General features: G+C 29.6%; 1 protein-coding gene across 1 annotated transcript; it reads left to right on the top strand.

The window, feature by feature from the left end:
- The first annotated feature begins 241 nt into the window (after positions 1-241).
- LOC142333559 (27 kDa hemolymph protein-like) lies at positions 242-77,026 on the top strand. Its single transcript, XM_075380845.1, has 7 exons — positions 242-547; positions 36,425-36,666; positions 59,931-60,052; positions 62,986-63,140; positions 70,815-70,968; positions 72,842-73,076; positions 75,360-77,026. The coding sequence occupies exons 1-6, from the start codon at positions 505-507 to the stop codon at positions 73,074-73,076; spliced, it is 951 nt and encodes a 316-aa protein (XP_075236960.1). The 5' UTR covers positions 242-504; the 3' UTR covers positions 75,360-77,026.
- The last annotated feature ends 30,412 nt before the right edge of the window (positions 77,027-107,438 follow it).

Genomic DNA, 107,438 nt, shown 5'->3' with positions numbered 1-107,438 from the left:
ACAAAAATATTTGTTATAGTATATAAAAACCTCTAATAAAAATGTTTTACATAGTACTTTATGAGTTTTATTTTATGGTGTAATTGATTTTGATATAAAATTAATTTTAAATTATTTAAATATCTCTTATAAAATAACAACGGATGGAGCTGTTATAAAAATGAAATAACAAAGAGAACACTCTGGTGCCTGTTTATGCAAGTTCAAACCTGGAAATGTTCTGCATCCTCTGTGTGTTAATTCAGTAGTTTTCAGTCTGTCATGCCGTGAGTTCTTGTTGTGTATGTAGGGTCTATTATACACTTAATAAGTTTATTTTATTTTAATACACTGATTACTAATATGATATATTGATATATTTGCATATAATTGGTTGGTTAATTATATATTTTTTTATTTTGTAACAGTTTAGTGTACTTCGTAATTACCAAGTGAAAGTTTTTGTTTAAAAAAATACATAACCTTGTTTTTTAATCCCATTTTATTAGAAAAACTTGCTGATCAATGATGAAGTCAATGTTAGTTGTATTTTTTGCGCTTTTTATTGGTACGTACAATTTTTTTTAATAATAGTAAATATGGAAAAGTTGGTTTTATAATTTAATTTATATGATAACATTTATTTTTGTCAATGGAAAAGTACTTCTAATAACTCGATTGAAGATTAATGTTATTTAGATAAATATTACTGAAGTAATCCTTCGTTAATATGTCTCGTGTTGTATTTATAATTTTAATATTGTTTCTTTAGGTTAATTATTCTCATATCGTCTCTGAAATAAACGATTTTTGGTCGTAATCTACTTTTGTTTTGACAATGAAATCATAAATTAATGAGAAACTGTTCCATTTTTGAACGTACAATATATGTTTAATTTTATATATTTTATTAAATTTTAGTGTAAAGTTCATAATTAATTTACCAGGGTTTTAACTTAACTTCATTTTTCAGTTTATCAAATTATTCTACTGGTTTCATAATTTTTTGTTTTGTATGCTGTTTTTAATCAGTTTATTAAATTATATTCTTTCTCATATATATTATTTTTATCTTTTTGGATGGTTTACAATCAACAAACTTTCTGCCTGGAATCATGTTTTAACTGGTTTTACAATTATTAGAATGTATTTACATATAAGTTAAACTTTATACTGAATTAAATTAGTTTCTGCTTGATAGTAATAACATAATACTTTATAATATTGTATAATAGTACTTGGTTTAAATTTATTTAAGTTATATGTTAAGTTGTTTGAAAATAAATTGGGAAAAATTTATCAAGCAGTAGCCATCAATTAAATATAGAGAAACAGTTAAACATCTTTTTATTTCTCTTTAGGGACAATTTAAAAAAAAGATTGGTAATCAAAGTCTTTTTGTTAATTTTTCATGAAGATTAGGGTAGTAGCAGTCTTCAAGTCATTCTGTGAAGCATTGAAAACAATTTTATGCTACTTTACTGTTCTATCCAACATTACTTGTAAAATAAACTTGATAAAAACTAATTATAATAACCAAAATTTTATTATATTTAGTTCTCTTTCAGTTAGTACAACGACAAGAAAAGATTAAGGTATAAAATGTTTGAAAAGTAAAATTTAATTTGGTATCTTTATTTGATTTGATATTAATTCATTTGAAGTAATCTAATTTGACCCTCTTATGTATTTAATGACTTTTATTTATGGTGCTTGTTATATTTGGACAGTAGACTGCATGCACTTAAAACTTGATAGTTTGCAATACGTGGATAGCCCTGAGATAGTTGAGCAAGCCCACCAGGCTGGTCTAGTGATTAAGTAATGAGCTGATTTTGAAGTTGAAAATTATAAGGTTCAAATCCTATTAAAGGCAGGTTATTTTTTACACAGATTTGAATACTAGATCATGGATCTAGTATTCTCTCTCTTTTTCCCTGTTTAGCCTCTGGTAACTACTGTTAAGATAATTCTTCAGAGGATGAATGAGGATGATATGTATGAGTGTAAATGAAGTGTAGTCTTGTACATTCTCAGTTCGACCATTCCTGAGATGTGTGGTTAATTGAAACCCAACCACCAAAAAACACCGGCATCCACGATCTAGTATTCAAATCCATGTAAAAATAACTGGCTTTACTAGGACTTGAACGCTGTAACTCTCGACTTCCAGATCAGCTGATTTGGAGGAATGGTTGACCTGTGACTGTACAAGACTACACTTCATTTACATTCATACATATCATTCTCTGAAGTAATACCTTACAGTGATTCTGGAGGCTAAACAGAAAAAAAAGATTGGTAGTTGGTTCATAGGAGCAGCTTAGAAGATTGGGTCTCCTAATATTTCTGAAAGTATAAAATGCTGTCATATTAAATAATTTTGTTTATAAAATTATTTTAAATACCAGTACTGTAATGTTGTAATTTTATCTTTTTTTTTTTAAATACCTTTATTAAGTTATTAACACTTTATTTTATCGTTCTGGTGTTCAACAGTGGAAAAGTTGGTCAACAGAACTAGAAAAATTGTATATTCATAAATTTAAACCCTTGTACCACCTTTACAGAAAGCATTTTTTGTGAAAGGACTCCATATACACCCTGTTTTTACCCAATAAGTCCTTTTGGATTAAAGAGAAATATATCTGGGTGTGCTAAAACTGTCTGCAACTACCATGACTCTATGTATGACATTTTTTAAAACTTTTTATCATGTAAATGTTTTAACTGCCCTTTTGTACTATGATTTGTGTATTTGAAGGTTTTTAATATCATTTTTTTTAATTTATTATTTTTTTAATCATAATTTTAATTTACTTCAAACTTTGAAATTGTTTAAAGTTTATTTTGATAAAATAAAAAGTTTGAACTTGTTTGATAAGTTTGAAAAGCTTTAATCAAACTTGAAAAGTTTGATAAAGTTTGAACTTTCAATAAAAAAAATTAATAAATAATAAGAAAAAAGATATTAACCTGGGAGGATACCTGATTTTTCCCAAATAAACATGATAGTGATTGTTGATGTGTAACAGGAAGCCAAAATCATTTGATAGCTTGAAGTATGGCTCAGCAGCAATCGTCTTTATACCATACAAGCAGAGTTCTTTCTTTTTCCTGTTTAGCCTCTGGGAATTACCATTCAGGTTTTACTTCAGAGGATGAATGAGGTTGATATGTATGAGTGTAGTCTTGTGCAATCTCAGTTTGATCATTCCTGAGATGTGTGGCTAATTGAAACAAAACCACCAAAGAACACTGGTATCCACCATCTAGTATTCAAATTCGTATAAAAGTAACGGCCTTTACTAGGATTTGAACCTTATAACTCTTGACTTCGAAATCAGCTGATTTGTGAAGACGCGTTTCCCACTAAATCAACCCGGTGGGTTTGTATTAACCATTTGGTTGATTCTTAGTGTACTGTTCATGTCGTAGAGTTGATATGATGTTCTATAAATGAAATAGCAGTGGCGGCTCACGTATAGGCACTGTGAAAATGCAGCACTTCTTTCCACTTCATATATCGATAAAATTTAATATAATGAATCATTTTTTCTTTAATTCTTTCTTTATACATGTACAATATATAATCCTTAAACTTAATGTCAGAAACTATCCCTCAGTTTGTGAAAAAAAAACCAGAAATCTTTGTATGGAACTGCGCGTTTCACAGTTCCAGTGGCGTATTGTTTGGCTTTGTGCGCATGCGCACATAGAATGATGCATGCGAGGGAGAGAGAGCACTGTCGCTCCCGCAGTGCCGACCCTGGCGTACCGGTGGAAGGTAGGTTTTTTACTCCGCGTTGGCTGGGCTTAAAAACCTGTTTAGCCTCCGGTAACTACCGTTAAGATAATTCTTCAGAGGATGATTGAGGATGATATGTATGAGTGTAAATGAAGTGTAGTCTTGTACATTCTCAGTTCGACCATTCCTGAGATGTGTGGTTAATTGAAATCCAACCACTAAAGAACATCGGTATCCACGATCTAGTATTCAAATCAGTGTAAAAATAATTGACTTTACTAGGACTTGAACGCTGGAACTTCAGACTTCCAAATCAGCCGATTTGGGAAGATGCGTTCACTACTAGACTAACCCGGTGGGTTGAGAGGACTGACTCTCGGCTAAGATTTGATTACTGTTTCTTGTGCAGTGGCTGAACAGTAAGCCTATTGATTGAAGGGCCTATCGGATAAAGATGAGTCCCGTATTCCCAATCGTAGATGGAAGGAGTATATTAATTGATAAACGAGTTGCAGAAGTTTACGAGTTTTATTCTGGAATAACCAGTTAATTTTCAGGATCTATGAATTTGAATTTTCGTTTCTCGAGTAATACAGTCTATTCCCTTTTTGAAAAAGGCAAACCATTTTAATTCTTTTAATTTTTCTAGAATTACCGGTTATTTGATTAGCATATACTTTTTTTTTTTTAAATAGACTTTCCAGTTTATCATTACTAGGAAAGTTCTACAATTTTTTTGTTCTGAAAAGAAACGGTAAGTAATTTCCAGTTGCAGGATTAAATAATTTTTGAAATTTAAAAAAAAAACTGGAAATTGTGTTTAGCCCTTTTGTTTCTTTACAAATATTATTGTGCCAAGAAATTTGCCTAACGAAATTCTATTTTATTTCATCATCTTTAATATCCAATCTCCTGTAACTAAAATTGAGTTGTACGTAACAGTAGTAATTTATTAGTTAATCTAATATGGTACGCAAGTTAAAATTAGGAATCTGATTAGGTAAAATATCTATCTGGAAGACTTTCGGGTTTTGTCTTTTAACAAATTCCAAGTTTTTCCTTTTCAAATTTCATATTTTCTTTTTTTTTATTAAACCGTTTTTTAAGTGGTTTTCATACTGTATTTTTTTTTTTGTTTTTCAATATTTCGTCGTTTTCTTATATAGTCTCTTTCATTCCAAAACCGTTTTTTTGTTCATTTCTTTCCTTCCATCTTTCTCTTTACACTTGCTGAAGATAATTTATACGTAGAATTTTACCGTTATATTTTACTTCTTCCGTATCATCTTTTTTAAAGTTATTTATTTTTTTCCTGATTTTATTACCCATTTTAATTCCTTCATTCTTTTTTATCTTTCACTATTACATTTTAAAAATTTCATAACTATTTTTCATTTAGCATTTTATCTCGAGTTAATTCGATTAATCTCCGGTAGGTGCGCGCTTGTATATAAGAATATTGCGGTCTATTGTGTGAACACGTGATTGATCTTGTGTGTACTTGAAATTGTGTAATTTTTTTATTCGAACTTTGATCTTTAATTTTTTTATTTCTGTTTATAATTAAACGAATAGATTTTTTTTCACGCGATTTCGTATAGGTTTTTTAATCATTTAGAATTTATTATTTGTTTTTAAAATTTAAATGTCTGCATACTCGTGTAATATTGATTTTATTGTTTAGCCGGTAAAAATGAAATGAATATAGTTTTGTTATGTACTGTTTATCTGTTCAGTTGATTTTTTTTGTTATATCTTTAATAAAAATTATATAAGATATAGTAGAAAAATATGCGTGGGTAACTATCTGTACGTTTTCCTCTTTGAAACATTGTAAAAAAAAAACAGACGTGGAACTATAATTTTCAGGAAGATATCGCAGGTTTTTCTTATTTCTTTTTCATTAAAAAAATCCGATGTGGACACCACTTGACTTCCTTGTACGCCAATTAAATTACATGTATACTTTTTTTTACAATCGGTGAATAATAATTCGTAAATTAATATTTAAATAATATAATAAAAATAAATTAAAATAATATATATGTATATGAAGTAGCCTCCTCTATGAATCATGAGACCTTGCCGTTGGTGAGGGGGCTTGAGTGCTCAGGGATACAGAGTAGCTGGACCGAAGGTGCAACCATATCGGAGAGGTATCTGTTGAGAGCCAGACTAAGGAATGATTCCTGAAAGAGGGCAGCAGCTCTTTCAGTAGTTGTTAGGGGCGTGAGTCAGGACGACTTAAACGGCCGTATCAACATCACTCAGTCCTCTGAGTACTGCGCAGCTGAAAGCAATGGAAAACTACAGCTGCTTTTTTTTCCAAGAAAATGTGGCTCTGCATTTTCACATATACAATAATGGAGGCGCCTTCCTTGGTAAAATATTCCGGAGGTAAAATAGTCCCCCGTTCGGATCTCCGGGTGGGGACTACTAAGGAAGGGGTCACCAAAAAATTAAAAAATAACATTCTACGAGTCGGAGCGTGGAATGTTAGAAGCTTAAAAAAGGTTGGTAGGCTAGAGAATTTAAAAAGGGAAATGGATAGGGTAAACGTGGATATAGTAGGAATTAGTGAGGTTCGGTGGGAAGAGGAAGGCGACTTTTGGTCGGGTGACTTTAGAGTAATTAACTCAGCGTCAAATAATGGGCAGGCAGGAGTAGGTTTCGTGATGAACAAGAAAATAGGGAGGAGAGTAGAGTATTTCAAGACGCATAGCGATAGAGTCATTGTAATAAGGATAAATTCAAAACCTAAACCGACAACGATTGTTAACGTCTATATGCCTACAAGCGCCCATGATGATGATGAGGTAGAATGTGTATACGAAGAGATTGATGAAGCAATTAAACACGTAAAAGGAGATGAAAACTTAATAATAGTTGGAGATTGGAATGCAAGCATTGGAAAAGGCAAGGAAGGAAATATAGTGGGTGAATACGGGCTGGGCAAAAGGAATGAAAGAGGGGACCGACTTATAGAGTTTTGCACGAAGTATAATTTAGTAATTGCCAACACCCAATTTAAAAATCATAATAGAAGAATATACACTTGGAAAAAGCCAGGCGATACTGGAAGGTATCAGATAGATTATATCATGGTTAAGCAAAGATTTAGAAATCAACTCTTGGACTGCAAAACTTACCCTGGAGCAGACATTGATAGCGACCATAATTTGGTGATAATGAAATGTAGATTGGGGTTTAAAAACCTGAAGAAAAGGTGTCAGATGAATCGGTGGAATTTAGAGAAGCTTGAGGAAGAGGAGGTAAAGAAGATTTTTGAGGAGGACATCGCTAGAGGTCTGAGTAAAAAAGATAAGATAGAAAATGTAGAAGAAGAATGGGAGAATGTTAAAAAAGAAATTCTTAAATCAGCAGAAGCGAACTTAGGCGGAATAAAGAGAACTGGTAGAAAACCTTGGGTTTCAGACGATATATTGCAGCTGATGGATGAACGTAGAAAATATAAGAATGCTAGTGATGAAGAAAGTAAAAGGAACTATCGGCAATTAAGAAATGCTATAAACAGGAAGTGCAAACTGGCGAAAGAAGAGTGGATTAAAGAAAAGTGTTCAGAAGTGGAAAGAGAAATGAACATTGGTAAAATAGACGGAGCATACAGGAAAGTTAAGGAAAATTTTGGGGTACATAAATTAAAATCTAATAATGTGTTAAACAAAGATGGTACACCTATATATAATACGAAAGGTAAAGTCGATAGATGGGTGGAATATATTGAAGAGTTATACGGAGGAAATGAATTAGAAAATGGTTTTATAGAGGAAGAAGAGGAAGTTGAGGAGGATGAAATGGGAGAAACAATACTGAGATCTGAATTTAAGAGAGCATTAAAAGATTTAAATGGCAGGAAGGCTCCTGGAATAGACGGAATACCTGTAGAATTACTGCGCAGTGCAGGGGAGGAGGCGATTGATAGATTATACAAACTGGTGTGTAATATTTATGAAAAAGGGGAATTTCCGTCAGACTTCAAAAAAAGTGTTATAGTAATGATACCAAAGAAATCAGGGGCAGATAAATGTGAAGAATACAGAACAATTAGTTTAACTAGTCATGCATCAAAAATCTTAACTAGAATTCTATACAGAAGAATTGAGAGGAGAGTGGAGGAAGTGTTAGGAGAAGACCAATTTGGTTTCAGGAAAAGTATAGGGACACGGGAAGCAATTTTAGGCCTCAGATTAATAGTAGAAGGAAGATTACAGAAAAACAAACCAACATACTTGGCGTTTATAGACCTAGAAAAGGCATTCGATAACGTAGACTGGAATAAAATGTTCAGCATTTTAAAAAAATTAGGGTTCAAATACAGAGATAGAAGAACAATTGCTAACATGTACAGGAACCAAACAGCAACAGTAGCAATTGAAGAACATAAGAAAGAAGCCATAATAAGAAAGGGAGTCCGACAAGGATGTTCTCTATCTCCGTTACTTTTTAATCTTTACATGGAACTAGCAGTTAATGATGTTAAAGAACAATTTAGATTCGGAGTAACAGTACAAGGTGAAAAGATAAAGATGCTACGATTTGCTGATGATATAGTAATTCTAGCCGAGAATAAAAAGGATTTAGAAGAAACAATGAACGGCATAGATGAAGTCCTACGCAAGAACTATCGCATGAAAATAAACAAGAACAAAACAAAAGTAATGAAATGTAGTAGAAATAACAAAGATGGACCACTGAATGTGAAAATAGGAGGAGAAAAGATTATGGAGGTAGAAGAATTTTGTTATTTGGGAAGTAGAATTACTAAAGATGGACGAAGCAGGAGCGATATAAAATGCCGAATAGCACAAGCTAAACGAGCCTTCAGTAAGAAATATAAGTTGTTTACATCAAAAATTAATTTAAATGTCAGGAAAAGATTTTTGAAAGTGTATGTTTGGAGTGTCGCTTTATATGGAAGTGAAACTTGGACAATCGGAGTATCTGAGAAGAAAAGGTTAGAAGCTTTTGAAATGTGGTGCTATAGGAGAATGTTAAAAATCAGGTGGGTGGATAAAGTGACAAATGAGGAGGTATTGCGGCAAATAGATGAAGAAAGAAGCATTTGGAAAAATATAGTTAAAAGAAGAGACAGACTTATAGGCCACATACTAAGGCATCCTGGAATAGTCGCTTTAATTTTGGAAGGACAGGTAGAAGGGAAAAATTGTGTAGGCAGGCCACGTTTGGAATATGTAAAACAAATTGTTAGGGATGTAGGATGTAGAGGGTATACTGAAATGAAACGACTAGCACTAGATAGGGAATCTTGGAGGGCTGCATCAAACCAGTCAAGTGACTGAAGACAAAAAAAAAATATGAAGTAGGATTCGAAGCTATGTGCCTTCCCCTTGTAAGATCCAAATATTTCATTAATTGAAATTTTATTTGGTTATAACTCTGGTACCAGTGAAAATAAGTACCAGAAGAAGAATTGTTATGAATCTGGCAAAGCAGGTGGGACGACGGGACGAAAGGCCGGTGGACGCACCGCATTGTCGGAGATATTAGAAGCTGGTACCGAAGGACTCATGGCTCGCTGGGTTACTCTTTTAACGCGGTTACTGGCGGGCCATGGAGGTTATAGAGTTCACTTGTACAGATTCTGTTTGGACTTCTCGGACATTTATTCCACGTGTGGTGAGGAGGAGACTCCTCTACATGTTTGTTTTAGTTGTACACGATTTGAGAATGAACCCCCAAGAGATGGTGGAAGCCATGGGTGCAGAGGGTTTAATCCGTAAGACCCTCAGAGAATTACGATGAAAGGACCCCTTGAATGGAAGGCTATGGAGGACTACGTTAAGAAAGTGAGTGACCTATTACGTGCCTTATCCCACCGGGTTGGTCTAGTGGTGAACGCGTCTTCCCAAATCAACTGATTTGGAAGTCGAGAGTTCCAGCGTTCAAGTCCTAGTAAAGTTGAATACTAGATCGTGGATACCGGTGTTCTTTGGTGGTTGGGTTTCAATTAACGACACATAGGAATGGTTGAACTGAGACTTTACAAGACTATACTTCATTTACACTCATACATATCATCCTCTGAAGTATTACCTGAAAGGTAATTACCGGAGGCTAAACAGGAAAAAGAAAAGATTACATGTCTCGGAGAAACCTCGACAGGGAATTTAACGTCGGAGGGTGCCGGGCCAGACAGGCCCGCGGATGAGAGTTTAGAAGGCCTCCTCGACAGTGTGGAGGTCGTCTTCGCGCAATGAGGTCGCCGGCACTCCTCATACCGGCATCTAATTCCTGTATACTTCTCCCGTCAGAGGTAATGATCCAAGAGCGGTTCTAGAAAGTGGAAGGAGAAAAAATACAGAGCCTAACACGCGTAAATATAACTTATTTTTTGTTTTTGAACTAAGGTGGGTTCTTGAAACGTCGACGTCAAGGAAAAATAGCAATACCTAAAATTTGGTAGGATTGATTTACTTTATGCGTCTTCAACAGCAAAAGGAATACAGGCGGGAAAATAGAATATCGAATTACAATGAATTTAAAGAACGTGTTTATTTTATATTTTATATGTCAATCCGGCAGTATCATTTAACTCGCCATCTGTTAAATTTATATTGTAATATTTTATTGACATTCATTTATATTTTCATGTGTATTAGTTGCACATTCAGCATTCAAAGTGCTTTTATAAGTAAAAAATATTTGCGCGATGTAACATGTTATTAATTTTAATGAAATGTTTGCGTTGAGTTTTTTCTAGAGATCGTACGTGCGTTTTAAAAACTGTTGTTTTCTTCCTATTATTATAATAAAATAAAAAAGCATAATTACATTTTAAAATTGTATAGAGATAGATGTTTTATTTTTTTTTATTTTATTTTTAAATAAATTAATTGTTGCTGGTGCTGTTGATTAATAATGAGTTTATTTATTATTTTATTACCATTTAAATATTGTTTTTGAATGTAGATTATGTTAAATTTATTTATTTATTACTTCTGTAGCCATTCGTATTATGTTGAAATATTGATTGTTAATTATATATATTTTCATTGCTTATATTTCCCCGGTTATAGCGATGTATATGTTGCTACAATTATAAAAGTATATACGAGTAAATTTGTCATAAAAAATTGGTCGTATTTTAAGTTTTATGCTTTTTTTATATATTTAAAAAATAAATTGTAAATAATTGTGAAAAAAAATTTATTTCATTGCTCCGTTAGACAATGTACAGGGTAAAAAAAATCCCTGTTTTGTTATGTTTGGCGTACAATAATTTCATTGAATTGGTAATAAATTATACAAATTTTAAACAAAACTTATAGAGAATTTAATTCTGAACAAAATTTTGTAAGATAAGGCAATAAAACAAAGAAAAGTTAGAAAAATTCGAATTTTTATTCTTGGAGATCCGTATCTGTTTGTGCGTGTGTTCGTTCCTACGTAGATATGTTGACCTTTCTTTTTCCTGTTTAGCTTCCGGTAATTACTGTTCAGATAATACTTCAGAGGATTTTATATATATATATATATGTATCTGTAAATGGTGTAGTCTTGTGCAGTCTCAGTTCGACCATTTCTGAGATGTGTGGTTAATTGAAACTCAATCGCCAAAAAATACCGGTATTCACGATCTAGTATTCAAATCCGTGTAAAAATATCTGAAATTACTAGGACTTGAACGCTGGAACTTTCGACTTTCAAATCAGCAGATTTGGGAAGACGCGTTCACCACTAGACCAACCCAGCGGGTACGTATGTCGACCCGTATTTGATCATATAACTCTGGACCCTGTTGACCGTTGTATTTCAAACTTGATAGAAAGAATATATTAAACCTTTGGGGAGAAAGGATGTATTAAATTTTTGAAAAAAGTGGTTGGGATATTTTGGCCGAGATAAAATCTCAACTCTTTTTTAGTAGGGCATTTTAGAAAAATATTCCTCTATATAAAGGTTGATGGTTTTTTCCTTGAAGATCACGAATTATAAAAATGTTTTGTTTTATATTCATCCTCAATGAAAAATTAAATGGGAGTACTCAAAATGAAAAAAAAAACTTAATACTCCTCTCCTCATACGGGGCTAAAAAAACCCGAAATTTTTTTAAAATTTATCTAAAATCAATTTTAGTGAACATTTTAATCATTAAAAAAAGTCCTTGAATCCGTGAGCCTACAAATTTTCAACAAAAAAAAATCGGGTAGCCGGCCTCCGTGGCGCGAATGGTAGCGTCTCTAGCCTTTCACCCGGAGGTCCTAGGTTCGAATCCAGGTCATGTCAATGCCAATCATGGCATTTTTTTACACGCAACAAAAATTTTCATTCATATCATCCTCTGAATTTAATTAATACCTATCGGTGGTCCCCGAGGTAAAAAAAAATAAAATCAGGTGGGACTGTGTCAGGGCGCACGGCCGTTAGTTTAACGTGAAACTTTATAGACCTTGGATGAACAAGATTACACTTCACTCACACTCATGCATATCATTCTCTGAAATAATACCTGACCTTGATTTCAGAAGTTAAACAGGAAAAAATAACCTTGGATGAAAGCTGCACAATGTAATTCACATCGACGGGTGGGTATGTTGATTACCTGGTCGATTATACCATAATTACCTTCATAGCGTAGACGATAAATTTTCATAAAGGATAAGCGCGGCGAAATCAATCGAACACTGATCGGTCAAGCGGTGACAAGCCGTACGGCTTCGGGGATATCGAAATCCGTTTGAGCGCGATAGCGTCGGGATTTTATTGGAATCTATCGACTTGCTACAGGTACTACTGTATAAACGAAATGGGGCCACAATTTTCGCCGTGGAATTTAGATTGAAGAAGAGGAATATTGCGAGCATTCGCCTGCTTTAAATCTCTGTCGAACCAAAGTCGATCACAAACGCTGCAAGATAGATCAAACGGATTATTTTCAAATACCGTTTTGAAGCGTTTATACGCTGCACGCTAATGTTCCTGCATCACATCATTTCGACGGATTTTGATATCTATCAGCCCGGGGACGTCTTCAACAGATGTTTGGGTGTTATCTTCACTCGTTATATTCATTAGTTCGGGTACGCAGAGGTAGAGGTGCTCGCGCCAACCCACCGGGTTGGTCTAGTGGTGAACGCGTCTTCCCAAATCAGCTGATTTGGAAGCCGAGAGTTACAGCGTTCAAGTCCTAGTAATGCCAGTTATTTTTACACGGATTTGAATGCTAGATCGTGGATACCGGTGTTCTTTGGTGGTTGGGTTTCAATTAATCACACATCTCAGGATCGGTCGAACTGAGACTGTACAAGGCTAAACTTCATTTACATTTATACATATTATATACTCTGAAGTATTATCTGAAAGGTAATTACCGGAGGCTAAACAAGAAAAGAGGCAGTTCTCTCATTCAAATTTCATCAAGAATGCACTAGCTATATAAATTTCAATATCCTCATTACCTAACATCATCAGTTCTACATATCCACAAAACCGATAATAGGAAATAAATAATTAAAAATTAAAATACGATTTCATTCCAACCAAACAGACCTGCACAGACGAAATTCTGATGGCTGTCTGACCTTCTGACGCAGATGGAACATGACATTAGGGCACCAACAAAACAACAGCAATTATTTGAATAAAATTCATGCTATTTTACATTACTTCGCTTTAAATTTCTATTCGGTGGATGTATTTACTCTCTCTACCAACCACCAAAACTCAACGTCGTATTGGGCGAGCTGACCATGTAAATTATAAAATGACACCGCATGAGATTAATAGTTAGGGAGTTATTAAGGTAGGATGATATAGAACTTTTTGTTATGCTACAAATTTCTGTTTTGGTACCCATACGTTTTGGTGTGATTTTAAAGACGTTTCATGCCAAAAGTTTATTATTCAATTACATTACTTAGATTATATATTTGGGCAATTTCGTCCAGAGGTGGTAAGATAAGACTTTTTTTTACCGATCGATGAAAAGTACGGTATTACTTTCGGTCGCATAGTTCTGAGGGGGTAAAATTAAATTTTCTTTGTGTTTTGATGTGTGAGGAGTACGATAATACCATTCACTTAAATTTTCCCTTATATATATATATATATATATATATATATATATATATATATATATAATTTTGTGGCTCGTATATCTCCAAAATTACGTGATCAGTTTTCTTGAAATTTAAATATACTGCATTAATATACACAATGTTGTGCATGTGAGAATTTGATGAAGATTGGGTGAGTCTTTCTTGAGTTACGTTCAATTTAAGGTCGAAAAAATATAAACGGGGCAAGTTGGAAGCGCAAATTTGAACGTTGGCTTTTATTTTTAAGTGTATATCATTAGGTACAAGATTTTTAATTTATTAAAATATAATTTTAAACATAAATATTTGAATAAATAACTTTAAATTTATATAAGAAAATATAATTAAAAAAATTATTTCATTAAATTATGATTTTAACAATTTAATTTTGTTGTAAACTGAAAATATACTTCCTGTGATTCCCAAACTGTGCGCCGCGGTGCCTCAGGGAGCCGTAGCTTCTTCACAGGGGCGCCGTGAAATATTGTAAAAGCTTCATAATTAATTGAACCAAGACATTTATAATTATTAATTTAATGTTAATAAAGTAAAAAAAAATAATGAAAATACACGAGTTTTATTTATTTTTATCTGTTACTTACGAGTAGTCATACTTTTTTACTTAAGGTAGGGCGCCTCGGAAAAAAATTTTAATTGAATTAGGACGCTGCGACTCGGAAAAGTTTGGGAACCACTGCTTTAGTATTTAAAAAAAAAGAAAGTTAAACTTTGTAGTTTTCTCATTTTCTGTAAATTTTCAGATTAAAATATACCTTTCGAAATAAAATAACAAAATTCGGTCTTTTATCCGCAGAACTGCGTAATAATTCATTTAAATTAGTTATCGTTTTGTTTGATATCTTCAGATGATTAACAGAATATTAGATCGTGGATACCGGTGTTCTTTGGTGGTTGGGTTTTAATTAACCACACATCTCAGGAATGGTCGAACTGAGAATGTACAAGACTACACTTCATTTACACACTCATACATATCATCCTCTGAAGAATTATCTTAACGGTAGTTACCGGAGGTTAAATAGGAAAAAAGAGAGGTTTGATTAACAAAACCCACCGGGTTGGTCTAGCGCAGAGGTTCCCAAACTTATTTTTCTCATAGACCATTTTCAAAATTTTGCTGGTTCCGGTGGACCCCCTGCAGGTAAGTACTTACTACTTTTTCCGACACTGGCAAACGCTAACATCTATTCACTTTGCTTTTCTTTTCGAAATTCCGGAAACAAATGAGTAACGTTTATCCTTGGCAATTGTATTTATATTAGTGAAGAATCAAACAAGTTCATGCAAGATTGCTAGCACACACACCACAAGTCGTATTTCGTCCTTTCGCACGTCTGAACAAGCGTTGCAGCGGCGGCGCTTTGCAAGTCTCGACACGTTAGTTGTACTGAATATGGAATAAGCAAGTTTTTACAAGTAACAGTCGCTGAGCTTCTCAAAACATTATCTGCCTAGATTGATACGCAAAGTCAAGCCAACATTTTGGTTCTTCACTATCGATGAATTTTCGTGGACCCCCCGCTTACGAATTGTGAACCCCCATTTTTTTTGTCACGCCAACGTAGATCCCCGTCGAATCTCTCGTGGACCCCTGGGGGTCCACCTGGACCACTTTGGAACTAGTGGGTAACGCGTCTTCCTAAATCAGCTGATTTGGAAGGCGAGATTTCCAGCGTTCAAGTCCCGGGTAAAGTCAATTATTTTTACACGGATTTGAATACTACATCGTGGATACCAGTTTTATTTGGTGGTTGGGTTTCAATTAACCACACATGTCAGCAATTGGTCGAACTGAGACTATACAAGACTATACTTCATTTACACTCATACATATCATCCTCATTCATCCTCTGAAGAATTATCTAAGCGGTAGTTACCGGAGGCTAAACAGGGAAAAGGAAAAAAAGATTTGATTAACAAACCCACTGGGTTGGTCTAGTGGTAAACGCGTCTTCCCAAATCAACTGATTTGGAAGTCGAGATTTCCAGCGTTCAAGTCCCGGGTAAAGTCAATTATTTTTACACGGATTTGAATACTAGATCGTGGATACCGATTTTCTTTGGTAGTTGGGTTTCAATTAACCAAAAAAAAAAAAAAAAAAAAAAAAAAAAAAAAAAAAAAAAAAAAACATCTCACTAACGATCGAACTGAGATTGTACAAGACTACACTTCATTTACACTCATATATGCCATCCTCTGAAGTATTATCTGAACGGTAATTACCGGAGGCTAAACAGAAAAAAGAAATAAATAAATTTAAATTAAGCACCGTTGGATTATAGTGTTTTTTAAGCGGACGTTTTATTACGTTTTTATCTTATAATATTAAAAAGTATTATCTCTACTGATATTTTATCAATTATTCGGTTAAACCGAAACTGATTTAAAGCATAGTGTGCTTATAAACAGTGTACCATATTCTTGAATGTGATAAAGTGTGTTTATTATCCTGTTTCCAGCTGTTCTATTTGATTCATTTTTTCGGTTCTTTTATTTTACAGAAGAAAACTTTAACCATGGCGTTGAAACGGCCCAGAAATACGTTTTCTGGAACAGCATCTCCACTAATTTTAACTACGTACTGTCACTGCTGTAATGTTATTATTAAAGCTTATATTTCTCTCTCTTTTTCCTGTTTAGCCTCCGGTAACTACCGTTTAGATAATTCTTCAGAGGATGATATATGTATGAGTGTAAATGAAGTGTAGTCTTGTACATTCTCAGTTCGACCATTCCTGAGATGTGCGGTTAATTGAAACCCAACCACCAAAGAACACCGGTATCCACGATCTAGTATTCAAGTCCGTGTAAAAATAACTGGCTTTACTAGGACTTGAACGGTGGAACTCTCGACTTCCAAATCAGCTGATTTGGGAAGACGCGTTCACCACTAGACCAACCCGGTGGGTTAAAGCTTATATTTTGAGTTGTGATGATCTTTTCTCTTTCTTTTTTTTTGTTCTCTACTTCATCTATTTACATTTCTTATAAAGCTAGTTTATAACTTTGTATTTCGGATCATTAAACTTAAGATTTTTTTTATATTAATAAATAAATACGAAGATTAGTCTTTGTGATGTCATAGGTTGTTTGATTTTTTTCCTCTAAATGTAATGGACCTTAAATTTTTATTTATTTATTTATTTATTATTATTATAATTTTGTTTATAATTATAGTAATAAATTGTTTGTAATATATACTGTTGTAATAAATACTTTGTTGTACGATAACAATGTACTGTATGACAAAGTTCATGTGTGTATTATTTAACCGTTGTTACAGTTATTTTTAAATTAAAAAAAATATGTGTAACAAAGCAATGATGTAACAATATGATTATTTATTTTATTATGTTTATAATATTAATCTCTAAGAATAAAGAAATAAACGAATCAGTCGGTGACTCAAACGTGACCATTTGACAATTTCGTTTGGTGTATTCCATTATTAGTTTTTTTTCTGATAATCTCTTGGTGGTTCAGTATCGTCTGAACCACCAAGAGATTATTTTTTCAAGATTTAACAGAAATTTGGGGGATAGTATTGGAAGGAAAATCGTGTATCGTAAAAGATAATTTACGGTACAAGGTTTTTTAATGTTATGTTGGAGATGCTCTTTGTTTGTCTTAGTAAATAATTACAAACCTACCAGGTTGGTCCAGTGGTGAACGTGTCTTCCCAAATTAGTTAATTTGGAAGTCGAGAGTTCCAGCGTTCAAGTCCTAGTAAAGGCGGTTAGTTACTTTTATACGGATTTGAATACTAGATCGTGGATACCGGCGTTGTTTGGTGGTTGTGTTTCAATTAACCACACATCTCGGGAATGGTCGAACTGAGACTGTACAAAACTACACTTCATTTACACTCATACTGTCATTATCAGAAGTAATACCTGAATGGTAATTCCTGTAGGATTAACAGGAAAAAGGAAGAAAAGTTACTATTGTTCTATCTTTTATAATTTAGCTTCTTTTTCAGGTTTCTATAAAGCCTGAGTATTATAATTATGATTTATCAATATTATTCCCACAACCGTGAGGATAACGTACAATGCGGGGATCCAGGAGGTAGAGTCTGGGTAGATGGGAATGGCAACCAAAGCAAGCTCTGTGGTGTCCAGGCAAATTGGGAGGGGATGGCAGGCGAAGCGAGCTCTGCAGCCATGGGGCCCCGAGGAACCCCTGACTTGACTCCAGGATTCGCCTAGGCTGATCTAAGCCTCGAGGGTCCAGGTTCTGGTTAGATGTTCCAGCTAATATTTGTGCTCCTCACCCCAAAAAAATGCTATATCAAAAATTTTAAAGAAAAAATGTCAGTAATGTGGATTTTATAACCCATATTTTAAGAATGAGTGATAATAAAATCCACCAAAAAAATTCTCCACTTTTATCCAGAAAAAAAAAACAAGAATTGTATGTATTTTGTGATGAAGTTAAGAAAGACTTAAATAAAGTAGGAATAAAAATCTTGGGCGTATAAAGTCAGCAATTAATCAAGATTTAAAAATTTTGAAATTTATTCAGAAAAGAGGATATGAAACAAAATAATAGTGTGACAGAAGAATTCAGAAAAACAAACCGTTTGGCTGGAAAGGAAGGAAAAGTTATTAAATCTGGTCCATCGTTAGCTGAAATGGGTGGTGGAATTTATAGAGTAGCTAATATTTAAAAAAAAAAAGTTTATTAAAGTATTTTATTATTAATAAAATCTATTCAAAAACAGTTTTTTGAATAGTATAGAGATTTCAATAATGTACAAGATGGTCGCACTTAACATGGATCTAACCCTGAACCTTCTGAATAAAAGGCATTAATGGTATCTTGCTATGAAGGTCTAATCGTTGTTTAATTATAACAAAAAATTAAAACTTCAATATGGTATTACGTTTATTAACATTTTCATTCATTCGCTTTTTTTTTTTACTTTTTTTTGTACAGTAAATAGCAAACTGGTTGGTTGACTACAGCACATGATGATGTCTGCTGAAGTTTAATCAATGCAATTGATTAAAACAATATAATTGCTTGACCTCAATGTCTGAATAATATGATCATTATTCTATTCATTTTATTAAACATTATTGTTTGTTCACTTATACATCGGTGGTAGGCTTTATAGTTATTTAAAACAAAACTTTGATTTTATTTTATTTTTAATACCTAACGTTGTGGTTCTATTAACAACGTATCATAGAATAAATTAAATTTATAATGCTTTAGCGTAAATAATTAAGATTTCTCATTGTCATAATTATGAAAAATAATCTTTAATTAAATAGCAAAAACATAAATTTTAGTTTTTGCTATATAATTATCGATTATTTTTACAAAAAATAATTTTTTTTATTTCAATAATTTTTGTTTAATGATTACGAAATATGATGTTAGTAAAGAAAAAATTATTTAATTAATTTGGTTCTTAATTTACAGATTTTATTTTTTTTATTGTTTTGTCTATTTTTATTAACTAAATATTTTATAATTTTATATCAAAGTTACTTTCCAGCTGGGGGTTTAGTTAAATGGTATAAAGTTCTGATTGATACTTCCATAAATTTTAATAAAATTCTGAAAATAGATGAGTGTTTTCTTTAAGAAAATCTTTGTTTTTTTCTTTGGTTGTTTTTTAGTATTTGTTGGTAAAGAGATTTGTTGTTGCACATATTTGAGCTGTTTAATGGAGAATCATTATTTTATTTGGATGTACGTAATGTCCTGTACATATATTACATAATCTGATTACATAATGTATTTGAATGTAATATGGCTAATTATGGTTTTACTGTAACAAGTTATGTGTAGTTTATATTTTAAAAATTGGTAGAATTGGATTTAAAAATTTATATAATTTTTTTTAGGTTGTACACTTCTGCATTACTAATAGGGCTTCCACTTAAAAAACCATTTTGGGACATTATTAGTTTTTATGTTGTATTATAAGATGTAGCTATTAAATTGGATCTTTGGCATTTTCTCCTAATTAGATCATATCAAGAAAAAAGCAAATTCCATATCCAGGAAATACTTGTTCCATAGGTCCCCGGTCGTCCATGTGGAACTAGTTGGGTTTTCATTTATATCCGCAGAACCCAAAGTGAGGAATTAAGGATATAATAAAGGGGTTGATATTGATTAGGATGATCTATTCATGGAGGAACTACAGTTTGAACCCAAATTATAATTCCCCTACAAATGTAAGTATTCATTTATCTCTGTGGATATCCTGGCATATTTGCCCAGGGAAGAACATTGTTGATCTGTAATTTTGTTTTCAGAATCACAAATCAAATTGATCAATTGAACAGGTTAAATGTGTACAAAAATCTTTGTTTTTGGCAAGAAATAAAAAAAAAACAAAAAAACAGAATAATCAGTCACAAAAAAGTATTCAATCTGATTATGAACAGTTTAGCTAACCTCACCTGGGATCGTTATACATTGTGGATAAAGATTATGAAACCAGTTTATTAATTTTATTTCATAAGAACCTGAATTATTTACCATGTTTTCATAGTCTTTTAATTTTATTTTCATCACATAATTAATAATGGATTGTGAGCAAGGCAGCAAACTCTCCTGATCACAGACAGTCCATCCATCTGGGAGGTTGATTATCCACTTTATTTTTCTGCTCCTTTGCCATTTTTTTTTGTTTTTTGGATGGTTGCAACAGGAATTGAGTCAGTTGCCTTTTTGGTCCATCTGTGGCATTGTTTTGGCACCTTTGAATAGCCTGTAGGCATCTGTTGGTTAGAAAGTGAAGGTATTAATTCTTTTGTCTAGAATCATCCAAGGGCTATCCAAAAACTGCACAAAAAGACAGTGTATTATTCCTCATAAAATCTAATTTATAATATAAAATTATTTTCTGTTTTTTTTTTTTTTTTTTTTTTTTTAAATGAACATGGGCAGACGTAATTAAAATAAATAGTAAGATCCAATTTAAGCAATTGAGCGACCTGCTTATAATGATCAAGAGAAAGTTAAGTTATTGTTACTGCTTGTTAATTATATCACTTCGTATTTATATTCTTATTGATTTTATCTTGAGACTTTCATTTAATTTTGCTGATAATATATTATAATCCTTAATTAGTAATAAATAGTGTGATTGCGTATCTATAATTTTTGCAAAATATACATTATCTTTGTTCCTGTTAATTTTTTTCAAATATTTAAGTATATATACTTCGTGTTTGTGTGTGTGTGCGCGTGCGCACGTGTATAGGTTTTCCCTAAGCCATAGGTTTTCAAAAAAATTCAAACAGTTAGAGGTGTGATGAGTAGGATCTAACAATTTCAGAGATGTAGTCATTGAAGTAATAACATTGAAGTAATTTAAAAAAAATAGAAAAAGTTTCTGTTTGTTTAAATGTCCAAAATTTGTTTTACCTTTTACTTAATTTATTTATTTATTTTATATCATTTGAAAAATATTACTTCAATGATGGTTGCCTTCAAAAGTAACTAGAATTTTTTTTGGAAAACTTATATAAGTAATAATTTTTTATCTAATAGTCATCGACAAATTTATATATAATATACTTCATTTTTATAAAATTCTACAAAAATCTTCCCATTTCCCTTAACAAATTTTGAAAAAACTATTATTAACAGTGCCCCATATATTGAAATATTTTACCCAAACTTGAAGAAAATCGGTTCTGTCAATCATAAGGGCAGAAGCGTGCACTTTTCTGCCCTTATACATTTCTTTCCTGGTTTTTCCTGTATATAAATTTTTTATACATTTTTTTTTTGTCTAGGTGAACTAGTTGAATCCTAAAATGTAAATATTTGCAAAAATTCCAATTATCTCATTTTTGACATGATCATTTCGCTTTTCCTTTTAATATTCACCGGGGAAGTAAACAGGAATAGCGTTGTGAAATTTTTAAAATTAATTTTAATTATATTCAAAAATATTTATTATAAAAATGAAAGTATTCAATTCTGTATTGTATGAATGGTTAGAAGCAATGTAAATGAGAAATCATACTGTTATGAAATTCACTATACAGTGAGACCTTTTATTTCCAATAATTCAACATGTTTGTGTAATTATTAAAAAGCAATTAAGTTTTTTTTTAAATATACTGCGAAGTATTTAATAATGTGATTAAAACTGTAATATTTATTTTGTTTGCTTGTTTAAACTCAAGGCAAACTTCATTTGAAGACTGGTAATGATAGATACTTCCTGCCATTTCTTATTAACAACTTTTTTTATTAAAATTTTATATTTTGTAAGTAATTATTTACGAAATTTATTTTATGTTATCTATTTAAAAGTTATTTTTTGATAAATTTATTACTTTCTTATAACAATCAATTTAAAACATTTATTTACATTATAATTAGTTCGACTAGTTTGATGCTTAGATGCTCTACTGCTCATTATTATGAACCACTTTGCTTTACTCATAACGTACTTCTTACTTCGTTATTTAAAACATATAATTGACAAGTTGTCTTCTGTCTTTTTGTTTCTCTATTTGTCCTATTAATTTACAATAAAATTCCCCAAACCCGTTTGTCGTACATATGTGACCTACATAATCGTACTAGAAGACCTACTATAATCGAGTCGTACAGTTAGTTCAGTTACTTTTTGAAGACTAGCCCTAATATAAGCGCATTCTGTAGGTTGGAATTACAAGGAAGTAAAAGCATGGGTTTATAAATTTGTTGGTTATCATGTACGTTCGTTTTCTAAATCATGAAAAGTTATATTTTTTACTTGTTTCCGTTTTTATTCTAACAACAGTTACTTTATTTTATAGAGAAAGGATTTCGAAATTCGTGCATGAATTTTTTTTCCAGTTTAAGTTAGTTGTTTAATTTGAGTTGACGTTTGTGTATATCAGAAAGGTTTATTTTAAAATAATTGTGTTTGTTTTGATTGTAAAATTAGTGCATGAAGTGCTATCTTATTTTAAAGCAGGTAAAAAAAGAAACCAGTTGATTGTGTGCTTTGTGTTTCTAGAGGTGTACTTTGAAGTTTATTGATGCTTTCCAATCGTTATCGTAAATAATTATTTACAAGAAAACTGTATTTCTAAAATGTTAAATTAATTTTAAGATTTTAATTCTTTGTTATTGTAAATAAAAAATCAGTAATGATACATTTGGTAAAATTTGTGATTTATTTCCTATTAACAATGGCCCGTCGTTGTTCATGAACAAAAAAAAAAAAAATAGTAAAATACGCTGAGCTCTGTTAGTAAATGACAGTCGCTGTAGCAGATGGACGATTTCAATGACATTTTCAAAATTATGTTATTGTTTGCTATGTCCCACAACATTTTTATTTTAATTTTTTAAAGTAATATGTCATCTGCTATCATGGTACTGTATTTTAATATAAAAATTGCCAAAAAGTTTGTTTAAAAAACATGATTTTGTAACCAACGGAGTAAGTTAACTTAACTCTGAAAATATTAATGTTCTCTCTTTTTTCTTTTTACATTATTCATGGTAAGGAATTCTTTCTTTTATTCCAAATTGTCAAAAGTATTATCATTTTGCATTCTGAAAAAACAACTAATTTTCAAAAATTTACTATGGACAACATTTAAACAAATTTTTTAAAAATCTTTTACAACTAAAGTTCATTTCATTTATCTAAAAGCTTGATAATGGATAATGTAGATTATTAAACAACAGAAAGTTATGCAGAGAAAGTGATGATTTAATTGATGTAGTTTCTTTTTGTCAGTTTTATTGGTGACAGCTTATAAATCAAACATAATCATCATTATTTGTTACATCATAAATTTCTTACATCTTGTGTACATATATATATTACAATCATTATCTTTATTTATTGTGTATACTTTCTTTATTTAAATTAGTAAAGTTACAACTTTATAAAACTGGTTTATTGATAGATTTTTAATAAATATTTTAATATATTTAAAAAAAGTCTTTATTTTTATTATAAAATCTGGTTTCATAAAAAGAAAAGGTAACATTAAATTGTATACATTATTTTCCCTTGCCTTTCTTATCACTTTGATGCATATAAGCATGGAGGTATAAGGACTGCTAATCTTGAATTGATTTCACTGAAAGTGATTATGTTCACTGTACATCCATTCTTATTTGTAAAAATAAGTGAAGTTGTTACTTATAGGGTTAACTATTAATTCATCTTTCAGTAATTTCATTTCTTTCCTGAAATGCAACTATATCTGACTCATTAAAGAAGGTAATAGGAAACAACTTCACTCTTTATTTCCACTTATCAGCAAAGTAAAGGATGTTTGATATTCTTGTAAATGGTTATGTAATTTTACAGGAATGACTTGTGACTTGTGTTTCATTGCGCCAGTCATTATGGTTATGGAAAATTATAGTGATATAAGTTTTAAATCTAATTTATAGTTTTTCTGTATTTTTCCTTTTTTTTTAAAGAATCAGGGAGTGGATTGGAAAAGGTATGAATTTAGAAACATTTGTGTTAAAAAATACAACATAAAAGTTAGTTGTTTTCTTGAAAGTAACTTGGACATGTTTGTATAAAAAAAAAATAGAAAGTTTTATATGGTGTTTCATTTTAAAAATTTACAAATGAATATAGATGCGACTCACTTTTTAAATACTTAATTATATGTTCTGTTTTAATATTAAAATAGTATCTTAATCATGTTTTTGCCTCTTCCAGGAATTTCCTTTCATTTTTAAAACAATTTCTTTATTATTTGAACACCTGTTTAGTTTACCTTGATTTATATTTTAATTCAGCCTTTTTAATTTCAAAAATTAAAATCTCTTTTCTCTGCCTACTCGTTCACTTATATTGTTACCATCACAATTTTTATACGGTGGATTAATTTTTATTTATACTAATGGGATTCTGGATAAAAGGGTCGTAATTGCTTAATTGGATTCTTCCAAGTCACGCAATTTTGGGGATGAGTAAATTTTTTTTATTAAAAAGAACCTTACTCGTGGCTTTCTAGTTTTTGTAAGAAAAGTAATGTATCATGGCCTATATTTGAACAGATTTACACTAAATCATTGATCAATAATATGCTGTATCTAATACTGGGTAAAGATTCTGAAATTTAAAGGTGTAAAGCTGGAGTGGAAGATGACTAATTAAAAGGGATCTGAGTCAGGTATTCCTTAGGTAGTATTGTTTTTCATGTTCCATACTCCTTCTCAAGGTGAATAATGCTGGTTATCGCTGTTTATTTACTTCCCTTATGTTTGTTTGATTATCTTTTATTCTTGGTAATTTTCTATAGTTTTTTTATTCCATGTTAACAATGTCGAGCTATCTTTGAGTTAATATATCTTTGGTACTTTTGTGGTTGATCCAAGTTTGGCTTTACCATAGACTTATCTACAGACTATGTTTATTGGGTGGTAATTATAAAAGATTACTGGTTACCTGGGGTTTAGATACTTACCAGATATTCTGGGCTGATTAATTTGTCCTAATAGAACAGTAAAATACAAATTTAAGAATTTTGAGTTATCATTTTCAGTTTTTTTTTTTTTTTAAGGATGGTAGTTTATACAGTTTCATTCATTTCTGAAATTTTTCTCAAAAAATAATTACAAAAATATCAAGAACGACTTATTTTTTTAAGTATATTTTGAAATGCTCATTTGAAGAATTTCATGTATTTTGTTTTATTGAGAACCTCATAAAAAATCATTTTACATTCATTTTCCTTTTTTCTGGGCGTTTTCTTTCCTAAGCTTCTAATAGAACTTTTATCATTCTTTTGCACTGGTAAGAGAAAGAATTTCATTTTACTCTTAAACGGTTAAGTGAAGTCATTCTGAAATTCTTTGTACTTAAATTTAAGGATAAATTTGATGGTTTCAAATTTGACATTTAGCCTGAACAATTGTATAAAAAAGATCCCAGAACTGCATATTAAGTATATAAGCATATAAGTAATTTTTAAGAAGATTATTGTAAAAAAAGGAAAAATTGTTGTCGCAAGATATTATTTTGTAAGTTTGATGTACAGCTTTAATTAAATTTTCAGAAAACAAATAATATGTTGAAAAAAAAAATTAGTAGACAATTTAATTTTGTGAAAAATCTGTGTTAGGTTAGTTTGTCTAAACATGAAGAGTTTAATAATAAATTCGACGTTTTTAAAAAAACAAAACTGATTGTAATGGAGCAGAAAAATATTGTATTTAATTTTAAACCCAAACAAGAATAATTTCACTGTTGGAAATTATAAAGAAACAAAATAATTTTTTTTATTTTGGCCGATTTTCTTCTGGGCTGTTTACTTTCATTGTTTTCTGATAGTATTCATTCATTCCCTTTGTTTTTGCCATCTTTCTTCTGACCAAACCTTTTTGGTTTCTTTTTTCACCTTTTCTTAGAAATCTTTGAATTTTTGTACCATTTTTCTGAACATTTTCAAGTTTTTACTTTTTTTAAAAATATTTTCATTTAACCCCACTGGGTTGGTCTAATGATTATAATATTCATCTCTGTAAATTAGTTGATTTCGAAGTCAAGGGTTCTCAGGTTAAAATCATAATAAAGGTAGTCGCCTTTATTTGGATTTAAGTTTAAATCATGGATACCGGTGTTCTCTGGTGGTTAGGTTTCAATTAACCACATGTGTCAGGTGTAAATCTGGACAAGACTACACCTCACTTAGACATCACAAATAAGAGATTCAGTTGCCTGATGGCCTTGAATTCAGTAAACTGCGTAGGATATCTGAAGACTTGAGGAATATTCGTAAAAAAATAAAATAAATTTACTTTTAGGTTTTTTGAACCTCTTAAGTGCCATTGATTGATGTGGGTAGGTCAATTGATTGATTGATTTGGGTGAAGATTTGTTTTTGTGAGGGTATTAACATTCATAAATGGCTGAAGATTTTGCCATTTCTTTTTCTAATCTAATCTTAGCATTTTTTGTGAAGATCTTTATTACTAATAAAATTTTTATTAATTTTCTCTTATCTTTATTGATTCAAAATTGGTATTATTCTTTTATTTTACGAAGTAAATTTATAATTTTTTTATACATGCTTAATAGAGAGTAAGGCTTTTAATTTTTGATGGAGAGAAGCATGTATATACTCTTTCGATTAAGAGAAAAGGCCTTATTATATTTCCATTACTGTTTTTAATGAATGATTGAACTGTTTAAAAAAAATCTTCTCACAGATTTATTTAAAATACAGTTAAAAGATTTTTTTGTACAGAAAAATATTGTTTGATGATTTTTTTTTAATACTAATTAAATATTAAAAAAAAAAACCCTGTTCATCATCAACTTAAATTTTTACTTAAATAATTTACCTTAATGCCTTCTGAATTATGAATTATTTTGTAGTTTTTTTTTATTTTTATTTAGTAACTTTATTTATTTGTTCTAACATTATTTCATATGTTTACATTAAAAAAAAATAAATAATAATAAAATAAAAAAAAATAGTATGAAATTTAATCTTTTTTTTCCCCTCTTCTTTTAAATGTTATAGTTATATATTTTTGATGCTGTTGTGTTAAGTTTTTTCCACAGTTTTCCTTGGTCCATCTAGGAAAATGTTGGGAGTTTGTTTTTTTATACATTAAGTATTATATACATTAATTTCTGATGTGATCCGTATAATGGTATATTCTAAAGATTTATTTTAAATTTGATGTTATAAGTACGTTTAAAGTTATAAGACATATTTGAAAGGAAAATATATATCTTAATACAACACGTTCTTAAAAGAAAAAAATGATTTGTTTTAATAATTTGTCTCAAAATAATTGTCTCACAATAGGTTTTTTTTACTTTGAGACAAAATAATTTTTTCTCACAAGCTGGTTTTGAGACACCAAAAAAAAAGTTCCGGTTTAAATAATTTAGTAACAATAGGATGAATACAGAATGAAAACTGGGCTAAGGAAAGATTGGATTATTTAAAAATGATAATTCAAGGTTGTATTATTAATTTTTAAGATCAAACCAATCAAATTACTTCTGGAGGAAAAAAAATCATTTTACTAATCATCCAAATGTTTGTTGGGAGTTGAACTCAGGACTAATAGTTTTATAATTGTTGTTAGCGATAATTTTAAAGGTTTTTTTCTCATAATTTTATCAAATAAAATAAAAAACTAACTTTAATTTTACATAGTGTTTAAAAAATCCCGGTGATTCATTGTTTTCCAATAAGATTACAAGTCATTGTCATGCGTTTATCATTATTAATATTAACAATAGTAATAATATTCACAAGGTGTTTTTCTAGTGTCATATGTTAAAAATTATACGTAATTATATATTTCCCGTGCAGTCATGTCTTTTTCAATTATGCATTAACAGCTGTTAAACTCTTTGTTATTTTGTGTTTATTTGTGCGCGCGCGTGAACACGTGTATGCGATTAGAATTTTTCGAAGTTTATCACGAAGTTATCAAATTCCTAGTAGCGGAGAATAAAAAAAAAACATTTACGTTATTTAGAATATATATATATTTTTTTAATTGTTTTAATATTTGGATAGTTTTATGGTTTGTTATTCATATTTATAAATTAGTATGGTATTCATTTTTTGTTATATTACTGGTTTTCTTTGTAATATTATATAATTATTGTTGATAAAATGTTAGGTCATTTATTTTAATCTTAAAATGTTAACATTATATTCCGGTTGAAAAAGTTTAAAAAAATTATTATATTACAAAGTTATTTCTTTACTATCCCTTCTTACAGTATGAAATATTAATTTTTAAACTTAAACTATCATTGTGAGATACAAACTAATATCGTTCCATCTAATTTGTTTTAAATAATAAATTAATATTATAAACGATATATAAAATTGTATGTAATGTGTATATTTCATCTTAATTAGAAGATGTTAGCGAGGGTTAGGATAAGTTTGGTTTGCCGACCTCCGTAACCCACCGAGTTGGTCTAGTGGTGAACGCGTCTTCCCAAATCAGCTGATTTGGAAGTCGAGAGTTCCACCGTTCAAGTCCTAGTAAAGCCAGTTATTTTTACAAGGATTTGAATACTAGATCGTGGATACCGGTGTTCTGTGGTGGTTGGGGTTTCAATTAACCACACATCTCAGGAATGCTCGAACTGAGAATGTACAAGACTACACTTCGTTTACACTCATACATATCATCCTCTAAAGTAATACCTGAACGGTAATTCCCGGAGGCTAAACAGGAATAAGAAAATGTATAGAATTACGAAACCCACCGGGTTGTCCTAGTGGTGAACTAGTATTTGCAAATCAGCTTGTTTCAAAATCTTAGTAAAGGCAGGTACTTTTATACGGATTTGAATACTAGATCGTGGATACCGGTGTTCTTTGGTGGTTTGGTTTCAATTAATCGCACATCTCAGGAATCATCGAACCGAGACTGTACAAGATTACACTTCACTTACTCGTTTATATCATCCGCTGAATTAATATCTGACTGTGATTCCAGGAGGCTAAACAGGAAAAAAAAGGTGCGAGTGGTAGCGTCTCGGCTTTTCATCCGGAGGTCCCGGGTTCGAATCCTGGTTAGGCATGGCATTTTCACACGCTACATTGTCATCCATCTCATCCTCTGATGCAATACCTAACGTTGATCCCGGTGGTTAAACAAAAAACAAAAAAAAAAAACAAAAAATGAAAGATGTTTGGTTAGGTAACGTCGTTTCTGTTTACTCAAACTTTGAACGATAAAACATAACCTTCTATCTTTTTCATGTTTAGCCTGCGGTAATTACTTTTCAGATAATACTTAAGAGGATGATATGTATGAGTGTAAATGAAGTGTAGTCTTGTACAGTCTCAGGTCGAACATTCCTGAGATGTGTGGTTAATTGAAATCCAACCACCAAAGAACACCTGGCATCCACGATCTAGTATTCAAATCCGTATAAAAGTAACTGCCTTTATTAGGATTTCAACGCTGGAACTCTCGACTTCCAAATCAGCTGATTTTTTTTTTTTTAATTGACTTAATATTATTTTATTTAACGTAATACACAGATAGAGCGCAGAGTTCACAGTTCATTAATTCAATTCATTAAAGTTTGTGCTTCAACTGGCCACTCTCCACTAATATATATATATATATATATATATATATATATATATATATAAATTTGACACTCTCGGGAATGTTAAGGATTCCAATGCGGGATCAATATTTCTAAATCCGCTTATTTAAATCCCCCCAATAAATGGTTTGAAATTTTATTTCGGTCAAAACACCCCGTCTCTTTTTGCAAAAGTTTATTTCATTTTCCCGCTAAAGGATGAATTGGGTTGATGAAGGATAAATGAATCCGTCTTATCATGTTTGAAGAAATTTTGTCGACGGGGTCCGTAGTTATAAGACCAAATAAAAGGCAATACATACATACGCACTAACTCCGAATGACAGAAATAATTTTTTTTTTTGTTTTACTTGTGAGCATTGGAATACAATTTTTTTTTCGTAAATTATTTACAGTTTATTTAAATTATATTTTTAATCTTATCATTTTTTATATTTTAAAGATTTAGCAACATGAAAATTTGTTACGATTTATTGAAAATTTAGTTTTTGTTATTATAAGGAAATCAGTATATCCCGGATGTATTTTAACTACCGTTGGCGTCACGTTTAATAATGTAATTAATTATGAAGTGTGGATTATACATTAGTAACGGCCGGCAACAATGAATATATATATATATATATACAATTTATTAATAAGTTATGTTTTACATATTACGGTTTATTTGCCTGCAATATTGGTTTTCAATATATACATTTTTAATATTATATAAAACATAGTACAGAGGAAAGAATTTGTAAAAAAAAGCTGACAACGCAGTTGTAGGACTTTCCTGTCACGCGACTTTTTAATGATGCACGGCTTACATACACATACACACATAACTTAATTTAATATAGTTATCATTTTATTTAAACGTAATATATTTTATTTAATAAATTTATTGATTCTAACTAAAGCGTGCGCGCGTACCGTATTTCATTCGCGCGGGTGTAGCGGTACTATCGGCCACTTTAAATAATTTTTTTACACTTATACGCTTTAACCATACTGGACAACAGATTGCTATAACTACAGTGGAAATGAATGGTATGTTCTTTCAGACGACATAACCAGTGACAATATGACCACAAACTTAGAGAATGATGAACCAATTTTAAGAGCTGTATCAAGAAGTCAACTGTTGTAACCAGCGGTCCATCAGGTAGATTTAATTGTTGATTAAGTGGTAGGAAGAATTATTAATGAGGAGAAACCTACATCTGAAAGCACTTCAAAGTGATTCTTATGTTCTTCTTCTTTCTTATGTTCTTCAATTATTGCTGTTGTTGTTTGGATTTTAGAGTAGAGAGCCTTAATTCATGCTTGTTAGTAGTCTCTTGACCTTGTTTTTTTATTTTTATAAAAAATTAATAAAAAAAAAATTAAAATCCCAAAATTAGTTAAATTTTTTATAGGTTATAAATAAGTCTACGACTCCTTTAAAGCATATTCCTGTAAAGCAATTGGGATTATTTATATTTATGCATTGCAGGTAACAAATTTTCTGAAATAGTTTTCTCTAAAATTTCTCTGAAGAAAATCGAAATCGGTTTAACGTGATATACCCACCTCTTTAACGAATTTTTGAAGAAAAAATTAATATGATCAATGCCTCCTGTATATTTGAGAAATATTTTAAGAAAAAATTGAAAAAAAAATCGATTTGGTACATGGATTTATATATAAATACATCTATGTATTTACCTCCGGGACCACCGTTAGGTATTTTTTCAGAGGATGAAATGAAATGGCAATTTTTTGTAGCGTGTGAAAATGCCATAACTATCGCAGTTCGAACCCGGAACCTCTGGATGAAAGGTTGAGACGTTACCATTCGTGCTACGGAGGCCGGCTAGATCAACTATTTAAACGTTAAAACGTAAAGATTTGTAAAAAAAAACACGTTACTCCATTTTTGACATGATTATCATATTTTGTTTTCTCTTTAATATTTTATTTTTCTAGCTATGTTTGTCCGGAAAGTAAAACATGTTATTAATATTAAACCGAAAAATTCGATTTTGTTATTTCATTATGGAAGTATTAAATTTTTTGACCTTGAATCTAATGCCATTTAATTAATTATAGTTGAAGAGGAAGTCTTTTTCTTTTTTTGTAATTATGTAAACACTAATTATATATATATATATATACACACACACACACACACTCTCACACAAACAGTCTAATATTTTTTTTTTTGGCAAGTGTAAATCAATTCAAAGAAAGATTTTTTTTCTTTTTACAAATCTCACCTCCATGTATGTACGTATATGCATATAGATAGATGATTGGTATTTTCCCTTCCAAGAAGATTACGATGACATAGACTGCGCGCGGGCGCGTGTGTGTGTGAGTGTGTTTTATGTCGTGTGTAGAATGGCTTCATTGTCCTTGTATGCTTGGCACGTCATCTTCCTCTTTACGTTATACATAAGCGCGTGCTCGAATGTGTGTGTGTGTGTGTGTGTGTGTTCTGTAGAGAGCTGTTCTTTGTATAGGATGTCCTTAACTAGCTTCTTTTTTTTTTTTCTCATTTCTTATTTATTTCCTTTTTTCTACAATTTTTTTATTTTCCACTTTTTCTGTCCATTTTATTATTGTTAATTTATTTCGAGGTCGGATTTTTTGTCATTATTATTGCCTTTTTTTTTATTAAGGTAATTGAATTCTTCGTTTTTGGCTATTATTTATTTTAGTTTTGTAAATATTAGATTTCTTCTATATTTTAAAAAAATGTATAAGTTAGAAGTTAATATAATAAAAATGTAATTATTACACAAGCTAAACGAGCCTTCAGTAAGAAATATAATTTGTTTACATCAAAAATTAATTTAAATGTCAGGAAAAGATTTTTGAAAGTGTATGTTTGGAGTGTCGCTTTATATGGAAGTGAAACTTGGATGATCGGAGTATCTGAGAAGAAAAGGTTAGAAGCTTTTGAAATGTGGTGCTATAGGAGAATGTTAAAAATCAGATGGGTGGATAAAGTGACAAATGAAGAGGTATTGCGGCAAATAGATGAAGAAAGAAGCATTTGGAAAAATATAGTTAAAAGAAGAGACAGACTTATAGGCCACATACTAAGGCATCCTGGAATAATCGCTTTAATATTGGAAGGACAGGTAGAAGGGAAAAACTGTGTAGGCAGGCCACGTTTGGAATATGTAAAACAAATTGTTAGGGATGTAGGTTGTAGAGGGTATACTGAAATGAAACGACTAGCACTAGATAGGGAATCTTGGAGAGCTGCATCAAACCAGTCAAATGACTGAAGACAAAAAAAAAAGTAATTATTATTTATTTTATCAATTTAATTACTTCTTGAGTTATCCATTATAAAAAGATTTAGCTATTCAGAAATATAAATTATTAAAATCATATAACCTGGACAAAGTTTTCATGGCAGAATTCAGAGTCTTTATATATATATATATATATATGTGTATACAATTAGTAACAATTACAATCTGTTGAGTAGTACAGTTGAAGGAACTTAATTTTTTGGATTTTAAAATGAATAGAAGGGATAATCTATCTTTTGCAGTAGACACCCCCTCCATTTCTCAATTTATAAGTTGAAACTACAGTTTGTGTAAGTATGTTTCTGGCAAACGTATTGTTACACAATTTGATTAAATCAATACAATTTTCCATATAGAAAACGCAAAGTAAGCTATTTTCAAACAGGGGGGGGGTTTGGGGGGTTTATGTAGAGAGGATAGATACCGAACTGAACAACAGAAACTCTTAAAGATTGTATTGTGGCATCTGTACTTCAAGGAGCAACGATAAGGTATCACATTGCGGGAAATCATATTCTGATGTCGCTTGAATTCCTCGAGCATTTATATTCACTATTCTGTCAGCATAATTATGTCGATCCTGTTTAAGGATCCATATGCAAACAATAGAAAGTTATGTGGGCATCAATTAAATGGAGAAATAAACGTGAATGTATGATGCACAGAGATCTCCTGGATTGATACCTGTATAAAAGTCTTTGGAGAAGCTACCAGTAAGGGAATGACTTGTTTGAACAGTTATTGGAAGACATTAATGCTTTCTGGCCATCGAATAACTACAAGCAAAATTTATTATGCTTAGCTAGGTTAGATTATTAAATTAAGTTAGGTTAGGGTAGGTTTTTTTTTTCAATGTGGGTACCTACTGCAGAAGATCCATCCTTTATCTGACAGACACTTCAGTTATTTGTTTGGCTTTTTTTCAATACATTGGCAGTTCTAAAAGCGAGTTTGCCATCTTCCTAAGTCTCAATAAAGAATTGATTGTCCTGGTGAAAGATGGTACATTCAAACAATCGAATTAAATTTTGTGTAATATTATGGAAAACATCCAAACACCCAAATTAATTTTTTTGTCTTTCATATATTGTGTACTGTGAAAAAAGTTTTGACAAAAACAAATCCAAGTGTTTGAATGCTAGAAGAAATGTGATTAATAGAGAGATGGTGTATAAGATTTTAGTTGAAAGATTTGATAAAGAAATAAACATGTGTGTGTGTTCTGTTTCTTGCTTGTTAACACTGGATCGAAAAATTTGTCTTATTATATTGTTTATTTAAGTCTGTTATAACGATTGATTACAATAGAAATCTGTTAAAGTCGATTGTATTAGGCGATGAAATTTGGGACGGCTTCATATTTGATCTAACCAAAAATTGTAATTGTAGGCTAAATCAAAGAAATGAAAACGCAGAAAGTCAGATTGTAAAAATTATAATTGAAAATAATGGTGAATGTATTTTTTGTTGTCAAAGGTATCATTGATAATGAAATTTTGCTGGAAAAACAGGCTAAATGATAAATTTTATAGAGTGATGATCCAATCAACCACCAATTTATGAAGGTGGGTGCTGGTTTCTTCTGTGATAATAATCAACGGATTCTTTGATGTTTTTTCTCGTTTTTGAAAAAAAATGAGAAGTTGTCATATTAAACCATTTCACTCACCATATTTTTCTCTAGCCAACTTCTTTAGTAAAAATAGTAAGGAGGTAATCGTATTTACGTTGCTTTGTTCACTTAATTTTTGATTGTATTTATCTAAAAGTTGTACAGTATATAGTAATATTATATACTTTATGTATAATTCTTTTGGGAAAAGTATAAACTAATAGAGCAGTACTCATTCTGTTTGTTGGATTTTGCACCTGAAACTTGATGAAGCATTATAAAGATATTGTCTTGAGTGGCATTGTTTGTTTTGTATCGTGATAATTCCCTTTTACTCAATACCCTTTTTTCTTGTCGTTTTTTAGATGATTGATAAAACTTGTAGCTTTTGTATGGAAATATAGAGTAATCATACAATATTCGGAATAAGTATCTTGATATCTATTGCAGCTTTCTTGATTCACTCTCCATAGGCAGTTGCTTCCTTTATTGATGTAGCGAATATATTTATCTTAACTTGTTATATATGAGGGCGGTCCAGAAAGTAACTTAAGTTTGTGCTTAGCATGGAGTAGGTGGGGATAGAGCTGCCATCTTGGTGTCAAAACGTTTCTACACTCAGTACACATCAAGCTGTTGTAGTGTGTGGACTGTGATTTTTCTACTTTGTTCGTTGTGAATTATTGAAGCGTGCGCTTCAATAGAAAATTGCATGAGTTGTGAGCTGCATTTAGTGTTTAGGTTTTTACTGGCGAAAAACTTCAAACCAATTGAAATTCATCGGCAACTTTGTGAGGTTGGAGATGGAATAATGAGTGAAGGTGGAGTAAGGCAGTGGTGCATTCAGTTTAAAAATGGCCGCACAAATGTTCATGATTAGGACTGCAGTGGTCGGCCTAGCCTTTTGACTGATGAACTGACGATGAAAATCAATGATAAAATTTGTGAAAATTGCCACATTACGATTACAGAACTCTTGATTCATTTCCACAAATTTCATGAAGTTTACTGCATGAAATTGTATGAGGAAAGCTTGGTTATCACAAGTTTTGTGCAAGATGGGTGCCGAAAATCTTATTTAGATTTCTACAGAGAAGGCAGATCAGAAGGAATCTTCAGGCAAATTTATACAGAGAAGGAATTGAAAAACTTGTGCTTCGTTATAAGTGCCTTAATTTAAATGACGATTGTGTGGAAAAATAATTTAAGATTGTCCCTTTCAAATGTATATAATAAAATTTCTTTTTTTTTTTTTTTTTTTTTATTTGGTTTTCTATTCCAAAATGTAAGTTACTTTCTGGACAGCCCTCGTACATAGATATTACTGAGGAACTGAGTAGTTATATCAAGAAGCTGTTATCATGAAAATTTAAACTAAATGGTTTCATCTGGCCTTGGAACTATCAACCTCCTGCCAGGGAAGGCTTAGTACTTTACTAAATTTGTGATTATGATTTCAATCCTGAAACTTTCCAGATAGGTAGTATTTCTGTGGAATGAATTTTTTTACTATGTCAGATCTTTGCGCATATATTTTGAAATAATGTGATCAAGTTTAAGTTGTGCATGTTAGATAATATATTAAAGAAAACACTGTTAATTTATTTTTATTTATTTATTTATTTTTTTGTTTACAGTAACATCATGTGATGATACAAAAGAAGATTTACTAGGCGTTGCGAAAAAAGGATTAACAGATGCTGTAGATTTAGCTAAAAATGCTTTACAAAATCCAGGTGTTTTATCACCTAACAGTATAATGGATAATTTACCGCCAAGTATAAATATGTCGGCCCTACCATCTATTGAAGAAGGTGAAGAAAAATTACGTAAAAAATGCGAGAAGAATGGTAGAAACGGTACATATGAAGCAGTCAAAGTGAGTATAATTGTTTTCTTTTGTTACTTTTTTGAATTACAATTTTTGATATTGATTATTGAATGTTTTAACTGCTTTAGAAATTATTTCAGTTAATCATGGCAAATATGTCCCTCTCTTTCTATGTCCATCCACTCCCTTCTCTCTCTCATACACATATATATATATATATATATATATATACATACATACACACACACATACATACACACACAGACTTATTTTGATCAGTCTTTTGCTATTATCACCAAGTATAAAATGATTTTGTTAAACTATGAAAAAAATTAATTAATGGATTTCCTTCTTATGAAACAGTGTGTTTTATAAAATTATTTCGATTCAGCAGGGGAAAATATGAAATATTTAAGAATTAATTTTATAAATTATTTATCAGTTTTGTTAATAGTACTACATTTTAAAAAGTACAAGTGAATTAATTTTGTTTTTTTTTTAATGAACATGTAATTTGTTTTCTTTTTAAAATAATATACCAGATGTGTAAATATGAAATTGGAATTTGCCCATAGATGGTCCTAGCTGTGAATGTAGTTAACATCAAACTACATCATTGGCGCCATTTTCTTTCTTTGACAGCTGACAAAGATTTTCAACTCGCAACAATACAAGTTTCATACAATAGCATAGTTTTAATTAGCATTGAACATGTCGAGTTTTGCACCTACAAACTACAATTTGCAGACAGCATTGATTTTCTGTTACCATTTAAAGAAAACTGCTGCTGAATCGCATCGAATGCTTGTCAAAGCTTACAGTAAGCATGCTCTTGGTAAATCACATTGCTTTGAGTCGTTTAAAAAAAAAAATTCAATAGTGGCTATATTGACGTAAGGAACGAAGAATGCGGAAGACCACCGAAAAAGTTTGAAGACAGCAAATTGCAAGCATTGTTGGAAGAGGATGACGCTCAAAAGCAATAACAACTTTCAAATCAATTAAATGCTACTTGAAAGCCATGGGAAAGGTCCAGAAGATTGGAAAATTGGTTCCCCATGAACTGAATGAAAGACAACAAGAAAACTGAAAAACCACTTGCGAAATGCTGCTTGCTAGGTACAAAAGAAAATCATTTCTTCATCGAATTGTGACAGGTGATGAAAAGTGGATGGATATTTTGAGAATCCTAAGCATAAAAGATCATGGGTAACTCCAGGCAAACCATTGACATCGATTTAAGGTCAAATCACCATGGACAGAAGACAATGCTCTGTGATTGGTGGGATCATAGGGGTGTTCTATTATGAGCTACTAAAACCTGGTGAAATCATTAATACTGAATGCTACAGACAAAAAATGATCAATTTGAATCTATCATTGCGGAAAAAATGACCAGAATATCAAAAAAGGCAACACAAAGAGATTTTTCTTCATGATAATGCACCATCACACAGCAAAACCAGTCAAGGAAACTATTGAGGTGTTCAGTTGGGAAATACTTTTGCATGCGGCTTAATCACCAGGCTTGGCTCCATCCGACTACTATTTATTTACATCTATGGGGAACGCACTTGCTGGGCAGCGTTTTACTCCTTATGAAAATGTACAAAAATGGCTCAATGACTGGTTTGCGCCAAAAGAGCAACAGTTTTTTTGGCGTGGCATTCATAAATTGTCAGTGAGATGGGAAAAATTTATAGCTAGCTATAGACAATATTTTGAATAAAATATTTTTTATCTCATGCTTGTATTTTCTATACAAAAATTCTGGTTTAATATTTACACACCTGGTATGGGATGAATACATGCAAGCGAAGGTTTTTCTTTCTTAAAAATAAACATAAAGTAATCTTATGGGTTTCTGCTTTCTAGTATTTTTTTTTCTCTTCAGCCATTTGACTGGTTTGATGCAGCTCTCCAGCATCCCCTATCCAGTGCTAGTCATTTCATTTTGGTATACCCCCTACATCCCTAACAATTTGTTTTACATATTCCAAACGTGGCCTGCCTACACAATTTTTTCCTTCTACCTGTCCTTTCAAAATTAAAGCAACTATTCCTGGATGCCTTTCTAGTATATTAATGATTTATTTAATATATTAGCTTATTTTCAGTTGTATTAAATATTGAGTTAGTCTCAGTAAAACAAAATTATATTTCTGATTGTGTAAAGTCAATAATGTTTCTTCTGTTAAACTTAATTCAAGCATGCACTTTTTTTTATATCTTGTAAATAATTGCAAAATTTTAATTCCGTTAAAATAAGCAAGTTCAATAAATTTTATTGTTTAAAAATTAACAATGAAATTTGATGTATAATTTAATTTATTTGTGATAAATTTTTTTGTAAATCAGTGAATTAATTATCACTAATCAACACGAAAGTTGTATCTAACATGTTACACAACTTTTCTCACTGTAATTTGAGTGCTGATTTCAAATATGCTATTGAAATTATCTTACCATATGAAGGTTTTACATAAATTGTAAATTTGTAAAATGTTTTTATTATAAACTCATTTTGATCGACTACTGGCTACAATTAAGAATATCTCTGTATTTTTACTTTCAAACAAAATGCATACATGCATAATAAAGAAAAATAAATATATACACATATAAGAAGTAGACACATACAAACATGTCTGTATGATGACATTATACAAACATGTGTTGTTGCCTACTACAGAGTTAAAAGTCTTATTTTGTCCAACTTCACTGATCTATATTGTGTGTTGTGTTTCACAGAGTTATTAATGTTTTGTTATATTTTCATCAATTCTTTATAATACAAAAGTAATTTTTTTCATTTTTATTTGTTACAACATGACTTCTGCTAAAATTCGTGAATGTCCAAATCATCCAGACGACTTTTGTTAAGTCTGGTAAATTTATGTTTAAATCTCATAAAAAGATTATTTCTGAATTAATAAAAACAGCTTATAAATGTTATTTTGAATGTGCACTCAGTGATTGAGATAAAATGTGGGCGCCTCATGTTACTTGCATATTCTCAATTACTTGCATATCATATCATGCTAACTGAATTGTTCAAGAGGAAACAACAAGCCATGGCGCGTTATCTGTACCGAAGGTTATCTGAACCTGAGGATCAGGGTGATTGATTGTTGAATTTCTTTTACTAATTGGGAAGTATAGTGACATTTTTTTCTGTGTTTCTTTCTTGGTGATTATTGCTAGAATAATTATATTAAAAAGAAAAGTATGGTAATCTTGTCAGAGAATGGGGTATTGGGTTGTTTGCAAATCTTTACGTTTTAGCATCCGTCTAGTTTATCTAGACCAAAAAATATATGTACAAGTACGTATGTATGTATGTAACTCTTTTAATCTTTATTGTTAATAGGTGGGAACATTATTCAATACTTTGCCAGCTTTTTTTTATTTAAAGACAATGTATTTAAATTAATATTTATATATATAAATGTTTTTTTATTCAGTTTTTTTTTGTTGAAATTTATCTGTTTGTTAAGATAAGTTAATAAAATAATGAAGTAAAAAAACAAAAATGTTAAATGGAAGACAAACTGACTGTCAGTGTCAACTTTGCTAATTAATAAATAAATCATTCAATCAATCTATCTCTCTGGTCCCTACTTCGTCTCTCGCTCTCTTCCACTCACTGTGTGTGAGTGTACATACACACACACGTGTGTAAAAAAACAATGGATGTTAATTGTATATCTTTACATGTCATCATAGGTTATTTAATAATTATATGTATATATATATATATATATATATATATATATAAAGATAATAATGAAATTAAAAAAAAAAAATCTGCGTGTTCTACAATGGAACATTTCATGCGTTACTTTGTTTTTAGAATATTTATATTTTATTTTGCAGTATGTTTTTTTGTAAAAATAATCAGATTAAATGTATGTATTAAGTAAATTTATTATTTTTTTCCATGATAGTATTATTTTTGTCATTATTAATTTTTTGTTATTATTTTTTTCCATGATAGTATTATTTTTGTCATTATTAATTTTTTGTTACTAGGGTTTTTTTTTTACTTTTCCTGGAAGTATTTTTAAGTTAGTGAAACATTTTAAATCCTATCAAAATCGTCTTTCTGTTTTGTGGTTTTTTTTTAACTGCTGATGATTTATGATGAAACGTTGAGGAAAATTGTAAACTTTTTCCCTCTCCCACCCTTTGTGCATATGGTTGTCCCCCCACACACACACATGCACCTATAGCTACTTGTTAAATCCAAAGTTACTTTAATAGAACTGTGAGTTAATAAATAACTATTACATCTTTCTTTTTGAATTCTACAAATTTTAGCATACATTCTTTAGAGTGCTAGAGGATTTCAAATAAATTAAAATGTGGGTAGATTCTTGTATTTAAGAATATACATTTTTCATGTTTGCATTGCTACTTCACTTTCATTTCAAATATTTACACAACTTGCCTGTAGCAACGCAGCTGTAGGTTTGCTGAAAGTCTCGTGAAACATGTATTTATTTGTACCTATATTGATTCAAAGTTACAAGAGCAGACAGTCAGCTTAAAACAAAAGTTTATTGATGCCCTTTTACAGAGTGGTAAGAATGTGGGGGACCCTATTTGATAAATCCAAAATAGCAGCTTCTAACTTTGCTTTAATTTGAAGTAAAACTCCATTTAAAAATTTTTGAATAGTTCAAGTAGCTGATTTTTATACCCAGACTAACAGCAGTGGCAGAAACCGATTGAGTGGTGAGCGTTTCAGTCTCATAATCGAGAAATCTCAGGTTCGAGTCTCCTTATTGATTTTTGCAACCTATTTTTTTGTACATGTACACTTAACTATTTGTGTAACTGTGTTTTTTTGTATAAAGGGGATTGTGCAATGTTGATATTTGCAAAACAATCCTTATGTATAAAATTTTAGTTTATCGCTATATGTTCCCTTCAGTAACAATAGAATTATAGTTGGGAATATAATAATAATAATATTATTACTAAAATTTTCTTTTCATCATCCATATAATGTAATGAAATTTGTTGAGAAATATTTTAACATATTTTTTTTTTTACATAGAATTCTGAGGCTTGATATAAGAGATGCAACGGTAAAGTAATGAGACTGATTTTTTTAACAAAATGTGCCAACCCTGCAGCCTTCATAGACTCTACATCTTTGATTTTGATTTTCCCGACTCTAATAGTCCAAGCAACATATCCGAACAACCTCTCCACCACCATTGCGAACTTTGATGTTTTGTCAAAGTTCACGCTGGTTTTATAGGTATCACCCAGTCCAAAAAAAAGCTTGCATGTTGAAGTCAAAAGTGAAATGCTTGCTTGTGTGCTTTATCGATTTCAAAGGCATTGTTAATAAAGAGTGGGTGCTTTGTGCACAGACAGTTAAACAATATTTTTACAAAGAAATCCTCAGCTTTATTTCCATAAACACCACTTCAGGGAAGCAAATGTTCGGTTACTTGACTGATTCGACTGCCGATTTCCATTGTATTTGCTACTTTCTTTTCATAAACCAGTGAGCACAAATATTTGAATTCTTGCACTTATTTAATTTTCACACCATCCTGTTGGACAATGGGGCAACTGGATGGTGTATAATAAATATCATCAGATACATTGTGAAATTTGATGATTACATAATATAGACTGGAAGAACCTCTTTAGTAAAGTTTTGCTTAATAATACTCTTTAAAAATACAATACAAGCGCAAAGTAAGTAAATTTATTTATAAACATCCTTTATTGTACTTAAACTGCCTTCAATTCATCTATAGTTGAGACATTTTGCTGTAGGATTTAATTAACATAAAATCAATTGTTTTTGTGTGGAAGTCTGTTTTTTTTTGTTTTATTTATTTATTGTGAATTATAATGAGTGATTTTGTATTACATTGTTTTACAGATTATTTTTTAGTTATATATATTTTTTTTTTTTTGTTTTTGTGAAGTAATAATGATAGTTTTCTCATAATTATGTACGAGATATATAATTTTCCTGTGATTGTGTGTTTTTTTTTTAACCGACTGAAGGTCTTAGGGTCATGTAATTTTATTAAATATGTAACTACTTCACTCATAACATTTGTATTTATATTAACCTGTACTTCCTCCTTTATAAATTTATACTTGTCCATAAAAATGTAAATAATTTTTATTTCAAATAACACATAGTATTATTTTTTTTTGTTAAGATATTTATATTTATTTCATTATCATATATAATTATTAAAAATAAGATAATTTTTAAAAAGTAATTAATAAAAATGATTTAAAAAACCGTTATATCTTACCAATTAAATCATTATTACACCTCTAGATTCCTCCACGGAACAGAGATATGAATATGAAAAACTATTTTCCTCTGATATGGAAAGGGGTACACATTAATTTGTGTACCCCTTTAGAATAATCATTACAGATGTATTGCAGTTGTGATATGTGTAAAATATCTGAGGTACAAGAGGCACCAGTAAGGTTGTTTTTTCTTAGAATATTGATGCTCACTGTATGTCAAGTACAGATTGTGGATAGAATTAAGTTAGAATAAATGGGCTCACTTGTAGGAGTAATATTATCACATGCATTTTGGTGAGTTTGACTACTGTTATAAAACTATATATTTGGTTCAGTTAAGACGGTGACTACTTCACCCCTCATTTTTTTGATTTCAGTATTATTGTCAAATTTAAAAAAAATAAATCATTCTGGTTGAATTAATTGGACTTAATTTGTATATTTTCTCTAATTTGATCACACTTTTTTATGTTTTCACTTATGATGCTGTGTAACCTAGTATAGGCCTTGACTTCTTCTAAGATGCATATTCTTATCTCCTCTTGTAGATCAGTTCTTCTTCAGTCTCTCTTCAAGATATAATCCAGTTCTCCCTCTACCAATCTTTTTTCCCCATGACAAGACTCTTGAATGACTTCTTTTCCATGACTGTCTTGATTGACATGACTCTTGAGCCATGACATGACTCTTGTAGTTCAGTTACATTCTTTAGGATGGAATTACATTTTTTTTTTTGTTTTTACTTCCATGTACGAAGTAAAGTAAGCATTGTGATGGCGAAAAATTTCGGTTTCCAGATTTCAACCGAAATATCCATTTTGACCATCCCTGAATCCATTTTGAGTAGTTTTTGGCGTGACGTCTGTACGTACGTACTTATGTATCGCATAATTCAAAAACGATTAGCCGTAGGATGCTGAAATTTTGGATTTGGTACTGTTGGAAGATCTAGTTGTGCGGCTTCCCTTTTGATTGCAATCGACTGAGCCAGTGTCCAAAAAGCCCGAAATCCAAAAACAGTTTTGATTTTGGAGTTTTGCTTAACTGCAGTAATAAGCCCTCATTGAGAGCATTTTAACGATATATCATAAGTGGTACTTATTTTCATTGGTTCCAGAGTTGTAGTAAAATCCACCAGGTTGGTCTAGTGGTGAACGCGTCTTCCCAAATCAGCTGATATGAAAGTCTAGAGTTCCAGCGTTCAAGTCCTAATAGTCAGTTATTTTTACACGGATTTGAATACTAGATCGTGGATACCGGTGTTCTTTGGTGGTTGGGTTTCAATTAACCACACATCTCAGGAATGGTCGAACTGAGACTGTACAAGACTACGCTTCATTTACACTCATACATATCATCCTCTGAAGTATTATCTGAAAAAGGTAATTACCGGAGGATAAACAGGAAAAAGAAAGAGTTATAGCCAAATAAAATTATAATTACTGAAATATTTAGATCTTACGGGAAGGCACATCGGTTCGAATCAGATTTCATCTCCATTTTAGATAGATTTCATAACAAAACTACCTATTGTAATTGGATACCATGATTCAACTTCCGGAAAATTTTGACATATCTTCGCTTTCACATCCCCTAGACCCCAAAACCACCCGAGACCCCACAACCACCGTTATTTTACTATATAAAAGTTTATATATAGATTTATATATACATATTTACTTTTTTGTTGACACGATAAATGTTGTAATTTTACACCAATCAGTTTCAAATTGATACATAAAATGTAACTACCCAAAATCTCGGTCGAGATCTATAATAGGCAAAATCTAACCATAAGGGTGGAAATGGGGGAGCTTTTTTTGAAAAAAATCAAAATGTTGCTATAATTTTCATATTAAGTAAAATATCGAATTAGTTTAAAGTTCCTACTGTTCTTTGGATAAGCCCTAAAATCTCTCTAAGTAAAGTTTATTGATATCACCAACCATTGGCCCAGGGGTAGGAAAAAATGGGATTTCGAACACAAAAAAATCATACCTCCCTTAATAGGTACAGTATCGAATCTGTTTAAAGTGGTCGTTAGTTCTCTAAACATTTTCTTTTTTTGTTATGACCAACCGTTACGGCAAGGGTGACCAAAATGTTGCTGGAATTGTAAGAGCATGGAGCTTTGTCGTATGCTAAATATGTGAAACTTTTTTTGACATGCAACCATTGTCGTATTGAGTAAATTTGAAGTTTTTCTTAACTTTAAGGAGGAAATCTTTTTCATCCCCTACTTAGCACCGGTGAAATATACATCCGGCGTGCCGAAAGGGATTTTTTTTTTTTAACTTTTTCTTTCTATTTAAAAATATTGATTTATTAAAAATGATTAACTTCTCATAGTAAAAAAAAAATTTACAATGAATAATAATTCAATTATCACAACAAAAAAAAGAAAAAAATATCAAAAGTCTTTAATGAAATAAAATTTTATGTACTAAAATTTTTTTAAAAATGTGTAAATGTAATATAGGCGTACAAGGAAGTCATGTGTTGTCCACATCAGGTTTTTTACTCATATGAATCTTTGTTGTAAGAATAGACCTTGGTTTTGAACAAGATTGTAACTATCCTTGATGGGTTGTATACACTGTTACACTTTCATGGGTACATTTGCTGTATCACTCATCCCACTTAACTTATTTTTGATCCATTCTTTGGGATCTGTAGTCTATGTGTCTTTTTACTATTTGATGGGGAGATAACCCCATCAAAAACCCGTTTTCTTGTCTGGTGACTTTCGTCTTTCTTTCTTTTTCTGTTTAGCCTCCGCAACTACCATAAGGTATTATATCAGAGGATGATATGTGTGATTGTAAATGTAGTCTTGTACACTCTCAGGTCATCCATTCCTGAGATGTGTTGTTAATTGAAACCCAACCACCAAAGAACACCGGTATTCAGATCCGTATAAAAGTAACTGCCTTTACTAGGATTTGAACCTTAGAACTTTTGACTTCGAAATCAGCTGATTATAGAGCCACCGGTGGGTTTTGTCTGGCGACTGTAGAATAAGACTAATGATTGAACTGCCCATCATGTAAATATCATAGTCTCTCTGTTATCATACCTAAACTAAATTTAATTTCATTTCGTTTAATTTGGGAATAAAGTTTTATTTATAATAACAGGAAAATAAGACAATTTAAAAAAAAAAAACATATTTTTATATACTATTTCCTCCATATTTTTTTCTTTTTTTTTTTGTTACTGATCTGTCGAATGTATTCCTGATATATTTATGTTTACCTCGTTTGATCCAATCTATACGTAAATAATCGAGGATGTTCAATGTAGTTTAAGTTGAACAGAAGTGCAGGACAGATATAATAATATTAAAAAAGGTTATCATATCAAACAAACATATGTGATACATATATATTTATTCAGTTGTTACATTGAAATCACATTTTTTGAGAGAGTTGTCACAGATAATCACTTCCTGTAATTAATGACGTTTTTTTCTTTTTTTCATGTTAGTGTGTTAACATATCTGATTACAGTATTGTTTCTTTTTTGGACTAGTGCATATCATTTTGGATTTTTGATACTTTTTACGACCTTATATGTGCTTGTAATCATGCATTTTTAATAAAACAAGATAACATTTTATATTTTATATTAATGTTAATCATTGTTCAGTGATTTTTATTTATATTTCATAATTTTGTTTCATACTGTTTTTTTTTTTTTTTTTTTTTTTTTTTTTTGTTGAATGTAGGTTACGTGGATGTCCTTATAAAATATATTATCTATATATTTTTCCTCCCTCGTTCTTGTATTTCCGCTTTTATATTCAGTAAATAAAAATTATTTTTAATTTTATTTTCATCTTCTACATTATGTATAAATGCGAAAGTTTGCGTCCGTTTATTTGCAACAACATGAAGCAAGAACCATCCGTCCGATCGCTTTTAAATTTTTAGGATACATTCGTGTTATCCCAGGGAAGGTTTTAAGGCATAGAACGAAGCCCCCCCCCCCCCCCCCCCCCCCTTGGGGGTGAAGTTTTCAATTACAGAATAAGTATTGAATTAAAGATATTCATTAAAGAAACAAAAATTAAAACTTTTACTCCATTATATTTCTGTCACCTTGATAACAAATAGGCTTTTTACTTCCTTGTACGAAATAAAAGAAGTATTGTAATCGCGTATAATTTCGGTTTTCGTATTTGAACGGAAATATACATTTTTATTAGTTTCGGCGTTGACGTCTGTACATATGTATCTCGCATAACTCAAAAACGATTATTCGTAGGATGCTGAAATTTTTATTTTTTGACTGTTGTAACATCTAGTTGTGTACCTCTCCATTTGATTGCAATCGACTGGACCAAAAGTGTCCAAAAAATTTTGGATTTTGGACTTTTTCTTTACTTCAGTAAAGCCCTCCTTGAAACAATATATCATAAGTAATACTTATTTTCATTGGTTTCAGAGTTATAGCTAAATAAAACTTTAATTAATGAAATATTTGGATCTTACAAGGGGAAGACATTGGTTTGAATCAAACTTCATTTCCTTTTTTTTTCTTTTTTTTAAATTTAAATATATTGATTTATTAATAATTATTAACCTCTGATTATAAAAAAGTTTACAATCTATCTAAATAAAAATGTAAATGTTCGTTTGTTCAAAATCATAAATTTTTGAAAGTTCTTCACCGATTGCTTTGAAATTTTGACGCAACGTTTCATTCGAATACGCGCGTGTTTTATATATGTTTTCTTTCTTTTCCTGTTTATCCTCCGGTAATTTCCTTTCAGATAATACTTCAGAGGATGATATGTATGAGTGTAAATGAAGTGTAGTCTTTTACAGTCTCAGTTGGACCATTGTTGAGATGTGTGGCTAATTGAAACCCAACCACCAAAGAATACCGGTATCCACGATCTAGTATTCAAATCCGTGTAAAAATAAGTGACTTTACTAGGACTTGAACGCTGGAACTTTCGACTTCTAAATCAACTGATTTGGGAAGACGAGTTCATCACTAGACCAACCCGGTGAGTTACTATTTATATACCAAAAATGTTACAACTGTAACAGGTAAAAATATGCTTTTATTGAAAAACAGCGCTTTATGTTGGAAATAAAAGCAACACACGCTATATTAAATATTTTACGATTCTGTTTCAATGTTTCCGATATGTGTGTCCGCTACAGATTAAAAAACTACTGGACCGATTTACGCGCGGGGAAAAAGGGAAAGAGGGAAAAATCGAAAAGGTAAAAGGGAAAAAATAAAAACGGGGAAAAATTAAATGGAAAGGAGAAAAAAAGGAAAGCGAAAGGGAGAAAGTGAAATAAGGGAAAGATAAATGGGGGAAGGAAAGGAAGTGGGGAAAGGGAATATGGTAAAAATGAAAATAGGGGAAAAGGGAAAGGTTAAATTTTGTGAAGTTCCGTATTGTTCAGTTTTTATCCTTTTCAGATCATTTAGTCTTGGAACTGGTTATGTACGGCGTCATTTTTAAAACGCTGTTACAAAATCATTTTATATGGCATCTAAGTCGGTTTTTTTTTGTTTTGTATTCACAAAGGAATCAGTTTTATTACACAATTTGAACGACGTTTATACGATGTAAAATGTTTTATTTAGACTAGAAAGAATGTGACCGTTTTTTCACAGAAATGTGTGTGTTACTTGTGTATTATAATTCCTATGAGGGTTACGGATTTATTTATTATTTACAAAAATAGCTTATCTTAGTAGCAACATATCAATGTATTGAAACACATAATAAATTATGATATACGGCACACACAAAAAAAAAAGGAATTTGTGGTCATAAATACGTCACTTTTACTTCAGGTCTATAAATATCTTTTCTGACAAATGATATCGGTAAACATGTAACACATATCGATCGATTCGTAATGAATAAGAGTATACAGTAAAAATGGTTTTTTGTCAGTCTGAATAGCCGTTTGAGTGGTGGGAATTTTTATAAAACGTAGTTTTCTGAATCTCTTTTTTCCTGTTTAGCCTCCGGTAACTACCGTTTAGATAATTCTTCAGAGGATGAATGAGGATGATATGTATGAGTGTAAATGAAGTGAGTCTTGTACATTCTCAGTTCGACCGTTCCTGAGATGTGTGGTTAATTGAAACCCAACCACCAAAGAACACCGGTATCCACGATCTAGTATTCAAATCCGTGTAAAAATACCTGGCTTTACTAGGACTTGAACGCTGTAACTCTCGACTTTCCAAATCAGCTGATTTGGGAAGACGCGTTAACCACTAGACCAACCCGATAGTTTTCTGAATCTACTTTCATTTATACTAACATATGTTACTAATCTGTGATTTATGATACGGGTTTTTCATCATATTTTGCCCAATTTTCAAACGATTTGCTTGAAAGTATTATTTTTAAAATCAGCAAACTATGTTTCATAAACACAAAACAAAAAAAAAACTTTCGCTAATAAAAAACGCGGTAGAAATGCGCAAAAAAAAAATCTGCAATTAAATTACCGTAATTTTTGTACTGTTTCAATTTTTTTTTGTTACAGGCATAAAAAATATCCAATCGTAACGGTTTTTTTTTGTTGGTCAAAATCTGTTAAATCTCTTTAATATACTGTAATTTTTTGAAATTTTTTTCACAAGAGGGTGGTAGCATAAGACTATGAAGGGAGGCAATCAGATACCAACATATTTTCGTGGAGCGTTAATCAACCGCGGATCACTGTGATGGGAAAAGGTTAATGTTTTAAACAAACTTTCAATTGTGTTCATTTAATCTATATATATTCTGAAATCTAACAATAACGGATCATTACCGGATCTGCTAGTAAATTATAATTCAATAACAATAAAAAAAAATATGAGAAGTTATTAATGAAAAAAAGTTTTATGTACTTTTAAAAATGTTTATATTTAATTTAATAGGCGTACAAGAAAGTAATGTGGTGTCCATATCATTTTTTTTGTTTCAAGTTGTTAAATGGCCGAGTTAATTTAAATTTTTACGCATTTTATAGGAAGATCTTTCATCAGATAAGTGCATGCTTTTATTTATACTTTTTGTTTTATGTTACGTACTGATTTTGAAATAATAGTTTTTTTTTTAATTAGAATTTTTTTAATAAAAAAAAAAACAAGTTACAAATAAGTTGGATTTTTATATCGCGATCGTTACGGAAGACTTCGTGTGTTTGTATGTAACAATATAATTACATGACGTTAGTTATTGTGGAAGGGTAAAACCATGATAATTAACTATGGGAAAGAGGGAACTAAAACGAGAGGAAAAATTAATAACGTGTAGCTTATATGAGTGGTTCTTATTTTATTTTATTGCAATCGAATTGTGAAATTAGTTTTTCTGTCTATTTATTTATTAACATTTCTAACCTTGAATGTTATATCTGGTTTTGTTTTAACTTAACTAAATATAGGTTTATAATTATCGCAAGCATAGTTATAGAATGCCAATTACTTGTTTATTTATATTCAAATAGTTTTATAAATCTCTGAAGCACTTCCCCATATTGAATAATAAATATCTTATATTTATTTAATTTTATTACAACGCAGGGCTAAGTTTTTTTAATTATTCTCATAAAAATATTTTGATATTATTAAAATAATCAAGAATCATTTCCTTTTTATTGTTTTCCTTCTATATACAGATTATCATAAAAGAATGGTGCGGTTTTGAACATGGTTTAAATTAAAACAGAATTACTTACAGTTTATGTTTTTTTATTTTTCAAATTTGTCGTCTCAAACATTTTTTTACATAATTAATAAATTTCAATATGTGCGCCCTTAGTCGCTCGACAAATGTCCAAACGATACACAACTTCTCTCCAAACATTAGTTAACATTTCTTCGTTGTTATTCGTGTTTTTTTTTTCTGTTGTCATCCGGTAGAATCTTAATTCATCGTGACTGGTTCAGACTCTAAACTGTGATGTTTATCAGTTGTACCCAGGGGGTCACTGTGTGGGATATAGCGAATGTGTGGATGGGTGTGTATTTTATAAAAAAAAAAAAAAAATGTCGCCAGGGGTCGAATCGTGGACACGTGTAAAAACAAGGGAGGTAGCCTCATTGCTGGGAGTGTTACTGGTCTATCCACCTACAATAGTGGTTGGATCGGGGCGCTTCGCTGAAGCATTGGGGACCCATTGAAGGTATGTGAAGTGGGCGCGCGATTCGGAGGGGGTATACCCGGACTCTGATTATGGTATAGGGACGGGAAGGGTAGCCTTTCTGGGGAGAGGCATCATGACAACTGGATGCGGTTGTCATGATATTTCGATGAATCAGAAGGGACTCCGATGTGCAGGGCAGCGATTTTAGCTGTATACACAAGGATGGGTTATTCTACAGCCACGTCATTCAGGGTCGACCGAGACAGCGTCTCCTAGGCGGCGATTACCTGTTGCCTCTGAAAATTTAAAAATGGTACGAAAAAAATAATTTCTTCCGCACAAAAAAAAAATTCTGTAATATAAATAAAACTGTTTTTAACAAAACGAAACTGATATAAAAAAAGTAAGACACTACATTTTCTATTATCAAATTCTGTTAGTAATTTAGAATTTTCTTAAAAAAAAAATACATGTTAAATATATGTAATAGTAATAAACAATGTTTATGCGTTCCATATAACAAGCAAAAAAAAAGAAACATTTGTTACAAAATTCTTGCCGGCCCCGATTTCATTTATATGTAATACATATTACATTTACATAAATAATACAATTCTTATGAGTATTCGTTGTTTAATAAATGAAATCGGGCCGGTAAGAGTTTTTTAACAAATTTTTCTTTTTTTGCTTATTATATGGAACGCTTAAACATTGTTTATTATCTATTATTATATATCTATTATCTATTAAATATATTTAACATATAATTTTTTTTAAAGAAAATTCTAAATTAATAACAGATTTTTATGTAGTAGAAATAACAAAGATGGACCACTGAATATGAAAATAGGAGGAGAAAAGATTATGGAGGTAGAAGAATTTTGTTATTTGGGAAGTACAATTACTAAAGATGGACGAAGCAGGAGCGATATAAAATGCGGAATAGCACAAGCGAAACGAGCCTTCAGTAAGAAATATAATTTGTTTACATCAAAAATTAATTTAAATGTCAGGAAAAGATTTTTGAAAGTGTATGTTTGGAGCGTCGCTTTATATGGAAGTGAAACTTGGACGATCGGAGTATGTGAGAAGAAAAGATTAGAAGCTTTTGAAATGTGGTGCTATAGGACAATGTTAAATATCAGATGGGTGGATAAAGTGACAAATGAAGAGGTGTTGCAGCAAATAGATGAAGAAAGAAGCATTTGGAAAAATATAGTTAAAAGAAGAGACAGACTTATAGGCCACATACTAAGGCATCCTGGAATAGTCGCTTTAATATTGGAAGGACAGGTAGAAGGAAAAAATTGTGTAGGCAGGCCACGTTTAGAATATGTAAAACAAATTGTTAGGGATGTAGGATGTAGAAGGTATACTGAAATGAAACGACTAGCACTAGATAGGGAATCTTGGAGAGCTGCATCAAACCAGTCAAATGAATGAAGATAAAAAAAAAAACAGTTTTTGGTAATAGAAATGTAGTGTCTTATCTTTTTTGATATCAGTATCGTTTTTTTATATTATAGAAATTTATGTTTTTTAAGCGGAAGAAATTATATCTACGAGACTCTTACTGTACGGTTTACAATTTCATTGTAATTTTTTTGGATTTTTTTTTTTACAGTTCTCTTTTTTACATTCTATATTATTAATAACCGATTTATTATTAGTATTATTTGATTGTCTTTTTCTATTTCAAGTTTCAAAAAAATTGATGTATTATAATTTTTTTTTTGTCTTCAGTCATCTGACTGGTTTGATGCAGCTTTCCAAGATTCCCTATCTAGTGCTAGTCGTTTCATTTCGGTATACCCCCTACATCCTACATCCCTAACAATTTGTTTTACATATTCCAAACGTGGCCTGCCTACACAATTTTTCCCTTCTACCTGTCCTTCCAATATTAAAGCGACTATTCCAGGATGCCTTAGTATGTGGCCTATAAGTCTGTCTCTTCTTTTAACTATATTTTTCCAAATGCTTCTTTCTTCATCTATTTGCCGCAATACCTCCACATTTGTCACTTTATCCACCCATCTGATTTTTAACATTCTCCTATAGCACCGCATTTCAAAAGCTTCTAATCTTTTCTTCTCAGATACTCCGATCGTCCAAGTTTCACTTCCATATAAAGCGACACTCCAAACATACACTTTCAAAAATCTTTTCCTGACATTTAAATTAATTTTTGATGTAAACAAATTATATTTCTTACTGAAGGCTCGTTTAGCTTGTGCTATTCGGCATTTTATATCGCTCCTGCTTCGTCCATCTTTAGTAATTCTACTTCCCAAATAACAAAATTCTTCTACCTCAATAATCTTTTCTTCTCCTATTTTCACATTCAGTGTTCCATCTTTGTTATTTCTACTACATTTCATTACTTTCACTTTGTTCTTGTTTATTTTCATGCGATAGTTCTTGCGTAGGACTTCATCTACGCCGTTCATTGTTTCTTCTAAATCCTTTTTACTTTCGGCTAGAATTACTATATCATCAGTAAATCGTAGCATCTTTATCTTTTCACCTTGTACTCTTACTCCGAATCTAAATTGTTCTTTAACATCATTAACTGCTAGTTCCATGTAAAGATTAAATAGTAACGGAGATAGGGAACATCCTTGTCGGTCTCCCTTTCTTTTTTATATTTTAATATTTTAATTAAAATATAAATATTATTATTTATTTTTTTTAATTTTGTGAATTTAATAAATGTCTAAACATTTGGCGCGGTTGGTGTTAATATAATTTGTATAAAATAATATTTCCACTTACCAATAATTGTTAATGTATCCGTGCGCTTTCGGAGTCACTTCTCATCATCAGGGATTACTTGACGTGATTTAATTTCATGTATATAATTTTTTTATGTATAATTAGATTGAAGTTAAAATTATTACGTTCATAACATACGGTTTTCAATTAATAAAATAACTTAAACGTTATATAAGATGTTTACGACTAAATATGATTTCATATCTCATAATAGTCGTAAACATCTTACGGATATGACATTACATTTTTATTAACGCATAATTTATTTCATTGACAATTGATTATGACGAACATAACAATTTTAAGTTCAATTTATTTATACATAAAAAAGTATATACGTGAAATTAAATCACGTCGAGTAATCCCTGATGATGAGAAGTGACTTCGAAAGCGCTCAGATACATATATTTAAAATTTTTGGTTAGTGGAAATATTATTTTTTTACAAATTTAATAACGCTCAAATTTATATTTATTTTATTAAATGAAATTCAATATTATTATCTGTATATGGTTAGTGTACTTTACAACTCTATAATCATATTGTAGTCGATTTTTTTCCGATGGGCGTTTTTTTTTTTTTGTTTTTTTTAATGTAGGTAATCGATAACGTGTTTATTTGTAGTTAAGTATTGGTATGTTCTTGATAAGAATGTGAACCATATAGTGCAATGTTCAATGTATTATTGATTAAAAAATGATAAAAAAATACAAGTTTATAGTGAAATCATATGTCATTTATATATATATATATATATATATATATATATATATATAAACACACACACACACACACACACATTATGTGTGTATTCATATTTAGATTATTTTTATACAAAAGAAAGTTACAGTTACGAAGGATAATTCTGGGTTTTTGTTTTCTTTTTTTATCTTAGTTTACATTCGTCATGAATTATAATTCATCGTTTTGTGGCAGGCAATATTGAGTAAAATAAATTATTTTCTTTCGTAGATTTTAATGTTATTGTAATATTTAATTTACGTAATATGAGTAATGAATTGGGAGGATTTCTTATCATTTTTATGATTCAACACGTGTTTACAGATGTACGTTATATTTCACACAGTTATTGTTAATTATTTTTAACAATTGATTATAAGTTTGCGATTATATATATCAGTTTATTAATATTGTACTCTATAATTTTATATATTTTTTTTTATCCTGTAAGTATAATAATAGTTTAATAAAATGACTTTGTAAACACTGTACAACTTTATATGTAAAAAGATAAATTTTTTTTAGTAAATATGAAAAATAACTTTCTTTCTACTATTAAAAGTAAATGTTAAAATTGTAATTTTATTTTTAAAAAATAAATAAATAAACCAAAAAAAAAATCTGTTTCAATAATTAAGGATATATTTTTTCATAATGAGGAGAAGTAATACTTTCTAATATTAATTTTTTTTTTGTCTTCAGTCATTTCACTGGTTTGATGCAGCTCTCCAAGATTCCCTATCTAGTGCTAGTCGTTTCATTTCAGTATACCCTCTACATCCTACATCCCTAACAATTTGTTTTACATATTCCAAACGTGGCCTGCCTACACAATTTTTCCCTTCTACCTGTCCTTCCAATATTAAAGCGACTATTCCAGGATGCCTTAGTATGTGGCCTATAAGTCTGTCTCTTCTTTTAACTATATTTTTCCAAATGCTTCTTTCTTCATCTATTTGCCGCAATACCTCCACATTTGTCACTTTATCCACCCATCTGATTTTTAACATTCTCCTATAGCACCGCATTTCAAAAGCTTCTAATCTTTTCTTCTCAGATACTCCGATCGTCCAAGTTTCACTTCCATATAAAGCGACACTCCAAACATACACTTTCAAAAATCTTTTCCTGACATTTAAATTAATTTTTGATGTAAACAAATTATATTTCTTACTGAAGGCTCGTTTAGCTTGTGCTATTCGGCATTTTATATCGCTCCTGCTTCGTCCATCTTTAGTAATTCTACTTCCCAAATAACAAAATTCTTCTACCTCAATAATCTTTTCTTCTCCTATTTTCACATTCAGTGTTCCATCTTTGTTATTTCTACTACATTTCATTACTTTCACTTTGTTCTTGTTTATTTTCATGCGATAGTTCTTGCGTAGGACTTCATCTACGCCGTTCATTGTTTCTTCTAAATCCTTTTTACTTTCGGCTAGAATTACTATATCATCAGTAAATCGTAGCATCTTTATCTTTTCACCTTGTACTCTTACTCCGAATCTAAATTGTTCTTTAACATCATTAACTGCTAGTTCCATGTAAAGATTAAAAAGTAACGGTGATAGGGAACATCCTTGTCGGACTCCCTTTCTTATTATGGCTTCTTTCTTATGTTCTTCAATTGTTACTGCTGCTGTTTGGTTCCTGTACATGTTAGCAATTGTTCTTCTATCTCTGTATTTGAACCCTAATTTTTTTAAAATGCTGAACATTTTATTCCAGTCTACGTTATCGAATGCCTTTTCTAGGTCTATAAACGCCAAGTATGTTGGTTTGTTTTTCGTCAATCTTCCTTCTACTATTACTAATTGTTCATTATTAATAAATGTTCTATATTGTACGTAAAATCTAAAGGCGGATCTCCTTACAAGTTGCCTCTACTTTCTTCCTGTTTATCCTCCGGGAATTACCTTCAGGTATTACCTCAGAGGATGGTATGTATTAGTGTAAATTAAGTGTAATCTTGTACAGTCTCAGGTCGACCATTTCTTACATGTGTGATTGATTAAAACTCAACCACCAAATAACACCTGTATCCACGATCTAGTATTCAAATCCGTGTAAAGATAATTGACTTTACTAGGATTTGAACCTTAGAATTCTCGACTTCGAAATTAGCTGATTTGCAAAGACGTGTTCACCACTAGATCAACCCGATACACTACGTTTTACTTAGAATTCTCCAAGTTTCCTCAGGAGGTGACAATACATTCATACACACATCATACAAAATTATGTAGAATTTTGTGTTTTCCCCTTGTTTATCTGGGAATCACCGTCAGATATTCAGAGGATGATATATATGAGTGTAAATGAAGTGTAGTCTTGGTTGATGATTCCTGAGATGTGCGATTAATTGAAACCTAACCACCAAAGAACACCGGTATCCACGATCTAGTATTCAAATCCGTATAAAAGTAACTGTCTTTTTTTTATAAGGATTTAAACGTTGGAACTGTCGATTTCCAAATCAGCTGATTTGCGAAGACGCGTTCACTACTAGACCAACCTAGTGGGTTCACCTAAGAAAGGTTAGAAAATTCTAAGTGAAATGTAATGAATTTAATTTATAAGTTTGTATAGTTAATTGGATAACCCAAGAGATTAATAAACATAACATTTTTACTAAAATATGTCATTTTATTATATTTAATTCTATCTAATCAACAGGAAAATAAATTACATTTAAGTTTATATACAGTGGAATTCCTACAGCTCTAATATTCAAGGTCATAAAATAAAAATTCGACTTACGGGAAATTCGAGTTAGAGAAACATACATGTTTCTTTACTACCCACTGTTGTAAATTCACTCACGTAAATGTACAGCATTATTTAAAAATATATTGCATTTTTTCCATACGCAGTCTTATTTATTATATCACAGCAATATTATTACGTGAAATGATTCAGAATTATTATTATTATGCTTTTACGGCCAACATGGGACCACTTAAGTCAATTTTAGTTGGATCTTTTCTGAGAAAAGCGTGTTATTTTACTCTTCCGAGCTGCCCAGTATTTCTTCATCCGTTCAGATCTTGCTTTCTTTTCTTCATCCGTAAACACCCTCTTCGTTGTATTTTGTCGTTTGTCTGTCTTTTGTTTAAATCTAGGTTTTTGTCTTTTAGCTTTGTAATTTTTCCAGTTTTATTCTGTAGGTCGGTCAGGGAAATTCCCAATTCTTTCATATCTTCTCTAATTTCTTTGATCCACTTGTATTTTTTAGAACCAGAGCTTTTCAATGATGTTTCTTGACAGTCTTGTTTTTGGTGTCCTTATGAGATGACCACAGAAAGAGATTCTTTTTTTCCGCATAGTATCAGTAACAGGCTCTATTTCTCGATACACCACCTCATTTGGCACTTTAAATTCATTATAAATACATTATACAGTACGTACTACTGGTTAGTACGTATATATAGTATGTTTGTAGTTAGTAAGTTAAAGTTAACTTACCTGAAGAGTATTCATTAACGCGGAAGACACTATACAAAATTTAGGATAATAAATACACTCGAAAATACTGTACAGTAATCATTTTGTTGTCGCTGATAATAAATTTATTACAGAAAAATTGTTAATGAAAAATACAAAAGGTTATAACCTAATATGAATAGTAAAACATATCATTGTTTATAAAATACTTTTCTATTTGAAATTCAAGGATTGTGTTTTTTTAAAGTTTTTTCAGATCAGAGAAAATAAAAATCAGTCTCTATGGTGTCTTTCTCATTTGCCTTTGCGTTAATCGTATTGATTACAATATCTTCGTCAGTTGGGTATTTGGCTATTACCAAATCTTCGTCTATAGAAATATAATGACAAAATGTTACGTCGCTGGGTATTTGCAAAATATCGGTAACTGACTGTTTATCATTATCATCATAATCGTCATCATTATTGTTGCTAGAACAAAAGGTTTTCACTGCTAGTTTATTCACATTCCGACAAAACAGTCTGTTGTTGTGAGTTTTCAAATTCAGCTTTTTGAAACTGTTAAAAATTGTTAGCTCAGTCACATCATTCCAAGATTATTTTAACTTACCACAAACAATGAAGAAGATTAATTTCTGGTATCATTTTTAACAAAAACAAAATATGCTTGTTTGTTTAAAATTAAAAAAGAAAACTTTTTCACTGTTGTAGTTTTTTAATAATATTTTTCGTTTTCGGGTTATTTGGATTTAAAAATTTTAAATGGCCGCCATTTTGAAATATATTATTAGATAAGTTTGTTTATTTTTCTAACAATAGGTCTTTATCTTAATAATTACCGTGCCAAATTTCAATGTAAGTAGTCAAACCATTATGGAGATAAAAATTATTTAGTGAAAAAAATAAAAATTGCGGCTAGCAAGAAAAAAGCATTTCCGGTCCTATGTTTATAGGAATTTTTAGTATAAGAAAACCACTGCAGAAGTTTGGTGACCTATTTTTGAAACACTGTATGTATTTAGAAAAGAAAAATTAAGCGATAATTAAATGGGAAAAAATTTACTTTTGTTAATAACTTGGTAATGCACTGCAGTATTCTCTTAGATTGATCATAATTGTTGTATTACTTTCACCACAGTTATTTATTACATAAATTAATTAGAATATTCCTTTGCAACAAAAAACATTAGCTGCTTTTTTGTTGGAATCTATTTTACTTTACAAAATTAAACAGCATCATCATTTCAGTTGGATGGTTCATGAGCATTAATAATAATATTACCAATAATTACATTAGAATTGAAAATGAATTAAATTGGTATATCGATACTCCGATTGTCCAAGTTTCATTATATGGAAGTGAAACTTGGACAATCGGAGTATCTGAGAAGAAAAGATTAGAAGCTTTTGAAATGCGATGCTATAGGAAAATGTTAAAAATCAGATGGGTGGATAAAGTGACAAATGAAGAGGTATTGCGGCAAATAGATGAAGAAAGAAGCAGTTAGAAAAATATAGTTAAAAGAAGAGACAGACTTATAGGCCACATACTAAGGCATCCTGGAATAGTCGCTTTAATATTGGAAGGACAGGTAGAAGGGAAAAATTGTGTAGGCAGGCCAGGTTTGGAATATGTAAAACAAATTGTTAGGGATGTAGGATGTAGAGGGTATACTGAAATGAAACGACTAGCACTAGATAGGGAATCTTGGAGAGCTGCATCAAACCAGTCAAATGACTGAAGACAAAAAAAAAAAATATCGTCTCGATATAAATTTATTAATAGCGCGTTTAAAGTGAAAAAAAATCCTTACTTTTTCTAATTCATTATGGTAGATCTTTAATAGGAACAGTCTGGTTATGGCAGAGATATAACAAAAAAGACCTGATTATCATTTTATGTTTTGATAATTGTGTATTTTTTTATTATAGATTGCTCAAGAAGAATTACAGTCATGTATAAGGCAATTAGTTGATATTGAAGAAATTCAAGATGAAATTGAAAAGAATAAAAACACTGGTGATTTAGATATTGTATTTAAAAAACAGTGCAAGTAAGTATTTGTAAACATTTATTAAATTTGATTTTATTTTTATTGTACTACCTTTACAAGGTCTGTTCAGAAAATTATCGAACTTGTTTTTTTTTTAATTTTTATTATTTTACAGATTATTAATCCTTGCCTCTTCAAAGAACTCTCCTCCCCTATTTACACACTTTTCCCAGCAGTTTCCACTTCGCAAAGCAGTTCTGGATGGCTTCATTTGAAATGGTCTTTAAGATCCATGACCAATTTGCTTTAATGTCATCAATATTCTCAAACAGCGATCATTACATCACTGATTTTAATTTTGGAAATAAGAAAAAAATCGCAAGGAACCATCTGTGGCAAGTAGGGAGGTTGGTCATCTAATTTTTGGCAAAAAAACTGACGAATTGACAAAGGAGCGTGCGAATGCATTCTGGTAAAGGAACCATGAGTTGTCTTGCCGCAACTCTGGTCTCTTTTTGCAGATTTTTTTCACGTAACCGTGGTAAAACGCCTTCATTGTATGCATGGTTCACTGTTACACTTTTTGGCAAGAATTTTAAATGCACAATTCCATGAAAATCAAAAAAATCAGAGAGCATCACTTTGACATTGGATTGAGACTGACATACTTTCTTGGGGCGTGGAGATCCTTTGCCAATCTGTTCTATATCATAGCTGTAAATCCAGCTTTCATCTCCCATTATTATCCTTTGCATGAATATTTCATCGTCCATCGGCTTGTTCAAGAAATTACCGACAAACGTCTTCTTTGTGCTGTTCGGTCATCAAATAAGGTTCAAACTTTGTTGCGACTCGATGCATGTTACATTTTTCAGTCAATAATGTCATGGCACGACCCGATCAAGATGCTAACCTCTTCTGCAAGTTCTCGAACAGTTAAAGTCGGAGGCCTTCCTGGTCGAAGGTCATCTTTGATTGACTGACAGCCATTTTTAAATTGTGAAAACCATTTGCAACATTGTATATGACCCAAAGCATCATCTCTGTAAGCTTGTTTAAAAAGTTGAAACATTTCAGTGAAAGTATTCCCCAGTTTCACGCATAATTTTACATTGTATCGTTGCTGTTGAAAATTGCACATTACAAAAATCACTACTAATACTTAAAACACATTTCACTTAAATAACAATAACACAAAAACTAAATGAGGTATCAACAATCCAAGAATATGTGATTACAGAAGAGGTTATGCGAAACAGAACACTATCAACCGCACATCACTAAATATCTTTGTTGGCGTGTAATTAAAAATACTCAGTTAATTTTTGAACAGACCTCAGACTGTAAGCTAAGTAATAATTTGGCGGTTTTGTTTTGTCCATTTCTTGATTCAGACTGATCAATTCTGAAAGAATCTAATTGAATTCCTGTAAATAGAATACGGTTGTGTGTATTATATTAAATTCAAAAAAAAATTCTTCGTAGCACGACTTGGTTCTGGACAAAATAATTAAACTACCCTGATCTTTAAAATTTTGCTGATCTGATCTTATCAAAAGTTGTTAATTAGTTATTATATATTTTTTCTTATCTCCACTCCTTCCACTTTTCGATTGATTAATGTAGTTGGACTGTTGATAGCTGATTAAGCTTATAAGGAGTGTTTCTTTGTGTATTTACAAAAAGGAAGGAGTGTTTACTGTGTTCATCAAATAATAAACCGTCCTGGTTCCATTATTCTAAGATTAATTCACTGGTTCAAGAATAGTAAATTGAGACATTTATCAGTTTATAGTAATATATGATCTTTAATGTTTCTATAATCTTATTACACTATTAATGAAATATATGATTTAATGAAAGTGTCATGTTGACCGTATGAGCACTGAATTCAGACTGAACAATACAGAAATAGTTAACATTGTTACATTATTAATATAAAATATCAGCTGCTAACAAGACTGGCTGAATATAGATGAATTTATTTATTTTACAATGAGTAAGAAGAACTATAAGATTATATATTTATTTACCTTTACAAATAATGAGGAGATGAAATATAAGTCTTAAGAACTATACGGAGGTTTTGTTAAAGACTAAAGTTTTAGTCGGTAAGGTTATATCTTCTAAGGTAATTGTGTTTCTTCTCTTTAATCTGTGTTTAATATTATTTAGAGAATTTGGAAAGAAATTATGTACTTGACTTTACAGATTATTAACAGAAGTGCTCATAAAAGATACTGTTACTAATCTTGTACACATTTACAGACCTAAATATAATTCAATTTTGTTTTTAAACAGCATAATCATTTCATGTCAAGGATTTCTTTATACATAATTGTCTGATGATTCATTTGTTTTAACACGATCAATCAATTACATATTATCTAATAATTTGTTTTTCTGAATCCTGTTAAAAAAATAATGCAGTATGAACTAAAGAAATAAAAACGTTTCAATGATATAATCTTTAGACACCATGTATGAATATCTTTCTCCTGACAAATATGATGATTTTATGGTACTATTTTGTTGTAACCAAATATAATTGATTTTTACTTCTGTAAATTCATCAATGAGATTACTTACAAGTAAATAATCGTTGTTGATAGTTTTTGCAAAGAACGGGCTACGGTATGACTTTCTAAGATTCAACGAATACTCGTTATTTTTTTTCGCCTTATATTACATAAATTGTTAGAAATTTCTGTCTTTTATTCTTGGAATAATAAGATTATCTGATGAATCAAAAGTTTCAAGTGTAATTAATGTAACATCAAGTGCATCTTTGAAATTTTATTAAAAATACGTTTCTCAGAATAACCAACTATTGAGTCTTATTCTTTCTGCAAACAGTTATTTTTTGAGTAGCATAGCTTGTAAAACTTATTTTTTTCCAGTAAGTCATCGGCTGTCTTAAATTGTATAGTTTTATTTATTATTATTGTTATTATTGAAATCTAAAATTTCTGTATTTTATTTTTTGTTTTTAGAAAAATGCCTATTTTGAAAAACTGTGTTAATAATTTCACTTTTACTGTTGATGATTGTTTGGAAGAAAGTGAGAAAATTATTAAACCGCTTGTTAGTAATATCACAAATGCACTTGATAGGTTTATTTGTTATAAAGAAGGAGACAGAATTGCTCGTAAGTATTTTTATATATTTACATTACCTTGAATTATGATTCTGATTTAGATAAGTCTGAAAAGAATGTTTTGCACTTTTAATTTTAGGTATTAAGCACTTAGTATGCTATTTTTCCAGCCCTATTCTTTAATTTAATATGCAGTAAAGTGATAATTTTGTTGGTAATACAATAAAACAACCAGTCAGGATATTCAAAGGTATAAAAAATATTAAATTTTATATATATATATATATATATATATATATATATATGTGAAAGGTGTATAGATTCGTTTAATCTTCAAATAACATTTTTATGTGGGTCATTTGGAAAGCTCTCCGTTTGATACTGAGATAGTGTATGATGAAATGGCTATGACAGTTGTCAAGTTTGGCCATATTTAATGATGTGCTATGATGTTTCAGAATGTGCATTTAGTGGATTGTTTGTAGCGATCTAAAAAAGCAAACAAGTTTTGAAATTGGTTAAAATTAAAGTTCAAGCTGCTATAAAGTATAAGTAATGAAGAGGATGAAAAGGGAGAAACAATACTGAGATGTGAATTTAAGAGAGCATTAAAAGATTTGAATGACAGGAAGGCTCCTGGAATAGACGGATTACCTGTAGAATTACTGCGCAGTGCAGGTGAGGAAGCAATTGATAGATTATACAAACTGGTTTGTAATATTTATGAAAAAGGGGAAGATCCATCAGACTTCACAAAGAGTGTTATAGTCGTGATACCAAAGAAAGCAGGAGCACATAAATGAGAAGAATACAGAACAATTAGCTTAACTAGCCATGCATCAAAAAACTTAACTAGATTTCTGTACAGAAGAATTGAGAGGAGAGTGGAGGAAGTGTTAGGAGAAGACCAATTTGGTATCAGAAAAAGCATAGGGGCAAGGGAAGCAATTTTAGGCCTCAGATTAATAGTAGAAGGAAGATTAAAGAAAAACAAACCAACATACTTGGCATTTATAGACCTAGAGAAGGCATTCAATAACGTAGACTGGAATAAAATGTTCAGCATTTAAAAAAAATTAGGGTTCTAATACAGAGATAGAAGAACAATTGCTAACATTTACAGGAACCAAACAGCAACAGTAATAATTGAAGAACATAATAAAGAAGCCGTATTAAGAAAGGGAATCCGACAAGGATGTTCCCTATCCCCGTTACTTTTTAATCTTTACATAGAACTAGCAGTTAATGATGTTAAAGAACAATTTAGATCCGGAGTAACAGTACATGGTTCTTTTCAAATCGTAATTTGCTGATGATATAGTAATTCTAGCCGAGAGTAAAAAGGATTTAGAAGAAACAATGAACGGCATAGATGAAGTCCTACGCAAAAACTTCCGCATGAAAATAAACAAGAACAAAATGAAAGTAATGAAATGTAGTAGAAGTAATGAAGATGGACCACTGAATATGAAAATAGGAAGAGAAAAGACTATGGAGGTAGAAAAATTTTGTAATTTGGGAAGTAGAATTACTAAAGATGGATGAAGCAAAAGCAATATAAAATGCCGAATAGCACAGGCGAAACGATCCTTCAGTCAGAAATATAATTTGTTTACATCAAAAATTAATTTAAACATCAGGAAAAGATTTTTGAAAGTGTATGTTTGGAGCGTCGCTTTATATGGAAGTGAAACTTGGACGATCAGATTACCTGAGGAGAAAACATTAGAAGCTTTTGAAATGTGATGTTATAGGAGAATGTTAAAAATCAGATGGGTGGATAAAGTGACAAATTAAGAGATGGAAAGTATTTGGGAAATAGATTTTACATCATTTTATATCGCTCCTACTTCTTCCATCTTTAGTAATTCTACTTCCCAAATAATTTGCAAATAGAAAGAAGCATTTGGAAAAATATAGCTAAAAGAAGAGACAGACTTATTGACCACATATTAAAGCATCCTGGAATAGTCGCTTTAATATTAGAGGGTCAAGTAGAAGGAAAAAATTGTGTAGGCAGGCAATGTTTGGAATATGTAAAACAAATTGTTAGGGATGCAGGATGTAGGGGTTATACCGAAATGAAATGACTAGCACTAGATAGGGAATCTTGGAGAGATGCATCAAACCAGTCAAATGACTGAAGACAAAAAAAAAATAATTGCTACATCTGTATTTATAAATTTATACATTCCAGTTGTAATCTTTCTGCAGTTTTTATCATCCTCTCTGTTCATTTTTACATTATAAAATTAACTAAACTTGGATGTCTTAAGGCAGTAATAATAACACTTTCACTGCTTCTTCTCTTCCTATCCCTCTCTCTTCTTTTTTCTTATAATATGATATTTCTGGTGTCATCTGTGTTTTTTTTTTATCAGGTTTTAATTATTTGATATGAAATATATTCATTCTGTGATTGAAAGGATAAAAATAGTCAGAATGCAGCATTTTTAACTCAATTAATTGAGAGAATCATAATTAGGTTAAATTATACTAAATTAAAATCAATTTGATAAGAGATTTTATTATGTAAGTTTATTTGGAATAATTATCAAGTTGGTAATATATATATATATATATCAACAATTAAATGCCTATGTGAACCACAACAGCTTTGCTCTCTCACAGTAATTTTTTATGTATAATAAATAGATAAATTAAATAAATTATTTATTTTATAATAATAATAATAATAATTTATTTTCTTTACAAACAATAAATTTTTGGTTGAATGATTTTTAAGTGTACTTTTTTTTTAACTGTTATTACTTCATACATATAATTGTACACGTTCTCTATTAATTCTTTTTTCTATTTATAAATATGGTAATTTAAATCTGTCTTTTTGAAGGTAAAATATTAAAATACGTATAATATTGCACAGTTCCCATAGGCAGGGATAGTAAAAAAATATAAACTTAGGAAAAGTCAGGAAAAATTGCAAAAAATTACAGAGAATTGCATTTTTGTTATCGAATTAAGATTATATTTTTAATAAAGTATTTTTTAAGTAATGCCAATATTTGATATGCTCTCCCAGCATAGGGAAGTGGCGACCCCATCGCCCAGCATATGCAACTACGTGCATCAAGCAGCCATTAGTATATCCTGTTCTTACTTACATTCCATAATTATTTTTTATGTTAAAGGAGGAATATTTCAGATTGTTGTTAATTTTTTCACTGGAAATTTTAACAAAAAGTTACCATTGAAAAATTTAAAAGTTTTTCTTGGAATTTTTCTCAAACCACTATGAATTTTCTTTTTATATTTTAAGTAATTAATTGCTTTTAAATGGAATCTAAAAAGAGTCTACTTAATGACCAGTGGTTAGATATAAACTTACACCCAGAATTCAGTCGGTTGAGAAGAGGTTGATATGTGTATCAGTAATTCTAGCCGAGAATAAAAAGGATTTAGAAGAAACAATGAACAGCATAGATGAAGCCCTACGCGAGAAATATTGCATGAAAATAAACAAGAACAAAACAAAAGTAATGAAATGTAGTAGAAATAACAAAGATGGACCACTGAATGTGAAAATAGGAGGAGAAAAGATTATGGAGGTAGAAGAATTTTGTTATTTGGGAAGTAGAATTGCTAAAGATGGATGAACCAGGAGCGATATAAAATGCCGAATAGCACAAGCTAAACAAGCCTTCAGTAAGAAATATAATTTGTTTACATCAAAAATTAATTTAAACGTCAGGAAAAGATTTTTGAAAGTGTATGTTTGGAGCGTCGCTTTATATGGAAGTGAAACTTGGACGATCGGAGTATCTGAGAAGAAAAGATTAGAAGCTTTTGAAATGTGATGCTATAGGAGAATGTTAAAAATCAGATGGGTGGATAAAGTGACAAATGAAGAGGTATTGCGGCAAATAGATGAAGAAAGAAGCGTTTGGAAAAATATAGTTAAAAGAAGAGACAGACTTATAGGCCACATACTAAGGCATCCTGGAATAGTCGCTTTAATATGGGAAGGACAGGTAGAAGGAAAAAATTGAGTAGGCAGGCCACGTTTGGAATATGTAAAACAAATTGTTAGGGATGTAGGATGTAGAAGGTATACTGAAATGAAACGACTAGCACTAGATAGGGAATCTTGGAGAGCTGCATCAAACCAGTCAAATGACTGAAGACAAAAAAAAAAACTTTTTGTGATGTTTGTAAAATCAGTTTGGAATGAGCAATATTGGTCGAAAGGCAGTGACTTTGCACAGTAAGGGAAAGCAGCATGATGAAGTAATTAAGATAAGACATTCTAGGTCTTCACTGAAAATCTTTTTATCTCCCAATGGTATTTAAACTCAGTAGACCAAAACTTTGATCAACAGATCTGAGAACAGTGGTTGTGATACATTTGGATCTTTGACTTCGTTTATTCAAAATGACAACATAATTACTTCTTTTGTCATAAAGACAATTTTTCTAAGGCAGAAATTATGTGGGTGCTCTATATTGTACAAAATACATTATCCTTAAGTTTATGTGAAGATATTGGATGCAAATTTTTAAATTATGTTTCTTGATAGTTGTATAGCATCAAAATTCCAGCTTCGAGCTACTAAATCTTCTTATGTCGTCAATTATAGCCTTGCACCGTGTGCTGATGGCATTCTACAAATACATTACAATAACAATGACAAAATATTTTTCAAGTAAATGTTAGTAATGTTTGTTTTCTGTACAAAATAAGGTGTTCTTCCGTTCTAGTTTTCTTATCAGTATTACCTTTTAGTCACAGTTATTTTATTTTTCCTTAAGTTGTGGTCATAAATATGTTTTTTGTTAAATTAAAATTATATTTTTTTAGCATTTTTATGCAAACCAAGTTATTAAATATTGTTTTTTATTTTATTTACAAAATAATATAGGCTAGTTTTTCTGAAAGATTTTTAGCAATCTTAGGTGCGAAGCAGTTCTTTAAAAAAATTGATTTAGTTAGTTTTTATTTATTATCTGTGTTACTTGTATTTACCGTAAGATTTATTTACTTTGATTTTTATGCAAGAAACTTATTAATTTTTTTTTTTTTTTTTTTTGTAGTTTACTTTAACAATTTATATCACAAAAGACAGCCAATTTTAAATGTATATTGTAAAAAATGAATGTAATAATAAATAATAAAAAAAACATGAGCTATGGGGATGATGGTCTGCAAAAAAAAAAACTTTATATTTTACAGAGTAAACGACAACAACATAACATTAGGAAAGTCAGGAAATTTTTACTAAATTGATCAGGAAAAGTTAATGGAAAATGAGTCTTAAAATTTGGTTGGAACTATATATTGCCAAAATACAGTAAACTGGAACTAATGATTTTTATGCGGATAGCTGGTAACAAATTTGTAAATTCACGATTTGCTACTACTAGTAAACTATTGGTGAAATGTTTGTTAGACAAGCCCACGGGGCTGGTCTAATGATGAACTCATCATCGCAAATCAGCTGATTTTGAAGTCAAGAGTTCTAAGATTCAAATCCTAGTAAAGGCAGTTAATTTTATATTGATTTGAATACTAGATCGTGTTCTTTGGTGGTTGCATTTCAATTAATCACACATCTCAGGAACTGTCGACCTTAGACTGTACAAGATTACACTTCCTTTAAATTCATACACATCATCCTCATTCATCCTCTGAAGTAATACGTTACATTGGTTATGGAGGCTAAATACAAAAAAAGAGAGAAATGTTTCGGTTAAATATATTTTTTTCCATGCTTCAACTGAAGTGCTAAATAATTATTTTGTATTAACTGTTACAGGATTACAAAAGATAAATTCAGTACAGTATTACACATTGTTATGAATACAATATATAGAAAATATGCTTATCAATTTCAAAACAAAAGAATTAAATATAAGAAAAGAATTAAAAATAATTTTTCACCTGCTGATTATTGAATATATCTTTTTTCCTAATACAGTACAACACCGCTATAATGCAGCAATTGTCAAGATAACTGTTACCCGTGTAACCATGTTATTTCAAAGATAAAATGATAAACAAAAAAAACCTATGATAATTGATTTAATATTATAACATGATTGTAATATTATCAAATGTTACGATTAAAAATGAGGAGAATATTATGGGATAAAATAAAATGTAAAGATTTTGCATTTTTGTAAGTGGATTTCATTTTTTCTTCTTTTTTTTAACTGCGATAATTATACAGTTTTTTAAGCACTTAATCTTATAGTATAATAGAAAATACAGTGCTTTAGTAATTGATTTGAATTCAGAATACCATAAACTAATATACAGTACTAATTTATTAGTGCCCATTACTACATTAACACAACACATCTGAAACTTAACACAAATTTAAGACAGTTTGAAAAATTTTGAAATTATTTTTATTTGCTAGGAGTCCAATATTTTTTTTTTTCAGCTTTGTTTAATTTCACTGAGTTAAATATATATTATTAATTTGTTTTCTGTATTCATAATTAAATACATATACATAATTAAAATGCATTTCTATACACCTACTAAAACCTTTTTAGATCTGATTTTTTTTTTTTTTTTTGAGACCCTTTTAAATACATTATAACCGTATCTGTATTATTTTGAACTGCATTATATAGTGTACTGTATTAATAAAAAAAATAAATACCTAAAGCTTGACGTCATAGAATTGTTTAAAAATCACCTATACTTTGCTGAAATAAATATTACAGAAAAAGAATTGAAAATATATAGATAAAAATAAAATCAGTGGATTATTGGTCAGGAATTTATAAAATTAAATGTTACAATTACAATAAATCATATATCAGTCAAATTGGAATAAAATTCATTGACGCTTGTAAGGGATATTTACTTAATTATTAGCACAAAAATTTTTGTATTATGTTTGATGAATAATAATGGTTTGACTTTTCCAAAAGTTCATTTAGGTACACGTTTTGTTCAGTAAATGTGTAGTAAATCTAAAAAGGATAGTTTCGTTATATCCATTAGCTTTCAGATGTAACAGACTGCTTAAAACCATTATTCCAATTCTGTTCAGAACATTCCCAAAGTAGGCTGTAAAAAAAATATTTTCTCTGTTACTGTATCTGCATCCACCAACTAAACAATTTGTTCGCAAATTAACTACTGTTTATTTCTATAATCATATTTTTCAGCTCATTGTATTTTGTCTTATTCATAAATTTATGTATTTTAATGTTCTACTTTTATCTCTACATCTAAAATAATGACATTTATTCCCAAAGCATATACTCATATTTACATGTATCTCATAAGAAAGAAATGCTTCACAGATTGAATCGAAGTATTTATAAAAACATTTAACCAGATTATGAAAAATTGGAATACCTTTATAAACTTAGTGATAAATTTAAAAAAGATGTATTTATAGGAATTTTTTTTAGGTTAAACATTGTTTATAACTCATTACTGTGCAATATATTTTTATTTTAATCAGTGTTTGGTGACATTATATTTTTAAACAATATCAATAGCTGCAAAAATTAAAATATAAATTACTTTGAAGCAGTTTTCAAAAAAATAAAGGTTTTTAGAATAATACATTAAATTTTTGGATTAATCATGTACAAACACAGGTGGGTGAAAGTAATGTTAAAACATGGAAGTTGTTTGTAGTTGCAGTCTTTTGTGGTTCAACGTAGTTCAATTTGTAGGTTGTCTTGCCTGCCCATATTCAAAGGATTACTGATTCTATTGTATTTATTATTTGTTTACAGTATTTATTGCTGAAGGTGGTCCGGAATGTTTTAATGATAAAAGAGAAGCTATAACACTTTGTTTAAATCATACATATTCATTGCATCATAATATAACTGAATCAGCAGATTTGGAATATTTACCGTCATTCAAATTAGAAGAACAAGAATGCAAGTTAGTAATTTTTTTTTTTTCTATTATTTTAGTATCTTACAGTAGGCTTAGTTATATAATTATATATTTTCTGTGTTAATTTGTCATTAAACAGGTTTGATTTGCTGTGTTCTACTTTCATTAAGTTTATTTGAGGTTTTTGTGGTGTCTCGTGATGGTTGAAGAAAGTAAATGTCATGCGGGACTCTGCGATGGAGCTGAGTGGGAGTAGGAGGTCTGTCCACCTCTCCCTAGTGGACCAGACCAGAGTCCGTAACTTGACGTAAGTCTGGAGTATGAACTAAAATGAGTTTACTAAGGAAGCTAAGAGTAACTCTGTTGTTATGAGCAACATTGGGTGGTAGTATATTGTTTTATCTACTGCCTCGATCAAAGCGACATTTACAAATTGGCTCTGTAAAATGTAGAACTAGGTGAAGGGTTCGTGCTTCCATGAACTCGGTTAGCTAGTCTAGAGGGCAACGATGTAGGACATTCAAGATGTTCGTATGAGGCCTGCAGCGAAGGTAAAAGCTGAGTTAAAAAAAGTCACCGATGTAAATGTCTACCGAGGCATTTACATCGGTGGCATCCCAACCGAGGCCTAGCTTATTACTGTGAGGTGTAATCAGTTAATCGTCTATAGATGACTCCCGTTAAAGCCCATCAGGACAAGGATCCGTGGAGGGGGGATGGCGACCAGTATTGTCACAAGGTCTTCCCACCTGTTGTAGAAAATTATTGAGAATTTGTATTGTAGAAAATGCGATGGTGTTTTCGTAATTCTTTTAAAATTATTTAATAATAACAGGTGTTTCAAAAAGTATAATAAGATTATAACATAAAAAAATTTTTTAGTTCCTGATGATGGAATTTTATTCTGAAAGTGCTTGAATATGTATATAAAGGAGTTGTTGTTGGTAAGTGGGTTTTTAATTATTAATTATATAATCACACCAACGAGCCGTGCTTGATAAAATTAGTAACTTGTATTAAATATTTACAGAATTATATAAATAATATCTTTTAGAGTACTCTACTTTCTGTTATACACACTTTGTCCAATGTCCCTTCCATTTTGAGAAGCAGCTCTTTCTAAGCGTTTTTCAAAATAGATTGCAGGGAGTTTTGTAAATTTTCTTTTGTTGACTTTACTTTCTCAAATTTCTGTCCTTTTAATTTTGGAAATAAAATGTCAACAGGGAATAGGTCAGTCGAATAAGATAGTCGAGGAATTTTTTGGACTAACTCATGAATTACTTATAATTTATGGACTGGTACATTGTCATGGTGAAGGAATCACGAATTGTCACGCTGAAATTCCATTCTCTTTCATTATCTCATAAACATCATCTCTCCATTAGTCTGTTGAATTGTTTTGTGTGTTTTAATAAATGTTTTGCCAAGCATTCAAAATTTCACTGGAACTTTTTGTTTAAGTCATACGTTGCTGAAACCACCAAACAATAGCTACATCAAATGAACAATCTGAAAAAAGCTAATCATTACAGGGATTGGGTGATTTTTTAATACACACAGTGATACTAACTGCTTATCTCAAAATATCTTAAGCATCAGAGAAACATTGAATTATTTATTGAACAATTAGAATATTATAAAATTCCCCTCATATTATAAAAAGGTTCTTATGATAAAATATTTTTCTTAGGTTTCCATTAGTTTATATTTTCTGGACTTCATATTATAAGGCCCGATCTCTAGAGTGTTCATTTTGCTTTATTTATTTATTTATTGTTTTTTGTATAGAATAGATTACATTTATAAAGTAGTAAATACTAATTGGATAAAGTAGAGTAGTGATAAAATTATTAAAATCCTAAATATAAAAATTAGTTTTTTTAAATTTGTAAAATGTTATGTTTTTATTTTTCAGAGATATCAATGAATTGCAAAGGTGTATCGTAACTGAATTAGAAAAGTGTACCGAACCAACACCTGCTAATATTGTTGATAGTTTATTTAATTTTATCCGTCAGTCGACACCTTGTGCTCCATATAAGCTCGAATTGATGCCTGGTGCTTCATCTAGACCTCTTTCTTTTAATATGTTAACTTGCTTTCTTGTATTTATTTTAGCCGTTATTAATACAAAATGTATATTAAATTAGGTAAGTTTAATTAGGTTTTTTTATTATTTTTTATAATTTATGTCTATGCTTCCTTTTCTGAAGTTACGTACGAGTATTAAAACATTAGATATGATTATGTAATTTGAAATAATATTACTTGGTTCCTTTTAACTAATCCATTTGTAGAAGAGGTGTTATTTATCTTACTTCAGTTTACATTCCTTTTTATAACATTTTTAAGCGAAGAGATCCAATTTTCAAGTGGTACATGTTTCTTCTTTTATTGTACCCAAAATCAATGATACTTTTTCATTCTTTATAAGGCATTCTTTTAATCGTATTATAATTTTATTCTAGATAACTTACCATTCACTTGATAATTTTATTAATTCAGAATATTTTAAAAACTGAACAAATTTTTTTTCTAAGAAGTTATTTGAAAAAGTTTGCTTCAATAGTTTTAGCACATTAAATCTAAGATAATTTATTTTTTAAATAATAAATTTTGAATTGGAAAGATAAGTTTCATTGTTTAAAGAATCATTTTCAACATATTTTTTATATACAAAGCTTTTAATGGATAAATTTTATAAAACATTATGTAAAGTACGTATAAAGTTTGGGGAATTTAATAGGTGTCATTATTTACATACACCATTGTTTCTTAATGTGTGGGATGCGCCCTCTACGGGGCTGTGGTAACACTAAATGGGGGGCACAAGCATATATTGAAAAGAAAATATTTAAAAAATTATTAATTTATTGAAAGGAAAGCAAAAGAAAATACATTCTGGCTTAATAAATAATAAAATACACATTTACACTGATATAATACACTTATAAATAGGATTGTATCGGTACTGCACAATATATTTAATAATTAACTTATCAGTACAAAATTAAAAACGGGTTTAATAATTATTAGTGACTTCCTTGGGCTTGTCTTGCAGAGCAAAGTTTCGAAGGTTTAATATTAGAAATAGACATTCTGAGTTCTATTTCTATATTTAGTTGGGATCTATATTTTGTCTTCAAAGCAGCCATGGCAGAAAGTTCAGTTTTACAATGGTAGGATGTTGAAAACGGTACTGGTATATGAAATGCTCTTGTTTTCAGTGCAGAAAACTCATCATCCACCCCTAGCCAAAATTCAAATAGCAATATATTACTAAATTGTCTTTTGATTTCGCCACTTGTCATGAAGTCTATGAAGATTTCTTCTTAGGCAGTTGAGAGCCCTTTGAAGTACTATATAAAATGCTAAAGAAAATCTAAAGCATACTTATTGACAAGAGATTACATTACTCCAATATTTATCAGCAAATAACCATACAAAATTGGCAACGTTTTAAGAAAGAAGGTTATCTTGTATCTTTTCAAAAACCAAAAAAATGCCCCAGATTTTATCATAACACACTTAACACAATTCAGAAGTGTATAAATTAAAGTGCAGTGGATGCACTAGATATTACATCGGACAGACTGGACGGATTTACTCATGGATATGAGAAAATGTTTTCAGATGTGTAGTGCCTGAATTAAATTTTACAGATTATCATAGGAAAAGGATATTAACTTAAGCGTGCAAATCTTAAGAATACAAGTAGAAGAGAAGATCTTAACACCTGCAATAGTTTGAATTTTTCAGATGCAATAAATTTGATAAATTGAGAGCATTCTATTGTACGGGTTAGAAGTTTGGGAAATTAGAAAAAGAGATACGGAAAGTTGTTGGCTATAGAGATGGATATGCTGCGCAGGAGTTGTGGAATTTTTAGAATGCGGTGCACAAGAAATGAGGATATCAGAAGAAGAATTGGGATATCGGGTACAGTGATTGATGTTATGGAAGGAAGAAGACTACAATGGTTTCGGCATGTTTGAAGATTGAAAGAGTATAGATTGCCTAGGAGGATGTTTGGAATGGACTCCAGGAGAGATATAGAAACTTGGATAACCTCCAAAGCATTGTATGTCTGGAGTGATTGAGGTGATGGTGAGAAGGAATTTGGAGGAGGAAAGTTGGTGGTGTAAAAGAGTTTGGCGGTTTAGCTGTCAACACTCATCTAGGAGACAGAGAGAAATTTTACAACGTATTTTTGACAAATGCGATAAAAACAAGGTTCTTATCCTGTTTAATTTAGGTACTATTAAAATCAATTCTGCTCAGTACTCCATTGATGATGGAGCTGATAATTTCATGTAATTTAAAAGTGAGGCGTTTCATTTTTTCTTTCTTTTTTTTAATCCATAGTTTTCTGTTTTTATAGATATTTTATTTTTAATAAAAAAATTTATTATTTTTTTGTTGTTTTGTTTCAGGTGCTTAGAAAAAAAACTAATTCTGTTTTTATTGGATTTTACTCTTGAATTTTTATTCTAAAAATTATTATTGAATTTTTTAATATAATGTAACTTACGTTTACTGTTAAAAGTGATTATAAGTAATCAAAATAAAAATAAAAATGTGTACGTATGTGATTAAAAAATTAAAAATAAGACACTTAGCTGTGTTTAACAAAATATATCATTAGATTTCTATATTTTTTCTTTATATAAAATATTTGAAAACCAAAACAAGAAATAATTAAACATGACAATTTTTCTAACAGTGGCACTTATTAAATTTCTTTTACAAGTATTTCTTTATATTATGTATATAATGTTCTGCGATATACAAATTATGCCTCTCTTTTTTATTTTGATCACTTAACAATAACTTTAAGCATACATAACTTACATTTTTAGAAATGGTGTTGATTTTACAAAAAAAAATTGTTGATAGATTTTATTCCTCTTCGAGAACTTTTTTCACAGTGTGTGTATACGTAAATTAAAAAAAAGAAGAAAAACAAAGCATAATTCTCTGATAGAATAATATGTATATATATGTATGGGTTTCATTATGAGAACTTATTGGTGTAAAGTCGAATATATGATAATAATTTTTTATTAGTGTTAATTTATTGTGGTGGATATAAATATGTGTATTATTATTATTATTAATTATAATTTTTTTTTAAATAATAAATAATAAGCATTATTTTTTTATATTTGTGTATATATTAATAAAATATATTTTCAAGAAATTATGTTTAATTTTATAAATCAATTTTTTTTTTTTTTTTTTGGGCTGGGACAGTTTAATAGCTATATATTTTGTTATAAAATTATTTAAGATTTGATTATCCATTTACCCAATTTTCATTAAAAAAGAAAAAAGATTGCTATAAAATCTGAATGGTTATTAATAGAATTGAATTGATTCTTACTCAAATCAGAAAACAACATTAATATCTGTAAAACTGACTTCTCCAGTCCCGGAAAAAATTCTAACATCATTGCGTTTTACAATATATTAAAGGCAGAAAAAGATTAAAGAGTTAGTTTGAATATTTAAGTTAATCATTTCCTTGCTCATTATTGAACTGTGATCAGATAAAAATATTATTTTATATATAAATTTAAAAGTTTTCAGTATATAAAATTATTTTTATTACTTTTTTAAAATTATTTAAAAAGAAAGATTATTTTTAATTGGAAATTTACAGAAATCAAATTTTTATTTTGTAAACTATTATACCAGATGCTCTCTAATGGTAATTTTTATATACACTTTTTTTATGTGAATCACAATTTGGTGATAGGATAAAATTAGTTATTTTTAAAAAAAAGTATTTTTAGCAATATTAAATCGTGTAATTAGATTTGTTATATAAATAAATAAATAAAAACTTTATTTTATTAATTTTTAAGTTAATTTACAATTGAATTTTTTTTTAGATAAGATTCTCTTTCTTATCATACGTTTTTAAATTAGTTTTAAAGTTCTGGGAATAGACTCAAATATGTCAAAGATAGTTTCTGAGTGTACCATTTACTATGTGTTGTTTTATATATGAGAGCTATTTATTTTTAAGTAACGTCCGATCCATTTTCTAATACAAACAAAACTAATAAAGGTATGGTTAAAAACCTTTTTTATTTCACTCTTTACATTTTATGCTACTTTTACCTAGTTACATTGTTTGTTTAAACATTTATCATAGTGTTTTACGAAATTGTTTATGCTCCATGTCATAGAAATCAGTCGGCTGTTGTTTGTGAAAACAACCAGTGTAAAAATAGCTGGCTTTACTAGGACTTGAACGCTGGAACTCTCGATTTCCAAATCAGCTGATTTGGGAAGACGCGTTCACCACTAGACCAACCCGGTGGGTCATCTCTGTTATTATTAGAAGTACGTTTTCTCATTATGTATCACTTAAACACAAACAGTACTTTTTGCAGGCCACCACCGTGGTTGTCCACGATGGACGATCAGAGTTTTCTGTCTCTGCTTATTGCCCACCACGACATGCTGTGCAGACGGATCAGTTTACGTCATTCTTCAGATCTTTGGGTCCAAGATTCATCTGTCGAGGAGATTGGAATTCTAAGCACTTACAATGGGAATCGCGACTGAATCACCAAAAGGCAGGCAACATTTCCTGTCACTGCTGATGATAATTTGGAGTGTTTTGTCATCAGGACGACCAACCTACTGTCCTACGGATGTAAATAAAATTCCGGATGTCCTGGATTTTTTCGTTTTTAAGGGTATTTCTAAGAACTATTTACATATTGATACACATTTTGACTTGTCACATCATACACCGGTTGTACTTACAAGGTCTTTTACCATTACGCTAACTGCTAGATCTCCCACTTTGTTTAATAAGTTTACCAACAAACGACCTTTTCAAGACTTTCTGGAGGAAAATATACGATTGGAATAAAAAATTTTAACGAGATATTGTATGTATTGATGTACAATTGCATGTGTTGGCATCGTTGATCAGTAATTATGTGACCTGTTTGTTGAAAGCGATTTGAAGGAAAGATCTATACTTTAGTATCAGTATTATTTATTTCTTGGTATTTACTTTTGTTTATCTGACTAAGTAAGTAATTTTATACTATTCTAATATAAATTAATAGAATTTAAGTTAGAGTTTTTTGTATTGATAAATTTGTAGTGTGGGCTTTAACCTCTGATGTAAATTTATATGAGTTTGTTGTAAAATGGTTTATTTAAGCAACATATTAAAAGATTCACATATCGTGGGCGTATTATTATAATTCGTTTTTAATTAGTAATTTTGCCACTTATGCAGTTTGCCAACGTTTGTTTATCTTATACTTGAGATCACAAATGTGTATTGTATATGTCGTTACTGATTCTGTGCTCAGCAATGTATTAGTCATTTCTTTAAACATTGGGCTTAATTAGTCAAGGTTAGCGAGCGTAGGTAGTTTCGTTAAATTATTTTTAAAATAAAAGGGTAATATAATTGTTATACCGGGTGATATTAACAATAGCTCAAACTTTTGCTGCTTATATTCGTAATTGTAGATATAAATTAAACCAAACATAACCTACGCTCGCTAATCTCTACTAATTAACTGAAAAGTTTTGATTATTTAAATAATTGCAAAGTTACTGAATTTATTATTTAAATACTCAAAACATTAACAGTAATGAGGTATACAATAAAAAAAAACATTGGAGTGGAATAAACTGCATAAGTTCTGTAATTTTCTTATCCGTTATTTTCCGATACTAATTAAAAAGAACTGTTGACTGTTGAAGTTTTCAATTATGTTGTATAGTTACGCATGAGTGTTTTCATTCCTTTAAGAAGATTATAGTCCTTTTGTAAATATATAGGTTGCCTGTTTTTCAGATTGAATTTTCCTTCTTTCACCATCTTCCTCATATAATGGCATCTAGTTTTGATTTTTTTGTGGAAAATCATTTATTTTTAAGTTTAATGACACTGATTATCTATTAAGAATTTGTTTTGGATTGACATCAAGTGTACAAACTTCCTTTAACTAGGTATCCGGCCTAACCAACCGTTTGGTTGCATCTATTGTAGCATTATATGCAGCTTTCATAAAAGAGGATGATACGAATTTCTGCAAATTACTTTAGTACACAACTGATCTGATCTACCACAATATTTAAGGAGAGTTGCACTAGTATTTCTTAGAGTGACTTTGTCACCAACATAATTGGCATCACTGCATGCTTCAATTTGTTTACTAGTTGTTTTACTACATCTAATGCAATCTTCAGGAATAGATTACAGATATCTTAAATCTCTTGCTTCAGGTGCAATATTCAAGGCAAAAGTGGTGTTTTGCCTGAAGCTGAATAATTTAAGCTTCTAGCAATTTTCCTATAATGTTCACCATTGGAGATTAAAGGAGAGCTTCTAGGTTCCCAACCAAGTTAGAGTTGGAAAGATTTAAGTTTACAGTAGCTAAACCTATATTTTTTTAGAATTATCTTTGTATATACTGACTGGTCCATCTCTATAAATTTGTCCATTACTATAATCTTTATCCCAAGATAATTTTCCACTTCATTTGATTTTAATTTAAATCAAGAATTTAACTTTGTGATTAGATTCATGAAGATTGAAGAAGAACCTTGCCTTCTTCTAGACCACACTGCTATAAGAAGTGTGTTAAGTGTTAATAAACACATGGAAACTTGTTTAAGGCCATACAGACTGTTTAATGATTTGTTTTATTTCATTTCACTTTCGTTGGTACAGTTCTATTTAATGTATATGAATTTAATTTAATTGTATATTATTTAATTATATTATTAAATATATTAATAATATATATGATTTAATTATTTATATGTATATTATTTTATTTAATTTAATTGCTTCATACCGCTAAGCAATTTGGATAAATGGAGTTCAGAATGCAACCAGGATCTTGCCACCTCACAAATGATTCTGATTTCTCCATCAGAATCAGCTACTCCAGATTGTTGTGGAGTATAAGATACTGTCATAGAATGTTAACACTTGGCATTAATTTTTCCTAGCCTGATTCAACTGTAGCACGGTGTTTGTTATTAGATGGACATACATTTGACTTATAACCCTTTAACTTGCATTTACAACAAATAAGTACCACTTTACGTTTTTAGAGAGATGACCTAATCTTCTACATTACTTGCCATTGTGATTAGCCTTACCATAACTCCCCTATGTGTGTCTAACACACACTCCCCTGTGTGTTAGACCTACAAGCACACTTCTTGAGAATTGACCTTGAATTAAGGATGTTTCATGTCCTTTTAACCTCAATTCATAGTTTAAAAGTTGCTCCTGCTATTTAGACTGTCTTCTGTTGGCAAGTCGTGCCATGTGATGTAAATGGGGTAAAATTCTTGAGGCAATATTTGTAAAAGCCATGCACATGTCATCCACATATATTGTTTTGCCTAAGAGTGTCATTTTATTTGAATTTCATCGTACTTGACATTGTAGTTTATTGTACTTGACAAGAGAAATGTCAGATTTCTTTTAATTCAACCATACTTTTTTGGACAGTGATGTAACTATCTTTCCCAAAAAAAATTTCTGTCTAGCGAAAGAATAATTCTTTCTTGCCCTCTCCATTTGCTATGTTCTATTCACCAGTTTGTTCTGATAACATTTCCAGTCTCAGGCTTTGCAAAGGTTTCATTAATAATTTGAAAAAATTATCTCACTTTGTGAGATAATTATCGTTATCCAATGATGTTGGATTGCCAACATCGTTTGATAACCATATACTCGTATTTAGAACAATATAAAAGAAAAACCCACATGTCTACTTCCCATCTATGTGTTAATAACTGAAAATTGCCTGCTCCTCTACTATATCCAGTAAAACTCACTAAAATAAAAAGAGATCGGTTTCAAAAAAACTATTTGTTGTGACACTCAACAAAGGAACAAAAAATGCAAAGACAGAATAAAAACATCTTCGTAACTAACTAAATTCATGTGTCTACTTAATAATATCACAAACTATCAATTCTATTAAAAAGCCTCTGAAATGAAATAGCATTACACAAAAATTAGAATTATAAATATTTGAAAGAGATATATAAAACATATAAACATTGTACTTCAATATTAATATGCCTGTGTTATTAGTTTTTACTCTTGTTTATTAACTTTTAATATGTAATATAAAATTTGTTGTTTGAAATGATAAATTGAATAAATCTGTTATTGCTAAAGTGAGTGCTACCATTTCCAGACGCAAAAGAAATTGCTTCTTTTCTAGCGTATATCATGAGATTCCACATGTAGCCACAGACAAGGCATAATTTGAAACGTTTAATTCTGTGCTGATGCCTTTTATTGGACAGTATTGATGAAAGACAAGTGGTCCCCCTGAAAAGAATTATATTCATCGATTCACATCTTTTCCTGAGAATTCATTGCATCTTGAAACTTTGGAAGAAGTTAGTCGATGAGTTGGTGAACCTTGTATAGTCTTTCGTATGGTACATTTTCATTGTTTGAAGCATGGAACATTCTCAGAAGAATCTCAAATATGTTAGCTTACCAACCTGTTTATAATACAATAGACTTACTATATACTTGAGATTTTACCAAGACCCATCCACAAAATTATCCCACAGAATCTTTTCATTTCATTTATGTCAGGTGGATTGCATTTATTCAATCAAGAGCTTTTTTTTTATAATTCTCGGTTGGTTTCTTTCTCTTTTCAAATTCAAACTTTTGTTTTGCATAATTATTTGTTTCATTGACTAATAAATTGAAAATGGCATGATTGATAAAAAGTGCATAATACACATCTTGGGGGTTGGCATCTGTACATTTGCTGTTATTTCGTCATTAACTAACAGTGGAAAGTCATTGGGAAAAATAATGGGATTTTCCCTGGCAGGTCCTCATAAAATATATTTTATATTAAAGTTCTTAACTGCAGTTAAATTAGATTCACCAACTCCTTCATTGTATAGTGCGCACTGTTGAAAACATTGGAGCATTGGAGAGTCGAATGGTGCACACTGCAAAGATGTCTCAGTTTGACCAGGAATACAAGAAATCTGAATATTGCTGCCACTACTTACTTATGTCAACCGAATTAGTGACAAAATCAGACAGATTCATGGTTCTATCATAACTTTCTTCCGAATCACTCTTTATAAACCTCTAATTTTTTGTCTTTTCATTTACAACCGGTTTATCAAATTTTGATCTGTATTAAGAGTTTTCATCAGAATCTGTGCCAAAATCAGAATATTATCACTAAAAAATCATTCAAAAATAAATCAAAACAAAAACTTTATGCTGAAAAATACTAGAATTAGGTTTGGAATAAAAACTTACTTGTAGAGAATTTATTTCTGAATAAATGAAAGTAAATAAAATCTATTAAAATTAAACAGAAATGTAGTCAATTAAAAAGCAAAACAAGATACAAACCGATACAATTCTAGATACAAACTGTATCTGGAACTAAACAAAAATAAATAGAAAACTTATCAGCAACGGAAAACATGAATAAAAAATATATTTAAAAATAAATCACATTCATTTCTACAAATCAAAGAATCAGTGAGCCAAGGGCCATGTCACATGGCCTCGCAGAGAGATTTAATGTGAGCCTCATATGGCATCATGTATTAATATTCGCTTGTTCGTGTGTTCTTATCTTTTTCATTGAGAAAGCTTGCATCAGTATCAAACATAACCTCAATCAAGCCGCCATAAAGCATAATCAAAAAACAAATGATTAAGGATTATAAGAGGGCTGTTTATGAGAAGAGTAAAGGTAAGAGTAACTTTTTATATATACACATTTTTTTTATTAAGGATATTTATTTAAATTTTTGTTTTTTTGATAGATGATGAATGGGCCTGTAAATAATAATTTTAGTAATGAAGCTCTGCTTCTTAATAAAAATATTAAGACTGAACAGGATAATGTAGCAGAAATGGTATGTTTTTTTTTACCACATCATATGACTGAACATACATCACATGAACATGTAAGCATTTTTATTTTTTGTATATTTGGTCAACTTATTTGGTCAATAATTTTACATTCATTTCTCATTTTTCTGCATATTTTATTTCGTGGAATTTCAACAGTTTATTCTTTTGCTTTCCCTCTTTTGACCAAATTTTGTTTCTTTTTCTACTTTTCTTTGAAATCTTTACTGGTTCCATATTGTACTACTACTTCAAATATTTTCATATTGGTTACAACCATTGAAATCTGTTGATATCCATTCTTTTTTCTGTAAATGTGATTGAAAGTCTTTTGTGAGGTTGAAAAAGATTTGACTGTTCATTTTCTGATGGAATTGACATTTTCTCGGTTTCATTGTATTTGTAAATGTCTTTATTACTTCTAAATTTGCATCCATTTTCTTGTATTATTATTGCTCTAGAATCTTTCTCAAGTTTTAGTCTATTTTTCTATCGGATTTATTTTATCTGATTTTGGCATCTGCTGAGATGTTCTTGTTGAAAATATCTTTTGTTAGTTGGTAGACTAATTTTTATTTTTCTCATTCTTGTTTGAGTGGCTTTTTTTATCTAAATCATTAATTTGAATTTATTTCTCCCGTATTTTTAAATTTATGTTATTGATTTTTCCATATTTTGTTTTTAGTGATTGGAGGGAAATTTTGGTTGGTCATGAATTCTGTCTTTTTCAAGGAAATCTTTAGCCTTATTTTCTCTGCAAATTGTTTTAGGTAGTTTACTTGTTCAGTTGCCTTTTCAAGATTCTCCAAGAAAATTGTAATGCTGTCAACAAAGGCTAAGCACTTAATTCCAATTCTTTTCAGTTTCAGACCTAATTTTATGTAGTGGTGTGTTCTAACTTTTTTCAACCTCTTTTCCCGTTCTTCTATTACTTTCTCTATCAAACAGATAGAGGGAATTGATTCTAAACCACTCACTTGTCTTCTGTTTTAATTTCTAATTCTTCTTGATTTTGTGTTTGGAAGAGTCTGTTAAGTAATGTTAATCGTGTTGGGATCCACACCAAATTCTTCTGGGATGTTAAATGAGAAAGTTCTATAGATTGAGTTGTATCCGTTTTTGAAATCTACGAAGACAATTACTTAGTTTTTATGTTGTAATTTTTTCCCTCATTATATTTTTAAGGTTCCAGATTTGTTCTGCACATGATCTTACTTTTCTGAATCCTTTTTCTTATTCTTGCAGTTGTTAAGTCTATGATCAATTCAATTCTGAAATATATTTATTTAATTGAAATAGACACGCATGAAACCCATTTATACAAAATCATTTTAAAAAAAACTTAAATACATAACAAAATTAGCCTTCATAAGTTAGAATAGCTTTTGATAAGGTATTAAGTGTACTGTAAGTGTACTTTATGCAGTAAAGGTAGCGCCTATTAATAGGTGATCTAATAGAATATATTGAACCAAAAAGATATTGAAAATTATCCCTAAGCAATGTAATTATTAATATATGCAAGTCAAAAAGCTGCAGTAAATGAGGATAGTCAAAATAATTGCTAAAAATTTTAGTTGAAAATATTAAATCTGTCCTCATCAGAGATTATTCTTGGAATTTGTAAGAAATTAAAAATATGAATGAATATCTAAAAAGATTCCATGTGGTATTTTTTGTAATTTTATTTGCAAGTCAGCAAAAGGTCACCAGACAACAGAGCCATAATTTAGTACTATATAATTACATAACCTAAAATTCTGCAGAGTTAATATTTCTGAAATCTGTAGAGAATCTTTAAAAAATGTACAGTTATTAGTGACATAGATAAAGTATTACCAGTGCATTTGCTGAAGGAAACTTGCTATCACAACATACATTTAAGTCTTTAATAGAAGATACCTTTTGCATTGCACTATTATTTTGTATTATTCATTTACAGTTATATCAACATTTGCAAACTTTCCAAATTGAGTAGTCAATTTTTTTTTTTCGTTGAAAGAAATACTATTTAAGTCGCATCATTATTACACAAAGTTTAAGTCAATTGGAAGTCATAGAATATCAACTAGATTTGTAATAGTAGGCTTAAACAATTTCATATCATCTGAAAAAAAAAAGTGAATTGCATATGAATAAAAACTAATGTCATTTATAAATATCATGAAAATTGGAGAACCCAAATTGATGCCTTGTCTTACTCCACATTTAACATAAATAGGCTTAGAGATAAAATTATCAATTTTAATGAAGGGAATTCTGTTTATATGAAATGAATGTATCCAAGACAATAATTTATTATTAAATCCACATGCTGCAAGTTTTTTAGTAAGTAATTTGATATTTATTTACTACATCAAACGCACAGTGAAAATCAGTATAAATTGCATAAGATAATTACCATCATTTAGTACATCAATAGTATCTTCCAAATACACATACAAGTTTGTTCGTGTAGATTTACGTTAGAAAAAACTATGCTGTTTGGAAACTGTATAAATTTCTATATGCAGTGCATGACTTTCATATAAATTATCTTACTCAAGAGCTTGACAAAAAATTGCATTTGCTAAGGGCAATAATTTTTGATATCTGAATGTCACCATTTTTAAATAATGAGCATACGCAAAAAAGTTTTCAGACAGTAGGAAAAAGTAGAGTATTTGAAGAATGATTGAAGAGTTAAGTTAAAACCTATATAAAAAAAGCAGAGCATATCTTCATTAAAAGAGTATGTTTACCAGAAAAAATATTATTTATTACTAAAAAGTAATAATAATTAATAGTTTTAATTTTAAATAATATGTGTAATCATATCTTTTGTAGCAAACACAGATATCTGTAATTTCCCTTTTCGGTTTTCCTGTTTACCAAGAAAAAATATTACTATTAAAAAATAATAATTATAATTATAATAATAATAGTTTTAATTTAAAACAATATGTTTAATCAAATCTTATCTTTTGTAGCAAACACAGATATCTGTAATTTCCCTTTTCGGTTTTCCTGTTTACCAAGAAAAAATATTACTATTAAAAAATAATAATTATAATTATAATAATAATAGTTTTAATTTAAAACAATATGTTTAATCAAATCTTATCTTTTGTAGCAAACACAGATATCAGTAATTTCCCTTTTCGGTTTTCCTGTTTACCAAGAAAAAATATTACTATTAAAAAATAATAATTATAATAATAATAGTTTTAATTTAAAACAATATGTTTAATCAAATCTTATCTTTTATAGCAAACACAGATATCTGTAATTTCCCTTTTCGGTTTTCCTGTTTACCAAGAAAAAATATTACTATTAAAAAATAATAATTATAATTATAATAATAATAGTTTTAATTTAAAACAATATGTTTAATCAAATCTTATCTTTTGTAGCAAACACAGATATCTGTAATTTCCCTTTTCGGTTTTCCTGTTTACCAAGAAAAAATATTACTATTAAAAAATAATAATTATAATTATAATAATAATAGTTTTAATTTAAAACAATATGTTTAATCAAATCTTATCTTTTATAGCAAACACAGATATCTGTAATTTCCCTTTTCGGTTTTCCTGTTTACCAAGAAAAAATATTACTATTAAAAAATAATAATTATAATTGTAATAATAATAGTTTTAATTTAAAACAATATGTTTAATCAAATCTTATCTTTTATAGCAAACACAGATATCTGTAATTTCCCTTTTCGGTTTTCCTGTTTACCAAGAAAAAATATTACTATTAAAAAATAATAATTATAATTATAATAATAATAGTTTTAATTTAAAACAATATGTTTAATCAAATCTTATCTTTTGTAGCAAACACAGATATCTGTAATTTCCCTTTTCGGTTTTCCTGTTTACCAAGAAAAAATATTACTATTAAAAAATAATAATTATAATTATAATAATAATAGTTTTAATTTAAAACAATATGTTTAATCAAATCTTATCTTTTGTAGCAAACACAGATATCTGTAATTTCCCTTTTCGGTTTTCCTGTTTACCAAGAAAAAATATTACTATTAAAAAATAATAATTATAATTATAATAATAATAGTTTTAATTTAAAACAATATGTTTAATCAAATCTTATCTTTTATAGCAAACACAGATATCTGTAATTTCCCTTTTCGGTTTTCCTGTTTACCAAGAAAAAATATTACTATTAAAAAATAATAATTATAATTATAATAATAATAGTTTTAATTTAAAACAATATGTTTAATCAAATCTTATCTTTTATAGCAAACACAGATATCTGTAATTTCCCTTTTCGGTTTTCCTGTTTACCAAGAAAAAATATTACTATTAAAAAATAATAATTATAATTATAATAATAATAGTTTTAATTTAAAACAATATGTTTAATCAAATCTTATCTTTTGTAGCAAACACAGATATCTGTAATTTCCCTTTTCGGTTTTCCTGTTTACCAAGAAAAAATATTACTATTAAAAAATAATAATTATAATTATAATAATAATAGTTTTAATTTAAAACAATATGTTTAATCAAATCTTATCTTTTGTAGCAAACACAGATATCTGTAATTTCCCTTTTCGGTTTTCCTGTTTACCAAGAAAAAATATTACTATTAAAAAATAATAATTATAATTATAATAATAATAGTTTTAATTTAAAACAATATGTTTAATCAAATCTTATCTTTTATAGCAAACACAGATATCTGTAATTTCCCTTTTCGGTTTTCCTGTTTACCAAGAAAAAATATTACGATTAAAAAATAATAATTATAATAATAATAGTTTTAATTTAAAACAATATGTTTAATCAAATCTTATCTTTTGTAGCAAACACAGATATCTGTAATTTCCCTTTTCGGTTTTCCTGTTTACCAAGAAAAAATATTACTATTAAAAAATAATAATTATAATAATAATAGTTTTAATTTAAAACAATATGTTTAATCAAATCTTATCTTTTGTAGCAAACACAGATATCTGTAATTTCCCTTTTCGGTTTTCCTGTTTACCAAGAAAAAATATTACTATTAAAAAATAATAATTATAATAATAATAGTTTTAATTTAAAACAATATGTTTAATCAAATCTTATCTTTTGTAGCAAACACAGATATCTGTAATTTCCCTTTTCGGTTTTCCTGTTTACCAAGAAAAAATATTACTATTAAAAAATAATAATTATAATTATAATAATAATAGTTTTAATTTAAAACAATATGTTTAATCAAATCTTATCTTTTGTAGCAAACACAGATATCTGTAATTTCCCTTTTCGGTTTTCCTGTTTACCAAGAAAAAATATTACTATTAAAAAATAATAATTATAATTATAATAATAATAGTTTTAATTTAAAACAATATGTTTAATCAAATCTTATCTTTTATAGCAAACACAGATATCTGTAATTTCCCTTTTCGGTTTTCCTGTTTACCAAGAAAAAATATTACTATTAAAAAATAATAATTATAATTATAATAATAATAGTTTTAATTTAAAACAATATGTTTAATCAAATCTTATCTTTTATAGCAAACACAGATATCTGTAATTTCCCTTTTCGGTTTTCCTGTTTACCAAGAAAAAATATTACTATTAAAAAATAATAATTATAATTATAATAATAATAGTTTTAATTTAAAACAATATGTTTAATCAAATCTTATCTTTTATAGCAAACACAGATATCTGTAATTTCCCTTTTCGGTTTTCCTGTTTACCAAGAAAAAATATTACTATTAAAAAATAATAATTATAATTATAATAATAATAGTTTTAATTTAAAACAATATGTTTAATCAAATCTTATCTTTTATAGCAAACACAGATATCTGTAATTTCCCTTTTCGGTTTTCCTGTTTACCAAGAAAAAATATTACTATTAAAAAATAATAATTATAATAATAATAGTTTTAATTTAAAACAATATGTTTAATCAAATCTTATCTTTTATAGCAAACACAGATATCTGTAATTTCCCTTTTCGGTTTTCCTGTTTACCAAGAAAAAATATTACTATTAAAAAATAATAATTATAATAATAATAGTTTTAATTTAAAACAATATGTTTAATCAAATCTTATCTTTTGTAGCAAACACAGATATCTGTAATTTCCCTTTTCGGTTTTCCTGTTTACCAAGAAAAAATATTACGATTAAAAAATAATAATTATAATAATAATAGTTTTAATTTAAAACAATATGTTTAATCAAATCTTATCTTTTATAGCAAACACAGATATCTGTAATTTCCCTTTTCGGTTTTCCTGTTTACCAAGAAAAAATATTACTATTAAAAAATAATAATTATAATTATAATAATAATAGTTTTAATTTAAAACAATATGTTTAATCAAATCTTATCTTTTATAGCAAACACAGATATCTGTAATTTCCCTTTTCGGTTTTCCTGTTTACCAAGAAAAAATATTACTATTAAAAAATAATAATTATAATTATAATAATAATAGTTTTAATTTAAAACAATATGTTTAATCAAATCTTATCTTTTGTAGCAAACACAGATATCTGTAATTTCCCTTTTCGGTTTTCCTGTTTACCAAGAAAAAATATTACTATTAAAAAATAATAATTATAATTATAATAATAATAGTTTTAATTTAAAACAATATGTTTAATCAAATCTTATCTTTTATAGCAAACACAGATATCTGTAATTTCCCTTTTCGGTTTTCCTGTTTACCAAGAAAAAATATTACTATTAAAAAATAATAATTATAATTATAATAATAATAGTTTTAATTTAAAACAATATGTTTAATCAAATCTTATCTTTTATAGCAAACACAGATATCTGTAATTTCCCTTTTCGGTTTTCCTGTTTACCAAGAAAAAATATTACTATTAAAAAATAATAATTATAATTATAATAATAATAGTTTTAATTTAAAACAATATGTTTAATCAAATCTTATCTTTTATAGCAAACACAGATATCTGTAATTTCCCTTTTCGGTTTTCCTGTTTACCAAGAAAAAATATTACTATTAAAAAATAATAATTATAATTATAATAATAATAGTTTTAATTTAAAACAATATGTTTAATCAAATCTTATCTTTTATAGCAAACACAGATATCTGTAATTTCCCTTTTCGGTTTTCCTGTTTACCAAGAAAAAATATTACTATTAAAAAATAATAATTATAATTATAATAATAATAGTTTTAATTTAAAACAATATGTTTAATCAAATCTTATCTTTTGTAGCAAACACAGATATCTGTAATTTCCCTTTTCGGTTTTCCTGTTTACCAAGAAAAAATATTACTATTAAAAAATAATAATTATAATTATAATAATAATAGTTTTAATTTAAAACAATATGTTTAATCAAATCTTATCTTTTGTAGCAAACACAGATATCTGTAATTTCCCTTTTCGGTTTTCCTGTTTACCAAGAAAAAATATTACTATTAAAAAATAATAATTATAATAATAATAGTTTTAATTTAAAACAATATGTTTAATCAAATCTTATCTTTTATAGCAAACACAGATATCTGTAATTTCCCTTTTCGGTTTTCCTGTTTACCAAGAAAAAATATTACTATTAAAAAATAATAATTATAATTATAATAATAATAGTTTTAATTTAAAACAATATGTTTAATCAAATCTTATCTTTTGTAGCAAACACAGATATCTGTAATTTCCCTTTTCGGTTTTCCTGTTTACCAAGAAAAAATATTACTATTAAAAAATAATAATTATAATAATAATAGTTTTAATTTAAAACAATATGTTTAATCAAATCTTATCTTTTGTAGCAAACACAGATATCTGTAATTTCCCTTTTCGGTTTTCCTGTTTACCAAGAAAAAATATTACTATTAAAAAATAATAATTATAATTATAATAATAATAGTTTTAATTTAAAACAATATGTTTAATCAAATCTTATCTTTTGTAGCATATAAAATATCTGTAATTCCCTATTTTATTTTGTGCGGTTTACCGACTAAAAAACTTGATTTTACATCAAGTTTATCAGTTTTATATAAAACCAGGCAGAATTTTCATACATTCATAGTGTGTTCTTAGTGCAAACGTGTACGTCAAAACCATTATATAGGTGAGCAAAACACTTTCTTAATAATAATTAGATTTTAAGATTTAAATAATATCTTATAATTTAATGTTAAGATTTAATTCATAATAAGTAAAAACAGGGAAGTGGATGACAGTGACTGGGAGTAATCTGACTAAACCCCTTATCTTAATTGAATTGAGACCGACTGATGAAGATACCGGCATGTAGACTAAGGTTAATATCTGTTGAAATGTAAATTTAAATAAATATCTATAATAATATAGTTTAGCATGTGAATAAATATTAATATATTCACTTCTTTTTCAGATTAAATTAAAACGAAGTGTTGTTTTTTATTATACTCTTCTTTTTTATGGTGGTATCTTGCATCATCTTATTACAAAGGTAAGCAACCTTTCATTATGAAAATAGTTTAAATGTAAATGCACTCACCAAAATAATTACACATTAATTCTCTTTTCAATAGTCAAATAAATAATATATTCCTCGTTCTCTTTTCCAGATTAAGTTCATTGCAAAACGGTGTGGAATTTCAAATTATATTACTCTTTTTACGGTATTGGTCATTCTTGTAACAACTTAATACAAAGGTAAGCAATCTTTCATTATGAACTACCATTCCAGAATAATTACAGATTAATTGGTATTAGTTAATATTTTTGTTTCATTCTTATATATTATGAAATAGTAATATATTATCGTTTTCTTTTTTAGATTAAATTCAATTTAAAAAACGAAAAGATTGCTTACCTGATAAAGGTAAGCAATCAAAATGTGTATACAAAAAAGAAATCAATTTACCGTAACTAATATGTACACAGATGATGTTGATGACGATGATGATGATATTGAAGTATGTGTTGATTTTGCTGGTATTGGTTCTGAGTGTCAAACCGTGTGGGACTTGGTTCCTGATTGTTCTAATTTAGACAGATTATTAGATGCTTGTGAAGTATATTTACCTGATTACTTAGTAGAAATGGTTTTAGATTCCTATTTAGAATAATGTAAAATGGAAATGGATATAGATGTACGTTATGCAGAGTGATAACAGAAAATCCCATTCCGTTTTTGCAGATATTTCATCCGCTACATCGTATCGGATGGAGTGGGATTATCTATTATTAAATAGTAAATATTTAAATTTGTAATTTTATTTTATAAGTAGTAGTATAATTCAACTTTTACAGTTGGAACAAACCCAGTTGGTAGTAGATAACGATTTAAATAGTGACAGGTTTCTGTTAACATTATATGTATAATGAATGTATATGTCCCCAGAGCAAATAAAACGAGTTATATGAAGTTCTTTTCAAGTACTGCTCCTAGATCGTATAACATACTTCCTAATCATATAAAGACCAGTAGGAACCTAAACGCTTTCTTAAAGCTACTAAGACGATGGCCAATTAATATTGCTGACGCTGAAAGTACGTTCCATGTAATTACATGATTTATGATTACATATATAATTAATTATAATGCTTTATACTATCGGTCTTAACATAGTAATAGATTTTTTACATATATAACTTAACGAGTAGCACTGGATGAAAGGTTTATTAGTAAACATAAATATTTGACGACGATTGATCTTCTGTATACTTGACTGCAGAAAAGATAAGTTTCCACCAGAGTAAATCATGAATTGAACCAAAACTAATTCTCCTGTATAAGATAAAACTGTTTACTTTTCCCCTTACTCTAACTAAAATATTAATAGAAAAGGGATGGTGCCACAAAATGGGCAAGACCCTTGTTGACACCTAATCTTTCATCTTTTACAAATAATATAAATTAAGTATAATTAAGTTAAGTTAAGTAACAAATATTAAATTGTATTATAAAATAATGTTAAATTGAGTACGATTAAGTTAAGTAATATTATAATTAGTATTATGATTACTCCATTAATTATTAATTCTGTAAAAGTGAAAGAAATAAAAAATAATAAAATAAATTATTGATGACTGCACAATTAGGATATAAAATTCTACCAGATATGATGATTTATGATGAAAAATGAAAAGTAAAAATCTTTTCATTATAGTTTAAACATAAATGATGTAAAATAAAGGTGTGTAAACTGATGTTTTTAAACATACTAGCTATATCTAATATAGCCGTAGTTAACGTAATTAAAAAGGAGAAACCTGGAGGGATTGTAGAAATGTACAAAAGAGGACGGCATACACCTGTCACTAAAACACCTGAAGAAATAATTTAGTACATAAATTTTACCCAAACATATGAGAACCACTATTTACGCTTGTGAAAACTAAGAAACATTTTTAAGTCCCAATTTAAATGTAGAGAAATCGTATTCATTCTACCAAGAATTTTGTGCTAAAAATAAAATAGGTAAAGAAAAAGTTGCAAAAAAGTGATTTTACGTAGATATAATCAAACAAAAAATTCAACGAGCATAAACCAAATGTGCGATTCGTATTTAGTAAAATTAAAAGGTGAATCAACTTGACATGGAAAAAATCTATTCAGAGTATTCATAAATTGAACCTTAAGGAATCAGAGAAGCGGTACGAACAAAAAAGTAAAGATTATAAAGTTGAAATGTTGACAACTGATTTACGAAAAAAATATTTAGCAACACTACTTTTGTTAACAGACACCGGAAGTTTCTAATGCAGGAAGTTGTAGACGTTTAATTTCATAATTTGATTCCAGTGATGCGACTTTATTCTAAATGGTGTGGTATGAAATTAAAGCAAGACGTGGTAGGAATGAAATAGCTTCTTGCATTTTAAAATGGGTTGAGCAAAACATTCATAATTCAGAAATTGAAGAAATAAATAAGTTTACCTTTTTTTTCTATATTTTACACGGACATCCACAGGTAGAACGTATTAGTAATAAATTCTTGTTAAAAGGCCGTACACATATGGATGCAGACGGTGTCAAATGCGCTGATAGAAAGGGAAACAAGAAGAAAATAATGAATTCCTTAAACATATTGATACCTAAGGAGCAGCTGGTTCGCCAATGTTCAAGGAAGTATAAAGTTTTTGCAATATGGAATTACATGATTTCAAGAATTTTAAATCACTGTACGATAAGACATCTTAAGACCCATTAATTTATTGAAAAGTTTTTAATGAGCAGCCAGTACTCCTGTCACAATTTCTTCATGTTAAATTTTAGCAAAAAGGTATTGGTGAAGTATTTTATAAATATGAAACTAATGTCAGTAAAGAATTTCATTTAGATGTACTTCATGCCATTAGAATCGATCTAAAACCGATATTACTATTAAAATACAAAGACCTGATGACTCTGCTTAAGTATTTATCGTCAGAGTGTCTCATCTATTTCATCAAAATATTTGTAAGTGAAGTAAATGATTTTGCTGAAGAAGGATTAAAGATTAAAGTAAATATATAAGCTTTAGTCCAGCGTTGTCTAACCCAAAATCGTTACCAGATCAATGAAATACAAGGAATATGAGCAGCATGCCGCATAGGAAAGAGGTATAAAAGACCGGCCACCTGTTATAAGTAAATTGTTGTAACATGCTTTTAATTTTAATATAACGTTTTCAGTGTAATAAAATAATATGTTTTAAAAAATCATGGTTTTTATTTTTTAATATAATTTTTTTTTTAGTTTTCTAATAAATTTAGTATTTATTAGTTTTCCAAATCTAAATTTATATTTTGTTTCTAACACACACACACACACACACACACACACACACACACACACATATATATATATATATATGTATATTATTTTAAAAATAAAATTGTTTTACAGTGAGAGTATCTTTAACTTCATAAGTTAAAAAATTGATATATGATATGGCTATAAGAGTCATCTATGAATGAATGTTATAAACAGTTTAATATAAAAAATATTCATAAAAACTGTATTACGCTGTTAAGCAGTCATAACCAATAATCTTGTAAATAAATATAGTAAATTAAAACTGCTTAATGTTATAATAAATGAATATAAAACTTGAAACTAAGTTGTTTTACAGGTTTGTAGATAAGATGATCTCATCATGAAAAACAATCAGTTGATTCAACTGATCTATTCTAAACAATTTAATGGAAATAAATTTTTTTAATTTTTTTATTGAATGGTTTCTGTGAAATACTATTTTTTACCTATGGTCCTTAAATAAAAGTAACTAAATTAAAAATACACTGCTTGACACAATTTAATTTTTTGTTTATTAAATGAGAGTGAATGGCTAATTCTTATAGTATTATTTTATGCTGATTTCATATATGTTAATAAATTCTTTCTACCTGCTCATTTTTTAACTATTTCTTTTGGATTTTCTGCTGTAATTTGCTGTAGATAGATCCCTCTTTATATTCCAACAGTAATCGGCTAACTTTTTTGGGTTCCATTTATCCTGGTATCGTGTTTCCATTATAGATATCTACTAGTGAAAGCTTTCTCCTTTTTCATCACTAAATAGTGCCAAGATTGTTAGGGAAAAAATCCAAATGTGAATGTAAGAAATAGATTTTGAGTGATATGTTACACCCAAGTTCTTTGTAGTTTTGAAGGAGTTCACTCACAAGTTCTCTGTAATTAGTGACTTTATGTTTCCAAGGAAGTTGTTTACTACATTTTGAAATGATTTCCGTGCAGCAACCGCCAAGTCATTAAAATGCCAACGCACTCTACTACTTTTATTATTTTGGTCTAACAAATATACCTTTCTTTATTATAGCATCACTTATAATACAGAATTTGTTTTTTGAAAAACTCGAACTCTGCACCATTACGATCCATTGCTTTAACAAAATTTTTTAATAAACCTAGCTTAATGTGTAGTGGCTGAAGATAAATTTTTTCTGGTTTCACTAATGCCTGATAACATTCTTCTCTCCTACAGTCAGTACCTCTCTCCTTGGCCACCGGTCTTTTATGTAATGGCTTTTCCTATCCCTGCTGTCCCACTCGCACAAAAAGCAACAGAACTTGGTGTATCCAAGTCGCAGTCCAAGTAAAATCGCTATTACTTTCAGATCCCCACAAATATTCCATAAATATTTCTCATACTAAATTCTACTCGGTACAAGTTTCATATTTTATAAGATTCAATCATGTGAACTGCGTTTGCTAAAGGTATTGATGGGTATTTATTTCCAGTGTGAAGTAGAACAGCTTTCAAATTAAGCTTTGATGAGTCAGTGGAAATTCGCCATTCGTCAGGATGATATGTCCCAAAGCTTCCATTAGAGTCCAAATCATTACCGTATACTAAGTTTTCGTACTGAGAGAAGAAATGTTCAAATTCTGACTGTCCCGGAAAATATGTATTTTAGTGTTTGGTTGTAAAAGATGCATCATTTCAGTCTTGATGCCAGTGTTTTTGCTTGATTGTTTGATAAATTTACATCACGAACCAGATCATTTAATTCTAACTGATTAATTAAATGGGGTTCAGTATATCTAAGGTTTGGATCTCTCTCTTTGTCGCCTGATAAGTAAGCACAAGATTCAACATTTTCATATAACTTCCATGTTTCTGGTGGTATCTGTATCTCAAATATCTTTATTACATAAAAATAACAATCTGTGGTGTGATCCTTCCGTTCTCTTCAAACCATTGGAATTGCAAATGACATGTGATGAGATCCATTTAGCCAACCGGTCAACAATGTTACACAAGAAGCGCAGCAAATATGAGTAGCCTAGGATTTGTACCGATCACCTAATTTACATCCAAAATACAGTTCATATGACTTTTTTATCAGTGAAGTTATATTTCTTTTCTAAGACTTTAATGTTACCTCACCACAGATGTAGCAGAAATTGTTTGCTGGATTAATTTAACCGCAAGACATTGTTAATGCATTGCAATAACTAATATTGTTTAAAAAGAACACTTAATAAACATACACTCACTTTACTGAACAACATATACCCCCAAATATAGAAAGCCAGCTACAAAACTGAATGTTACACACACGAGAACTCACATTTAATTAGCATTAAAAATATTTCTCCAGTCTGCACACCAGTTAATAAGTAAATATAATGACAGAAATAACAGAGTGTATAATATGTTTATCGTAACAAGAAAATAGGAAGAATTAAGTTTTTGTTCATTTTAATTGGTGTGTAAATGATAAACACTAATGTGTAACAAATCAATGTGACAACAATTAATGGCCTGTAATAAATAATATAATAAATTACGTTCACAAAATGTCATACTTATGGAGTTAAATAAAAATGGTATTTACAACAAAACTAAGCCTGATAGAAGAATTCTGGTTTCATATTTGAAATCGGAAAAGTAAAATACTGGAAAATTGTACATAAAAGCAATTTGATTACAGCAACATCAAAACTACAATTTAACCAAACACAAATTGTGTAAACCTACGACACCAAATACTGATACTAATAGTTAATACCTTGATAAAGGTTCCATTTTTACTCTAATTTAAAGGTGAAGTGCTAACAGCACAATGTTTCTTTAATTTATGTCTTGTTTCCTATCATTCTAAAGAGCTGTTACTATGTATTTGTTTTCATAGTTTTGATTGCTCCGTAAGTTGAGTTTGCGCTAATTTTATTATTTCTTTGTATAATATATTCTCTTTAATCATTTCTATAATTTTACTATTATTTTTGTGTAATTTTCAGTCGTTTTTTTATTTCCAACTGTATCTGTGGATGTGAATGTACGTAAATAATAACAGAGTTGTTTACTATAACCTAACTAGTAATTTTTATGCGAGTAAATGATATTCATGTTATTATTTTTATTATTTACTAGCGTCTTAAAATATTACCGATATAAAAATTAGACATTGTAAATGATAATTATTAGTTCAACAAAACCTGTTCATTATGTGTAAATGACAGTGATATAATTGAACTTTTAAATGATTTAGCTGATAGCAATTCAGACAGTGATTCTCATCATTTTCTTGGGAATATTACTGATGATGAGTACGATGAGGAACAGGATTTACAGCCTTCCTGTTCGGCTAGGTAAATGACCTCGAATATCTGATGCTAAAAAAAAAGACAAATCCACTCCATTTTACTGATGATAACGCTAATCCATCTCCAAAAAATAAAACCGATTATTGAGTATCGTGTTAACAGTTTCAAAGAAGTATACATACCAAAAAAAATTTAGCGAAAAGGAATTGCAATATTATAGCTATGAATATGATGTCGGTCTTTGTGCTTCTTTTAGAAATTTCCACACCGAGAAGGAATACAAAAATATTTCTTAAAATATTTTCGTACATCAAAAACTTAAATTCATTTAAAAAAAATAATTATTTATAAATAGTTTTAAATTGAAATATAGTAACAGCTCTGTGAATTGGCAAATGCGAATGTATGTTGTGTGAACTTGATCCGATTAACTAAATTGATAAATATACATAAACTATTTTCATAAAAAATTATTTATTACCAGTTTTTAGGGTAGTGTTTATTTTTACCGTATAAGAATGGATGAAGTAACATTATTTCCCTTGTTCAAAATATAAAATAAAAAAAAGTATTACAATATATAATTAGTAAACATAATACCTGCAATTTTTTTAAAAACAGTTGTAACTAAAGGTTTCTACAAAATAAGTGAAAGTTCTTATAAACAAAAAAAATGAATTGTTAAAGACCGAGATCATTAAAATTTGAATTTACCATCTTAGAAAATGGCAAAACAATAAAAATAATTAATACTACAACAAATGAACACTCGTACTAGTGCATTCAAATTCAATATTCTAGATTTAGTAATATCAAAAAGATACAAGAATATGAAGATGATGTAAATAATGTTTATATTGTAGTATGGAATATCATCTTGAAATTATATTCAAAACTCTTCAGTTCGTACAAGCCTGTATGGGTGTGTGTGTATGTGTAAAAAATGTATTTATCTAATGGTTGAAAGTGACCTGATACGATACCAGTCACAAGTCGCTTATGAAAACAACGCAACCAACTTAAGAATTAAGTCTCATGCCAGGTTTACAAGGAAAAGTGAAGACTGGAAATAAATGGTTTCCCAAAATGCAGCTAATATTCAGCCGTGTAAGAACTTCATATAGTGAACATATATTTTTACTCTCAGAGAAAGTAATTCTGGCCGTTAATTTTAGTATCTGAGGTTTTTCAGATGTATTATAACTACAATAAAGACTGGGGCATATAAAATGTAACAGCAAATTAATGTGGCCGTTGTAAAACAAGATGTTATCTTGCTGTTTTAAACCGATTTTATCTGTTTATTTAAAACATGCCACCAGGCTAGGATATGTTGTTAACGAAACTCGACAACAGAATAATGCCGGAGACAGTTTTGAGTGAGTTACCGAAGATAAAATGTAACCGATTCAGTAAAATAATATCAGTGTGTTAATATTTTATATTCATAGAAACATACATTTTTGTAATTTTTTTCTAGTGAAAAGATAGTGCGGTCAAAACACGTCCCCCTCTCTCTTCCAGTAACATGTACTAATGAATGCTCGCGCACAATGTACTAATCTAATGTACTAATGTACTCTCCACAATAGAGTCAAAACGATTGCTGTAACAAGTTGGGAGATGGAAGATTATGTTCATTAGTTTGTTTGTCAGTACATAGAGAGATATTACTGTTAATCCTGATAAGTTTTAGATATTATGGCGAGAAAGAAAAATCGATTAGCTTTATAATAATTCATAACTTTTATTGGAGTGTAAATGTGTGTGTTAAGTATAAATGTGAATTATGAAAAAAAATTATATACTAACATTACGATTCTTATTTGCGTAGTAAATTATGTATCAAATCTAAGCAAATGTTGTGTTTATCAAATGCAAAAAAGTATAAAAAACCGTTTCAATATAAAATTTTCATTACTATTTTATGATCATCAGCCCCCTACACAATATGTAATGTTAAATTACATAATTTAAAATACGTATAATATGACAGATTAATACAATGTTGAGTCTTGTGTTTATAAAAATAATCCGTTTTAAAATAAAGGCGCCGAATCCCAGTCAGCCTTTGTATTTTTAACATGCTAAAATATTAATTTCATAATAAAAAAAAATTTTAAATAATTTAACGTTGATATGCTGTCGATTCAAGTTTGTTAATAGATACATTTTGACGCGAATATTTGTTTTGTTTTAGTAACGCGTAAGACATAACAAAGTTTCGACTCTCTATCTGGCAACGTGTATTTGTAAGTCTGGCAACTCTGTCAACGGTTGCTAGGAAACCGAATCGGTTTCCGTACGTAGTACGAAGAAGTGAGGAAGGGAAGGGGGACCCCTTCCTCACCCTTCCACATTTCGTCTACATACAACCGCTCAAGGTTACACAGTTAGAACACGTAAATGCATCCCTTATATTACACTGTATTTTATCAAATTATAACTAACCAAAAATATAAAATTAAACCCTTTAACACTACAAGCGTTTTCATCACCGATGTACTTATTTTTTTTTAAATTTATTTTCTATTTATTTTTTTATATTTATTTATATTATTTCAATCGAAATAATATAAATGACTTACAAGCATTTTTTTCAATATTTATATTAAAGTCAAATATTGAATTCAAGACCTGTCACTTTTTTAGTGTATGAAACATATCTAAACAATTGTTGATGGTGTTGTCTAACATGAGACTCGAACCTGACACCTTCAGTATATCAGTAGGTTTTTAAAATCTTTTATTATGTATTTATATATATATATATATGTCAATGTAAAAAATATTTATTTGTATAAGAAACCAATAGATTGTGATTATAATTTTTATAGTCGTTGACCATGAGATTATGTACAATGTAACAGAATCGATCCCTTTAGGTTACAGACATTTTTTTTTTTTTTTTTTTTGGGCGACATGCGGGTAAGGCAAAATAAAGCTGTAAATTACCATTTGTGTGCAAAACGAGAATCAACTCAAATCTTCAATAAATTAATCTGTTTGTAATGATAATTCAAGCCAGGAATCGAATCTAGAATCTTAAAATTATGTATTACGGTATTTCAAAACGCATAGCGATAGAATCATTGTAATAAGGATAAAATCAAAACCTAAACCGACAACGATTGTTAACGTCTATATGCCTACAAGCGCCCATGATGATGATGATGAGGTAGAGTGTGTATACGAAGAGATTGATGAAGCAATTAAACACGTAAAAGGAGATGAAAATTTAATAATAGTTGGAGATTGGAATGCAAGCATTGGAAAAGGCAAGGAAGTAAATATAGTGGGTGAATACGGGCTGGGCAAAAGGAATGAAAGAGGGGACCGATTTATAGAATTTTGCACGAAGTATAATTTAGTAATTGCCAACACCCAATTTAAAAATCATAATAGAAGAATATACACTTGGAAAAAGCCAGGCGATACTGGAAGGTATCAGATAGATTATATCATGGTTAAGCAAAGATTTAGAAATCAACTCGTTGACTGCAAAACTTACCCTGGAGCAGACATTGATAGCGACCATAATTTGGTGATAATGAAATGTAGATTGGGGTTTAAAAACCTGAAGAAAAGGTGTCAGATGAATCGGTGGAATTTAGAGAAGCTTGAGGAAGAGGAGGTAAAGAAGATTTTTGAGGAGGACATCGCAAGAGGTCTGAGTAAAAAAGATAAGGTAGAAAATGTAGAAGAAGAATGGGAGAATGTTAAAAAGGAAATTCTTAAATCAGCAGAAGCAAACTTAGGCGGAATAAAGAGAACCGGTAGAAAACCGTGGGTTTCAGACGATATATTGCAGCTGATGGATGAACGTAGAAAATATAAGAATGCTAGTGATGAAGAAAGTAAAAGGAACTATCGGAAATTAAGAAATGCTATAAACAGGAAGTGCAAACTGGCGAAAGAAGAGTGGATTAAAGAAAAGTGTTCAGAAGTGGAAAGAGAAATGAACATTGGTAAAATAGACGGAGCATACAGGAAAGTTAAGGAAAATTTTGGGGTACATAAATTAAAATCTAATAATGTGTTAAACAAAGATGGTACACCAATATATAATACGAAAGGTAAAGTCGATAGATGGGTGGAATATATTGAAGAGTTATACGGAGGAAATGAATTAGAAAATGGTGTTAAAGAGGAAGTTGAGGAAGATGATATGAGAGAAACAATACTGAGATCTGAATTTAAGAGAGCATTAAAAGATTTAAATGGCAGAAAGGCTCCTGGAATAGACGGAATACCTGTAGAATTACTGCGCAGTGCAGGTGAGGAAGCGATTGATAGATTATACAAACTGGTGTGTAATATTTATGAAAATGGGGAATTTCCATCAGACTTCAAAAAAAGTGTTATAGTCATGATACCAAAGAAAGCAGGGGCAGATAAATGTGAAGAATACAGAACAATTAGTTTAACTAGTCATGCATCAAAAATCTTAACTAGAATTTTATACAGAAGAATTGGGAGGAGAGTGGAAGAAGTGTTAGGAGAAGACCAATTTGGTTTCAGGAAAAGTATAGAAACAAGCGAAGCAATTTTAGGCCTCAGATTAATAGTAGAAGGAAGATTAAAGAAAATCAAACCGACATACTTGGCGTTTATAGACCTAGAAAAGGCATTCGATAACGTAGACTGGAATAAAATGTTCAACATTTAAAAAAAATTAGGGTTCAAATACAGAGATAGAAGAACAATTGCTAACATGTACAGGAACCAAACAGCAACAATAACAATTGAAGAACATAAGAAAGAAGCCCTAATAAGAAAGGGAGTCCGACAAGGATGTTCCCTATCTCCGTTACTTTTTAATCTTTACATGGAACTAGCAGTTAATGATGTTAAAGAACAATTTAGATTCGGAGTAACAGTACAAGGTGAAAAGATAAAGATACTACGATTTGCTGATGATATAGTAATTCTAGCAGAGAGTAAAAAGGATTTAGAAGAAACAATGAACGGCATAGCTGAAGTCCTACGCAAGAACCATCGCATGAAAATAAACAAGAACAAAACAAAAGTAATGAAATGTAGTAGAAATAACAAAGATGGATCGCCGAATGTGAAAATAGGAGGAGAAAAGATTACGGAGGTAGAAGAATTTTGTTATTTGGGAAGTAGAATTACTAAAGATGGACGAAGCAGGAGCGATATAAAATGCCGAATAGCACAAGCTAAACGAGCCTTCAGTAAGAAATATAATTTGTTTACATCAAAAAGTTAATTTAAATGCCAGGAAAAGATTTTTGAAAGTGTATGTTTGGAGTGTCGTTTTATATGGAAGTGAAACTTGGACGATCGGAGTATCTGAGAAGAAAAGATTAGAAGCTTTTGAAATGCGGTGCTTTAGGAGAATGTTTAAAATCAGACGGGTGGATAAAGTGACAAATGACGAGGTATTGCAGCAAATACCTGAAGAAAGAAGCATTTGGAAAAATATAGTTAAAAGAAGAGACAGACTTATAGGCCACATACTAAGGCATCCTGGAATAGTCGCTTTAATATTGGAAGGACAGGTAGAAGGAAAAAATTGTGTAGGCAGGCCACGTTTGGAATATGTAAAACAAATTGTTACGGATGTAGGATGTAGAGGGTATACTGAAATGAAACGACTAGCACTAGATAGGGAATCTTGGAGAGCTGCATCAAACCAGTCAAATGACTGAAGACAAAAAAAAAAAACTTATTGTTTCTACTACATTGAGTTTCAGTGTTTTCCTCCATTCTTTTATGACTATCTAGAAAACAATTAAAAGTGATCAGAGTCAACGTAATCCGAGAATACCAAGAATGATGTATACATCCAAGAATACCTAGAAATAAAATCATTCATCAAAAGTAAAATTGAAAAAGCACATTAAGAAATTACTATTTCAACAACTGTTCAAAATGTCCTCCTTCATTGTTAACAGTACTCTGCTCATTTTAAAATTCCTTTGGTGGCTCTTTCACCGAATCTGGATTATTTCGTAGAATTTCAAATGCATTGAAAATTCTTGCCATCAATTCTTTTTGTAGTTATCTTTTCAGCATATACTATCGATTTCATATGTCCACACGTATAATAGGCCATTGGAGTCAGATCAGGTAATCTAGGACCAATTAATTGGCCCTTCTTGCCTGATCCAGATGTTGCTAAATGTTACGTTCAAATAATTTCTAACTACTTCACAAAAATGTATAGCAAACCCATAGTGTTGAAAAATAATTTCTTGCCTTGTTATTAGTGGAATGTCTTCTTAAAACTAGGGCAGGTTATTTTCTAAAAGAAAATACTAGTTTCCTGTAAGGCTACCATCAAAAATAAATGGTGCAATCATATGCTTATCAATAATGCCACACCAAACATTAACAGAAAACCTGTGTTGAAAACTGTATCTACTAGCACGTGGATTTTCAAAATTCCATTGATGTTTATTTTGAAAGTTATTAACTCCATCTCTTATAAATGTTACCTCATCAGGGAATAAAATAGAACATACTTTATGACAGTTTTCTTGAAGCCAATGACAATACTTTAGATGCAATGCAAAGTCGCCAAGCAGTAAATTTTGAACCTTCTGATAGTGGTACAGGTAAGAGATTTTCTTTAAGTATTCGCCATACTGTGCTATGTGGCAAACCAATGCAATTTGAAATTTGTCTAGTATTAAGTCCCGGGCTACATTGAACTTGCTATATCACGTTCTCCTTGTAAGCGACACGACATTGTTCTTGTCTTTCAACAGAATAAGAATGTGTAGGTAAAGAACCAGTTCTGCGTAAACAATGGAAAGCTGAAATGAAGGTTTTGATTTGGAACCCTTATATTAGGAAATCTTTTTTGATATTGCATTTTTGCAGCCTAGGAGTTACCATTGCAATAACCATAAATAAAAATTGTTAGCATATTCCTCATTTGAAAACTGAAATGAAATTTTGAGATCGCGGAACACAAAACACTCACCTTCACACACACTGCACAATTGAATACAACTTTTAAAAATGTACAAAACTATTCGCATTCTGTAGACAAATTATGATTGTTTATCAGCTGTTAAAACCAGCTTATGAAATTAAAAATAAAAAATTTATTGTACCATTAAAATTTTTTTTGGACAATTGTGGATAAAGTTATTAAAATGGTGTTTTATCTTACTTTTTTCTGTTGATCTTATTTTTGTTAAATAATTTTATTTTTAGATGATCTCAGATGTTAAAAGTATTATTCTTTCTGTTTGAAAATTAATGTATTTTTTCAGCCACATTTAGGATATTTTGATGTTAATAAAATTAATTTTTTGTAGCTTTGTTTTGCTTGTTAATGGTTTATTTACATCATTTTGTTCAGAATTAAATTCTCTACAAGTTTTGTGTAACATTTTTTACTTATTTATTACCCATGTAACAAAGTTATTGCACATTATGTGCCATAGAGTAAAATAAAACCATAATGAAATTCAAGGAATGCAAAAAAAAGGGGTAAGCTTGATTGTTTCTTATGTTTTTTGATCTGACAAATTGAATAAAACAGGTTTCAGAACTCTATCTGTAGTGGTTTATGAAAAAACTGGGCTAGAACACAAAACATTGTGGTGAAAATCCCATTTTGTTAAATTTTATGTAACTTTTTTTGCTGGAAAATTAATTATCCCCAATAATTACACCAATTAGTAAAATATTGTATCGATGCTTTATTAATATTTTTATAATCTGTACAATCTAATAGATCAGAATAATAAAAGGGAGGTTGATTTTTTTATTTTTTCAGAAAAATGGATGATGGACTTATGCAAAAATGGATTCATTTTGATGATAATTATTTAGAAAGATGATGTGCATTCAAAATTCATTAATTTTTGCATGTTGTTTTCTCCATGCTGATTATAATTATACTAAAAAATCACTTTATTTTAGTTTTTGACTTATAAAGATTTTAAAATCAAAAAGTTCCCATAGTGACAGGAGTAGTGTTTTGAATTTGTATGAGCATTTACATTTTTTCTTTTTCAAATGATCTGTATATAATTTTTTTGCTATTTGTTCTTAAATAAATTTCATTGAAATTTTTATCAACCAATAAGATTGTAAATAATGTTATTAAATTAGTTTGAGGGATTTTATTTCATATTTCTGCAAAGATTATCATAACTGATTTGAGTTATTTTCAGCCCTTCATTCTCAAAACTACTTTTAGCACTCCACAAACGCTAAACCCAAAAATTTACTACATTAGAGTGACACTTTTTTCTTGTTTGTTGATGATTAACACGATGACCACAACACCATATGCCAAGATTATTCTCTTTTGAATGCACATCATCTATCTAAAAAGTTATCTTCATTTTTCTTTTTAAAAAAAAAAAACAGTAGTTGCCATTCTTCTGTCTCATATTATGTATAAAGATACACATGAGAACTATTGTACTGTAAATATAAACATATTTTACACCAAATTAATATGCAGTTTAAACAGTATTATAGGGTGGGTGGTTTTATTTGTATAGTGTAATAAAATTATTATAAGTGTATATTCAGAAGTTTTTTTAATTTAAAACTTTAAACTTTTTTTATGCACATTTCGCTTGCAAAAGGGATATCTACTTAATCCCTTAAGAGAGATTGGAAGTGTCAAAAACAAGTATCGCTTTGTTGAGGTGAAGCTTAATTCCAAGAATATGCGTTAAATTAATTTCAAAAAGACTTTAATTCAAAAGTTGTTTTAAAAAATTTACAGATAATTGGCATGGAGAATAAAAAATAGAACTGAAAAATCGCAAACCCAACCCAACATCGTGATATTATTTTATTCTGTTTTTAACATATAAATAGATGTTTTTGCTTTTGTAAAATTAATTACTAATTTTCTTATCATTAAACTATTAAAATCATGTATTTTCATCTTTCACATACCATTTAATTCATAAACTATCTACAATGTCGCTCATCATAGAGTTCTTAGTTTGCTAGTTATAATTATTATTACATTATACACTTTCTCATAATTGAATACTTTCTGGATCTATGGAAAATAGCTGAAACCAGGCAAACCACCTAATGACATAATATCATATCAGCCGATTAGCATGCTACCTGCAATAAAAAGTTTTCAAGAAATCTACTTAGATGATTAAAACCTTTTTAGAACAAAGCAAACTAATATCTGATTCCAGATTGGCTTTCAAACAGATCATATTACCATCGAAGATTCATAGTCATTGCTAATATTCAGTTAGCTTTATACAAAAAACAGCTGTTCTACTGGTTTTCTTGATATCTGCTAAGCCTTTAGATTAACAGTGGCACACTGGTCTTTTTGAAATTAATCAGCATCTACCTTTTCAGTATTTAACATTTTCATTTCTTTTTTAAGTAAATGATATTTCAAGGTTAAATTCCAGACTGAAGTGTCTCTACTATTTTCCATAAATACAGGCATTCCTCAATGAAGTGTATTCCTCACACACTTCCAGTTTACCAATTTCTTCCAACACTAAAATAGCAGCTTGTACTGTGTAAAAGTAATTCACACGTCACCAGACATCATGTTACAGCACCTTCAAGAATAGTTAAACAGCATTGAGCATGGTGAAAAATGTGGCAA

Source organism: Lycorma delicatula, chromosome 13 (assembly GCF_047948215.1).
Source record: "Lycorma delicatula isolate Av1 chromosome 13, ASM4794821v1, whole genome shotgun sequence".
Lineage (NCBI taxonomy): Eukaryota > Metazoa > Arthropoda > Insecta > Hemiptera > Fulgoridae > Lycorma > Lycorma delicatula.
This window is presented reverse-complemented; position numbering and strand designations above follow the sequence as displayed.

Bases quoted from the DNA above. Each gene is read 5' to 3' on its own strand.
- LOC142333559 (XM_075380845.1), top strand. From the start codon at position 505: ATGATGAAGTCAATGTTAGTTGTATTTTTTGCGCTTTTTATTG. The intron at 60,053-62,985 runs GTAAGTATTTGT...TTTTGTTTTTAG, and splicing joins GTATTTAAAAAACAGTGCAA to AAAAATGCCTATTTTGAAAA. The intron at 63,141-70,814 runs GTAAGTATTTTT...ATTTGTTTACAG, and splicing joins AGAAGGAGACAGAATTGCTC to TATTTATTGCTGAAGGTGGT.